This window comes from Pteronotus mesoamericanus, unplaced genomic scaffold (genome assembly GCF_021234165.1).
Source record: "Pteronotus mesoamericanus isolate MK-2021 breed Mesoamerican mustached bat unplaced genomic scaffold, CSHL_Meso_final scaffold_85, whole genome shotgun sequence".
Taxonomy (NCBI): Eukaryota; Metazoa; Chordata; class Mammalia; order Chiroptera; family Mormoopidae; genus Pteronotus; species Pteronotus mesoamericanus.
In genome coordinates, this window is record NW_026555329.1 from 52,731,691 (window position 1) to 52,875,869 (window position 144,179).

Below are 144,179 nucleotides of genomic sequence, written 5' to 3' on the forward strand. Positions count from 1 at the left end.
TGGGAAATTGAAAAAGTAATCAAGAAACTCCCGGCACACAAAAGCCCAGGGCTGGACGGTTTCCCAGGTGAATTTTACAAAACATTTACGGAAGAGCTAACCCCTATCCTTCTCAGACAATTCCAAAAAATCCAAGAGGAGGGAAGACTCTCAGAGTCTTTCTATGAGGCCAGCATCACCCTGATCCCAAAACCAGATAAAGACCCTACAATGAAAGAAAAGTACAGTCCAATTTTGCTAAAATCCTTAACAAAATACTGGCAATACATTAAAAATATCATCCACCATGATCAAGTGGGATTCATCCCAGGGATGCAGGGATGGTTCAATATAGAAAACCCTGTAGACTCCACCAAAAAACTCCTCAACCTAATGAGTGAATTTGGCAAAACAGCAGGTTATAAATTCAATATTCAGAAATCAAAGGCATTTTGGTATAACAGCAATGAAATAGAAGAAGAAGAAGTCAGGAAAAAGAATACCATTCGATATAGCAAGAAGAAAAATAAAGTACCTAGGAATAAAGTTAACCAAGGATGGAAAAGACCTGTACGCAGAAAACTATACAACATTGAAGAAAGAAATTAAGGAAGACACAAATAAATGGAAGCATATACCGTGGTCATGGATTGGAAGCATTAATGTCTTTAAAATGCCTATACTACCCAAAGCAATTTATAGATTCAACACAATCCCTACTAAAATATCAATGATGTATTTCACAGAAATATAATAGACTTTTCAAAAATGTATATGGAACCATAAATGACCCTAAACAGCCACAGCGATTTTGAGAAAGAAATACAAAGTAGCAGGGATCACAATACTGGACATCAAACTATATTATAATGCCACTATACTCAAAACAATCTGGTAGTGGCACAAGCACAGATCCATAGACCAGTAGAACAGAATAGAAAGCCCAGAAATAAGCCCAGGTCTATATGGGCAACTAATATTTGACAAAGGAGGCAGAAGCATAAAGTGGAGTAATAATATCCTCTTCTACACATGTTGTTGGGAGAGCTGAACAGCTACATGGAAAAAATTGAAATTTGATCATCAGCTGACCCTATACACAGAAATAAATTCAAGATGGATAAAAGACTTAAATATAAGTCACAACACCATATAAGTCCTAGAGGAGAACATAGGTAGAAAACTGAGATATCCTATGCAACAATATTTTCAATGATATGTCTCCTGAAGCAAGGGACATAAAGGAAAGTATAAATAAATGGAACCACATGAAAATAAGAAGCTTCTGCACAGCTAAAGAAAACATCAGCAAAATGAAAAGGGAGCCAACCATATGGGAAAATATATTCGCTAATGATACATCAGATAGAAGTTTAATATCCAATAAAAATAAAGAACTCACTTGACTCCACTCCAAGAAGACAAATAATCCTGTTAAAGATGGGCAAAGGAGGTGGGCAGACACCTTTCCAAGCGATACAGAGGGTCCAGAGACATTTGAAAAGATGCTCAGCATCACTAACCATCAGAGAAATGCAGATCAAAACCAAAATGAGATACCACATCACACTGGTCAGAATGGCCATCATAAAGAGATCAACAAACAACAGGTGCTGGTGAGGTTGTGGAGAAAAGGGAACACTAGGTCACTGTTGGTGGGAATGCAGACTGGTGCAGCCAGTGTGGAAATCAGTGTGGACTTTCCTCAAAAAGCTGAAAATGAAACTGCCTTTTGATCCAGTGATTCCCCTGCTGGGACTATACCCTAAGATTCCCAAAATGCCAATTCAAAAGAACCTATGCACCCCAATGTTCATAGAAGCATAATTTACAATAGCCAAGTGTTGGAAGCAACCTAAGTGCCCATCATTAGATGATTGGATCAAAAAATTATGGTACATTTACACAATGGAATACTACACAGCAGAAAGAAAAAAAGAACTACTACACTTCGCGACAACATGGATGGAGCTTAAGAGCATTATGCTAAGTGAAATAAGCCAGGGGGCGAAAGACAAATACCATATGATCTCACCTATAAGAAGAACCTAACCAACAAAACAAAGATGCAAGGAAAATAAGACCAGCAACACTGAAAAATAAAAAAAAAAGAAAGAAAGAGAGAGAGAGAGAAAGAAAGAAAGAAAGAAAGAAAGAAAGAAAGAAAGAAAGAAAGAAAGAAAGAAAGAAAGAAAGAAAGAAAGAAAGAAAAGAAAAGAAAAGAGACCAACGGAGACAAGAGGGAAGGAGGGACGGGTGGATGGGTGAAAGAAAGGCAAGGGGCATGTCAAGGAATGTATAGCAAGGATTCATGGGCAAATCCAAAGTGGGAAAGATTGAGGCGGGGAGAGGGCAGGGGAAAGTTGTGAAGGGTAGGTGGAGACAAATGTATTTGAAAAAATAAATTTTAAAAATTAAATAAAAAACCATAATGATAAGTATAAAATTAAATTAGTATTTACTTAATCTTGAATAACCACATAACAAAATTAAAAACTAAAACAAAACCCCAATAAATGTGTAAAATTGTATTCCAAACTCTGAAAAATGTATCACTATATTAAATCTGGTAAGGAAGATGTTCATTTGAAAATTGTTACTGAAATTTCTGTTATCTCTTCTGTATCAACATACACACAGAGATCGTTCACATATTCACATTCTCTCAAACACTTTTACATGCATCCATTCAAACATACTCACACACAGACATATACACACACTTCTGGGTTCTTTGTCTCTGCCAAGATTCACATAAGGTTCAGTGAGCACGCCCCAGTGATAGGAAACCTTGGAAACTCCCTAAATATCCCAGTGGAAATCATGATCTGTTCTATTCAGGATGCAAAGAAATGACAATGAGAAAAGAGAAAAAATATTAGTGATGTAAAATGTTAGGGGTAAACCTTTGAAAACAATAAATCATTGTAGTTCACTTGGTGATACAGTTAAGTCTGACAGAAAATTCAAACCAATGAAAAGTTAGAAAAAAATTGAAATTAAAAATATGAAGGAAAGCAATCAGGCAGATCTACAACATTACAGCTTTTTTTTCCAGCAGCAAATTTGTTGTTCACTTTAGAGTTCTAGGAAATACAGTTTGATATTAATTTTCTTTGAGAGAGAGATATAAAAGGAAAATAATGTAAATTTTGTTTAAGATAAACCAGAAATAAAGAAATAGTTATATGTTTTTTAAAAATTAAAATCAAGAATTAGAAAAAAGGTAAGAAACTGTCTTCCACAGTTACAGTATTTCATCCTCAAATCTTTTCAAAAATGTTCCTGAGTAAATGGAGATGCTCAGTGTTTCCTGGCTCCTTGCCACAGTCCCTTAGCTTTGTCTGAAAACTTAAACACTTGTTATCTCTTCTCTTTCCTCTACCTTCACCTCTGCTGCCCTTTAGACTTTTTCAATCAGCATTTAAACATTTTCTATATTTCCCACTATAATCAAAACCCTTTCACTGACCCATTTACCTTCTGTCCTCCAATGTTCCTCTTTTTTCCCCACTTACCACAAAATTCTTACAAAATTATTTATACGTGCTTTCTTCATTGTTCTCACCTCTCACCCTCAACCCTCTTTAACTTGAAATACATTATTTAATATTTCTACCATAATGTCTGTGATAGAATGAATAATAATATTCTCCCAAGATGTTCATGTTCTAATCCTGAAAGTCTATGAATATGTTACTTTAGATGGCAAAATAACTTTGCTAATGTGATTATATAAACTATTTTAAGATTAGGACAGTATACTGGATTATCCAAGTGGATGCTATGATGTAATCATGTGTCATAAGAGAAAGGAAGTGAGAGAAACTACTGCACGAGATTAGCAGGAATCAGGATAACATATGCAAGAGGCTGGAGTGATTTAAGGAAGTGTCATGAGCCAGTAACTGTAGCTGTTCTCCATATGCTGAAAAAGGCAAGGAACCAGTTTCTCCCCTAAGATCTTCAGAGGGAATCAGGCCCACTAACATCTTCACTTTAACCCAGTGAAATTATTCATGTCTCTGGTCTCCGGAACTGTAAAAGAATAAATTCGTGTTGCTTTAAGCCACCAAATTTGTGAAAATTTACTAGAACAGTAACAAGTAAATTATATAGACCCATGCACTAAGTAATGGACAATTTCCAGTTTTTCTCCTATTTGACTTATTAATAGCAGAACCTAAGCTGCATAAATACCACTGGTTTTCTTACTAGATCTTTGACTCATTTTTATTCGGTTCCTTTGTTTATTCTTTCTTTTCTACCAAAATAGTAAATGTTGGTTTCTCAAGGCTCAGTCTAAAACCACACCATTCTCACTAACTAAGCAATCATATCTATTCTATTTCTTGAAAACAAAAGCTCCAACCCACCTCTGCTTGGTTTCAAGTATATGCACATAATTATTTGAGAATTCTACCTGCTTATTGTATAGACATCTCAAAATTTAATGTATCTACAACTAAATTAATATATTTTATTTGTTTGCTTTGTTTCCAGTATTAACAATCTCAGGAAAAGATACCCACCAACTACAAATGTTTCTAACCTAAAGCTTGAATTATAATTAACCTAAACTCTCTTTCTCCCATAGACAATCAATCACTACATATGATCAAGTCTGCCTCTTAAATGCCTACTGTGGCCAATATCAGTGACACTACTCTGGTTCAAGTCACAACCTGAGACATGACAAAACTAATACAACAGTCTTATAACATAGGCCCCTCACTTAGTGTAGCAGCATTAATTCAATTGTTTTCAACTTACATATACACAAGTCAATATCCACATAACAGTCACAGTGATATTTAAACACATAGGCACATACATACACACAAATCATATATTATTACTCACTTGCTTAATACATTTTGCCCTCAAGATATAATGTGATTCAAGAAATCTTTCCTTTAGATTTTGGTCTCTGACTAATTTTCTACCTTTATTTCTCACTATCCCATCCCTGCTTTTCAAATCACTGTCACGGTCCTCTTCTTTCAGTTCATTAAATTTTTCGAGGTTTTCTTTCACAGTTCGAGTCATGAAATTTTCTCTCCCTTTTGTCTCAAACTCTCCTCCCACCATCCACTTGTTTCATTCATTTTGCTGCCTAACAAATTCTCATTCATACTTCATTCTTGTCTCAAATGTCAGGGAATTATTTTCTGATATCCTCTCTGAAAGTAAGTTAGAAGCTCCTGCAATATGTTCCCATATTACCCTGCCTTTTAATATCTTTCTTATTGTTAATTTACTTTTCTTGTATTTTAAATTATTTTGGGGGATGACATCAGTTAATAAGAATATATATATTTTAAGTGTATAATTCTTCTTTGCAGACATTTGACTTTTCTCTTTCATTTTATTAATTGTTCAATTATAGTTGTCCCTATTTTACCCCCATTACTCTCCCCTGCCCTACCCATCCCCACTTCCCACATTCAATCTTCCCCTCTGCTGTTGTCTTTGCCTAAGGGTCCTTTATACATGTCCCTTAATGGCCCTTACCCTTCTTTTCCTCATCACACCCTCCCCTCTGGTTACCATAGGTTTGCTTTCTAGTTCCACATCACTGGTTGTATTTTGCTTGCTTATTTGTTTAGTTGATTAGGTTCCACCTATAAGTGAGATCATATAGCATTTGTCTTTCACTGCCTGGCTTATTTCACTTAGCATAATATACTCCAGTTCCATTTATGCTATAATGAAGGGTAGAAGTTTCTTCTTCTTTTCTGCTGCATAGTATTCCATTGTGTAAATGTACCAAAGTTTTTCGATCCACTCTTTTACTGATGGACATTTAGACTGGTTCCAACACTTGGCTATTATAAATTGTGCTACCATGAACATAGGGGTGCAAAGGTTTTTCGAATTGGTGTTTCAGGATTCTTAGGGTATAATCCCAGTAATGGAATTGCCAGGTCAAAAGGCAGTTCCATCTTTATTTCTCTGAGGAAATTCCAGACTGTTTTCCACAGTGGCTGCACCAGTCTGCATTCCCACCAACAGTGTACTAGGGTTCTCTTTCCTTCACAGCCTTGCCTACACTTGGTGTTTGTTGATTTGTTTATCATTACCACTCTGTCTTGTGTGAAGTAGTATCTTACTATGGTTTTAATTTGCATTTCTCTGTTGGCTAGTGATTCTGAGCATCCTTTTATATGTCTCAGGGCCCTGTTTCTGCCCTCCTTGGAGAAATGTCTGTTAATATCCAAACATCTGTTGTAGAGGAGCAGCAAAAAGAAAAACAAAAACAAAACCTCAAAAAACATGAAGATAGCTTAAGGGAACTTCAGGACAACATGAAACACAAGGTCCATGTCATTGGAATATCAGAAGGAGAAGAAAATAATCTAATGATAGAAAACGTGTTTGAAAAATAATGACAGAGAACTTCCCTAACCTGGAGAGGGGAAAAACCACACAAGTTTAGGAAATACAGAGGGTCTTGATCAATATGAACCCAAAGAGGTCTACTCCAAGACACGTCATAATTAAAAATCCAAATTTTAAAGACAAAGAGAGAATCTTAAAGGCAGCAAGGGAGAAAGAGGAAGTAACATGCAATGGAGCTCTGACAAGCTTTTTTTAAATGCTCATAATATTTAAATATATTTAGAAGAATTGTCATCTCATTAGATTTGTTTGTTTTTTATTTAAGAACTTTATAGAGATATAAATGAGTACAATAAATTACACATTTTAAAAGCATAAAATTTGATAAGTTTTGATGTGTATGGATACCTATAAAACAATCACCCCAGTCAAGATAGTGAACATATACATCACCCTGAGATTTTCCTCTTGTCCCATTGTTCTCACAAGGTAATATTCCATTTGTCTGGTTCCCTGATGTATTCTGGGCATACCTCCCAGAAATATACCTGGTTCATAGTGGCAATCAAAATATGTTTGATTAATTAATTGATGAGCAAAGACATTCTCTAAAGCATGGCATACAGAAGGAAACACTGAAAACAATTGGTGTTCTTATGATGACAAATCTTAAAAAATAATACAAAATTATGCACCATTGAAATTATCCTTTATGAGAACATTAAATTCTATTTCAATATACTTAAGTAGAAAAGCAAGAATTAAGAAAACTTATAAACTATTATTCTAATCATTATATATTTACATAATTTTATGAGTAGCTAAGAAAGATAATAGACATTGATACAAAAACTTTAGCAGTGGAGAAAGGACAGTTAATTTTATTTTTCTTTTTTTGTGTGCTTCTCTGGCACTTTCAAAGACAATGTGTCATAAAATGTTAAATGGGATTCTCCCTGTGCCTTGGAATTTTGGTTGAAGCTCCATACAGATGACAAGTAATAAATATTTCCATATTCCAAACAGAACAGCCAAAAAGCTATCAGACACCCCATTCTTGAGTTTTCTAAGAGATAATCAAATTCTTCTTTCTGCTGTCATCCTCACCATTCTATCATGACTATGAAATAGAAGGCATAATTTTGCTGAAAAGGAAAGTTGACAGAAAGTACAAGATTCTAGGATATTTTCCACCCCATCCCCCATCTAGGGAAAAGATGCCATTCTTTTAAGTGATGTTTATGCTTCACAAAGCAACACTTAGAAATTAAATCTGATGGCAAAAAAAGATGAATTGACATTGCTAACCCTAGCTGGAGGCCTGATGAGATGCATTTGTTTGCAGGCTCACCGTGGAGTGAAGTATGGTAAGAATGGTCTCAGAAGTGACAGCTGGGATACTTTGAAATTTGTGGGCTTCTGTTCTAGAGTTTTCTCTAGGCAAAAGTTTGACTACAGAGATGGTAGAAAAAGTCAATCCACCCTTTATGGGTTTGGTACAGAAAAGATGTTCTAGCTTCCTAAGTGACTACTGGATACTGCAAAAAATAACCAGTTCAAGTTGTCTTGATGGATCCCTGAAGAAGAGGGCTCCCTGACACAGGAAGAGGGCACCAACAGTAAGAAGTGGTGAGATGAACTGATGTGAGCAGAAGCTGAGATGTCACCAAGAGGACTGTGCAGTATAGAAAGGGGGAAAAAGGCACATTTGTGTTTTATAGAAAGGACAGAGTTTGAGCATGTGACGCACTCAGAAGTCACCCAAAGCTAAACAAGAACAGAAGGAGCACCAGCTAAGAAATGTTTGTTTTCACACTGTCCTGACATGATCATCGCCCCCAGTCGCTGCTCCCTTAACTTTGGAAAACTCAAGAGTTAATAGATTGTTGATGAGTGGTTGGAGATAGAACACAGAGTGAGTGAAGCTAGAGACCATGCTTCCCTTTTTTGTGGCTTAGCCAGTGAATGAAACAAGTGTTGAGAATGGAAAAGACTTGAGCTCTGTGTAAGACAGAACATTTTATATTTGATTGAGCTAAATTTATTTATAATTGACATTGAGATTTAACTGCCAAGGTTAGACTGTTCTTATAGTGGTCAGAAGTCCATGCTGTTAGTTTAAAGTGTGGCCCTTTACTGCAGATAAGAAGTTTAATAATATGGACAAAGGCACTTACTAAAAAACATTAAATCTATTTCTTGTTTGTATCACCAACTGAATTTAGTCCATTTTATTATCCACTTATACCTGTGTTATACTGTATCATTTTTAATTCTAAAAAAATCATCACAAGCTATCAGTAGCCTCACTAAAAGCACTATGCAGGGATAATAGTATAAGATTGCAATATAGATGAAAGTATTATATCAGTATACGTGCACAGTACATCAGTACTAGTTGTTTTTTCCTACTAGATGTGGTTCATTGTTTTTATTGAGTTTTTGCAACAACTTTTATCATTTTCCCACCTCTACTATTCATTCATAAACTATTAAATATAAATTGTGGAAAATGAGGTCTAACTCATCTTTTTCCCCAAGGTTACACAATGATTGACACTTATTAAGACATATTAAATATTCAGTATTTTTCCAAACATTTTTGGTGGTCTATTCTGATATATCAAAATTATAGAGACATATGCTTCACACTCAGATTCTACTTATTTATTAGAAAGTTTATATTTACATGAGTTCAATATAATCTTAAAAGAAGCAATTAACATCTACCTTTAAAAACTAGGTAATTCAGATATGTCCCATTCTATTCCAACTATTGTTTTTTTAGCTCTCTCTTTGATCTATCAGTAATAAAATCTAATTCCATATTTCAATCATTTTTCTTCAGTTTATATAGAACAGGTGTTTATATTTATTAAATATTCAAAGAAAGACAAGTAGACTTAGAAAATATTGGTCAAAAAAAAAGCTATAGACTTCATACTTGATTTTCTTGGTAGGTAGAACTGAAATATTGCATGTATTTGTAAGTTACTTTATCTAAAGATATCAGAATACAGAAATATTAATTTGAAAATGTAACACATTGGATGCAAGTAAATTAAAATTAAAAATGCATATGTATGTATATTTCTTTTTTATTGTATGCTTATATAGGTGTACATCTTGAACAAGTCAAGGCTGAATTTGCATCAGGATTACTGCACCTGAGTTCCACCAAGTTGAAAAGGGTTTTCTCCAGACCTTTATCTAAGTTGAAAACTTTGATTATTTGGAGTTTAGCTTAGATTTTGTTCTCTTGAGAAAGGCTTTCTTGCTACACTCAATCTAAAGTAATTTCTGGATTATCATTACATTTATCTAATTTACTTGTTATGGCTATTGCCCCTCCCTGAATTTACCCTGATCATTCAATGCTTACTAGGTCACTAAATTCTAATGCCACTGTGAAGCAAATTCCATGAGAATAAGGATCTCATGTATTATATTTCAAATTAGAATGTTTATTACAAAGAAAAGTGTCTAAATATGTTTATTGACTATATAACCAAAACAGTGGAAGGTTAATGTGAGATTATTGAAATTTCCTCTATCTACATAACTGCCAAGTCCTTTAACACCCACTCCCAGAAAACATCATGCCTCAGGATATTTTATCCAACTAGATTTCTTAAATTCTATGATTGTACTAGCAATGATTTAGCTAAGGAATGGATTGAGCTGGCTGATAAAGGAGCTCCTCTATTGTCCATCAGTCCCAAGTTCCACACAAGCTTCCATAAATAAATATATAAAGTGAAATAAATATGCAGTCTAAGTAAGAAAGTGTACTTGTTATCAAACATAATAAGATGGAAGCTAGTCTTAAGCCACACCTATGCTGAAATTCTTAACTCATCATTGTGAACTTGTTTCCAGTTGCTCATCTTTCACATTTAATTTCCAAATAAGTATCTTATTTTCCTAAAAGGTCTTTATGAAAGCTCAAGAAAGATAGATAGATACATGATGACAGGTAAATAGAAAGACAGATAGATACCAACATACATACATACATACATACATACATGCATACATACATATTTTTTCTACCAGAGTGTGAAGAGCTAGCTTAATTTGTGGAGTGAAGACTACAAGTTTGGAAAGACTCTAAAGTATTCTGATTTGAGGGAGAGCTGGGAAACTGGGAAGATCAATGTTGAGTTGTAGAAAGTAATGAAAATATGTGCCCTGCTTCCTGCTTCCTAGGAATGCCCTGAAAAGTTTCAGGACCATGAACATGGAAAGCTCATGAATACTTGAAAATTAAACTCTTTCTTCCTTCAATGTTTTATTGTTTTCCAAGAATGAGTCTTTTAACTCTTTTGTTAAATTTATTCCTAGGTATTTCATTTTTTAGTGTAATATTAAATGAGAATGTCTTCTCAATTTTTATTTCTGATAGTTCATTACTGTTGTATAAAATGCAACCAATTCCAGACAAAAATCAACAAGGAAATAGCAACCTTAAGTGACTCACTATATCTAATGGATTTACTTGATATTTACAGAACATTTCATCCCAAAGCATCAGATATGCATTCTCCTCAAGTGTGTGCACGTCATTTTCAAAGACAGACCAGATAGTAGGACAAAAAGAAATCTTATCAAGTTCAAGAAAGTTGAGATCACAGCAAGCATTTTTGCAGATCATAATGGCATGAAACTAGAAATCAACCTCAGTAAAATAACTCAAAGTCATTAAAACATGGACACTCAATAGCATGTCATTAAATAATAGATGGGTCATCAAAAAGTACCTGGAAACAAATGAAAATGAACACACAACCAAAAACCTATGGGACACAGTGACAGCAATCCTGAGAAGGAAGTTTATAGAATTAAAGGCATACTTCAGGAAGATAGGAAGATCTCAAACAAACAACCTAACTTTACATGTAAAAGAACTAGAAAACACAAACAAACAAAGCCCAAGGGTAGTAGAAATAAGTAGATAATTAAGACAAAGTGAAAATAAATAACATAGAGACTAAAAAAAACAATTGAAAAGATCAATGAATTCAAGAGCTGGTTCTTTGAAAAGATAAAAAAAAAATATGATGAAACTTTAATGAAACTCATTAAGACAAAAAGGCAGAACACAAGTAAATAAAATCGAAAATGAAAGAGAAAGAACAGATACCACAGAAATACAGAGGAATTTAAGAAAATACTATGAACAACTGTATACCAAAAAATTGGGCAACTTAGGTGAACTGGATAAATTTTCAGAATCATACTATCTTAAATACTGAATCAGGAAGAAGCAGAACATCTGAATAGACTGATAACAACTAATGAAAAATGAAGCAGTAATCAAAAACTCCCAACAAACAAAAGTTTTGGATTGGATGGGTTCACAGAAAACTTTTATCAATCATTCAAAAAAGAACTATCCTTCTCAAACTATTCCAAAAAAATCAAGGAAAGGGAAGGTTTCAAAGTTCCTTTCATAAGACCAATATTATCCTAATTCCAAATCCAGTTAAAGACACAACACTGGAGAGTATTATGCTAAGTGAAATAAGTCAGGTGCTGAAAGACAAAGCCAAGTTGGGGAAGGATTGAGGTGGGGAGGTTGGTGTGGGTAGGGAAGGGGAAAGTGGTGACAGGTAAATGGAGACAAATGTATCTGAAAAAAAATTTAAAAAGATATAAATTTTAAAAAACAAGCAAATAAATAAATAAAGTTAAAAAAAAGAAAGAAAAATAATTATAAGCCTATATTCCTGATGAACATTGATACTAAAATCCTCAAAAAAATACTAGCAAACCAGATTCAGTAATACATTAAAAAGATAAATACACAGCAGAAAGCAAAAAAGAACTACTACACTTCACGACAGCATGGATGGACCTAGAGAGCATTACGCTAAGTGAAATAAGCCAGAGGGCGAAAGACAAATACCATATGATCTCACCTATAAGTGGAACCTAACCAACAAAACACAGATGCAAGGAAAATAAGACCAGCAACACTGAAAGAAAAAAGAAACCAACAGAGACAAGAGGGAAGGAGAGAGGGGTGGGCAGGGGAAAAGGAAGAGAAGGGGCAAGTCAAGGAACATATAGCAAGGACTCATGGGCAAACCCAAAGTGGGGAAGGATTGAGGGAGGGAGAAGGAGGGAGGGGAAGGGGAAGTTGGTTGGGGGAAAGTGGAGACAAATGTATTTGAAAAAATAAATTAATTAACTAGAATCAAGAAAAAAGATAATGCACTATGATCAAATGGGATTTATCCCTAGGATGCAAGGTTGGTACAATATTTGCAAATTAATAAATATAATACATCACATAAACAAAATGAAAGATAAAAATCACATGGTCATAATAGTAGATGCAGAAAAGCATTTGATACAATCCTGCATCCATTTGTAAAACTTTCAGCAAAGTGGGAACAGAGAGACCTAAGCTAAATACAATACAGGCCATATATGAAAAACCTACAGTCAACATCATATTCAATGGACAAAAACTACAAGTATTTCCTCCAAGATCAGGAATAAGACATGGATATCCTCTTTCACCATTGTTATTCCACATTGTCCTGGGAGTCCCAGCCACACTGATCAGATAAGAAGAAGAAACAAAAGGAAGCCAAATTGGATAGGAGGAAATATAACTGTCATTATCTGTAGATGACATGATATTGTACATAAAAAGCCCCATAGGCTCCAGCAGAAAACTACCAAATCTAATAAAACAATTTGGCAAAGTCTCAGGATACAAAAATCAATGGCATTTCTGTACACCTGAACCATCAGAAAGGAAAATTAAGAAAATAATTCCATTTACTATTGCAACAAAAAAATGAGGTACCTAAGGATAAATTTAACGAAGGAAGTGAAAGGTCTGTATTAGGAAAGCTATAGGACATTAAAGAAAAAAATTGAGGAAGATGCAGATAAGTGGAAGAGACAAATGTATCTGAAAAAATAAAGAAAATAATTTTTTTTAAAAAGAGTTAAAATGTCCATACTATCCAAAGCAATCTACAGATTCAATGCAATTTCTATTGAAATACCAATGACATGTTTTACAGATTTAGAACAAATATTCCAAAAATGTATATGGAGCCAAAAAAAAGACCCTAAGTAGCTTCAGCAATCTTGAGAAAGAAGAGCAAAGTTGGATTGATCAAAATATCTGATATTAAACTGTATTATAAAGCCACTGCTATCAAAACAGTCTGGTACTGGCATAAGAACTGACACAGATCAATTGGAATAGAATAGAGAACCTGGAAATAAATCCACACCTGTATTATCAATTAATGTTAATATTTGACAAAGGAAGCAAGAATATACAATGCAATAAAGACACTCCCTTCAATAAGTGATGTTGGGAGAGCTGGACTAGTACTTTCAAAAAAATAAAACTAGAGCACCGGCTTACACCATACACTAGAATGAACTCAAAATGGATTTAAAAAGGCTTAAGTTTAAGTGGCAATAACAAAAAATTCCAGAGGAAAACATAGGCAGTAAAATTTCAGATACGTTGCATAACTATTTTTGCCAATGTATCTCCTAGGGCAAGTGAAATAAAGGAAAAAAAAATAAATGTAGTTGCATCAAATTAAGAAGCCTTTGCACAGCTAAAGAAACCATCAGCAAAATGAAATGGGAACTCACTGTAAGGTAAAACATATTTTCCAATGATACATCAGACAAGGGTTCGATTCCCAAAATACATAACTCACGTAACTCAACAGCAGGAAGACAAACAATCCATTTTAAAAATGGGCAGGCAGAGACAAATATATTTGAAAAAATAAATTAATTAATTAAAAAAGAAACCTAGTATAGTACTCAGCACATGTTAATCATTCAATAAATGTGTTTTGGATTGAATTAACTGGACCTGTACATATCTTTTAAATACTAATGATGTTTTGTAGTCAAAAAATAAAAAATAAAAAGAAATGGGCAAAGGATCTGAATAAACCCTTATCCAAGGAGGATATACAGGGGGCCTATAGATGTATGAAAAAATGCTCATTATCACTAGCCATCAGGAGATGCAAATTAAAACCACAATGAGATTCTACCTCACACCTGCCAAAATTGCTGTTATTAATAAATCAACAAAAAATAAGAGGTGGTGAGGATGTGGAGAAAGGAACCCTAGTGTACTGTTGGTAAGAATGCAGGCTGGTGCAACTACTCTGGAAAACAGTGTGGAGTTTCTTCACAAAATTAAAAATAGAACTGCCTTTTAACTCCACTCTTCCACAAATGGGAATATCCAAAGAATCTCAAAACACCAATTCAAAATAACATGTGCCCCTATGTTGATAGCAGTGTTATTTATAATAGCTGAGAATTGGAAACAGCTTAAGTGCCCAGCAGCAGAAGAATGGATAAAAAAGCTGTGGTACACTTACACAATGAAATACTACATAGTAGTAAAAAAGAAGGGATTCTTCCCATTTGCAACAGCAAGGATAGAACTGGAGACATTACACTAAGTGAAATAAGCCATGCAATGAAAAACAAATCTCACTTATAACTAGATTCTAAAAAACAAAATAAACTAAAATGCAAAATAGAATCAGAGGCACAGAAACAAGGAACAGACTGATTGCTGCAAGAGAGGAGAGAGGAAGGTGGGACTGACTGAAAGAAGGTGAAGATATTAGACAAAGAATATATATGTATAACCCATGGACATAAACAATGGTGCAGGGATTGACTGTGAGAAGGAAGGGTCTGGGGGAAGGGAGCAAAGGAGGAAAAATTGAGACAAATGTAACAGCATAAACAATACAAAATAAAATAAAATAAAATAATAAAAATTTTAAAAAATACCACCTATTTTCAAATATTAATTTTGTATCCTGCTACTTTGCCAAATTCATTTATTAGATCTAATAAGTATTTGTTGGAGGTTTTGGGGTTTTCTATGTGCACTATCATGTCATCTGTGAATGATGACAGTTTTATATCCTCCTTTCCAATTTGTATACCTTTTATTTCTTCTTCCTGTCTGATCGATGTAAATAGGACTTCCAGTACTATGTTGAGTAAGAGTGATGAAAGCAGACACCCCTGTGTATTCTCTGATCTTAAGGAAAACATTTGTAGTTTTTGCCCATTAAGTATGATGTTGGCTGTAGGTTTTTCATATATGGCCTTTATTATGTTGAGGTATGACTTTTCTATTCCCACTTCACTGAGAGTTTTTACCATAAATACATGCTGGATTTTATTGAATGCTTTTTCTGTCTCTATTGATATAACATGTAGTTTTTATCCTTCTTTTTTTATGTGATGCATCACATTTATTGATTTGTAAATATTGTACGAGCCTTGCATCTCATAACAAATCCCACTTGGTCATGGAATATGATCTTTTTAATTTATAGCTTGATCAGATTTGCAAATGTTTTGTTGAGGATTTTACCATATATATTCATCAGATATATTGGCCTAAATTTTTATTTGCTTTGTAGTGTCTTAATCTGGTTTTGGAATTAGAATAATGTTGGCCTCAGAAAAAGGACTTTGAAATTTTCCCTCTTATTGAAATGTTAGGAAAAGCTTGAGGAACACTGATGTTAGTTCTTCTTTCAATGTTTGGTAAAATGTACCTGTGAAATCATTCAGCCCAGGACTCTTTTTTGCTGTGAGTTTTTGTTTGTTTGTTTGTTTCTTCAATTTCATTTGTTATCAGTCTATTCAGGTTTTGTGATTCTTACTTATTCAGTTTTGGAAGACCATATTTTTTTTTATTTATCCATTTTGCTCAGGTGGTCTAATTTGTTGACATAAAGTTGTTCATAGTATTTTCTTAAAATCCTTTGTATTTCTTTGTTGTAAGATGTTATTTCAGCTCTTTCATTTCTGATTTTATTTATTTGTGTCCTCTGTCTTTTTTTCTTGATGAGTCTGCCTAAAGGTCCATCAATCTTGTTTATCTTTTCAAAAAACAAACTCTTGGTCTCATTGATCTTTGCTATTGTTTGTTTAGTCTCTATGTCATTTATCTATTACTCTTGTTTTTCTTTTTTTTAAATATGTTCGTTGATTTAAGACAGGAAGGGAGAAAGAGAAAAACATCAATATGAGAAAGAAAAATAGATTGGTTACCTCCCATACTAACCCCAACCATAGATCAAAATCACAACCTAGGTATGAGCCCTGACCAGGAATCAACACTCCAACCAATGAGCCACACCCTCAAGGAGACTGGGATTTTCTTCTTTTCTTTTTCTAGTTCTTTATGTGTATGGATAGATTGTTTATTTCATATTTTTATTGCTCTTTATAGTAGGCCCATAATGCTATGAACTTCCCTATAAGGACTGCTTTCACTGTTTCTCAATGATTTGGAGTTGTTTTGTATCTATTTTAATTCATTTTTAGGTAATTTTTTATTTCTTCCTTGATCTCATTTGTAATCCATTCATTGTTTAATAGTATGCAATATAGCCTCCATGTGTTTGAGTGTTTTTGAGGTTTTTAATTGTAGTTGATTTCCAGTTTTATGCCATTGTGATCCAAGAAGATGTATGAAATGATTTCAGTCTTCTTGAATTTGTTAAGACTTATTTTGTGTCCTAAGAGTTGTCTATCTATGAGGCTGTTTCATATGCACTTGAAAGAATACGTATTCTGTTATTTGAGATGAAATGTTCTTTAAATATTAATTAAATCCATCTAATCTAGTGTGTTAAAGTCTCTATTTCCTTGTTGATTTTTTTGTGTGGAAAATCTATCCAGTGATATCAGTGACGAATTCAAGTCCCCTACTACAACTGTATTTCTGTTGATCTCTAGCTTAGAATGCTCCAATAGTTTTTTTATAAATTGATTTGCTTTTATATTGTGCACATATGTTTACCAGGGTTATATCCTCTTGTTAGATCGATCTGTTTAGTACTTTGTAGTGACCTTCTTTTTCTCTTTGTATAAAGTTTGTTTCAAAGTCTATTTTAACAGATATAAGTATTGCTACTCCAGCTTTTTGCTTTATTCCACCTGCATCAAATTTTTTTTTCCATCCCTTCACTTTTAGCCTGTGTGAATGTTTTGTTCTGACATGGGCCTCTTGTAGACAGCTAATATATGTGTCAAGTTTTTGTATCCATTCAGCTATGTTATGTCTTTTGAATGGGGCATTTAACCCAGTGACATAAGGGTATTATTAATAGGACTCATTTATTGCAATTTTTACTTATGTCTCTCTCTATTATTTCTACTTCTTAAAGAAGTCCTTTGAACATTTTTTACAATGATGGTTTGGTGAAGTACAAAGGTTATTTTACCCTTTTTTGTCTAGGAACCTATTAATTTCACTTTCAATTTTATTATTTTTTAAATTATATTTTATTGCTTATGCTATTATAGTCATCTTTTTTTTCCTTTGCCCTTCTCAGCCCAGCACTCCCACTACTTCAGGCAATCCCAACCCCATTGTCTATGTCCATCAGTCAAACTTATGTGTCCTTTTGCTACTCTACTGTCTATGTTGTACTTTACATCCCCATGATTATTCTGTAACTTCCTATTTGTACTTCTTAACACTTTCACTTTTTAACCCAACATTCCTTAAATCCCTTTCATCTGGCAACCATCAAAATGTTCTCTGTATCTGTGATTCTGTTTCTGTTCTGCTTGTTTGTTTTATTTTTCAGATTCAATCATTAATAGATATATATTTGTTGCCAATTTTATTGTTCACATTTTTATCTTCTTCTTATTATTAAAGAAGACTTTTTAAATTTCATATAACACCGGTAAGGTGGCCATGTACTACTTTAGTTTTTTCTTATCTGGGGAGCTCTTTATCTGTCCCTCAATTATAAATGATAGGTTTGTTGCATAAAATAGTTTGTAAGTTCTTGCCTTTCATCACATTGAATATTTCTTGCCTCCCCCTTTTTGCCTGCAAAGTTTCTTTTGAGAAACCAGATGACAGTCTTATAGGAGCTTCCCTGAAGGTAACCAATGGCTCTTCTTTTGCTACCTTTAAGATTCTCTCTTTGTCTTTAACCTTTGGCACTGTAATGATGATGTGTCTTGTGTGGGCCTCTTTCACATCATTTTATTTGGGATTATCTCTGCCTCCTGGGTTTGAATGTCTATTTCCTTCACCAAAATTAAGGGAGTTTACTTTCATTATTTTTCCTAATAGTTTTCTAGTTTTTTGCTCTCCCTCTTCTCTTTCTGGCTTCCCCATGATGAAAATGTTTGTACACTTGAAGTTGTCCCTAAGGTTCCTTACACTATCCTTATTTTTTTGGATTGTTTTTTCTTCTTTCTGTTCTGATAGTTTGTTTGGGTTTTTTTTTTTTTTTTTTTTTTTTTTTTTTGCTTCCTTGTAGTTCATATCACTGATTTGATTCTCAGCTTGATCCATTTTACTGTTGATTCTTATAAACTGTTCTTCATTTCAGTTAGTGTATCCTTCATTTTTAACTGGTTCTTTTTTATGGTTTTTATTTCCCATGTCATTTTTTATGCTGTTGAAGTTCTCTCTGAGTACATCTGCTCTTCTCCTAAGTTCATTGAGTATCCTTATAACCCGTGTTCTGAACTCTGCATCTAGTAGCTAGCTTGTCCCCATCTTGTTTAGTTATTTTTCTGGAGTTTTGTTCTGTTCTTTAATTTGGGCCATATTTCTTTGTCTTTCCATTTTGGTATCCTTCCTGTGTTTGTTTTTATGTATTAGGTAGAGCTGCTACATTTCCCAAACTTGGTAAAGTGACCTAATGTACAAGGTTTCCTGTAGGTCTCAGTAGCATAGCCTCCCTTATACCCAATCTCGGTACGCCTACTGTGTGGGCTGTGTACACCCTCCTACTGTTGAAGAACTTTGATTGCTCTTGGCACATCAAAGGCCTGTGTTCTGTCTGTGGTCATGCAGCATAAGATCCAAAGTGATCAGCAGATGGCTGCTACTTGTCCTGGTCTTGAAGGAGACCAGACAAGGTGAAGCTGTAAACCAAGGCCAGCTGCTGCTAGTCTGGGCCTGGGGCAATTTAGTGAGAGGTATGGAGCTTGCTAAAGCTAGATATTGCTTGTTTGGGAGAATTTAGAAAAATGCAAATCATGTCCCAAGACAAGGCATTCACATGGAAAAACCACTTAAAATTGCTTGGGCTAGTCTGCAAGTTGAGTGGGTCAGGGCCTCGTTGAATCATCACTGTGATTCAAACAATGTGAGTTGGGTTGCTGGAGCTCCCATATGAAGCCCTCCTGCTGGCTCTGTGACTCAGTGGATTGAGGGATCTAAAAAGGCACTGTGGTCTCTGCCAGCACTTCTGTCTAGGAGAAAGGTGCCCTCAAGCTCTCACACTTATGCCAGGCAACTCAGTTCTTCCCTGTATATCTCTGGCGCCTTTCAACCTGCTGTCCCTGTGCTGGAGATCAGAACAAGTAAATCTGAGTGAGTCTGTGCATGGGCCCTTTAAGAACTTTCAGGGATTCCTGCAGTTTCTGTCTCTCAAAGCTTTAATCTCTACTGGTTTTTACAACCATAAATTATAGAGACTTATCTTCATGGTACTGGAACCCTGGGATGGTGGCATGTTGTGAGTCTGGGACCCTTTGCTCCTGAGATATCCCTGCCAATTTTTGTCTACCACATGTTGGTGTGGTACCAGCCATTCCATGTCTCCACCCCTCCTACCAGTCACAATGTAGTTTGTTTTTTAATTCTGTAGTTGTAAGACTTCCATTCAGTTTGATTTCCAATGGTTGTTCCATAGTTTAGTTGTAATTTTGATGTGGTTGTGCAAGAAGGTGAGCTGTATTTATGCTACTCTCTTGACCAGAAGTCACATTTTCAATTTTAAATGATAGTTTTTCTGGATAGAGTAGTTTTGGTTTTAGGCCTCTGCTTTTCATTACTTTGAATACTTTGTGTTCAAAGTATTTCTGTTGACCTGAAGTGTTTCTGTTGAGAATCAGGTGAGAGCCTTATGGGAACTCCCTTGCAGGTAACTAATTGCCTCCCTCCTGCTTCTTTTAAGATTCTCTCCTTTTCTTTAAACTTTTTTCATTTTAATTGTGGTATGTCTAGGTTTTGGCTTCTTTTGGTTCTTCTTGATGGGGACTCTCTGTGCTTCCTGAACTTGTGTGCCTTTTTTGTTCACCAGGTTAAGGAAGTTTTCTGTCATTATTTCTTAAAACAGTTTCCCTATCCCTTGGTCTCTTTATTCTCCTTCTAGTACCCATATAATGTGGATGTCATTACATTTCATGTTGTCGCAAAGCCCTTAAACAATCCTCATTCTTTTTAATTCTTTTTTTCTTTTTTGTTGTTCTGATTTTTTTCTAACTTGTCTTGTAACTCACTGATTCGATTCTCTGTTTTATCCAACCTACTTCTTACTCCTTTCAGTGCATTTTTGACATCAGATATGGTTCCTTCATTTCCATCTGGTTAGTATTCATGTTTTCTATGTCTTTTTTCATGTTGTTATAGTTCCCACTGAGTTCTTTAAGCATCCTTATGACCAGTGCTTTGAACTGTATATCTGATAAATTGCTTGCCTCCATTTTATTTAGCTCTTTTTCTGGAGATTCCTTTTCTTCTTCTTTTTTTTTTGAGGTTTGTTTCTTTGTATCCCAATTTTAGCTATCCCTTTGTGTTTGTTTCTATGCATTAGATAGAACTGCTATAACTCCTAATCTTAGGTAGGTGGCCTTATATAGAAGGTGTCTTGTGGGACCCAGTGGTGCAGTCTCCTTGATCTCCTGAGCTGGATGCTCTAGGAATGTCCCTTGTGTGAGTGAGGTGAGCCCTCTTGCTTTAATTGGGTCATAAATGCTATTGTCCTATTCATGGCTCAGATTGACCCCAGGCTGGCTAGCTATGAGATTCAACACTCACTACATCATACAAGCTGTTGTACAGGTTCAGACAGAATTAAAAAGACCAAATAAAACAAAGAAACAAAACAACATAACAAAAACAACACAAAAAAGTAAGAAAAGAAAAATAATAAAAGACAAAAAAATAAGAGAAGAAAAAATAATAAATGATGTGAAAGAAAAAATGAAAAATAAAGAATAGGAAAAGAAAACAGAAAAATTGGAAAAGAATATGAAAAATAGAATAAGAAAAGAAAAAAAGAAAGAAGTATAAAATAAAATAGAGAAAAAATAAAATAGAAATGAAAAATAAATAAATAAAAATAAGCAGGGCTTGCCTCAGAAGAGTTTAGTACCTGCTGCAATCTCCCGTTGAATATGTTGTTTGTGAAACTGCTTTGACATTGTCTGAAGCTGGCCACTTTGTGTGCTGGTTCCGGGCCTCTCAAGAGGTTCTCTGTTCAAGCTAATGTCATATGTTGTCCACTCCTGGCCCTTGGCAACCTGTCTGAAGCTAAAAACTGTGCACAGTTTGTGGCAGTCTCTGATGGCTTTGGATGCACACTGGAAGGGGCAAGCTGTGTTCCAAGTTTGTCTTTCACTAGCAAGGTGCCCATGGCGTGTCAGCAAACATCCCAAGACACTTCAGGATCTGCCTCTGCCTGTATTTGCCTGCTGGCTAGCTCTTGGGCTTAGTCACTGAAAAGGTTCAGTCTCTGAAAGAGCCTCTGAGAGAATCAAGAGGACAAGACCACTGGATCTTAGGTGAGGGGGAGGTATAATTCATCCTTCAGAGAAGATGGTGAGTGTGTTCCCTCACCCTCTAACCACACACCTAAATCTGTCCTGGATTTTTTTCTCTGACCTCAACAGGGCAGAGGCACTAATAGTCCAATGGTGGGGCTTATGTAATCCAGAGGTTGGATCTGCTGTGGGTCTCATATTTTGAATGTCCTTTCTCTCAGCTGCTTTCCATTCTTCCACATAAGTGCACTCAGCAAGGCTACCTGGAAATTAAGAGGGCTAATTCAAACAGTATTTCATTGAAGATGGTACCCACAACCTGTATAAGAGATGGGGGCACTTTTTATGCTCCTCAGGGCAGAGCTGACTGAATTCGCAGGTGAGCTCAGATCTATGTCCCCACAATATAACTGCAGAGCCCAGAACTCACCCATTTGACTCCTGGAAGCAGCCTCCCTGGAATAAACAGTCACAAAAATCCATCTCTGGATAGCTCCTTGGCACCCCCATGCCCCCAAACCAAGCAGGAGGATGTAAAAAATCAGCCCTGCTCATGACTCTGATCTCTCCACACAGCTGGACACTGCACTCCTGGGCCAAAATTCCCAGCTCCTCCAAGGCTCTGAATAGTCCAAAAGTCTTGCCCCCCATGCAGTCAAACCTGCCATCAAACCAAGAAGGGTGGACAGAAAATCCAAGCCCTGTGTTGTTTCTTCGTGCCAAGGAACTCAGCAGTACTGGGCAGACCAGCAGTTCAACAGGTTGGGGGAGGAGCGCACAAGGTTAGTGCTCTCTGGTCCATGGTCTCAAGGTTCATGACATTCATTCTCTTTCCTAAATCATACAGTTTACAGTAACTGAAAGAATCTCTTCACAAAACCTATCAAGAGAACAGAGGACCCCTTAAAGTCACTGCTGAGTATAACAAGCTGTTGCCTTCACAAAACCCCATCGCAACATCATAGCCTCTCCAGCAGTCATCAGCTGCAGTGGAGTTTCCAGGCTGGTGCTGTAACAATAGGAGGGCTTCCTTCCTGGGATGGTGCAATCGAAAACTCCCAGGCAGACAGATTACCCCCTGATTCCCACTGTTCATGCTATCTGGGCTCCTCTGTTTCCATCTTAGCAGGTCATTGGCCAACATTAGTGCTAAAACAAACAGGGAGCCAGTCTCAGGAATCTTAGTAAGAAATCTTTGATAATTACAAAAAAAGCACATGACTTTATATGTAATAGTTTGTATTAATCTGCTCAGATTGCCATAACAAAATACCATAGACTGGGTTGCTTAAAAAACAAGCATGGACAACAATGTGGTGATTGCTGGGGGGCTGAGGGTATAAGAAGACTAAGTGATAATGGAACAAATACAACAAAGTTTAAATAAAAATGAACTAAAATCTATTTTCTCATAGTTCTGGACACTAGAAGCCTAAGATCAAGGATTGGTGTCTGATGAGACCGCTCCCCTTGGGTTGCAGATGGTCACCTTTTTGATGTATGCTCACATAACCTTCCCTATATACTTCTTCTATGGGACATGGGGAGCAAGCAAGAGAGCATGAGGGAGCCCACAAGTGTTCCATGGCATCTCTTTATAAAGACATTAATCCTATTGAATCAGGGTCCTGCTCTTTTGACCCCCATTTAACCTTAATACTTCCTTACTCCAAATGAAACCAACACTAGGAATTTGGACTTCAACAACAAATTTTGGGGACACACAAAAATTCAGTCCATAACATAGCTTATTAGAGATATTACATCTGGGGATAGTAACAAAATCAAGAAGCATGCTCATTTACTTGTACAGTATAACTTTATTGAATGCCTAGTATATACTAGTTTCTGTGCTAAACACTAGTAATAATAGCTGGTTTTCAGGAGAAGCTAATAATCTTAAGAAGCAGAAGATGTAATAAATTGTTATGCAATTTAAATGGCATAATAGAAACATCATAAAGCAATATGAAAAGACAAAGGAGGAAACAACTAGATCTGTCTATAAGAGTTGGGAAAAATTACAACAAAGTAAATATTTTTTGGTGTATTAGATGTTGATTAGGATTGTGTAATGCAGAGAGGGAAAGTAAAAATCATGTATAATAACAAATGTATGTGACTTGTATTTGCTTTCTCACTTCTGAATGACAGATATTTTAAAAAACTACTTTCTGAGTGGTGCCATCATAGACTGGAGCCATTGTCTACTCTATCCTCATCTCCTACTCCTAAAATCCTCAGAGAAATGGAAGGGAAAATTGGAGGAATATGGCTATGGTTCTCTTTCAAAGTTGATGTTTTCTGTAGTGGCCCAAAGAAAACACTTCCAGTCTCATTCTACTAGATATCAGGCTCATGATGATATATCTTACACAGTGGTTAGTTTCTAAAGTCAACATAAAAGCTAAGTGTACATATGACGGGACCACAAGAATAATAACATCATCCATATGACTTATGTGTATATCAACAAAAAGTGTTTGTACTGTACTTGGATAGCATTCCCTTTTTTAAAAAAAAGTAAAAATCTATATTTAGCTAGCCTAATCAGATAATTTTCATTGTTACTTATTAGAATATGCATATAAATTATAAAAATAATCTCTAAGACTCAGGTCTGTATTAGTTTCTTATAGTGTACTATGGTACATTATTAAAGATTACTTGGTCACTGTCAACTGACAAAGAGATAACTACAGTATCTGAATATTAATGAGATGAAGAACAAGAGAGAGAAATCTAAGAATCAAATTTAAGTGTTAAGTACCAGGCAGAATTTTCAGCACCTTATCAGGCAGCATCTCATGGAATAGTCAACACAACATCATGAGGTAGGTATCATTTGATGTATAAGACTTAGGGAAGTTAGCTAATTTGTCCAAGCTCACACAATATAAATACAAGAAGGAAACCTCCAAAAACAAGAATTTATTTATAAAATATTGTGTATTTTTTCTTGTAAGTTTAAACTTTAGTCGCCTTCAATGTATTCTCCATTTGATGCAATACAGCTATCAAGATGTTTTTTCCACTGCTCAGAACAGTTTTTGAACTCATCAATTTTGATGACTTTTAGTGCTTCTGCCATTTTGTTTGATATCTTCTACATCAGCAAAACATTTCCCTCTGAGGACATTTTATACCTGGGGAAACAAAACAAAACAAAAAAATATTTTCCATGGTGAGAGTGGGTGAATAAGGAGGGTAGGGCATGGAGGTCATGCCATTATGGGTCAAAAACTGCTGAACACTCCACACAGTATAGGCAGGTGTGCTCATAAATCACCCATCATGAAATGGACAAATGTGTTCATAGAGTCTTCAAAAATTTTCACTGAAGCCTAACACAGGCTTTCATAATAATATCAACTGGTACATTGTAACAGAGGGATTCCTAGAACACTTAGCAGGATAAACTTGTACTATAAGGGGCCCACTCTCCAGAAGATAATTCCAGGCTTTTTTGGTTCCTCTCTCATACAAGGCCAGGAGCTTCTAGTATTTATATGCTGCGACATACAGTCAAGTAAAAAAGAAGAGATGCCGATCAATAAGGCAGAGAAATAATTTGATTGAAGCAAAAATTTACCTGTGATGAAATAATTACATCCTTTTTGTTTTATACAGGTATAGATTTCTAATTTCTCAAATTGCATTAGAAGAAAATTTCTGATAATTAGTAGTAGACCAAATGAAAAATGACATGCTATGTATCTGTGATCTACTTAGAAATATAAAGAAAGAATAAAAGTCTAATAGAAAAGGAGAAAGAAAAAAATTCCATATTTTTACATATTATTAAGAATCAGCCTTGCATTTCTTCTTATGAATAGCATCCCAAAGACCTGCAGTGTCTACTGAATTAAGTGGTGGTTCAAGAGCTGAAGGGCATTGATGGACATCTGGTTCACTGTTACTTCTCTCCCTTGCAACCTGGCATCACTATATATCTGTTTTGTTGATTCAGAAGAGCACTTGAGACGCTTTACTGTTGATTTTGACAAGTGTTACAATTTGATAGAGGAAGATAATTCTTGCTGAGATGATTTTCAAAGTAGAGAAATTATATTTTTGAGTAGATAGCACCTTTCTTTATGATCAGAATTTTCATTTAATGTACAGCATACTTAAGCTTGGTAATCACATTTCCATTTTGCTGAAAATAGTGACCAGTGTCTTTCATCTCATATAGTAAAGCATCATAAATTAAATCTTATTCTTGATTCTGATTATTTTCTTTGCTGCAGATAAAGCATGTCTGCCAAGTTTAAAGATATCAGATTTATAAAATGCTATATGAATATGGAGTAGGGTTATTAATTAAATGAGAGTCTACTTATCATGTGACCAAGCTGATTGATGAGTTCCAAGGATGTACATTTTCTGCATGCCTTTAAATCCACAAAACTGAGAATTAATCAGTACTGCCTTAAAGACCATAGACTTATTATTAATGGAATAATTACTTTTAAGAAGCAAAATATATGGGTGTAATTCTAATATATACTTTAAAGCAGTCTTTTATTATATGGACCTTCCATTAGTTTTATTATAAAAGAATATTTTAATATTTAATGTCTGAGATGATTCTTAATGAAAAATCATAATTGCTTTGCTTGTTTTAACTAATGATATGTCAAAAGTTGACAAATTTTAAATATCACAGTTTAAAGCATATCTAATTCAAGATTCTAACATGGTTTATTATTTTATACATTTAATTTGTATTTAATTTAGTAAGTATATTTTTATTTTTATTGGAGTGACATTGGTTAATATAGTTATATAGATGTAAAGTGTATATTTCTGTGACATAAGATGTGTATATTGAATAGATGCCCACCACGCAAAGTCAAGGCTCCTTCAAATATATAAGGCTCCTTCCATTTCTACAACCTCCATACCTCTTCCATCAGGTAACCACCACACTACTGTCTGTCCACAAGTTTCAGTTTTATATCCCACTTATAAGTGAAGTCACATGACTCTTAGGTTTTTCTAACCTATTTCACTTAGCATAATACTCTCAAGTCTATCTATTTTGGCACAAATGGCAGTTTCTTGTCTTTCTTATGGCTGAGTTGTATTCCATTTTATATATATATATATATATATATATATACCGCATCTCCTTTATCCAGTCCTCTATCAAAGTACACTTTAGTTGTCTCCATGTTTTGGCCATCATGAATAATGTTACAATGAACATAAGGGTGCAAATATCTCTACAAATGCAAGGTGTTTTTGGGTAGATACCCAGAGAGGGATTGCTGGGCCATATGGTAACTCTAGTCTTAATTTTTTGAGGAACCACCAAACTCTTTTCCATAATGGCTGTACTAGCCTGCATTTCCACCAGCAGTGAATGAGGTTTTCATTTTCTTCACAACCTCTCCAAACTTGTTATAACTTATTTTGTTGATAATAGTAATTCTAACAAGTATGAGGTTGTATCTCATCATAGTTTTAATTTGCATTTCCCTAATAGGAAGTGAAATTGAACATCTTTCATGTATCTGTTGGCTATTTGTATGTCTTCCTGGGAGAGGTGTTTGCTCATGTCCTCTGCTTATTTATTAATTGGATTCTTTGTTTGTTTGGTGTTGAGTTGTGTGATTTCTTTATATATTATATTTTGAATATTAACCCTTTTTTGGAGCTGTTGTTTGCAAATATCATCTCCCATTCAGTTGGTTGTCATTTTGTTGTACTGTCTGTTTCTTTTGTTGTGCAGATGCTTGTTAGTTTGATATAGTCTCATTCATTTATTTTTGCATTTACTTCCCTTGTCTGTGGCATCAAATTCATAAAATATTCTCTACAAATAAGGTCCATAAATTTAGTACCTACATTTTCTTTTATGTAACTTATTGTTTCAAAGGTTATATTTGTGTCTTTGATATATTTTGAATTAATTTTTTATAAGGAAAAATCTGTAACCTAGTTTCATATTATATTATTTTGCATGAGGCTTTTCACTTTTCCCAACACCATTTATGGAAGAGGTTTTGTTTTCTCCATGGTGTATTTTTAGAGCTTTTGCTAAATATCATCTACACATATACATGACATTTTATTTCTGGACTCTCAGTCCTGGTTTCTTAGTATGTATGTCTGCTTTTCTGTAAATACCATGCTGTTTTAAATATTGTAGCTCTGTAGTCAGGTAGTCAGATTTGAAGTCAGGTAGTGTAATACGTCTGGCTTCATTTTTTCTCAGAATTGCTTTGGCTATTCAGGGTATTTTGAGGTCCCAAACAAATCTGATAATTTTTTGTTATATTTCTTTAAAAATGACATCGGGATTTTTTTTTTAACCAGGGGAGAGCGCGAACGCAGTCCCCCACTACCACAAATTATGGAGTCGAGTTTCCCACATTTGGGGAAATTGCAGGGGTCAGCACATCCGGAGTGCAATGGATAAGCCTCGCCCTGGGAAAACCACCTTCGTGATCATGGTATCTCCCCTGCCAGGTAAGTATGACATCGGGAATTTGATGAGCATTGCATTACATCTGTATTGCTTTGGGTGATATCGCCATTTTAACTATGTTGATTCTTTCGATCCATGACCAGAGCATACGTTTCCATTTTGTTGTGTCTTTTTCAATCTCATTTAATAATGTTTTGTAGTTTTCATATATAGATCTCTCACAGCTTTTGTTAAATCTATTCTTAGGTATTTTATTCTTTTGGTTGTAGTTGGAAAAGGAATTTTTTTTTTATTTTTTCTGGTTTCCTTGTTACTATCTAAGAAAGATGTGCATTTTTGTACATTGATTTTTGTACCTTGCAGCTTTACTGTGTTTATTGTTTCTTAAAGGAATTCAGTAGAGTCTTTCAGGTTTTCTATGTACAGAAACATGTCACCTACAAAAAGTGATGTTTTTACTTCTTTCTTCCCAATTTGGATTCCTTTAATTTATTTCACTTTCTTGATTGTTCTGACTATGACTTCCAGAACAACGTTGAACAAAAGTACTGAGAGTATGCATCCTTGTCTTATTCCTCCATTCAGGTTAGTTTTCAGTTTTTCACCATTAAGTATGATATTGACTGAGGAATTATCATACGCATCACCTTTATTATGTTAAGATATTTTCTTCTAACCTATTTTATTGAGTGTTTTAATCATAATTGTAAGCTGCATCTTAAATACTCTTCCAGCATCTATTGATAAGATCATATGGTTATCCTCTCTTTTATTAATATGGGATATTACATTGATGAATTTGCATATGTTGAACCATCCTCGTGCCCCTGGAATGAACACCACTTCATTGTTATATATCATTTTTTAAATTATTTTTTCAAATACATTTGTCTCTGCCTACCCCCCACCACTTTCCTTTGCCCCCTCTCTCCTTCCCTCCCTCAGCTCTTCCCCTTTGGTTTTGTCCATGAGTCCTTGCTATATGTTCCTTGACTTTTCCCTTCCCTTCCCTTTCCCTGACCCCCCTCCTTCCCTCTTGTCTCTGTTGGTTTCTTTTCCTTTCAGTGTTGCTGGTCTTATTTTCCTTGCATCTTTGTATTGTTGGTTAGGTTCCACTTACAGGTGACATCATCTGGTATTTGGCTTTTCCCCCTGGCTTATTTCACTTAGTATAATGCTCTCTAGTTCCATCCATGCTGTTGCGAAGAGTAGTAGTTCTTTTATTCTTTCTGCTGCATAGTATTCCACTGTGTAAATGTACCATAATTTTTGATCCAATCATCGACTGATGGGCATTTAGGTTGCTTCCAACACTTGGCTATTGTAAATTGTGCTGCTATGAACATTGGGGTGCATAGGTTCTTTTGTATTGGCGTTTTGGTGTTCTCAGGGTATAGTCCCAGCAGGGGAATCGCTGGATCAAAAGGCAGTTCCATTTTCAGCTTTCTGAGGAAATTCCACACTGCTTTCCACAGTGGCTGCACCAGTCTGCATTCCCACCAACAGTGGACTAGGGTTCCCTTTTCTCCACAGCCTCGCCAGCACCTGTTGTTTGTGGATCTGTTTATGATGGCCATTCTGACCGGTGTGAGGTGGTACCTCATGGTGGTTTTGAACTGCATTTCTCTGATGCCTAGTGATGCTGAGCATCCTTTCACATGCCTCTGGGCCCTCTGTATCTCCTCCTTGGAAAAGCGTCTGCCCAGGTCCTTTGCCCATTTTTTGATTGGATCATTTGTCTTCTTGGAGTGGAGTCGAGTGAGTTCTTCATATATCTTGGAGATCAAACCTCTATCTGATGTATCATTGGCAAATATATTTTCCCATACGGGTGGTCCCTTTTCATTTTGCTGATGTTTTCTTTAGCCGTGCAGAAGCTTCTTATTTTGCTTTAGGAGACATATCGGTGAAAAAATTGCTGCATGGGATATCTGAGAGTTTCCTGTCAATGTTCTCCTCTAGGACTTTTATGGTGTTGCGACTTATATTTAAGTCTTTTCTCCATCTTGAGTTTATTTTTGTGCATGGTGTCAGCTGATGATCCAATTTCAATTTTTTGCATGTAGCCGTCCAGCTCTCACAACACCATTTGTGGAAGAGGCTACCATTGCTCCATTTTATGCCTCTGTCCCCTTTGTCAAATATTAGATGCCCATAGAGACCTGGGCTTATTTCTGGGCTTTCTGTTCTGTTCCACTGGTCTATGGATCTGTTCTTGTGCCAGTGCCAGATTGTTTTGAGTACAGTGGCTTTGTAGTAGAGTTTGATGTCCGGGATTGTGATCCCTCCTACTTTGTGTTTCTCAAAATTGCTGCAGATATTCAAGGTCGTTTATGGTTCCATATAAATTTTTGAAATGTCTGTTCTATTTCTGTGGAATACGTCATTGGTATCTTAATAGGGATTGCATTGAATCTATAAATTGCTTTGGGTAGTATGAACATTTTGATTATAATAATTCTTCCAATCCATGAGCACGGTATATGCTTCCATTTATTTGTGTCTTCCTTAATTTCTTCCTTCAATGTTGTATAGTTTTCTGCGTACAGGTCTTTTACCTCTTTGGTTACGTTTATTCCTAGTTTATTTTTCTTCTTGCTATATCGAATGTTACTTTTTTTCTGATTTCTTTTCCTTCTATTTCATTGCTGGTGGACAAAAATGCCTTTGATTTCTGAATGTTGACTTTGTATCCTGCTGTTTTGCCAAATTCACTTATTAGGTTGAGGAGTTTTTTGGTAGAGTCTACAGGGTTCCCTATGTACACTATCATGTCATCTGCAAACAATGACAGCTTTACTTCCTCCTTTCCTATTTGGATGCCTTTTATCTCTTTCTCTTGTCTGACTGCTGTGGCTAGGACTTCCAGTACGATGTTGAAAAGAAGCAGTGAAAGAGGACATCCTTGTCGTGTTCCCGATCTTAGTGGGAAAGCTTTCAGTTTTTGCCTGTTGAGTATGATGTTGGCTGTAGGTTTTTCATATATGGCCTTTATTACGTTGAGGAATGCCCCCTTTATTCCCATTTTGCTGAGTGTTTTGATCATAAATGGGTACTGTACCTTATCAAATGCTTTTTCTGCATCTATCGAGATGATCATGTGTTTTTTTGTCTTTTCTTTTATTTACATGATGTATCACGTTTATTGACTTGCGTATATTGAACCATCCCTGCATGCCTGGGATGAAGCCCCCTTGATCGTGGTGGATAATCTTTTGAATGTATTGCTCGATGTGGTTTGCCAATATCTTCTTGAGGATTTTAGCATCCATGTTCATCAGCGAAATTGGCCTGAAGTTTTCTTTCTTTGTAGGGTCTTCACCTGGCTTTGGGATCAGGGTGATGCTGGCCTCATAGAAAGAGTCTGGGAGTCTTCCGTCCTCTTGGATTTTTTGGAATAGTCTGAGAAGGATAGGGGTTAGCTCTTCCTTAAATGTTTTATAAAATTCTCCTGGGAAACCGTCCGGCCCTGGGCTTTTGTGTGCCGGGAGTTTCTTGATGACTGCTTCAATTTCCCCAGCTGTTATCAGTCTGTTCAAGCTTTCTGTTTCTTCCTCCTTCAGTGTTGGGTGATTATACTTTTCTAAATATTTGTCCATTTCATCAAGGTTTTCAAATTTCTTGGCATATAATTGTTCATAGTAGTTTCTGACAATCCGTTGTATTTCTGTGGTATCAGTTGTTATTTCTCCTCTTTTGTTTCTGATATTAGTAATTTGGGTCCTCTCCCTTATTTCTTGATGAGCCTGCTTAAAGGCTTGTTGATTTTATTGATCTTTTCATGGAACCAGCTCCTGGATTGGTTGATCCTTTGAATTGTTCTTTTCGTCTCTATGTCATTCAGTTCTGCTCTAATCTTGACTATTTCCTTCCTTCTGCTTGCTCTGGGATTTATTTGTTGTTGTTTCTCCAGTTCTTGAAGTTGTAGTGTGAGGTCTTTTATTTGAAATGTTTCTATCTTTCTTAGGTAGGCCTGTATTGCTATGAACTTCCCTCTGAGGACCGCCTTTGCTGGGTCCCATAGGTTTTGGACGGTTGTCTGTTCATTTTCATTTGTTTCCAGACATTTTTTGATTTCTTCTCTTATCTCATTATTGACCCATTCATTGTTTAATAGTGTACTGTTCAGTCTCCATGAGTTTGCAAGTTTTTGAAGTTTCTCTTTGAGGTTGATTTCCAGTTTCAAGCCCTTGTGGTCCGAGAAAAAGTTTGGTATTATTTCAATTTTCCTGAATTTGCTGAGGTTTGCTTTGTGTTCTATCATGTGGTCTATCTTTGAAAAACTGCCACGAGCATTTGAAAAGAATGTGTATTTTTCTTCTTTGGGATGTAAGGTTCTATATATGTCAGTTAAGTCTCTTTGATTCAGTGTGTCATTCAGCGCCACAATATGTTTATTAATGTTTTGTTTGGAAGATCTGTCCATTTTAGGCAGTGGGGTGTTGAAATCCCCTACTATCAGTGTGTTGCTGTCTATATTTTTTTTTGAAGTCATCCAACAATATCCTTAGAAACTTGGGGGCTCTTATATTGGGAGCATATACGTGTACAATGTTTATGTCTTCTTGATGGATTCTTCCCTTAAGTATTATAAAGTGTCCCTCTGGGTATCTTTTTATGGTCTTTGTTTTGAAATCTATTTTGTCTAATATAAGTATTGCTACCCCTCCTTTCTTCTCTTGTCCATTGGCTTGGAATATTTTTTTCCATCCCTTTACTTTCAATCTGTGTAGTTCTTTGTTCTGAGGTGGGTCTCTTGTAGGCAGCATATGTGTGGGTCATGTTTTCTGATCCATTCATCTATCCTGTGTCTTTTGATTGGGGCATTTAGTCCATTTACATTAAGAGTTATTACTGATAGAAACCTATTCATTTTTTCTCTTTGTTCCTGTGTTTTTCTCTTTCTCACTCTTTTCCTTCATCTTCTTAAACCAGTCCCTGAGCACATCTTGTAGTGCTGGTTTAGTAGAGATGTATTCTTTTGCCTTCTTTTGTCTGGGAAACTCATTTCCCATTGTATTTTAATTGAGGGCTTTGCTGGGTAGAGCAGTCTTGGTTGCAGGCCTTTGCTTTTCATGACTTGGAATATTTGTTGCCATTCCCTTCTGGCTTGTAGTGTTTCTGTTTGAGAAGTCAGCTGTTAGCCATATCGGTGCTCTCTTCTATGTTATTACCTGTTTCTCCCTTGCTGCCTTGAGGATTCTCTCTTTGTCTTTGAGAGTTCCCATTTTAATGATGATGTGTCTTGGAGTGGGCCTTCTTGGGTTCCTCTTGAATGGGGTCCTCTGTGCTTCCTGGGCCCATGAGACCTTGTCTCTCCTCAGATTGGGGAAGTTTTCCATCATTACTTTTTCAAAGAGGTTCTCTATCCCTTTCTCCTCTTCTCCTTCTGGTATCCCTATTATACGGATATTATTGCGTTTCAGGTTGCCCTGCATTTCCCTAAATGCCCCTTCATTCTTTTCGAGTTATTTCCATTTCTTGTTCTTTCTGGGAGCTTTTTTCTACCTTATCCTCCATCTCACTGATTCGATCCTCGGCTTCATCCGGCCTGCTTTGGATTCCTTCGACTGTGTTCTTCAATTCAGAAATGGTATTCTGCATATCCTCTTGTGTCTTCTTGATAGTTTCTATGTCCTTTTCCAGTTTGATATAGTATGTTGTAAGATCCTGATAGTTTCTCTGCAGTTTCTCATAGTTCTCTTTTAGCTGGCTGAGCTCATTGAGCTTCTGTAGAACCATTGTTTTGAATTCAATATCTGATAGTTCCCTTGCCTCTATTTCATTTCGCTCTCTCTGTGGGGAGTCCCCTTTTCCACTGATTTGGGGGGAACTTCTTTTTCTTCCCATTTTTGTGAGAGTCTGTTAAGTAATTTACTTATTTATTTATTTATTTTTGCTTCTGCTTCAATTGGGCTGTCTAGATTTCCTGACTTTGTGGATTAAACGTCAATGGTAGTGGGTGGGTCTTTTTATTTATTTATTTCTTTGTTTGTTTGTTTGTTTGTTTGTTTATTTTTCCCTTTCCTTTTCTTTCTGGGCCTGCCTCTGATGATGTCATTTGTTGACCCTATATGACCTTGGGTTGTTTGTTTGAGCCTTCCAGGAGTCTACTGTCTGTGTCTGACTCCTGCTTGGGGCCGCTCTGTGACCCCTTCGGTCAGGGATGGACTATTTTTTGGGATCGCTCTGCACTCTCACCCCGGCTCCTTGAGCGCACTCCACGGCCCCGCAGGATCCCCCGCCCGCCTGTGCTCGCGTGTGCTTGCCCCAGCCCAAGGGGCTTATTCGCGACCTCTCCTACTCGTCTGGCGCCCCTGGCCCGCGGGCTCCCCAGCACTGGTCAGTTTAGGGTCTTCTATTGTGTGCCTTCCTCGCTTTGGCTCTTTGGGTACATTGCTTGCCCTCACCAAACGGAGACTACGGAAATGGGAGGAAGTCAGCTCCAGGACTCTCCGGTTAATCCTGTCTCTGGTCTCTCCTCCTGGGATTCCGGGCACCTCTGCGACCCCTTCGGCCCCGGATCTACTAATTCTGTCAGCTGCTCTGCAATCGCGGGCCGGGCGGGTCAGTTTACCCCTGCCCTTGCCGCTCTGTGCACGCCCTCGCAGGCCATATCAGTGCCAATCTGTGGGAGGCCTTGCCAGCCCGCGCGGGTCACACACACGCTCGCCAACCCTCGCCGGCCACTCGACGCAAGTGTGCGCACCTGCAATGGGTGGTTTTGGGGTGTCTATGTGTGCTTTTCGGCTTTTGGCTCTTTGGGGGTGTGGCCTCTTCCCGCACAATGGAGACTACAGCAAGGAGAAGGAGTCGGGGCTCCCCGGTTCCTCCTCCCGTTCTTTCCCCAACGCCTCTGTTTCCAGTCTCTCCTCAGGGGTCTCTGGGCAGTTCTGTGACCCCTTCGGCCAAGGATCCACCACCTGTGCGGACTGAGTTTCAATCGCGGGCAGTCTGGTTTGTGTGCGCCCCTCTTCTGCCTCTTTCTGGGCGTGCCTTTCCAGCCCACAATGGAGACTACAGAACCGGGAGGGACCCGGGACTCTCCAGTTCCTCCTCCCATTCTTTCCCCAACACCTCTGTCTCCAGTCTCTCCGCAAGCCTCTCCCAGCCAGTCTGCACTCAGCCCCCCAGCCCACATGCGCAAGAGGTGTGTGGAGCGCACAAAAGGCAGGTTAATTGATTCCCTTATGCCTCAGCGAGATGGTAGCTGCAGAGTGGGAGGTGGGTTATCACCGGCGCTCCAACCGGCCGCCATGTCAGTTCTCTTCACAGAGTTTTCCCCACCAGTCTTTTCCCAGGCACCAGCCCACCCTGCCGCCGCCTCTACCCAGAGATCAAGGAGGGTGGCAGCTACTGCAACTTTTGCGTTTGCCCTTTAAATGTCTCTTTGCATCCCCAGCCACCTGTCTCTGGCAGAGGGCGCCCCTAAGCTTCTCGGGCTTGTGTTTTGTCTGTATTTTCTTGGTTTTAGCTGCTGTAGTTTAGGGGTCCCTGTTTATGATTCAGACCCCGTTCTTCTCGGGGCGGGGGCTAACTGGCCGTTTCAATGTCCCTCTGGTGCCAGTGCCCGCGGGCACCCAGCCCACCCTCTCGAGCCTCCACTGCACTCCTCACCCGTTGGGATGTGTGAGAGTCGAATCCAATGTCCGCGGCTCCAAGGCTCCTCTCCCACTATAGTTCCATTGTTTTCCAGGGATTAGTCCCCTATTTAGTTGCAATTCCAGTTTGGTCTTGGGGGGAGGAGGTCAGCCTGACGACTCTCATTCTTTCCTCCGCCATCTTCAAATAATATCTTTTAAAAAATAAATTGTTAAATGTTATGTGTCTAAATAGGAATGTGTGTGTTTTTCTTTCTGTGAGTAGATGTGCATGCATGTGTGTGACCATGTTTATCCTAGTATAAATGATCAAGGTTTTTGAATATGTTTTTATGTTTTTCATTATTTTGGGGAAATTCCTAACCATTGTCTTTTCAAGGATTTTTCTGCTGTTTTATTTCTCTTTTGTCCTTGTTCTTCTACTTTTCCTCTTCCTTCTTCTCCTTCTCCTTCACCTCCTCCACCCTTTTTTTTCTTTTCTGTCTCTCAGTTTTAAAACTTTTTCTTTGTTCTGGGTTGGGAGTGAAGGTTTTTCCATTCTGGCAATAGCAGATGGTCTTTTCTCATTCGCTGCAATACTGAGGGTATTTTTCTCTAGTCTGCTGCTCTTCTCCCTGTCTTTCCCATGTTCACCTAATAAAAGTTGGTTAGTGTGTACAATATTCCCTTGTGTCTCAGGCTCCCACACTTTGTATATTGTCATTCAAGCCTACACTTGGCCTTTAGAAATCGGTTAAAAGTATAGCTGATTTCTTCTTAACCACTGTAAGGCAGCCAGCATAGTTTTTCCAGCATTCTCGCAAAGGAGATGCTGTTTCTGCCCCTTTTCTTTTAAAATAACATAGTCTTCCTTGAGTTACAGACCACTCAGATTCCCTGTAATTTGGCTCTCTAATGGGTTAAAAAGTTATACTTTGTAGTTTATTCAGCTTTTTCTTGTTGGAGGGTGGATGCCACATTCCTTCTAGCTTCTTACATCCTAGGAGAAGCAGGACTCCTCAAGTGCTTTTAGTAGAGGCTTACTATTAGGAAACCTTGTCTTTGGGTGCAAGATCAATTTGATTCATAACAAATTATTTATTTTTAAATTGGAATATTGGAGAGAAGTTCCTCTGATTTTAAAAATTTAAGAGTGAAATCCAGGGTTTATTGGCACCTATAGTTCTTCGCAAATGAGGGAAGTAGATATGTGAAAATGAGCCTCACATAAGGAGAGAAACAGAGAAGCTGAGAGCATGGATGTTTGCGCAGGACTTGAATTTGAATCTGGTGCCAGCTGATCAAACATATTTTCTTTTCTAAAGTCCATGCATAGTTTCTCATTGCACAAGATCAAATCTAAATATTTTGCACAGCATGCAAGAGTAGTCATTGCTTTTCCTCAATCTACCTATCTAAGATCATCTCCCAACAGTTCTTTTAATTAATTTCAATGTGCACTTTATCAAACAAGCCTTATTGGATTGCCCTGATAGACTCCTAACTAAATTCTTTGCTACCACCTTTGCCATTCTGCCACGTAGTCTTATCATAGAAGCCAAGAAGATCCATTTTAATCCTAAACTATATCTATAAATCCTAAACCTAATCAATAAAGCAAACAATCAAGGAAAATATAACCAGCAACATTGAAAAAAAAAGAAACTGACAGTGACGAGAAGGAAGGAGGGTGGGGGGTAATGGGGAAGAAAAGAAGGGTCAAGTCAAGGACCATATATAAAAGACCCATGGAGAAAGCCAAAGTGGGGAAGGATTGATGGTGGGAGGTGGGGATGTGTGGGGCAGGAGAAAGTGGTGGCAGGAAAATGTAGACAGATGTATTTGAACAATAATTTTCTTAAATAAAGTAAAATTAAGTTCTTATGTAAAAAATAATATATATAAATAATGCCCTAAATGATACGACTCTTGTAGGATTTCTTTACTCAGTATTTTTATTCTTTTTTTGTTCTAATCTTTGTTCAAATCACTTCAGCAATACTGTTTTTCTTATTTCTTGACTGTAGCAGATACAATTCCTGCCTTAGAGAACATGTGTTAATATGCATGCATGCACACACACACAAACATACACACAACCATACATGTATGACTGTACGGCATGCTTCCTCCTTTCCCTCAGGTATCTAGTCAAACATCATCTTATCAGTTATACTTACTCCAGCCAAATGCCTTACTTAAAAATACTATACTTTTCTTCCCCTTCAAGCAACACATACTATTGTCTGTCTTTCACGTTTTCTTTTTCTCCACAGCATTTCTCATCAACTGAAATACTTTATAAGTTTATTTGCTCATTCTGTTTTTCTACACTATATAATAAGCTCCATGAAAGTAGAAGTTTTTTCCATTATTTCTTCCTATTATACCACCAGAGTACTAAGAGATTCTAGTCCATAGAACACATGCAATTAATATTTGTCAAATTAGTGAACAATATTTCACATTTAATAATTGTTTCAACAACATATGTAATTCCCTCTGGATTAAATATTTTCTCTATCGGGCAAATTACACATATTTTGTGATTTAAATTAACCATATTTTCTTCCTTGCAATATAAATTATTCTGTTTAATAGCTTATTTTTTTTATTTTGTATAGCCACCAGTTCATGAATATAGTTTATTATAATTATGCACTATCACAACTATTTATACAACTATCTTTCAAGAGATTGTGTCTTTTTCATCTTTGTATTTCTAGCATCAACCTAGGACTTAGGAATTGTTTGTTGAATTTAATGAGTTAAAGGAACTCAATATCTTTCCCCCAATATATGTTTTCACTAGAATCAACATATTTTCCAGTCAAACAAGAAATGTTAACTCTTTCCTCTACAAGGGGTGTCCAACCTACAGCCTAGGGGCCACACGTGGCCCAGGATGGTTATGAATGCTGCCCAACACAGAATCATAATTTTACTTAAAACATTATGAGATTTTTTTGTGTATGATTACGTGTCGCATTGTATTTAATGTGTGACCCAAGACAACTTTTCTTCTTCCAGTGTGGCCCAGAAATGTCAAAAGTTTAGAAACCCCTGAAAATCCAACTCCAAATTCTGTTTGGTCACAGTCTTATTGATAACTATCCCTATTCCAAGGCCTTATCAATATGTCAGTTTGGTATGCACACTTTTTATTAATTGTGTGTTAAAGATGATACCTGAACTTTAGTCAAATCACTTGAAAGTGAAGGTTTTCTTTAGAAAAAGACACTATAAAATTGAGGCTTGTCAACACCTGACTCTGTTTTCTGATTAACTAACATTTTTGTCACAATTTTGAAGCTGTGCTTAAGAACATTTAAAAAATCTTATCGTATCCTCCCTGATCCTAGTTATATTCGGATACATACGTATATAACAGTCATTAAACAGTTTAAAAGGAAAACAATCTTTACTGAAAATTAATATTTTAACCAATGACCTAGTTCAGGCCAATAGAATATGATAGAAGTATCATGAGCATTTCATTGAAGACAAAGGCTTTTTCCCTTCTCCCTTTCTACTCACTAGAAATATAAATCTGGAGGAGCCAAATAAGGAATATGATAGGGATAGGAAAGTGACTCACTAGTTGGATAAATGGATGGTTCTCTGGCACAAAGCTGCCTATTTGCCCTGAACTATTATAGTTGAGATAATAAAAACTTCAGTTTTATTTGTACCAGTGCTTTAAAATTTTGTTGTTGTTACAGCACTATCACTTACATACCAACATCATGTGAAGATGTAGTCAAAGTCTTGACTGGTCTCAGAATAAAGCCTAAATCTTGTATATGGCTCACAAGACCCCATGTGATATGGTTCCTGCTTATCTCTTAAACCTTATCTTAAGATATTCTCTTTGTTGTCCACCCTGTTCTCACCTTTAAAATCCTTCCATCAGTGGCCTGCAGGACATCCCAAGATATTTCCTTGTGCTTTTTTTCTCTTGTTGGTAATTTCTCTCTTCCACTCAGTAAATTTACCCTTGTGGATCTCTAACTACCATTCATGTCTTAGCTCAAGCTTAATGTCGTCATGAACATGTTTCCTGAACCCACAGTCTAGGTTAGATTCCTTTGTTATATACTTTAACAGTATTGTGCTTTTGTTTTTGAGAGCTATCTCTGTAATTTTACATTTGTTTCTCTGATCATTCAAATAATGATCTTCCATTAGTCTATGCTTGCTTTAGCTCATCACTAAAACCCCAGACATAGCAAAAAGTCTGGATTCTAGCAGTTGTGAAATAAATAATTTAAATGGATGAAGAGGATCTTATTAATGATGCCTTCTATGCATGAAGATTTCCACTGTTAATTTGCTACACCTGATCTCCTTCCTCACAAGATTTCCACTGCTCACATTCTAACCACTCTTCCATGATATATCCTTATGAAAAAGGGCAAATGCTAATAATACAGAATTTTGGATATGCTGTCAGTGCATATAAGGCTAGACATTATCTTTTCAAATTTAATATACAAAAGTTTTAAAACAATATGGGAAAGACACTGAAAAAATTCAACTTGTTGCCATATATCCATTGCAAAAACACTTTAACAGCAATGTTTGAAAGATTAATAACCGTATGTATGGGTAAACACAGATTTTGTCAGTCCTTTGATATTATGAATTTACTGGGTATAAGCCATAAATAAATCATTATTTTAATGAATTAAGACTTTGTAAAAACTATTTTCTCCTAGAAAATGTATTTAAAAGATAAGAACCAGTCCAAGTATGAATTGACTTCACTGTGTTAAAATTCTAGGTATTACTTATTAAGATGACGGAGGAGAGAATAGGAGTCAGGCTGACCTCCTCCCCCCAAGACCAAACTGGAATTGCAACTAAATAGGGGACTAATCCCTGGAAAACAATGGAACTATAGTGGGAGAGGAGCCTTGGAGCCGCGGACATTGGATTCGACTCTCACACATCCCAACGGGTGAGGAGTGCAGTGGAGGCTCGAGAGGGTGGGCTGGGTGCCCGCGGGCACTGGCACCAGAGGGACATTGAAACGGCCAGTTAGCCCCCGCCCCGAGAAGAACGGGGTCTGAATCATAAACAGGGACCCCTAAACTACAGCAGCTAAAACCAAGAAAATACAGACAAAACACAAGCCCGAGAAGCTTAGGGGCGCCCTCTGCCAGAGACAGGTGGCTGGGGATGCAAAGAGACATTTAAAGGGCAAACGCAAAAGTTGCAGTAGCTGCCACCCTCCTTGATCTCTGGGTAGAGGCGGCGGCAGGGTGGGCTGGTGCCTGGGAAAAGACTGGTGGGGAAAACTCTGTGAAGAGAACTGACATGGCGGCCGGTTGGAGCGCCGGTGATAACCCACCTCCCACTCTGCAGCTACCATCTCGCTGAGGCATAAGGGAATCAATTAACCTGCCTTTTGTGCGCTCCACACACCTCTTGCGCATGTGGGCTGGGGGGCTGAGTGCAGACTGGCTGGGAGAGGCTTGCGGAGAGACTGGAGACAGAGGTGTTGGGGAAAGAATGGGAGGAGGAACTGGAGAGTCCCGGGTCCCTCCCGGTTCTGTAGTCTCCATTGTGGGCTGGAAAGGCACGCCCAGAAAGAGGCAGAAGAGGGGCGCACACAAACCAGACTGCCCGCGATTGAAACTCAGTCCGCACAGGTGGTGGATCCTTGGCCGAAGGGGTCACAGAACTGCCCAGAGACCCCTGAGGAGAGACTGGAAACAGAGGCGTTGGGGAAAGAACGGGAGGAGGAACCGGGGAGCCCCGACTCCTTCTCCTTGCTGTAGTCTCCATTGTGCGGGAAGAGGCCACACCCCCAAAGAGCCAAAAGCCGAAAAGCACACATAGACACCCCAAAACCACCCATTGCAGGTGCGCACACTTGCGTCGAGTGGCCGGCGAGGGTTGGCGAGCGTGTGTGTGACCCGCGCGGGCTGGCAAGGCCTCCCACAGATTGGCACTGATATGGCCTGCGAGGGCGTGCACAGAGCGGCAAGGGCAGGGGTAAACTGACCCGCCCGGCCCGCGATTGCAGAGCAGCTGACAGAATTAGTAGATCCGGGGCCGAAGGGGTCGCAGAGGTGCCCGGAATCCCAGGAGGAGAGACCAGAGACAGGATTAACCGGAGAGTCCTGGAGCTGACTTCCTCCCATTTCCGTAGTCTCCGTTTGGTGAGGGCAAGCAATGTACCCAAAGAGCCAAAGCGAGGAAGGCACACAATAGAAGACCCTAAACTGACCAGTGCTGGGGAGCCCGCGGGCCAGGGGCGCCAGACGAGTAGGAGAGGTCGCGAATAAGCCCCTTGGGCTGGGGCAAGCACACGCGAGCACAGGCGGGCGGGGGATCCTGCGGGGCCGTGGAGTGCGCTCAAGGAGCCGGGGTGAGAGTGCAGAGCGATCCCAAAAAATAGTCCATCCCTGACCGAAGGGGTCACAGAGCGGCCCCAAGCAGGAGTCAGACACAGACAGTAGACTCCTGGAAGGCTCAAACAAACAACCCAAGGTCATATAGGGTCAACAAATGACATCATCAGAGGCAGGCCCAGAAAGAAAAGGAAAGGGAAAAGTAAACAAACAAACAAACAAACAAAGAAATAAATAAATAAAAAGACCCACCCACTACCATTGACGTTTAATCCACAAAGTCAGGAAATCTAGACAGCCCAATTGAAGCAGAAGCAAAAATAAATAAATAAATAAGTAAATTACTTAACAGACTCTCACAAAAATGGGAAGAAAAAGAAGTTCCCCCCAAATCAGTGGAAAAGGGGACTCCCCACAGAGAGAGCGAAATGAAATAGAGGCAAGGGAACTATCAGATATTGAATTCAAAACAATGGTTCTACAGAAGCTCAATGAGCTCAGCCAGCTAAAAGAGAACTATGAGAAACTGCAGAGAAACTATCAGGATCTTACAACATACTATATCAAACTGGAAAAGGACATAGAAACTATCAAGAAGACACAAGAGGATATGCAGAATACCATTTCTGAATTGAAGAACACAGTCGAAGGAATCCAAAGCAGGCCGGATGAAGCCGAGGATCGAATCAGTGAGATGGAGGATAAGGTAGAAAAAAGCTCCCAGAAAGAACAAGAAATGGAAATAACTCGAAAAGAATGAAGGGGCATTTAGGGAAATGCAGGGCAACCTGAAACGCAATAATATCCGTATAATAGGGATACCAGAAGGAGAAGAGGAGAAAGGGATAGAGAACCTCTTTGAAAAAGTAATGATGGAAAACTTCCCCAATCTGAGGAGAGACAAGGTCTCATGGGCCCAGGAAGCACAGAGGACCCCATTCAAGAGGAACCCAAGAAGGCCCACTCCAAGACACATCATCATTAAAATGGGAACTCTCAAAGACAAAGAGAGAATCCTCAAGGCAGCAAGGGAGAAACAGGTAATAACATAGAAGAGAGCACCGATATGGCTAACAGCTGACTTCTCAAACAGAAACACTACAAGCCAGAAGGGAATGGCAACAAATATTCCAAGTCATGAAAAGCAAAGGCCTGCAACCAAGACTGCTCTACCCAGCAAAGCCCTCAATTAAAATACAATGGGAAATGAGTTTCCCAGACAAAAGAAGGCAAAAGAATACATCTCTACTAAACCAGCACTACAAGATGTGCTCAGGGACTGGTTTAAGAAGATGAAGGAAAAGAGTGAGAAAGAGAAAAACACAGGAACAAAGAGAAAAAATGAATAGGTTTCTATCAGTAATAACTCTTAATGTAAATGGACTAAATGCCCCAATCAAAAGACACAGGATAGATGAATGGATCAGAAAACATGACCCACACATATGCTGCCTACAAGAGACCCACCTCAGAACAAAGAACTACACAGATTGAAAGTAAAGGGATGGAAAAAAATATTCCAAGCCAATGGACAAGAGAAGAAAGGAGGGGTAGCAATACTTATATTAGACAAAATAGATTTCAAAACAAAGACCATAAAAAGATACCCAGAGGGACACTTTATAATACTTAAGGGAAGAATCCATCAAGAAGACATAAACATTGTACACGTATATGCTCCCAATATAAGAGCCCCCAAGTTTCTAAGGATATTGTTGGATGACTTCAAAAAAAAATATAGACAGCAACACACTGATAGTAGGGGATTTCAACACCCCACTGCCTAAAATGGACAGATCTTCCAAACAAAACATTAATAAACATATTGTGGCGCTGAATGACACACTGAATCAAAGAGACTTAACTGACATATATAGAACCTTACATCCCAAAGAAGAAAAATACACATTCTTTTCAAATGCTCGTGGCAGTTTTTCAAAGATAGACCACATGATAGAACACAAAGCAAACCTCAGCAAATTCAGGAAAATTGAAATAATACCAAACTTTTTCTCGGACCACAAGGGCTTGAAACTGGAAATCAACCTCAAAGAGAAACTTCAAAAACTTGCAAACTCATGGAGACTGAACAGTACACTATTAAACAATGAATGGGTCAATAATGAGATAAGAGAAGAAATCAAAAAATGTCTGGAAACAAATGAAAATGAACAGACAACAGTCCAAAACCTATGGGACCCAGCAAAGGCGGTCCTCAGAGGGAAGTTCATAGCAATACAGGCCTACCTAAGAAAGATAGAAACATTTCAAATAAAAGACCTCACACTACAACTTCAAGAACTGGAGAAACAACAACAAATAAATCCCAGAGCAAGCAGAAGGAAGGAAATAGTCAAGATTAGAGCAGAACTGAATGACATAGAGACGAAAAGAACAATTCAAAGGATCAACCAATCCAGGAGCTGGTTCCATGAAAAGATCAATAAAATCAACAAGCCTTTAAGCAGGCTCATCAAGAAATAAGGGAGAGGACCCAAATTACTAATATCAGAAACAAAAGAGGAGAAATAACAACTGATACCACAGAAATACAACGGATTGTCAGAAACTACTATGAACAATTATATGCCAAGAAATTTGAAAACCTTGATGAAATGGACAAATATTTAGAAAAGTATAATCACCCAACACTGAAGGAGGAAGAAACAGAAAGCTTGAACAGACTGATAACAGCTGGGGAAATTGAAGCAGTCATCAAGAAACTCCCGGCACACAAAAGCCCAGGGCCGGACGGTTTCCCAGGAGAATTTTATAAAACATTTAAGGAAGAGCTAACCCCTATCCTTCTCAGACTATTCCAAAAAATCCAAGAGGACGGAAGACTCCCAGACTCTTTCTATGAGGCCAGCATCACCCTGATCCCAAAGCCAGGTGAAGACCCTACAAAGAAAGAAAACTTCAGGCCAATTTCGCTGATGAACATGGATGCTAAAATCCTCAAGAAGATATTGGCAAACCACATCGAGCAATACATTCAAAAGATTATCCACCACGATCAAGGGGGCTTCATCCCAGGCATGCAGGGATGGTTCAATATACGCAAGTCAATAAACGTGATACATCATGTAAATAAAAGAAAAGACAAAAAACACATGATCATCTCGATAGATGCAGAAAAAGCATTTGATAAGGTACAGTACCCATTTATGATCAAAACACTCAGCAAAATGGGAATAAAGGGGGCATTCCTCAACGTAATAAAGGCCATATATGAAAAACCTACAGCCAACATCATACTCAACAGGCAAAAACTGAAAGCTTTCCCACTAAGATCGGGAACACGACAAGGATGTCCTCTTTCACTGCTTCTTTTCAACATCGTACTGGAAGTCCTAGCCACAGCAGTCAGACAAGAGAAAGAGATAAAAGGCATCCAAATAGGAAAGGAGGAAGTAAAGCTGTCATTGTTTGCAGATGACATGATAGTGTACATAGGGAACCCTGTAGACTCTACCAAAAAACTCCTCAACCTAATAAGTGAATTTGGCAAAACAGCAGGATACAAAGTCAACATTCAGAAATCAAAGGCATTTTTGTCCACCAGCAATGAAATAGAAGGAAAAGAAATCAGAAAAAAAGTAACATTCAATATAGCAAGAAGAAAAATAAACTAGGAATAAACTTAACCAAAGAGGTAAAAGACCTGTACGCAGAAAACTATACAACATTGAAGGAAGAAATTAAGGAAGACACAAATAAATGGAAGCATATACCGTGCTCATGGATTGGAAGAATTATTATAATCAAAATGTTCATACTACCCAAAGCAATTTATAGATTCAATGCAATCCCTATTAAGATACCAATGACGTATTCCACAGAAATAGAACAGACATTTCAAAAATTTATATGGAACCATAAACGACCTTGAATATCTGCAGCAATTTTGAGAAACACAAAGTAGGAGGGATCACAATCCCGGACATCAAACTCTACTACAAAGCCACTGTACTCAAAACAATCTGGCACTGGCACAAGAACAGATCCATAGACCAGTGGAACAGAACAGAAAGCCCAGAAATAAGCCCAGGTCTCTATGGGCATCTAATATTTGACAAAGGGGACAGAGGCATAAAATGGAGCAATGGTAGCCTCTTCCACAAATGGTGTTGTGAGAGCTGGACGGCTACATGCAAAAAATTGAAATTGGATCATCAGCTGACACCATGCACAAAAATAAACTCAAGATGGAGAAAAGACTTAAATATAAGTCGCAACACCATAAAAGTCCTAGAGGAGAACATTGACAGGAAACTCTCAGATATCCCATGCAGCAATTTTTTCACCGATATGTCTCCTAAAGCAAAATAAGAAGCTTCTGCACGGCTAAAGAAAACATCAGCAAAATGAAAAGGGACCACCCGTATGGGAAAATATATTTGCCAATGATACATCAGATAGAGGTTTGATCTCCAAGATATATGAAGAACTCACTCGACTCCACTCCAAGAAGACAAATGATCCAATCAAAAAATGGGCAAAGGACCTGGGCAGACGCTTTTCCAAGGAGGAGATACAGAGGGCCCAGAGGCATGTGAAAGGATGCTCAGCATCACTAGGCATCAGAGAAATGCAGTTCAAAACCACCATGAGGTACCACCTCACACCGGTCAGAACGGCCATCATAAACAGATCCACAAACAACAGGTGCTGGCGAGGCTGTGGAGAAAAGGGAACCCTAGTCCACTGTTGGTGGGAATGCAGACTGGTGCAGCCACTGTGGAAAGCAGTGTGGAATTTCCTCAGAAAGCTGAAAATGGAACTGCCTTTTGATCCAGCGATTCCCCTGCTGGGACTATACCCTGAGAACACCAAAACGCCAATACAAAAGAACCTATGCACCCCAATGTTCATAGCAGCACAATTTACAATAGCCAAGTGTTGGAAGCAACCTAAATGCCCATCAGTCGATGATTGGATCAAAAATTATGGTACATTTACACAGTGGAATACTATGCAGCAGAGAGAATAAAAGAACTACTACTCTTCGCAACAGCATGGATGGAACTAGAGAGCATTATACTAAGTGAAATAAGCCAGGGGGAAAAGCCAAATACCAGATGATGTCACCTGTAAGTGGAACCTAACCAACAATACAAAGATGCAAGGAAAATAAGACCAGCAACACTGAAAGGAAAAGAAACCAACAGAGACAAGAGGGAAGGAGGGGGGGTCAGGGAAAGGGAAGGGAAGGGAAAAGTCAAGGAACATATAGCAAGGACTCATGGACAAAACCAAAGGGGAAGAGCTGAGGGAGGGAAGGAGAGAGGGGGCAAAGGAAAGTGGTGGGGGGTAGGCAGAGACAAATGTATTTGAAAAAATAAATTTAAAAAAATCTAGGAATTATTGTACATAATGTCTCTGGTCTTTTTAGAGGGTTGTTACATAGTATTCTTATATAAATAATGAGGGAAAGGTAAGTGAAGCAATACATACATAGTTAGAATGTGAATCTATAAGCTACTAACAGAATTTCTTTCACAATATATTTATATTCTCAGCGTATAAAAAACTTTCATGTCTCTCTTTGAAAAGTAATTTCAAAATTTCAGTTTTAGCATAATATATTTTGTTAACTGATAAGTCAACTAGCTCTAAAAGTCTTTGAAAAAAACACTGGCATGCAATATCTAAGTACAGTCTTCTCTCAATAATCTTTATTGTTGGAAATATATGTACCAACTTTTCTTTAGTTAAGTGTAAATTGTTTTAGTGTTTCTATTCCATGGATAATTGAAATGAAATTTGGTTTATCAGAAGTAGCTGACATTTCAGAATAAGTCAGGTGGAATTTTCTAAGAACTGATTTGTATCTCCAAATAGATATATTCTGGCATGCCAATAGAATGGTAAATGTATAAGGTTGGGCTCAGAGAAATTTGCCTGTGGCTAATATAAGAAAATAAATATGAACAGCTCTTTTTGAAATTGTGACAGACATGCAATTTTTTTCAGATATTTGCTTGTATTTGTGTGTCTGTTAAGTATATTCATTACAAAAGTCACTGGAATTTGGTTAAAGCATCTTCTTTTTTTTTTGTAGTGAACATCAGTTTACATCTGGCAGTGCTGTTCAGTAAATATTTTAATTTTATTCTAATACTCATATTCCAGGGTTAGAAGTGGCTGTATATTGAAAAAAAATATTAGCATAAAATTAACATAAATCTATCAGTGATTCATGGATAAATTATTATTTCTTTTCTGGGTTTCTTTTAAAAATATTGTCAATTAGTTTAAATAGAAATATTTATCTTGGATCATGTGGTTTATCTGTTTACTATTACACATGCTTTGATGTTAAGAAGATCCCTTAGTCCAAAGAGATATTATGTGAAATACCAATGTCAGTGGATCAAACACTGTAAGGAGTTATCTAATTGAAGTTGACATTATAGGAAAGATAAATTCATATGCATAATATATGCCAATCCCAGCCTAAATAAACCCTGCCCCTTCCAGGATAGAAATGTTACATTGTAAACATTTGCTACAGAATGGCTGGTTGATTTTCTTGAGGGGAGGTGCCATATGAAGGTCTCTATATTGTAATTTTATTTATTATATTAATAGGCGGGACATTCATTAACATAAGAAACCAATCAGCCTTTGTGTACTCTCATATTGTTGATCCCAACTTTATCCACCATAATTACCTCCATTGCTACTTTATTCTTAAACTCCTGTGTCAGAACTGGGGAATATTAAGGATGACAGAGGTTTGCTAATCTCCACTGGAAAGTAATTTTGTCTTCTTGGTTGCTTAGTCTCCTTATGTGTGGATTCTGTCTTGTAGGCATTAACATATGACACCAAAAGATTTAAATTTGTACACATTCCCATAGATCCATCTACAGAATTCTTTCCTAGTCCATCATATGCCAATTTTTTCTTGTTTTGTTTGTTTGTTTTTTGTTTTTGTTTTTACTTGTTAGACTATTAACCAATCAGCCAAATAAGTGGCCTTGGCTCATAGGCCCATAAGTATTTTTATCTCAGGTTCTTTCTCTTTCTACACGAAGTAGATTATCATTCTCTAACCAAAGCTCTGCTTGATGGTGATTTCTCTTTAGCACTTTCAGTCCACCTATGAGTGGAACTGAAGTTTCACAGCAGTCCATTTTCGTTATGCATACGTGTATAATTCACACTTGGCTATTTTCTTTCTCCATCAGCTGGTAATACGGAATCTTTCTTGTAGGGGGCCGCTTTTAGTGGTATTAGGAACTGTAGCCCCATGCAAGCTGGAGCCTGGGAAAGGACCAGTAAGTCTTGGCCAGAACACTGGTAATGCCGGAAGCTGGCAAGACCTGATAATAACTCCGAGGGCCCCTGGGGGGATATCAGACTTAAGAAGTAAGTTACACTCCTCGAAGCATACTTTGTTTCTCCCTCAAACTCTGTTTAATTATACCAGATAACCAGCTCAAGGCTGGGAAAGGAATTTACAAAACTCCTGGACCCTGACCCATATCCCACCTGCTGCCATAATGTTTGCTCAACTCCACCGAAGCAATTTGGTGTATTCCTGTAATTATCATCTTTAAACAACATTTATCCTCTGTAACCTTAAACTACTGATGTAATTAGATTACCTATACATTCCTGTTACCTAACCCCCACCTGTAACCCTCTCAATAAAAGACATTGAGCACAGGGGCTCAGGACATTCTCCTTTAGAGAGAATTGCCTTCTTTCCTTGACAAACAAATGGTGTCTGGAACAACTCATTATTTCATCCCCAGCAAATCGGAGTACTCTGTGGGACAGAGTCCCCCACACTTTCTCCCTTATGTTGTCATAGGTGTGACATGAAAAGGAAACATTAGTGCAAAGGTGATGGTGATATGGATGTCAGGGCCATATGCTCATTCAGCTTAGTTGAGTGCTTTGGCCCTGCTTGTGCACAATGTCTAAATTGCCACTTCTAATTCAAAATGGATTGCTACTGGTCTTTATAACTGTGTGTGTCTGAGAGCACTACAGCGTATGATCACTCAGTACCCTATGATCAAATGCTGTATCTCTAGGTCCCACTGGCATTCCAGAGATATTTTTCAAGTGGATTACTGTTTTCTGATACAGGTGGCATGCCATTGCACCAGATTCTAAGGATATACTTTGTGAATCTTCTATTGAAACTTTCCATGAAGTCCACATGGTAATATCCCCACCGTACAAATTCCTCTAGTTACACAAAGATCATATGGTTCAAGTAGCAAGGAGGCTTGCACCACAGCCTGGATAAAATGTAGAACACTTTTCCACTCTGGGCTCCACTAAAAGCAAGCAACCTTTTCTTCTACTTACTAGATGGATTAGAACAATACACACCATTGTGCAATTTTATGCCTCAGTACCTAAAAAAAGTCTAATGAAACATTATGTTTCTATCTTAACAATGAAAATTTCAAAATGCAAAAATATGTCCTTTATTAGAGAGGACATCCTGATGTGTTCTATACCATGGATTCCTAAAGATCTTATAGATATGGTGGATCCCTTTGTATGGTTTAACTTCCACCCTGTGAAGCCATATGTCTTACTATGGACCTTCAAGGCACTCACTATTTTTGGATCATCATATCTAATTAATATAATGCTCTTGAAGTACTGAACCAGTGGGATGCTCTGTAAAATATGGAGACAATTAACAACCTTCAGGTTATTTTACAACAGAGAATGCAAGTGAAAAAGAGAATGCATAGCCTTGGGGAAATACTATAAATTGATACCATTACAGACTTGTGTCTCCTTGAAATCTGTATGTAGCCCTAATCCTCAATGTGATTGTATTTGGGGAAAGGTCCTTTAAAGAGATAATTAAGGTTAAAAGATGTCATAAGGTTGGGTCCCAAACACAATATGACTGGTGTCCATATAAGAAAAGAAAGACATAGTAAGAGTGTACACAAACAGAGGAAGGACATGTAAGGACATTGAGGAAGCAGCTCTCAACAAACCAGAATGAGAGGTTTCACCAGAAACCAACCCTGCTGGCTTCTTACTCTTGAACTTCCAACCTCTCAAACTGTGAGAAATAAATTTCTGTGTTTTTAACAAATTATATATTATCTCATTTATTCCTTTGCATATACTCTTCCTTTCTTTTTAGTTCTTAATTTTTTAAATTATGTATAACATAACATTACATTAGTTTAATGTGTACAATATAATGATTAACATTTATATAACATTAAATGATCACCCCAATAAATCTTATACCCATATGATACTATACAAAATTATTATATTATTGACTATATAACCTATTTGATACTGTATATCCCTATGACTGTTCTGTAACTACCAATTTGTACTTCATAACCCTTTCTTGTTTTTCACCCCAATTCCAATGACTTTTCATTATAGTTCCCTTTCACTTAGTTCTTCTTCTGAAGAATTCTCTTGTTCTTTTATTTGGGACCTCTTTGTATTCATTCTTTTTTCTACCTCTTCACGTTTGTTTCTATATATTAGGTAGATCTGCAAAGACTCTGGTGCAGCCCTATGTCAGATGTTGCCTGTGACTGGCCCTAGGCAACCTGTTTGGACCTACCAGTGATCCTCAGCATTTGTTTCCCTCTGCTGGGCCTGAATGTGTGTGGAAAGATCCAGACTGTGCACCAAGGTCAGCCTTTACCAGCTCTGGGCCCAGTGGAGGTTCAGCTACAATCTCAGAGCTCCCAGAGATCGGCCTTAGTTGTTAAACTTAATAACTATAAGTCCTAAGCCATACTCAATAGCTCAACTTAAGCTCCACAGGGTGGGGCAGAGTAATTCCTGTGGGAAGACCTATTGCTTTCTCTAAGGCTGATGCCACTTGGAGGGGAGTCCTCTGCCTAAGAACAATGGCCTCTGCAGTATGGGGAATGATTCACCATAAGGATCTCAGTGGCTATTCCTTCAGTTCTCTCCCCATAGCTAATAGCCCCAGATCCTTCTCACATGTCTCTAGTCTATTCTGTCCTCCCTCCGCGGAAGCCCAGGGTAAGTGGCTGCATATGGAGTTTTGTGTGTTGGTCCTTAAATAGGATCTGTGTGTCCCTAGCTTACTCTCTATGATGGACAGAAATCTTGCTGCCTTTCACGGCTGGATGTAATCTGGATTTCTTTCCCGAGTCCCTTTCCTGGGTCTGGTGCTATAGGCCGAGAAGCTGAGCTATGGGTTTAGATGTCACACTTCTTAGGTGGAAGGCCCTGGCCACTGAAATATCTTTCCAGAACTTCAGCTGCTACCCACAGGAGCCCAGAGAACCCTCTCATGCTTCCTCCACACTCTTTACCACTCACATTGGGATCCAGTGGTTTCTGTCTTTCCTTGGTTTTAAGGTTTCTTTCCAGCTACTGTACAGTTGGTTATTCGGGATGATTTCTCTACAATTTATTTGTAATTCTAGTTCAGTCCTGAAAAGTTTGTTCAGCTTCCTTTCATTCTTCCACCATCTTGTATCTGATAATATCTTTGTTGTGCAAAATTATTTTAGTTTTATGTAGTAACATTTGTATACTTTTACTTTTGTTTTCCTTGAGTGAGGTGACACAGAAAAACTATTGCTCTGTGATGTGTCCAAGATTTTACTGCCTACGTTTTCTCTGGGATTTTTATAGTCTCAAATCAATGCTGAAGTCTTTAATTAGTTTTGAGTTTGTTCTTATGTATGGTGTAAAAATGTTGTCTAATTTCACCTTTTGCCTGTATCTGTCCTATTTTCCCCAGACATTTATTGAATAGGCTATTTTAATTCATTGCATGTTCTCCTCTGTGAAATATTAATTGACTATAAAGGTGTGGGAATATTTTTGTTCTCTCTATTCTGTTTCATTAATCTGCATGTCTGTTTTTATGCCAGTCCCATGATGTTTTATTACCATGGCCTTGCAGTATGGTTTGATATCAGATAGTGTGATTTCTCCAACTTTGTTAGTTTCTCTCAAGAATGCTTGGGTTATTCAAGGTCTCATATGGTTCCATATAAATTTTTGTAATATTTATTCAAGTTCTGTGAAATATGCTATTGATATAGTGATAAGAATTGTGTTGACTCTATAGATTGCTTTGGGGTATATAGATATTTTAATGTCAATTCTTCCAATCCATGAATACAGTATATCCTTTCACTTATTTGTATCTTCTTCAATTTCTTTCCTCAGTGTCATAATTTTTTGAGTACAAATTTTTTACACTTGGTTAAGTTTATTCATAGGTATGTTTTTTTTTTTTTTTGGAAACAATGGAGAGTAGGATTTTTTTCTTAGTTTTCCTTTCTGAGAGTTCATTAATGATGTATAGAAATGCAACTGATTTCTGGATATTTATTTTGTATCCTGATATGTTACTGAATTCATTTATTACTTTTAGTAGTTTTTTTGTGGAATCTTTAGAGTTCTCTCTATCTAGTATCATGTCATCTGCAAATAATGACAGTTTTATCTCTTCCTTTCCAATTTGGATCCCTTTTGTTTCTTCTTGTCTGATTTCTGTGACTTCCAGTACTATGTTGAATAAGAGAGGTGAAAGCAAACATCCCTAACTAGTTCTAATCTTAAGGGAAACATGTTTTATTTATTTGCCCTTGATTATGACATTGGCTGTGGGTTTGTCATATGTTTTTTTTTTATTTATTACATTGAGGTATCTTCCTTCTTTTCTCACATTCTTAAGAGTTTTTTATCATAAATGGGTTCTGGCTTTTATCAAAAGATTTTCCTGAAACTATTGATATAATCATGTGGTTTTTATCCTTCATTTTGTATGCATTGTATCATGTTTACAGATTTGTGAAAATTATACCAACCTTGCATTCCCAAAATAAATACCACTTCATTATGGCTTATGTTCTTTAAAATTTATTGCTGGTTTTGGTTTGCTATTATTTTGTTAAGGATATTAGAATCTTTGTTCATCAGAGATATTAGCCTATAATTATTTTTGTAGTGTCTTTATCTGGTTTTGTAATTAGTATAATGTTGAAGTTGTAAAATATACTTGGGATTCTTCCTTCTTTTTCACTTTTTTGGAATAGTTTGAGAAGTTTAGGTATTAGTACTTCTGTGAATATTTGGTAAATTTCACCTCTGAAGCCATCCAGTCCAAGACTTTTGTTGGTTGGAAGTTTTTTGATTACTGCATCAATTTCACAAATTGTAATATGTCTATTCAGGTTATCTGATTCTTTGCGATTTAGTTCTGGAATATTGCACATATCTAGAAATTAATCCATTTTCTCCAATTTCTTGGCATATAGCTGTTCCTAATATTTTCTTACAATTCTTTGTAATTCTTTGGTGTCAGTTGTTACTTCTATAATTTCATGTTTGATTTTATGTATTTATATCCTCTTTTTTTCTTGATAAGTTTTGTTAAAATTTAGTCAATCTAGTTTACCATTTCAAAGAACCTGCTCTTGATTTTGTTGTTCTTCTGTGTTGTTTTTTTAGGCTCTATTCTGTTTATCCCTGCTCTGATTTTTATTATTTCCTCACTTTTACTTCCTTTAAGCTGTGCTTGATGTACTCTTTCAAGTTCTTTTTAGTATAAAGTTAAATTGTTTATTTAAGATTTTTGTAGTCCCTTGAGATAGGACTGTAATGCTATGAATTTCCCTCTTAAGACTGCTTTCATTGTGTCCCATAGATTTTGGGATGTTGTGTTCTCATTTACATTTATTTCAAGTTATCTTTTGATATCTTCCTTAAACTCATTATTAACCCACTCAATGTTTACTAACATGTTATTTAACCTCCATGTTTTTGTATGTTTTCAGTATTTTCTTTTGATTGATTTGTAGTTTTATAGCATTATGAACAGAGAAGATGCTTGGTATGATTCTAATCTTCTTAATTTATTAACATCTGTTTTGTGTCATAAAATGTAGTCTATTTTAGAAAATTTTCCATGTGGACTTGAAAAGAATATATATACTGTTGTTTTTGAGTGAAATGCTCTGAAAATATCAATTAAATGCATAATATCCTGTGTGTCATTTAAGACTGCTGTTCCTTGTTGATTTTCTGCCTGGAAGATCTATCCATGAAGTAAATGGACTGTTAAAATTCTCTGCTATGACTATACTACTATCGATAACTCCCTTTATGTCCATAAAGTTTTGCTTTATATATTTAGGTCCTCCTATATTTGTTTATATCATCTGTTGGATTGCTTCCATTAGCATTATGTAATGTACTTTATGTCTTAATATAACCTTTGTTTTAACATTTATTTTGTCAGATATAAGTATTGCTACCCCCACTTTTTTTTTCCTATTTGCATGATAGATTCTTTCCTTCCTTTGACTTTTAGTTTTTGTCTATGTTTTGTTCTGAGGTGTGTCTCCTGTAGACAGCATAAATTTGGATCTTCTTTTCTAATCCATTCAGCTACCCTATGCCTTTTCATTGGAGCTCTTAATCCACTTACATTTAAACTGACTTTTAACAGTTAATGTATTTATTGCCACGTTCTTCTAAGTTCTTCTGTTTGTCTTTTTTCTTTTTAATGCAATCCCTTTACCATTTGTTGTAATGTTGTTTAGTGTTAACAAAATTTTTTGGTAGGTAGATATTATATTTCTTCTTTTTATTGTTCCAATACATTTGTCTCTATTTAACTGCCATCACTCTCACCTGCGCCACCCAAGCCCACCTCCTCCCTTCAATCCTTCCCCACCTTTGCTTCATCCATGTGTCCTTCACACCTGTTCCTTGATCTGACCCTTCCCCTTCCCCTCCCCGATGACCACCTCCCTTGCTCCCGCCCATCCCTGTCAGTTTCTTCTTTCTTTAAGTGTTCCTAGTCATATTTACCTTGACTGATTGCTTTGCTGATTAGGTTCCACCTACAGATGAGATCACATGGTATTTGTCTTTCACCACCTGGCTTATTTTGCTTAGTATACCACTCTCCACTTTCATCCATACTGCAGTGAAAGGTAGGAGTTCTTTCTTTCTTTCTGCTGTATACTATCCCATTGTATAAATGTACCATAGTAGTTCTTTCTTTTTAATCTCTTTATTTTTTCAAATATCTTTGTCTCCATCCACCCCACAGGAATTTCCCCTGGCCCCCTCCCCAACCTACCTCCCTCAATCCTTCCCCACTTTGGGTTTGTCAATGAGTCCTTGCTATATGTTCCTTGCTTTGCTCCTTCCCTTCCTTTCCCTACCAACACCTCCCTTCTTCCCTCTTGTCTCTGTTGGTTCCTTATCTTTTCTTTTCTTTTCCTCATTTTTTTTCAGTGTTGCTGGTCTTATTTTACTTGTATCTTTGTATTGTTCATTAGGTTCCACTTATAGGTGAGATCATACGATATTTGTCTTTCACCACCCTGGCTTATTTTGCTTAGCATAATGCTCTCTAGTTCCATCCATGCTGTTGCAAAGTGTAGTAGTTCTTTTTTTCTTTCTGATGCATAGGATTCCATTGTGTAAATGTACCATAATTTTTTGATCCAATCATCTACTGATGGGCATTCAGGTTGCTTCCAACACTTGGCATTGTAAATTTGTGCTGCTATGAACATTGGGTTCTTTTAAATTGGTGTTTTGGGATCCTTAGGGTATAGTCCCAGCAGGAGAATCACTGGATCAAAAGGTAGTTCCATTTTCAACTTTTTGAGGAAATCCCACACTGCTTTCCACAATGGCTGCACCAGTCTGCATTCCCACCAACAGTGTACTAGTGTTCCCTGTTCTCCACAGCCTTGCCAGAACCTGCTGTTTGTTGATCTGGTTATGATGGCCATTCTGACCGGTGTGAGGTGGTACCTCATGGTGGTTTTGATCTGCATTTCTCTGTTGGCTAGTGATGCTGAGCATCCTTTCACATGCCTCTGGACCCTCTGTATCTCTTCCTTGGAGAAGTGTCTGCCCAGGTCCTTTGCCCATTTTTTGATTGGATCGTTTGTCTTCTTGGAGTGGAGGCAAGTGAGTTCTTTATATATTTTGGAGATCAAACCTCTATCTGATGTATCATTAGCGAATATATTTTCCCATACGGTTGACTCCCTTTTCATTTTGCTGATATTTTCTTTAGCTGTGCAGAATCTTCTTATTTTGATAAGGTCCCACCTGTTTATTCTTTCCTTTATGTCCCTTGCTTTAAGGGGCATATTGGTAAAAAAAATTGCTGCATGGGATATCTGAGAGTTTCCTGCCAATGTTCACCTCTAGGATTTTATGGTGTTGCGACTTCTATTTAAGTGTTTTATCCATCTTGAGTTTATTTTTCTGTATGGGATCAGCAGACGATAAAAATTTCATTTTTTTTGCATGTACCTGTCCAGCTCTCCCAACACCATTTGTTGAAGAGGATATTATTGTTCCATTTTATGCTTCTGCCCCCTTTGTCAATTAGTTGCCCATATAGACCTGGGCTTATTTCTGGGCTTTCTGTTCTGTTCCACTGGTCTATGGATCTGTTCTTGTGCCAGTACCAGATTGTTTTGAGTACAGTGGCTTTGTAGTAGAGTTTGATGTCCGGTATTGTGATCCCTCCTACTTTGTGTTTCTTTCTCAAAATTGCTGTAGCTATCGGGGTCATTTATAGTTCCATATAAATTTTTGAAATGTCTGTTCTATTTCTGTGAAATACGTCATTGGTATCTTAATAGGAATTGCGTTGAATCTATAAATTGCTTTGGGTAGTATGGACATTTTGATGATAATAATTCTTCCAATCCATGAGCACGGTATATGCTTCCATTTATTTGTGTCTTCCTTAATTTCTTTCTTCAATGTTATATACTTTTCTGCATACAGGTCTTTTACCTCCTTGGTTAAATTTATTCCTAGATACTTTATTTTCTTGTTGTTATATAGAATCTTATTTTTTTTCATTTCTTCTTCTTCTATTTTTTGCTAGTATACAAAAATGCCTTTGATTTCTGAATGTTGACTTTGTATCCCACTGTTTTGCCAAATTCACTTATTAGGTTGAGGAGTTTTTTGTTGGAATTAATGAGGTTTTCTATGTACACTATCATGTCATCTGCAAACAATGAGAGTTTGACTTCCTCCTTTCCTATTGGATGCTTTTTATTTCTTTTACTTGTCTGACCACTGTGGCTAGGACTTCCAATACGATGTTGAAAAGAAGCGGTGAGAGCGGACATCCTTGTCGTGTTCCCGATCTTAGTGGGAAAGCTTTTAGTTTTTGCCCATTGAGTATGATGTTGGCTGTAGGTGTGTCATATATGGACTTCATTATGTTAAGAAATGCCCCATTTATTCCCATTTTGCTGAGTGTTTTGATCATAAATGGGTGCTGTACCTTATCAAATGCTTTTTCACGTCTATTGAAATGATTATGTGGTTTTTGTCTGTCCTTTTATTTATGAGATGTATTACATTTATTGACTTGCATATATTGAACAATCTCTGCATCCCTGGGATGAATCCCACTTGATCATGGTGGATAATCTTTTTAATGTGTTGCTGGATGAGTTTTGCCAATATATTGTTGAGGATTTTAGCGTCTATTTTCATCAGTGCAATTTGCCTGTAGTTTTCTTTCTTTTTAGGGTCTTCATCTGGTTTTGTGGATCAGGGTGATGCTGGCCTCATAGAAAGAGTCTGGGAGTCTTCCGTCCTCTTGGATTTTTTGGAATAGTCTGAGAAGGACAGGGGTTAGCTCTTCCTTAAATGTTTTGTAAAATTCTTCTGTGAAACCGTGTGGCCCAGGGCTTTTGTGTGCCAGGAGTTTCTTGATTACTGCTTCAATTTACCCAGCTGTTATCAGTCTGTTCAAGCTCTCTGCTTTTTCCTCCTTCAGTGTTGGAAGATTAATGTTTTCTAGAAACTGGTCCATTTCATCGAGGTTTTCAAATTTCTTGGCGTATAACTGTTCGTAGTAGTTTCTGACAATCCTTTGTGTTTCTGTGGTATCAGTTGTTATTTCTCCCCTTTCGTTTCTGATATTAGTAATTTGGGTCCTCTCCCTTTTTTTCTTGATGAGTCTGCTTAAAGGCTGGTCGATTTTAATTATCTTTCAAAGAACCAGCTTTTGTGTTGGTCGATCCTTTGAATTGTTCTTTTGGTCTCTGTGTCAATCAGTTATGCTCTGATCTTGATCGTTTCCTTCTTTCTAGTTGCTCTGGGATTTATTTGCTGTTGATTCTCCAGTTATTGAAGTTTCAGTGTTAAATCTTTTATTTGAAATGTTTCTATAATTTTAGGTAAGCCTGTATTGCTATGAACTTCCCTCTGAGGACTGCCTTTGCTGTGTCCCATAGGTTTTGGACTGTTGTCTGTTCATTTTCATTTGTTTCCAGAATCTTTTTTATTTATTCTCTTATCTCATTATTGACCCATTCATTGTTTAATAGTCTACTGTTCAGTCTCCATGAGGTTGCAAGTTTTTGAGGTTTCTCTTTGAGGTTGATTTCGAGTTTCAAGGCCTTGTGGTCTGATAAAAAGTTTGGTATTATTTTAATTTTCCTGAATTTGCTGAGGCTTGCTTTGTGTCCTTTCATGTATCTATCTTTGAATAAGTTCCATGCACATTTGAAAGCAATGTGTATTTTGCTTCTTGGGGATGTGAGGTTCTATATGTGTCAGTTAATTTCATTTGATTCAGTGCATCATTCAGCTCCACCATATCTTTGTTGATGTTTTGTTTGGAAGATCTGTCCATTTTTGACGGGGGGTATTCAAATCCCCACTGTCAATGTGTTGCTGTCTATATCCTTTTTGAAGGCATCCAATATTTTCCCTATATATTTGGGTGCTCCTATGTTGGGTGCATATAAGTTTATAATGTTTATGTCTTCTTGATGGATTCTTCCTTTAAGTATTATAAAGTGTCCCCCTGGGTCTTGTTTTATGGCCTTTGTTTCAAGTCTATTTTGTCTGATATAAGTATTGCTACCCCTGCTTTCTTCTCTTGCCCATTTGCTTGGAATATTTTTTTCCATCCATTTACTCTCAATCTGTGTAGATCTTTTGTTCTGAGGTGGGTCTCTTATAGGCAGCATATGTGTGGGTCATGTTTTCTTATCCATTCAGCTACCCTGTGTCTTTTGATTGGGGCATTTAATCCATTTACATTGAGAGTTATTATTGGTATAAACTTATTCATATTTTCTCTTTGTACCTGTGTTTTTCTCTTTCTCACTCTTTTCCTTCATCTTCTTAAACCAGTCCCTTTAGCATACCTTGTAGTGCTGGTTTGGTGGAGGTGTATTATTTTAACTTTTTTCTATCTGAGAAAATCCTTATTTCCCCTTCCTTTTTAATTAAGAGCCTTGCTGGGTAGAGTAGTCTTGGCTGGAGGCCTTTTCTTTTCTTTTTTTTTTAATTTTATTTTAATTTATTTTTTCAAATACATTTGTCTCTGCCTAACCCCCACCACTTTCCCTTGCCCCCTCCCTCCTTTCCTACCTCAGCTCTTCCCCTTTGGTTTTGTCTATGAGTCCTAGCTATATGTTCCTTGACTTTCCCCTTCCCTTTTCATTACCTGGAATATTACTTGCCATTCTCTTCTGGCTTGTAGTGTTTCTGTTGAGAAGTCAGCTGCTAGCCATATCAGGGCTCGCTTCTATGTTATGTCCTGTTTCTCCCTTGCTGCCTTGAAGATTCTCTCTTTGTCTTTGATAGTTACCATTTTAATGATGATGTGTCTTGGAGCGGTCCTCATTTTGTTCCTATTCAAACTCCCTGTTCTTCCTGGAGTTTGCAACTTTTTCCCTTCTCCAGTTAGGGAACTTTCCCATCACTACTTTTCCAAACAGGTTCTCTATCCCTTGTTCCTCTTCTCCTTCTGGTATCCCTATTATATGGATATTATTACATTTCAGGTTGTCCTGAATTTCCCTGAACATTTCTTCATTCTTTTTTGATTCTTTTTTCAATGTCTTGCTTTTTCTGGGGGCTTTTTCTACCTTGTCCTCCAGGTCACTGATTCTATCCTCTGCTTCATCGAACCTTCTTTTGATTCCTTCTATTGTGTTCTTCAATTCAGAAATTGTTTTCTTAATGTCCTCTTGCTTCTTTTTGATAGTTTCTGCGTCTTTTTTCATGCTGATATTGTTTGAAATAAGTTCCTCATAGTGTTCATCTAATGTTTGGTAGTTCTCTGTGATCTCAGTGAACTTACTAAGCTTCCTTAGAACAATTGTTTTGAACTGAACATCGGATAGTTTACTTGTTCTATTTCATTTAGTTCTCTTTTAGGGGATTCCTCCTTTCTCTTCAATTGGGGGAGTTTCTTTGCCTTCCCATTATTTTTTGGACTCTTCTTTTTTGCTTCTCCTTCTTAAATTGATCTACTTGACTCCTGACTTTGTGGTGTAGACTTCTATGTTAGGAGACCATTTTTCTTTTTCTTTCTTTCTTGATCTGCCTCTGATGATGTCAGCTGTTGACCACTTCTGACCTTAGGCAGTCTTTAAGAGACTTCCAGGAATCTACTGCCTGTGCCTGTCTCCTCCAGTTAATTTAGTCATTCTTCCCTCAGCAGTCAGGTCTGGGACAAGTCACTCCTGTGAGCAGGCTATTGGGTCCTTTCACACTCTGCCACTCAGGGGTGTAGTCTTTCTGAACAAATGGCTGTTGCTGTGTGGTTGAGGAGTCAGCACCAGAATCCCCCTGGCTACTCCCTCAGCTATCTCCCCAACACCTCTGTCTTCAGACTCTCCTTGACCCACTTGAGACCACCCTGAGTCTCCGTTAGCCAGGGATCTATTCTCTGTGACTTCTGCTCTGTACTCAGGACCCAGGCCTTTGCAGCACCAGGCCATGTCTGAGCCTCCTAGGAGTGTGGCTATTGTGTCCTTTCCTGCTGCTGTTGCTCAGGGGAATGGTCTGCCAAAGCAAGGTGGCATCTGTGGAATGGGAGGTAAGTCAGCACTAGGACCCTGCCGGCCACTCTCTCAGTCCTCTCTCCAAAGCCTCCTTCCCCAGTCTCTCCTCAGGCAGCTCCAGCCCACTCTGTTCCTGCTTCCTCCAGAGCCCAGGTAAGTGGCTGCCACTACAAATTTTTGCTTTAGCCCTTAAATGGCTCCTTGCATCTTCTGCTGCCTGTCTCTGGCAGAGAGCACTGCTATGTTTTTTGCAGCTGGCTGTTGTCTGTGTGCTTTTTGGACTCCGGTGGTGTAGGCTGGAGATCCCTGCTTACGGTGTAGACCCTATTCTTCTTAGAGAGGTCCAACTGGCCATTTCAGTATCCCTCTGGTGCTGCCACCTGTGGATGTCTAGCCTACTTTCTCAAGCCTCTACCGCACTCCTTAACAGTTAGGTTGTGCTAAAGCAAATTCCTTTGTCTGAGGTTTTTTGCTCCTCTCTCATTATTGTTTAGTTGTTTTCCAGGTGATTTCTCTACAGTTTAGTTGTAATTTCAGATTGGTCCTGGGAGGAGGTCAGGGTGACTTCCACTCACTCCTCCACCATCTTGAACCTGGTTTTTAACAAATTTCTTTAGCTTTTTCTTATCTGGGAAATTTTTTTCTCCTTCACTTTTAAATAGTAGACTTGCTGAGGAAAATAGTTTTGGTTGAAGGTCCTTGCTTTTACCTCTTTAAATATTTCATCACAGTCTTTTCTGACCTGAAGTGTTTCTGTTGAGAAATCAGCTAACAGTCCATAGGAGCTCCCTTGTAGTGTCTTTTTTGTGTTCGTCTCTTTTGAGATTCTCTTCTTGTCTTTAATCATTGCCTTTTTAACCATTATATGTCTTGATGGTGATCTTTTTGGGCTCATGTTAGGGACTCTCTGTGCTTCCTGTACTTATATACCTATTTCCTTCACCATGTTAGGGTATTTTCCACCGTTATATTTTTAAATAGGTTTTCTATTTTTTGCTCTCTCTCTTCTCCTTCACCTCCATGATGCAAATGTTGGTAAACTTTAAATTATCCCAGAAGCTACTTCAATTTTCTCTGTATTTTTCTTGACTTTTTTCCTGTTCAGATTGAGTGTTTTCTACTTTTTTATCTTCTAAATTACTAATTTTGTTTTCTGCTTCATCCACTTAACTGTAGATTATTTGAAATGTATTCTTCATTTCGGTTAGTGTATTTTGTTTTTTATTTCTGACTGGTTCCTTTTTTATGTTTCCTATCCTTTTGTAGTGGTTCTCATTGAGATCACTGAGCATTCTCGTAACCAGTGTTTTGAATTCTGTATCTGGTAGATTGCTTTTCTCCATTTTGTTAATATTTTTTTTCTGGAATTTTGATTCATTCTTTCATTTGGAGCATTTTTATGTCTCCTAATTTTTTTCAGTCTTCTTATGTTTGTTTCTGTATATTAGGTAGAGCTGCTGTATCCCCCAGTCTCTGTAGAGTGGCCTGTCTATAGTAGACATGTGTCCTGTGTATAAAATTTATATAGTAGGTGTCCTGTAGGATCCAGTTTCATAGCTAAATTTCAGGCAAGTGTTTATGACTTCCCAAGAAGACTAATGCATATACTGTTGTCCATCTCATGAAATTTCAAACTACTTCTGTTTTTTTTCCCTATTATAAAAAATAGCATATTTCCCAAATCAATGCCTGAATACTATGGATCTGAGGCTGCATTAAGTTACTCGAGCAAAATACCACATGTGGCAGCCTAACAACTGCAATTGGTGCTACAAAATACCATGTATACCATAGCAGTTGCATTTCAATTTATAGTAGTCTTTGTTATCTGCCAAGATCCAGCTGATTACTGTAGAAGTCAGAGTGGTAAATTAAATGAGGTATGATGATGATCACTACTCCTCTAGGCCTTAATAGATAACATAAATTTTTGACAGTTTCCCAAACCCAACTTATATTTAATTTATTATTTTGGTCAATGTGGTAGAGAGATGAGATATAGAAGCTTCCACTTGGTCTTCCCATGATAATGCCTCAAACTCCACAGACATGCCAAAGACAAGCTAAGGACCCCATGTGAAGGTTCCGACAATTACCAAGTAATATATTTGGATAATTAAGAAAGAAAAATAGGGTAAAGTTATTTATATAGTAGATCAATTGTGAATCAGACATGGGCCAGGGCTGTATTTATTATCTGACTTACGTACACCCATATACATTTTTAATGAAATAAAATTATTCCTGACAATATAATAAAAATAACCATTTTAGTCATTCAAAGTAATATACTTCTTACTTTAGGAAAAATGGTAAGAATGTTTTTTTGTGAATATGTGAAAATAAAGAGAAATTGTTATTTTAGAAGATATGAAAATTTAAATGGTTTCTTTGTATAAAGACTCATGGTGAATTCAGAATTGGAGAATTCAGACAAATATTCTGACATAGCTTTCCTTGTGACAGCTGATAGAAAGTTCTTCCTTCCAGTCACTGAGGCCCAAAACCTTGGAGATAGACTTCTCTCATGCTCCAGTTCCTTCTACTGTCCAATTCTATGAGTAAAGGCTAGCTTAGATCTTACTTGAGTTGGAAACGAAAAATTGCTTTGGAAAATTATTTAAAATTATAATACTTTATTCAAGATTAATGCAATATGAAGAGAGATTAAACAAAACTTCAACTCAGTTGAAACAAAAAGCGGAAGAATTCGTAATCATTAAGGTGAACTAGTGAAAAAGCAGTAGAGAAAGATAAGGAGGAGGCTATCAGTATGATTAAGCCCTCTATGTTTACTAACTCTTTTTTATTGATGTTAGGTTCCTACTGTCTCACAGCAACTAGGAAATAGGGACACAATCTTCTTCTGATTACATTTCAAAGAGATGGTTCTCAGGTCCTATAGAAAGACAATACTGAGCTATAAAACTGGTAAGAGACTGGGAAAGGATTTATATTACAAAGCATAATAAAAGACTTTGTGACTCTGAGTTTTCTAAAGTAAATTCTCTAAGGAAAGCATATTCTACTTATAGGCAGGTAGATACCTATCTAAAATTTAGTCAAGCTAGTTTCCTCTTTGTCACTACTCTTGTGCCTGCAATCTCTTCTCAACATAGCAACCTGACTAATCTTTTAACAATATAATTAGATCACATTATTTCTCTGTTCAAACCCAATAATGGTGTTCCTTTGCATAAACTAAAATGCTTTTCCTATAGTCTTTCATTTGGCTGACTTCCTCACTTTTTTATTTTATTTGATTTGTTTTTTAATGTTTATTACTTCTTTAAAATTTTTTATTTTTTGATCAAATACATTTGTCTGCACCTTCCCACCACCACTTTCCCCTGCCCCTCTCCCCACACTTCCTCCCTCAATCTTTCCCCATTTTGGCTTTGTCCATGGGTCCTTTATACATGTTTCTGGATTTGACCTTTCCCTTTCCTATCCCCACCACCCCTCCCTCCTTCCCTCTTGACTCTGTTGATTTCTTTTTTTTCTTTCAATGTTGCTGGTTATATTTTCCTTGCTTGTTTGTTTTCTTAGGTTCCACTTATACGTGAGATTATATGGTATTTGTCTTTCACCACCTGGCTTATTTCACTTAGCATGACACTCTCCAGTTCCATCCATGCTGGTGCAAAGGGTACGACCTCCTTCTTTCTTTCTGCTGCATAGTATTCCATTGTGTAAATGTACAATAATTTTTTGATCCACTCATCTACTGATGGGCATTTAGGTTGCTTCCAACACTTTGTTATTGTAAATTGTTCTGCTATGAACAGTGGGGTGCATAGGTTCTTTTTAATTGGTGTTTTGGAACTCTTAGGGTATAATCCCAGCAGTGGAATCACAGGACCAAAAGGCAGTTCCATTTTCAGATTTTTGAGGAAATTCCAAACGGTTTTCCACACTGGTTGCACCAGTCTGCATTCCCACCAACTGTGTACTAAGGTTCCCTTTTCTCCACAGCCTCGCCAGCACCTGTTGTTTGTTGATCTGTTTATGATGGCCATTCTGGCTGGTGTGAAGTGGTGTCTCGTTGTGGTTTTAATTTCCATTCAGAGAAATTAATGGCCGGTGATGCTAAGCATCTTTTCATATGTCTCTGGGACCTTTGTATCTCTTCCTTGGAGAAGTGTCTGCCCAGGTTCTTTGCCCATTTATTGATAGCATCATTTGTCTTCTTGGAGTGGAGTCAAATGAGTTCTTTATATGTTTTGGAGGTGAAACCTCAATCTGATATATCATTAGCAAATATATTTTCCCATATGGTTGACTCCCTTTTCATTTTGCTGATGTTATCTTTAGCCATGCAGAAGTTTCTTATTTTGATGAGGTCTCACTTGTTTGTTCTTTCTTTTTTGTCCCTTGTTTAGGGGACATATTGGTGAAAATATTGCTGCCTGGGATATCTGAGAATGTCCTGCTTATGTCCTCCTCTAGGACTTTTATGATCTTGTGACTTATATTTAAGTCTTTTATCCCTCTTGAGTTTATTTTTGTGTATGGTGTCAGTTGGTGAACAAATTTCAATTTTTTGAAGACATTATAAAGACAGAAAACTACAGGCCAATATCGCTGATGACCGTAGACGTTAAAATCCTCAACAAAATATTGGCAAACTGCATCCAGAAATACATTTAAAAGATCATCCAACATGATCAAATGGGATTCAACCTACAGATGCAAGGATGGTTCAATAGTCACAAATCAATAAATGTAATACATCATATAAACAAAAAGAAAGACAAAAACCACATGATCATCTTAATAGATGTGGGAAAAGCATTCGATAAGGTATAGCACACATTTATGATAAAAACACTCAGCAAAATGAGAATAAAGGGGGCATACCTCAATATAATGAAGGCCATAAATGAAAAACCTACAGCCAACATCATACTCAATAGGCAAAAACTAAAAGCTTTCCCACTAAGATCGGGAACACGACAAGGATGTCCGCTTTCACCGCTTCTTTTCAACATTATATTGGAAGTCCTAGCCACTGCAGTCAGACAAGAAAAAGAAATAGAAGGCATCCCAATTGGAAAGGAGGAATTAAAACTATTATTGTTTGCAGATGACATGATAGTGTACTTAGAAAATCCTATTGACTCCACCGAAAACCTACTCAACCTAATAAGTGAATTTGGCAAAACAGCAGGATACAAAGTTAATATTCAGAAATCAAAGACATTTTTGTACATCAATAATGAAATAGAAGAAGCAGAAATCAGAAAAAAAATACCATTTGCTATGGCAACAAGAAAAATAAAGTACCTAGGAATAAATTTAACCAGGGAAGTAAAAGACCTGTATGCAGAGAACTATACAACACTGAAGAAAGAAATTAAGGAAGACACAAATAAATGGAAGCATATACCATGTTCATGGACTGAAAGAATTAACATAATCAAAATGTTCATACTACCCAAAGCAATTTATAGGTTCAATGCAATCCCTATTAAAATACTAATGATGTATTTCACAGACATAGAACACACATTTCAAAAATTTATATGGAACCATAAATGGCCCCGAATAGCTGCAGCAATTTTGAGAAAGAAAAAAAAGTAGGAGGAATCACAATACCAGAAATCAAACTATATCGCAAGGCCACTGTAATCAAAACAGTCTGGTACTGGCACAAGAACAGATACATAGATCAGAGGAACAGAATAGAAAGCCCAGAAATAAACCCTTGCCCCCATGGTTAATTAATATTTCACAAAGGGGGCAGAAGCATAAGTTGGAGTAAAAATAGCCTTGTCAACAAATGGTATTGGGAGAGCTGGACAGTTACATACTTTTTTATTTTAATACAGCATTAATTTCCTCTCTCACCCTATCCCACACTCTTGCGTTTTTAATAGCTTTTTCCTAGCTCTATTTTCTCTTTTACACTAGCACTTAGCACTTTCTAAAATATGATATAATCTACAGAGTATGTTTGTTGTTTATTCTTTTTCTCTGTTTGCTCAGCCTCCTCACTGGAATGTAAGCTGCATGAAGGTGGAGGTTTTTGTTTTGTGGTTTGATATATCTTATCTACCTGAGGACAGTGCCTAGCACATAGTATACACTAAATTTATATTTGTTGAAAGATCCCTGATCCGTACCCCAGGGGAAAAAAGAAATCTAACATAATTTCTTTAGAAAACAGCCTTATGTTATTACCTGTAATCATTCAAATGTTTAATATATTTCTACATAAGAAATTAACTTCAAATAGCAACAATTGAGCATGCAAGAAATACCTGCCATTATATCAGAAGTTTATATTTATTGTTATAAAAATGAAAAGACCAGAGTTACAGTTATGTGGTCTTAGAATTTACAAACAATAACCACAACCATATGATTAAATATTTCTGTGGTTTTGCTTGTTTGTTTTTGCTTTGCCTTAAATTCTGGTCATCCCACTTTCCTCAAAGGCTATGTTCAACTTGGCAAAGTGAAATATAGTGTCTGCTTTCCAATTAATGCATAAAAAACTATGTGATTCTCTTAAAAATTAGAGAATTAGAGAAGAATTTTCCTAATTGCTTAAATTACTAAGTTGAATGTAATGGTGAATTACACTTAACTAAGGTAGGCCTAAGGTAATAAGCCTAAGCTAATTTTCTGCACACATTAGGACAATTAAAATAAAGAGTTGGTGGACAAAAAAGTGGGTAGGGAGTTCAATGGAGAGTTACCTCACAGGGTGATCTAATTATGAATTCCTAACTAGGCATATCTTGGTGGGTTGTCACACCCCAGTCATACAACATTTGTACTAAAAGGCTTATTTACCTTAAGCACACCCTGTCCACTGTTTCTGTGCATCTAGGTTAACATCTTTTTGAAATGCCCAGTTTCATAACCCTTTTTCTAATACATCACATAATCTTAACTACCCTGTAATTGGATCTTAATGTGACCACCCTCAAGAGAGCACATAATCTTAACTATCCTGTAATCCAGTCCCCAAATTTCTTCTGCATTGACTAATCTTTACATTCCTTCTTTAATATCAAATGCATAAAAAGAAAGTGCAGACTGTTAATCTCCAAAGCATTTAACCCAGTCTGTTGAAATCTTGCTTTCAGGTGAATCCACTGTTTGGCTCAAATAAATTTTTATAAAAACTGTCACAGGTTTGGATGGTCTTACATTGACAAACCAAAGAACACTTTTATTTAAGGACCTAAATTTACCTTATTACTAATTTAACCACTTTAAAATGTAACTAAGATCATAAATAATGATTAGGGACTTAATTGTTCTTGAAAATATCAAGATTCTTAGGTATAACATATACTTTAATTCTGAAGTAAAAATCTTTGTTGGCTGGGGCCAAATATATAATAGGATCATTTTAAAGTTTTAAGATGTTCATGTGTACTAATACACACTTAAGTATTCATCATTATTGTTAAATTCATTTCACACATGTCCTAAGTAGCATTTTTAATGTGGGCCTCCAGAGATGGTAAAACTAATACATTAATCCATTGTACATTGCAGTCTTTTTCAAATTAATACTGCAGTTGATCACTTAAATGATCTTCTTTTTAAATGATAGAAGGGCAAAGTTTTTTCAGGTGATTAAAGATATAAAATATTATTTTTGCAGGACAAACTTCTTTTAAATACAAAGCTATAGTGTTATTATTACATAAGATAATGGTAGTTAATAGTATCCCTGTTGCCAGCGGAAATAGGATTGTTCCACAATATCGCAGGAAAAGAATTTCAGCTATACATGCATATAAGGATTTGAGAAATAGTGGCAATATTTATTGGAGCAAAAACAAAGGCCTTATCCCCAGGTACAGCATGCTGGATGACTCATCCATGACCAGGTAACTCAGCTCCATCCTACTGGATGCCTCCTCACTGGAATGTAAGCTGCATGAAGGTGGAGGTTTTTGTTTTGTGGTTTGATATATCTTATCTACCTGAGGACAGTGCCTAGCACATAGTATACACTAAATTTATATTTGTTGAAAGATCCCTGTTTGTTGAAGGAGGGCCAAGACCCAGAGCTGCCATGCCATTAGCTTGGCATCCCAGGGTTCTATAATCCAACACAATCTCTGTTCTTGTCCAGATGCAAGTAGTGCTGTGCTTCAGGCTATGTGTCTGCTAAAGAGAGAGGCACACACTACCAAAATGAGCCTTTGTTAAGTTTTGATTATATTTCCATTGGTTTGGAAAGGGGTAAGCTTTATTTCAAACTATCCAATCCCTTTCTTGGCTCTTCCCAGGGCTATGTTCATGTTTACCCCATCTATTCTCTTTCTTAGGTTTTTTTCCTTCCCTTTATGATTGCCATTTTTGCTCCTACTGCACATGCACTCATAATAAAAGGACCATATAGGCTTCTACTGCTCGTGCCTCAGCAAATAAATCTCCTAGCTTCTTATCCCATTCTCTGGAAGGGCAGGGAATGGTAGTTGTTCCCCGAGGCTATTAGAAAGCTGGAATCTCCTGCCTGCTCCAAGATTAAAGCCCCTCTGGTTTAGGATGTGGCTGTCCTCTGGGGTGTCAGCGATGCTGTAGCTCCTGGACTTAATCATGCTCAGCCAGTTTGCTCCCTTCTCTTTTGTTAACATCTAACTAGCTACCAATACTAACATCCCTACATATAATGCAAACTCAAATATTAACTTATTTGGAACACCCACACTGAATTGAAAATCTAGGTGAAATACTTTTTCCAGTTTATATTGTATCTGCCCAAAATGTGGGCATCAACTAAAAACATAACTAAATTGTTTTAATAACATCAACCATAACATCTAACTGTTTCTAAAGATCCTCTGTGTGTGAAATTTTGCTAAGAGGTAAAATCATGTTAGGGCACTGTACTTTTATGAAATTAACAACTTATAATAGTAAAATGATCAGGAGGCATTTCAGATCCCAAAAGACCTGTGTTTATGGCATGTATATTAAGACTGGCAGAAATAAGAGTTGTCACAAGGGTATCTCAGCTTGTCTCATCTACCTTCCCTTGGACATTACATTTCTATCTTTCTTTGGCACTTCAAAATGTTCAATGACTTAATTTAATGTATGCAATGTTAGAAATGGAATATATTGAACAAATATAAGGGAACTCTGCTTGCCTTTTCCAATATGATTAATATTTTATTTTTAAGAAAAGCAAATTAAAGAACTATCCCCAACCTAAGGTCAACAGTGCCTGTTTAAAGAAACTATCTTATTCTATTCTCTTCAATGCACTGTCTTTTTCAGAATATTAATGGGGGAAGAAGTGACAAGAATGACTTAGACGTGCATGTCAGGAGAAAGGGTCAGCTCTTGGCAGTAGGATGTTAATTCACATCCATTAATGAAATTTATCCTCCTTACTGTGTGTGTGTGTGTGTGTGTGTGCGCGTGCCTCTCTCTGTCTGTCTCTTTCTCATGCACATACACTCTCTCCCACTTTTAAATAAAAAAGGCTTTATTTATTTATTTATTTGAGAGAGAGAGAGAGAGAGAGAGAGAGAGAGAGAGAGAAGTTTATGGACTTTTCACAGGAGCTGAGAAGGGCCACAGGGGCAGGCCCAGGTAAGAAACTGACAATCTGCAGGTGATTAAGGAGACTCAAAGGCTAGGTAGACCTACAAAATGAATAACTATGGACCCAGAACCATGCCATGAGGCTCAATGGCTTGTGATTTGCAAGTTGATAAGACAAGAAGATTAATAATGCTGCATGATAATGGCTGTTCCCTCTCAGCTGGGGAGATGGTAATGATCTGATATTGCTGTAGGAGCAGTTCAGCATGCTGAAGAGAGGAGGGTGCAAATTCACTCATCCCAATTGGCCCTGAGGATACAGAAATTTTGAAAAATGGGAATGCAGTTACAATTTTAATTAGATATAAAGTTTTTAATAATTTTGCTGAAATGAGGACTTCAAAGAACATATTTTGCAGCATTCAGGCCCATAACTCCTGAGTGACAGTTTTGGTTAATTTGCAAGTTTTCAGATCAAACTTTGCCCCTGGCTCCATGCTGAGGGTAAAGTAAAATGTCAATTTCTTTCCTCAGTGATCTCAAGCATCTTATTTAGGCAGGTGTGCTGAATTCTCTTATTCTGTAGACTTTAGCTGAACAAAACTACTCATTAAAATATATGCTTAAGAAAAAAATTAACAGCATAAATAAAATCAGTAGTAATAAAGAGAATCAATCAGCAAGAAAAATGTACAGCAATATATAACATAAAATTTTAAAGAAGAATAAGGGTAATATTGTATATAAAAGGTGATTAAATATTAGCATATGATTACGCTGTCATTGCATATTATTATCAAAGAATGTTTAATTTATACCCTGTTTAAAATTAGTGGTAGCTGTGCAAAAAGATTTTTTTTTCTTTTCCTGATCATATTTTTCTTTTTCTTGCTGAATCCTCATGTAGATTTGTGATTCAGATTTGTGGTCCTGAATTAATTACATTAGATGTCTGAAGTATGTTAGTTCTTTGGCAGTCTACAAGGTAGTAATAATAGGGAATGATGTTGTCAGTCAATTTAAAGGCATCATTCAGTTTCTGCCATAACCATTTTACTTCTCACTTCTTTCCCTAGTTTGGGGTAACAGCCTGTCAAAAGATGCCTTTAACACGAACCTACTTGAAAAGCACTTTAAAACAAAAAGTGAATTTAAAAAAGCAAATAAGGCAAACTGATTGAAATAAATTGCATGTCATTTTATATTAAATTGATTACTGAGTTTTCTGAGGCTTCAACTTATAATCTACTTACACATTATAAAAATCTGTGTGTGTATGTTTGAGCTGTATTGCATTGGAACGTTTTGTAAGTTTTTAGTTTTTTGTTTTGTTTTTTTGTTTTTCATTAAAACCTGATACCTATAAACTCTGCTCAAGGTTAGATTCAGGAGACTTGGAACACTGAAATCATGGAGGTTGACTGACTAACCCTGCCAGAGCATTTGTAAGCAGAAGTTTGATGATTATTTACCATTAATTTGATGCTTTCAAAAACAACCTGAAATCAATATTGGAACTTTGTTTTCCAGGTGATTTAATTCAAGTCTTGGCTCACAGTGGAAAAATACGGAAACAGTGCCCAAGTGTAAAGGATCGAAAAGAAGACAAAACAACAAAAAAATGCAAGAATCACTGTTGTCTTCCATCTTAGATCAATACAGTACACTGTTATTCTGTCATTTTATGGAAATTCTACTTTCTCAGAGAAAGCACCTCAACACAGCAGTACTGTCCTGCCAGCTCTTTCACACTGGACTTTTTCTGGTGTTAGATATCATACTATTTCAAGCAACTCAGTACCCTCTCAAACTTGTCTGTAGGGATTCCAGTTTCAGAGATTGTCTACACTGTTGTGCAACAGGACAGTCTGCAAACTACAGTTAAGTAAATTGACCATATCCTGCCACTGCAGTCGATTGGTGATCTTCAGATGGCTTTAGTCAGCTTCAATGAGGCAGACAAAGATTGTTGAACACCAGTCAAATAACTGTTGTTATTCTTTTGAAAATAGAGAATGTGATAAGAACAAGTGGCACATGAATATTCATTTGTTAAAAACATGCAACTTATTATTAAAAGCAAAATAAAAAATGTCTTTATTTAAATTCTTGTGGGCTTAAAAATACAGACAACTCCAGTAAAAGTACCAGAAAAACACATTTAAAGGATAACATGCAGACTAACCAGCAAAGAGCACAGATATTGCCCAGTCAGCCTTTGGTACTAGGCATTCAAAAGTCTTTCAGAGGAAAACTATCACAATATTGGAAACAGTAGTGCTACCGACTAAATTGTTCAAATGCCTTTGTAACTTAGAGCTGCTGATTAGTGTCTCAATAGGCAAAATTTGCAGACTATGACAACAAAGGGTTTTTGTCTAATTCCAGTCACAAATATCCTGAAATTTATCAGAAAGAATAAATGAGAAAATTGATTTTTAAATGTCTACTTGACAAAGTTGTTAATACATTTTACCCTATATTCCTTCATTTCTCACCAAATCTATACCTGAGCTGGGAAAAGTGGTAGAGCACAGGCTTCTGGAGATAATCTTATAAAATTAGGAATCAACAGGTTAAAATTATGGTTTTTATAACTCCTGCTTTATTAGATTTCTTTATGATTAGGATGAAGACTGAAATTTTTTTGTAGTAGTTGCTATAACTTGTATTTTCTTTGAATTGTGTTCAAAAGTATGTATTTGTGAGGTAAATTTTTAAAGGATGTACACTTACCCCAAGGACAATCAAATAAAGTAAGAGGGTAAAATAAAATAAAATAAAATTTCAGAGTAAGTTGCATTCTGGTGAATTTGAATTGTTTTACATTAAAATTTCGGTCTCTGTGTATTACTCTAACAGTTAACCATGCTGCCTTACTTGGATTCTTGCCCATTTTGTTAAAAGGTAAAATTCAAATAAGAAAGCCAGTGTTCATAAATTGTGTTCAAATGGGACCAAATGTGCACCCAGAATATGATTTAAAAGGGTCTTTTGTGAAGATACATAGACACAAGAAAAATTAATCCTGCCATGCCCATGTGTTTTATTGGGTGAAATTCTGTAAGGTGAGTTTCATTAAACAATTTTCCAGCTTGTTTGTTCAGCTGGTTTGCCCATCACATCGAACATTTCTCATTGCACTAGCACTTGGTTTAACTTTATTTTGGTTCAAATACTAATACAATACACTATATTTTCCATCTATCAAGGCATTCCTAAAGCTGTATAAGAAAAATTGAATTAAGATTAATTTATTTGATCAGTTGTTTTTTATTTATTTTTTATTTTTTAAATTAATTTATTTACTTTTTAAATACATTTGTCTAATGTTTTTTATTATTAATATACACTTTAAAATGCATTCATTAATAAGCTACATAATTATGTACTTTATAAACCTTGAGCGTAGAGACAACTGTCAAGTTATATACAGGAAAAAAATATAAGAAAAAGGAATGGGGTGTTTACTCTTCATCCTTTAAGGTCCAACTTTATTTCAAATCTTCTAGTGAAGACTCAATTCTTCTCAGAAGTGGCTTTTTTCTACTGAAGTCCAGTAGCTTTTGTTAAAATTTTAAAGAGTCAGTTCTTGATGACAGGTTCCTTAAACGAAGGGACTCTAATTTATCTTTATATTCCCCATAGTGCCTCACGGGTGACTTTCTCAATAAATAGGTACTTTTTACATATTCTTTTGTGAGTAAATAAAGACAAATTGTTTTAATGGAATTTCTGTTTAGCAATACATATTAATTCCATCGAACAATGTATGATTTAACTCCAAGAAATATCGTGCCACAAAAGGTAGATGTTGGTTGATGAATTAAAGTTTTATACATTCACTCCTAATACCTGGAACATAATTCACTGGCAGGCATACACTATATGCCTGTAAAAAGTTTGTTGAAGTGATTAACAAAGGAAGGTTCCTATTTGTCATACAGAAGTGAAGCAACACTGGTAGCTCAGGGATCAGAATCAGCTTATGGACATGTTTTGTTTTAGCGTGCATTGTTTTGAAAACATCGTGCAGTTTACTGCTAACATTTCAAAAATTAGGGGATTCTGCATATAAATTTGCATTTCTAGGTTGTCCTGAAAAATCAAAGACCCACCCTGGGCTCACATCTCTGCATAGCCACATTTGGTTTGTGCTGACCTCTTAGTTGAAGCACATGCTCTCCTGTGCACCGAGATCTACACCGAGTGAATTTTATTTAGCTGCTGTTGTGGTCACTTAACTATTTAATCACAACTTTACTAAGGCTTTTGAAAATTATTCTAAAATGATACTCTTCAGAGATTATCAGTCATCACCTCTTCAAAGCACCTATATGGCAGGGAAAACTTTTATTTACTAAATATTTGCTCTCCTTACATGCATGACTGTTTGAAACTTTGAAGGTGCATTTACCTCATACCTAGCTCAAAATGTCTTATGTACCTTAATCCTTCTTTCTGTCCAAGAACCTCTCTTTCATGTGTGATATGGGGTTCCAATACATAAGTATGTATTAAATTTTGTTATTGGCTCTTGTTTATCTGTCTCATGTCTGTTCGTTTATTAGACCAGTCAGAAGAACCTTGAAGGGAGAGGAAAGTTTGTTCCTCCCTCAAAGGATGCAAAAATAAACATATAAACAAATAAATTATTAATACAAATGATGTGCTAAAAATAAGGAGGAAAAATAAAGCCCAAGAGAAAGAGAATAAGGGATGTTTATAGTTTTAGGTAGAATAGTGTAATTCAAAAATATATTTGATCTTTGTCACCAGTTCCTGGCACAGAAATTTGAAGACCCTTGGAATTTCCTGAGTGTTAGGAGTATGTTTTTTCTTTTTTTATTATTCACTATGAGCAGCTTTTCGTCACCCTTGAGTTCATGCTAATAAGGTGAGTTAGGGTGGGACCCCTATGTAGTCTCAGGATCTGGTTAGTCACTGGCAAGAAAGACCAAGTGATTAGAGTTGGAATTTTCTGCCTCACCCACCAACCTTCAGGAAGGGAAGAGAGAGCTGGCGATTGAGCTCTATAAAAATTCTTGAACAAAGAAGTTCAAATAGCATCCAAGTAGGTGAAAATATCCACATGAATATTACCAAATGAAAGTTTGTTTGTCTGACTCTTTACAAGGCCAAAACTCAGCATGTGAGCATTTAAAGTAAAGAAAGTTTTGCTTACTAAAAAGGTACCAACTAAGAATATGAGAGACCCGATGGTGCCTCAAATCCATCTTTCTTTTTGGATTAGGTTAAAGACTTTTAAGGTGTTAAGGGTAATATATATGCAGATGTGCTGGTGGAGTAAATTTTAATTAAAGAACCTTGGCACTTGGCCATTTTTGGTAGAGAGGATTCCAGTGTTTATGTCCCAGTCCTTTGTGTGTGTATGGGTGAGAGACTTTGGTTCTGGGTGTAGATGAAAATAATTTTCTCTGTTCTGTGCATGCTTCAGCTGTACATCTTGAAAGATTTGGTTTGTTGTCTCTATAAAGCAACTCAGTATCCTGTTAATCAAGATAGAACCATTTTGGGATAGTTCTGAAATTTCACAGGATGGGAAAGCATATCCCAACTTTATGGAGACAGAAGCTCCTATGCTTGGAATCCTCCTGTACTGTCCTTATGTACCTACATCTTCATCTGTTATTCATTTATATCCTTATGATAAACCAGTAAACACAAGTGAAATAGTCTGTGAACTATTCTAGCAAATTATCAAATCTGAGAAAGTATTGTGGAACCCTCCAATTTATAACCAATTAATCAGAAGTACAGTGTAGCCTCTCAGTAAGATAGAGAACATCTTCCCAAGAAAATGACATCTGAGGAAAGCATTTCTGGGAAGAACATTTCAAGGTTATAGAAGATTAAGTGTAAAAAAAATCTCAATTCTAAGGAATATGAGATAAGATGCAAAATAGGCAGAGATCAAAATTTATAAGTACTTATGAATCATGATAAGATGTTCTCTTTTTTAAAAGATTTTATTTTTAAGTATAGTTTATTGATTATGTTGTTACAGTTGTCCCAGTTTTTCTCCCTTTTATTCCCCACCACCCTGAACCCCCCTTCCACTAGCATCCCTCCCCTCTTAATTCATGTCCATGGGTCGTACATAAAAGTTCTTTGGTTTCTCCATTTCCTATACTATTCTGAACCTCTCCCTATCTATTTTGTACCTACTACTTATGCTTCTTATTTCATGTACTTTTCTCCCCACCCCCCCCCACTCCTTTCCACTGATAACCCTCCATGTGATCTACATTTCTGTGATTTTGTTCCTGTTCTAATTGTTTGCTTAGTTTGTTTTTAAGGTGAGTTGTTGATGGTTGTGAGTTTGTTGTTATTTTATTGTTCATAGTTTTGATCTTCTTCTTTTTCTTAGATAAGGCCATTCAACACTTCATATAACAAGGGCTTAGTGATGATGAACTCCTTTAAGTTGACCTTATCTGAGAAGCACTTTATCTTTCCTTCTATTCTAAATGATAGCTTTGCTGGATAGAGTAATCTTGGATGTAGGCCCTTGCCTTTCATGGCTTTGAATACTTCTTTCCAGCCCATTATTGCCTGTGAGGTCTCTCTTTTTTTTTTTTTTTTAATTTATTTACTTTTTAAATACATTTGTCTCTGCCTCCCCCCAACCTCTTTCCCTTGCTCCCTCCTACCTTCCCTCCCTCAGCTCTTCCCCTTTGGTTTTGTCCATGAGTCCTTGCTATATGTTCCTTGACTTTCCCCTTCCCTTCCCTTTCCCGGCCCCCCACTTCCCTCTTGTCTCTGTTGATTTCTTTTCCTTTCAGTGTTGCTGGTCATATTTTCCTTGCATCTTTGCATTGTTGGCTAGGTTCCGCTTATAGGTGAGATCATACGGTATTTGTCTTTCGCCTCCTGGCTTATTTCGCAAAGCATGATGCTCTCCAGTTCCACCCATGCTGTCACAAAGTTTAGTACTTCTTTTTTTCTTTCTGCTGTGTAGTATTCCATTGTGTAAAAGTACCATAATTTTTGATTCAATCATCTACTGATAGGCATTTAGGTTGCTTCCAACACTTGGCTATTGTAAATTGTGTTGCTATGAACATTGGAGTGCATAGGTTCTTTTGTATTGGCGTTTTGGTGTTCTCAGGGTATAGTCCCAGCAGGGGAATCGCTGGATCAAAAGGCAGTTCCATTTTCAGCTTTCTGAGGAAATTCCACACTGCTTTCCATAGTGGCTGCACCAATCTGCATTCCCACCAACAGTGGACTAGGGTTCCCTTTTCTCCACAGCCTCGCCAGCACCTGTTGTTTGTGGATCTGTTTATGATGGCCATTCTGACCGGTGTGAGGTGGTACCTCATGGTAGTTTTGATCTGCATTTCTCTGATGCCTAGTGATGCTGAGCATCCTTTCACATGCCTCTGGGCCCTCTGTATTTCCTCCTTAGAAAAGCATCTGCCCAGGACCTTTGCCCATTTTTTGATTGCATCGTTTGTCTTCTTGGAGAGGAGTCGAGTGAGTTCTTTATATATCTTGGAGATAAAACCTCTATCTGATGTATCATTAGCAAATATATATTCCCATACGGTTGGCTCCCTTTTCATTTTGCTGATGTTTTCTTTAGCCGTGCAGAAGCTTCTTATTTTGATGACGTCCCACTTGTTTATTCTTTCCTTTATGTCCCTTGCTTTAGGAGACATATCAGTGAAAAAATTGCTGCGTGGGATATCTGAGAGTTTCCTCCCAATGATCTCCTCTAGGATTTTATGGTGTAGCGACTTCTATTTAAGTCTTTTCTCCATCTTGAGTTTATTTTTGTGTATGGTGTCAGCTGATGATCCAATTCAATTTTTTGCATGTAGCCGTCCAGTTCTCCCAACACCATTTGTTGAAGAGGCTGTTATTGCTCCATTTTATGCTTCTGCCCCCTTTGTCGAATATCAGATGTCCATAGAGACCTGGGCTTATTTCTGGGCTTTCTATTCTGTTCCACTGGTCTATGGGTTTGTTCTTGTGCCACCACCAGATTGTTTTGAGTATGGTGGCTTTGTAGTAGAGTTTGATGTCCGGTATTGTGATCCCTCCTACTTTGTGTTTCTTTCTCAAAATTTCTGCAGCTATTCGGGGTCCTGTATGGTTCCATATAAATTTTTGAAATGTCTGTTCTATTTCTGTGAAATACGTCATTGGTATCTTAATAGGGATTGCGTTGAATCTATAAATTGCTTTGGGTAGTATGGACATTTTGAGGATATTAATTCCCCCAATCCATGAGCATGGTATATGCTTCCATTTATTTGTGTCTTCCTTAATTTATTTTTTCAATGTTGTATAGTTTTCTGCATACAGGTCTTTTGTGTCTTTGGTTAAATTTATCCCTAGGTACTTTATCTTTTTTCGTGCTATATTGAATAGTATATTTTTTCAGATTTCTTCTTCTTCTATTGCATTGCTGGTGTACAAAAACGCATTTGATTTCTGAATGTTGTCTTTGTATCCTGCTGTTTCGCCAAATTCACTTATTAGGTTGAGGAGTTTTTTGGTAGAGTCTACAGGGTTTTCTCTGTACATAATCATGTCATCTGCAAACAGTGATAGCTTTACTTCTTCCTTTCCTATTTGGATGCCTTTTATCGCTTTCTCTTGTCTGACCGCTGTGGCTAGGACTTCCAATACGATGTCGAAAAGAAGCGGTGAGAGCGCACATCCTTGTCGTGTTCCCGATATTAGTGGGAAAGCTTTCAGTAGTTGCCCGTTGAGTATGATATTGGCTGTAGGTTTTTCATATATGGCCTTTATTACGTTGAGGAATGCCCCATTTATTCCCATTTTTCTGAGTGTTTTGATCATAAATGGGTGCTGTACCTTGTCAAATGTTTTTTCTGCATCTATTGAGATGATCATGTGTTTTTTGTCTTGTCTTTTATTGATGTGCTGTATCACGTTTACTGATTTGCGTATATTGAACCATCCCTGCATCCCTGGGATGAATCCCACTTGATCGTGGTGGGTAATCTTTTGAATGTATTGCTGGATGCGGTTTGCAAATATTTTGTTGAGGATTTTAGCATCTATGTTCATCAGCGAATTTGGCCTATAGTTTTCTTTCTTTGTAAGGTCTTTATCTGGTTTTGGGATCAGGGTGATGCTGGCCTCATAGAAGGAGTCTGGGAGTCTTCCGTCCTCTTGGATTTTTTGGAATAGTCTGAGAAGGACAGGGGTTAGCTCTTCCTTAAATGTTTTGTAAAATTCTCCTGTGAAACCATTCGGCCCTGGGCGTTTGTGTGCCGTGAGTATCTTGATCACTGCTTCAATTTCCCCAGCTGTTATCAGTCTGTTCAAGCTTTCTGTTTCTTCCTCCTTCTGCATTGGGTGATTATACTTTTCTAAAAATTTGTCCATTTCATCAAGATTTTCAAATTTCTTGGCATATAACTGTTCATAGTAGTTTCTGATGATCATTTGTATTTCTGTGGTATCAGTTGTTATTTCTCCTCTTTCATTTCTGATATTATTAATTTGGGTCCTCTCCCTTTTTTTCTTGATGAGTCTGCTTAAAGGCTTGTCAAATTTATTTATCTTTTCAAAGAACCAGCTTCCGGATCGGTTGATCCTCTGAATTATTCTTTTTGTCTCTATGTCATTCAGTTCTGCTCTAATCTTGACTATATCCTTCCATCTCCTTGCTCTGGGATTTATTTGTTGTTGTTTCTCCTGTTCTTGAAGTTGTAGTGTTAGGTCTTTTATTTGAAATGTTTCTATCTTTTTAAGGTAAGCCCGTATTGCTATGAACTTCCCTCTGAGGACCGCCTTTGCTGTGTCCCATAGGTTTTGGACAGTTGTCTGTTCATTTTCATTTGTTTCCAGAAATTTTTTGATTTCTTCTCTTATCTCATTATTGACCCATTCATTGTTTAATAGTCTACTGTTCAGTCTCCATGAGTTTGCAAGTTTTTGAAGTTTCTCTTTCAGGTTGATTTCGAGTTTCAAGGCCTTGTGGTCTGAGAAAAAGTTTGGTATTATTTCAATTTTCCTGAATTTGCTGAGGCTTGCTTTGTGTCCTATCATGTGGTCTATCTTTGAAAGACTTCCATGAGCATTTGAAAAGAATGTGTATTTTTCTTCTTTGGATGTAAGGTTCTATATATGTCAGTTAAGTCTCTTTGATTGAGTGTGTCATTCAGCGCCACGATATGTTTATTAATGTTTTGTTTGGAAGATCTGTCCATTTTAGACAGTGGGGTGTTGAAATCTCCTACTATCAGTGTGTTGCTGTCTATATCTTTTTTGAAGTCATCCAACAATTTCCTTATAAAATTGGGGGCTCCTATATTGGGAGCATATAAGTTTACAATGTTGATGTCTTCTTCATAGATTCTTCCTTTAAGTATGATAAAGTGCCCTTCTGGGTCTCTCTTTATGGCCTTTGCTTTGAAATCTACTTTGTCTGATACAAGTATGGCAACGCCAGCCTTTTCTCATGTCCATTTGTTTGGAATATTATTTTCCATCCCTTTACTTTCAATCTGTGTAGGTCTTTTGCTCTGAGGTGGGTCTCTTGTAGTCAGCACATGTGTGGGTCATGTTTTCTTATCCTTTCAGCTACCCTGTGTCTTTTGATTGGGGCATTTAGTCCATTCACATTGAGAGATATTACTGATAGAAACTTACTCATCTTTTCTCTTTGTACTTGTGTTCCTCTCTGTCTCATTCTTTTCCTTCATCTGCTTAAACCAGTTCCCTTAGCATATGTTGGAGTGCTGGTTTGGTAGAGATGTATTCTTTTAGCTTTCTTTTGTCTGGGAAACTCCGTATTTCTCCTTCTATTTTAATGGAGAGCCTAGCTGGGTAGAGCAGCCTTGGCTGTAGGCCCTTGCTTTTCATGGCTTGGAATATTTGTTGCCATTCCCTTCTGGCCTGTAGTGTTTCTGTTGAGAAGTCAGCTCCTAGGCGTATCAGGGCCCCCTTGTATGTTACTTTCTCCTTCTCCCTTGCTGCCTAGAGGATTCTCTCTTTGTCCTTGACATTTGCCATTTTAATGATGATGAGTCTTGGAGTGGACCTCCTTGGGTCCCTCTTGAGTGGGGTCCTCTGTGCCTGCTGGATCCATGAGAGCCTTTCTCTCCTCAAATTAGGGAAATTTTCCATCATTACTTTTTCGAGGAGGTTCTCTATTCCTTGCTCCTCTTCTTCTCCTTCTGGTATCCCTATCATACGGATATTATTGCGTTTCAGGTTGTCCTGCATTTCCCTAAATGCTTCTTCATTCTTTTTGAGCCATTTTTCCATTTCTTGTTCTATCTGGGAGCTTTTTTCTACCTTGTCCTCCATCTCACTGATTTTATCCTTGGCTTCATCCAGCCTGCTTTGGATTCCTGCTACTGTTTTCTTCAATTCAGAAATGGTATTCTTCATATCGTCTTGTGTCTTCTTGATAGTTTCTATGTCCTTTTCCAGGCTGATATAGTTTGCTGTAAGATCCTGATAGTTTCTCCGCAGTTTCTCATAGTAGTCTTTAAGCTGGCTGAGCTCTTTGAGCTTCCTTAGAACCATTGTTCAATTCCATATCTGATAGTTCCCTTGCCTCTATTTCATTTAGCTCTCTCTGTGGGGAGTCCCCGTTTCCACTCATTTGAGTGGAACTTCTTTTTCTTCCCATTTTTGTGAGAGTCTGTTAAGTATTTTTGTCCTTTACTTTTCTTTCTGGGCTTGCCTCTGATGATGTCAGTTGTTGACCCTATAGTGCCTTGGGTTGTTTGTTTGAGCCTTTCAGGAGTCTAATGCCTGTGTCTGACTCCTGCTTGGAGCAGCTCTGTGACCCCTTCGGTCAGGGCTGGGCTATTTTTTGGGATCTCTCTGCGCTCTCACACAGGCTCCTTGAACGCATTCCCAGCGCGGCAGGGTCCCCCACCTGCCTGGGCTCGTATGTGCTTGCCCCAGTCCAGGGGGCTTATTCGCGACCTCCCGTACTCATCTCGCCTCCCTGGCACCCGAGCTTCGCGGCACTGGTTAGTTTGCGGTCTTCTATTGTGTGTTTTCCCCGCTTTTGGCTCTTTGGGTGCGTTGCTTGCCCTCGCCAAATGGGGACTACGGAAATGGGAGGAAATCAGCTCTAGGACTCTCCGGTTAATCCTGTTTCTGGTCTCTCCTCCAGGGACTCTGGGCAGCTCTACTTATTTTGTGAGCCACTCCGCAATCGCGGCGGGTAGGTCAACTTACGCCTGCCCTTGCCCCTCTGTGCACGCCCTCGCAGGCGGTATGGGTGCCAATCTGTGGGAGGCCTTGCCAGCCGGTGCAAGTGTTCGCCAGCCCACGTGGGTCACACACACGCTCGCCAACCCTCGCTGGTCACTCAGCGCAAGTGTGAGCGCCTGCTCTGGGTGTTTTTGGTGTGTCTATGTTTCCTTTTCAGCTTTTGGCTCTTTGGGGGTTTGGCCTCCTCCCGTGCAATGGAGACTACGGCAAGGAGAAGGAGTCTGGACTCCCCAATTCCTCCTCCCATTCTTTCCCCAATGCCTCCGTTTCTAGTCTCCCCTCAGGGGCCTCTGGGCAGTGTGACCCCTTCGGCCAAGGGTCCAACCCCTGTGCGGACTGCGTTTCAATCGCAGGCAGTCTGGTTCCTGTGCACCCCGCTTCTGCCTCTTTGGGGTCGCGCCTTTCCAGCCCACAATGGAGACTATGGAACGGGGAGTGAGTCGGGACTCCCTGGTTCCTACTCCTTTTCTTTCCCCAACGCCTCCGTCTCCATTCTCTCCTCAAGGCTCTCCCAGCCAGTCTGCACTCAGCCCCGCAACTCACATGGTGTACAAACTGTGTGCGAGTGCACAAAAGGCAGGTTAATTGATTTCCTTATGCCTCAGCGAGATGGTAGCTGCAGAGTGGGAAGTGCATTATCACTCGGGCTCCACCGGCCGCCGTGTCAGTTCTCTTCACAAAGTTTTCCTCACCAGTCTTTTCCCAGGCACCAGCCCACCCTGCTGCCGCCTCTACCCAGCGATCAAGAGGGTGGCTGCCGCTGCAACTTTTGCGTTTGCCCTTTAAATGTCTTTTTGCATCCCCAGCCACCTGTCTCTGGCAGAGAGCACCCCTAAGCTCTTTGGGGTTGCGTTTTGTCTGTATTTTCTCAGCTTTAGCTGCTGTAGTTTAGGGGTCCCTGTTTATGATTCAGACCCCGTTCTCCTCGGGTGGACGCTAACTGGCCGTTCCAATGTCCCTCTGGTGCCAGTGCCGTGCGCACCCAGCCCACCCTCTCGAGCCTCCACCGCAATTCTCACCCGTTGGGATGTGTGAGAGTAGAATCCACTGTCCGGGGCTCCAAGGCTCCTCTCCCACTATCGCTCCACTGCTTTCCAGGTGATTACCCCATTATTTAGTTGCAATTCCAGTTTAGTTTTGGGAGGAGGTCAGCGTGACTCCCTTTCACTCCTCCACCATCTTTTTGAACAGTCGCCTGTAAGGTTTCTTTGGAGAAATCAGCTGATAGTCATATGGGAACTCTACTGTAGGTGACTCTTCTCTTGCTTCTTTTAAGATTCTCTCCTTACCTTTCATCTTGGGTAATGTAATTATGATGTGCCTTGGTGTGTGCTTCCTTGGGTCCAACTTCTTTGGGACTCTCTGAGCTTCCTGGACTTCCTGAAAACTTATTTACTCTGCCAGATAAGGAAAGTTCTCCTTCATTGTTTCTTCAAATAAGTTTTCAATTCCTTGCTCTTCTACTTCTCCTTCTGGAACCTCTGTGGTTCAGATGTTGGAATCTTTAAAGTTGTCCCAGAGGTCCCTAAGCCTCTCCTCATTTCTTTGAATTCTTGTTTCTTCATTATGTTCTGGTTAAATGTTTATTTCTTCCTTCTTTCCAAATCATTGATTTGAGCCCCAGTTTTCTTCCCTTCACTGTTGGTTCCCTGTATATTTTTCTTTATTTCACTTTGCATAGCCTTCACTTTTTCCTCCATTTTGTGACCATACTCAGTCATTTCTATGAACATCCTAATTACCAGTGTTTTGAACTGTGCATCTGATAGGTTGGCTGTCCCTTCATCACTTAGTTCTATTTTTGAAGCTTTCTTTGATCTGTTTTCATTTGGGCCATTTTTCTTGGTCTCAGCATGCCTGTTATGTTGGAAGGGGCAGAGCCTTAGGTATTTCCCCAGGCATGACAACCCACTTCACTGAATTTTAGAGCTATATGTGGGGGAGTGATCAGAGAGGGAATACCACTTGCTCAGCTCTCGCACTGCTTTTAGTTGCTTCCCCTGCTACCCACAAGCAAATTAGGCCCTTCTGGTCCTTGTTCCCAGGTAGGTGGATTTGTGTACATTCTAGAGCCATATGAGTGTTTCCAATGGACTCTCCTGTGAGGCTGGGAGTTTCTCCTGCCACTGCAATCCCCACAGTTTTTTACAGCCTAAGGTTTTGAGGCTTTCTTTTCTCTCACTGGAACCCTGGGTTGTGTGGTCTGTCTCACTTCCCTCTTGTTCCTCCAGGTTTATCCGCATGCCTGCCCTCCAGCCACTGCCTTGTCACACATACCCTCTTTGCTCCGTCTGCCCATCTCTGTCCCTACCAGTATTTATGAAAGTTTCTTCTTAAACTCCTTGTTTGTTGGACCTCATATGGTTCAACTTTCTGGCAATTCTGGTTGTTTTTTGTTTTTAAATTTGTTGCTGTTCTTCCTTTGGTTGTTCAAGGAGGCAAAGTGTATCTACCTACTCCTCCATCTTGGCTGGCAAGATTTTTATATTTATAGGTGATGTAAAGCCATTTGGAAGATTTTTTTTAACCTTTCCACAAACATTAGAATTTTTGTTTTATTAAAAAAATGTATTTATTTATTTTTAGAGAGAGGAGAAGGGAGGGAGAAATGAAAGGAAAGAAACATCAATGTGTGGTTGCCTTTCACACATGCTTCTACTGGGGATCTGGCCTGAAACCCAGGCATGTGCCCTGACTGGGAATCAAACCACTGACCCTTTGTTTCACAGGCTAGCACTCAATCCTCTAAACCACATCAGCCAGGGCTGTAAGATTTTGAGAAGAAAAAGTGAAGTGACCTCTACAATTTTAAAAGATTATCAGATTGTTTTGTGGAGGGTAGAACTGGTTGGGCAAGAATGAAAGCAGGAAAAAACAATTAAGAGGTTATCATAATAATAATCCAAGAGATGTTTGGCAGGATTTGTATTTTGGATACAGTTCCTTAGTAAAATTGATATAAGTGTATAGTGAAGAAATTAGGGACCACAATTGGGTATAAAGACTAAATAATTCTAAAATTGTGGTGTTATGTAGTGATTTAAGGGAGCCCAGGAGATCAGCAGGGTTAGAGGAGGAGTCAGGGCCAGTTTCAATGGTATGAGGCCAGTGCAGTTGCATAGTTCATCATGCCCAAAAGGGCTTCACTGGGTTTTAATGTTCTGTGTTGGACATCTTGAAATTTTAGTATTATTATATTTGATTTTGTGTTTTGTAAGTGAAGTCCAGTGAAACATTAAAGCCTCAAATTACACATGGTTATATCTTCTGTTAAAGCCCTGGTTACCTAGGATGGGTTCTTAGCAGACACCCCTAGTCCTGCTCAGCTTTCCTTTCCCCACACAACCAGGAATCTCTGAGGCCTTCTACCACAATTCACATGCCCATCCCAAGTTTTCCCCAGGCTATTCCACATCCAAGGAAGAGGGGAGACTTGGTTTGACTATTCTATCCCTAGCTAAAGCACTACCCTATAGGTTTTGCTGCTGCCATCTCTTCTGGCCCTGTGATGGTCTAAGCTTGCCCATGATTATTTTCTCATGTTTGAAGAACCACAACATTAAATAACAAATTACAAATAATGTCATGACCAGCTGAAAGAGAGCATAGAAGAAAGGGAAAAAATAATATTTTATTTATTTTCTTATAGGGAGGGGAAGAGAGGGCAAAAGAGAGGAAGAAAAACATCAATTTGTGGTTGCCTGTTAAGCGCCCCCAACTGGGGACCTGGCCCACAACCCAGGCATGTGTTCTGACTGGGAATATAACCAGCTATCTTTTGGTTCACAGGCTGGCACTCAATCCACTGAGTCACAGAAGCCAAGACAAAAACTTTATAAAACTGGGACATACAAATTTTGCAGCTAATTCTTATTGGAGTTGAAAAATATCCCTGTCTGGAGATCAGGAGAAAGTACTTGATAGAGTCATGCAGAAGGGAGTCGTCAATGTGTTGTTGTATTTTAAACCTTTCAGACTTGCTTTGCTTATCCATCTGCCCTTTGGAGACAGACATGCTAAATTGCACAGTCATTAGTATGTGTGGGCAATACCTCTATTTTTTTTTTTTTTGCCTTGATCTGTGTCAGTTCTGTGTTGATATATCTTACAGTGTTGTACCTCATGTCAACTGATCTTTTAAGTGAGACACATTTTCATTAAAAAACTTACCAGAGTTGACAGATTTCTCAAAATATGCATTTGTTATCAGAATCTGTCCAGTATGAATTCACTGACGTATCTAAGGTCACGAAGGTCAAGCAAATCACTCCCTGGGTTCTCTTTGTCCTAATCAGTCTCCTTTGAATTCATTGACCTTCCCTTGGCTCTTATGGGTACTCCTAGAAAATTTGACTGAGCTTCCAAGTCTATATGAGTCTGTAGAAGACAAAGGCAAAAGCAGGGAATTCTTCTGAACTCGGATCACTCATTATTAGTCCCAGCCAACTCTAGTAAGAGGAACGTTAGCGAGAGATCCTGGCAGTGAATGTCAGGTACTAATCTAGTCTATTCTGTGCTCTTCAATATAAAGTTTCCCTTTTGTTATTATTTCCAGGAGATGGGCTAGAAAATGGAACATAGTATTCAACAACTCACAAATTCACACTGCCAGATCTACTCTCTTAATTCATCTTTGAACTTCTATAGTTTTTTGTACTTTATGGTATGAATAAAAAAAAAACACAAAACTTTTTCATCCAGCTATCGTACCCCATAACCTGTTTCTGTCTTATAGCTGGCGAATGCTTTTTGAATTCTGAAATAAGAATTTGCCACTTTTTCATTGCTTCCCTGCCCATTTTTTTCTGACAAGTCTCCCCAGGAAGCTCAATGGGAATAGTTACTGAAGAAGAAGAAAGAAACTGACTGGCAACTATGTTAAATTTGTATTCAAACACTCTTCCTTAATGATGTTAATTCTTCCTATTCATGAACGAGGTATATTTATCTACTTATTTGTACCTTTTTTCAATTCCTTCAGTGCTTTATAATTTTCAGAGTACAGGTCTTTTACAGTCTTTGTTAAATTTATTCCTAGGTATTTTATACTTTTTCAATCAGTTGCAAATGGGATTGTTTTCTTAGTTTCCCTTTCTGATAGTTCATTATTGGGGTATAAAAATGCAACTAATTTCTGAATATTTGTTTTGCATCCTGACACTTTACTAAATTTATTTATTAGTTCTAGTAGTTTTTGGCAGAATCTTTAGGGGTCTCTATATACAGTATCATGTGATCTGCAAATAATGACAGTATTACTTCTTCCTTTGCAATTTATTTCTTCTTCTTGTCTGATTATTGTGGCTAAGAAATTCAATACCATGTTAAATGTAAGTGGTGAAAGCAAATGTCCCTATCTTGTTCTCCATTTTAAGGGTAACACTTGTAGTTTTTGCCCATTGGGCATATTAGCTGTGGCTTTGTCATATGTGGCTTTTATTATGTTGAGGTATTGCCCTCTATTCCCACTGTGCTGAGAACTTTTATCATAAATAGATGCTGGATTTTATCAAATGCTTTTTATGTGTCTGTTGATATGATTGTGTGGTTTTTATCCTTCATTTTGTATATGTGGTGTATCATGTATTGATTCAGATATTGTACCAATCTTGCATCTCTGAAGTAAATCCAGTCAAAATCGCAAAACCAAAATATTTATTACACACTATGTCATTGACTTTGGCCAAGCTAAAGTGATTTGTATCATTTTCAAAACCAATATGAGGTTTTCCTTTTCTCCTTACCCTCTACCCCATGTTCATGGTGTAGATCATGCTCTGTGGTATTTTTAATGTATTTCTGGATTTGGTTTGCTAATATTTTGTTGACGATTTTAGCATATATGTTCATCAGGAATATTAACCTAAAATTTTTTCTTTGTAATGTCATTATCTGGTTCTGAAATTAAGATAATGCTGTCTTTGTAAAATGAGCTTGGTAGTCTTCTTTTGAATTTTTTTTGGAATAGCTTAAGGATAGGTGTTAGTTCTTTTCTGAATGTTTGGTAAAATTTACCTGTGACGTCACCTGGTCCTTTGTTTGTTGGGAGATTTTTGATAACTGCTTTAATATCACTAGTTGCAATCTGTCTATTAAGATTCTCTGACTCTTCCTTAGGTAGTTTTGGAAGATTTGATGTTTTATGTTTCTAAGAATTTATCCAATTCCTCCTGATTTCCAATCTGTTGGTAATAGTTGTTTATAATATTTTCTTAAAATTTTTGTTTTTCTTCAGTGTAAGTTATGACTTTTCTTTCATTTCTGATTTTATTTATATTTGTACACTCTCTTTTTTTCTTCATATATCTGGTTAAAAGTTTGACAACCTTGTTTCTTTATTCAGAAAACCAGCTCTTGGTTTTGTTTTTATTTTTTTATTTTTAAGACTATTTTGTTTATTTCTACTGTGATCTTTATTATTTCCTTTTTTCTACTTACTTTGGTCTTTGATAGTTTTTTTTCTTTTCAAGCTCCTTTAAGTGTAAAGTTAGATTTTTTTGAGCTCTTTCTTGTTTTTTGAGATAAGCCTGTAAAACTATGAATTTCCCTTTTAAGACTGCTTTCCTTGTGTACCACAGATTTTGTGTTGTTGTGTTCTCATTTTCATTTGTTTAAAGGTGTCTTTTGATTTTCTTCATGATCTCATTGTTAATCCATTTATTTTCTATTACATTTAGGTTACATGCATTTTTGTGTTCTTCATTTTTTTTCTTGTGATTGATTTATATTTCAGAGACTTATGATCAGAGAAGATGCTTGATATGATTTCAATCTTCTTAAACCCATTCGATGTAGTGTGTATTTTAAGGTGCCATCTCATTGTTGATTTTCTGTCTGGAAGATATATCCTTTGATGTCAATATCCCCTACTATGACTGTATTGATGTCATTACTGTCAATACCTCTATGTCTATCATGATTTGCTTTACATATTTCAATATTTTTATGTTAGGTGTAAAATATTTACAAAAGTTATATCAGTTTTTTGAATTGCTACTTTTAAGTATTTTATTTCTTTATCCCTTACTGTAGTCTTTCTTTTAAAGTCTACTTTGTCATATATACCTAGATTTTTTTTTCCTTTATATTTGCATGAAATATCTTTTTTCCATTTCTTAACTTTTACTTTGCATCTTTTGTTCTGAGGCAGGTCTCTTGTAGAAAGCATATATATGGGTCTTGTTTTTATGATCCATTCAGCTGTCTGATTACTTTTGATTAGAACATTTAAGCCACTTACATTTAAAGTGATTACTTATAAGTATGTATTTATTGTCATTTTATTCATTTAACTATGTTTCTCTGTTTTTCTTCTTCTCCTTGTTCTTCTTCAAGTTCTATTGCAGGTCATTTAATATTTCTTGCAATACTTTTTTGGTAGTAGCAAGCTCCTTTATCTTTTTCTTTTTGGGAAAATACTTTATTTCTTCATCAATTTTTAATGATAGCTTTGATGTGTAAAGTTGTCTTGTTGTAGATTCTTGCTTTTCATCATTTTTTTCTTTTTTAAAACTTAACTTTTATTGTATTTTTTTATTATCATTTAGTCCTCTTATACACCCCTTTCTCCAGCAATCACAACATTGTTGTTCATGTCTATGAGTCTTTTCTTCTTTTTGCTCAATCCCTCCAACCTTTCTGGCCTTACATGATTCTGTTGAAATTAGCTGATAGTCTCATGAAAGTACCTTACGTACATAACCAACTGTCTTTCTCTTGCAACTTTTAAGTATGTCTTTTGGTCTTTAATCTTTGCCATTTCATTCTCATGTGTCTTGTTGTGGGCTTTTTGGGGTTTACCTTGTTTGGGACTCTCTGCACTACCTGGAGTTGTGTGCCTTTTTCCTTCATCAGATTTGGGAAGTTTTGGTTATGATATTTTCAAGCATGATTTTCACTCCTAGCTATTTCTCTTCTCTTTGTGGTACCACTATAATGTGGATGTTGTTACACTCTGCATTGTACCAGAATGCTTTAAAGTACGCTAATTTTACTTCCAGCCAAGATGGTGGCATAGGTAAACAGCTTAAATCCTTGCACAACCACATCAAAATTAAAACTCAGCTATAGAACAACTGTCATTCAAAACCATCAGAAATTGAGCTGAGTGGAAGTCCTACAACTACAAAACTAAGTAACAAACTGCATTGTGCCTGTTTGGATGGGCAAAGACACAGAAAGGGCTGGCCCACACCCAGATGTGGCAGATAAAATGAGGCAGGAATATTTCATGAAAAGTCCCAGCCCCACAACAGACCCCCATCCTAAGGTTCCAGTGCCAAGAAGATGTCTCCTTAACTTCTGTAAAATCCAACAGGGTTTGAGGTTTTGGAAGATGAAATTTCAAGAATCTGTAGAAATTCTTTTTAAAGGGCCCATGCACTGACTTACTCAGACTAAATCAATCTGAGTTCCAGTGTAGCAGCAGCTGATTGAAAGTCACCAGAGACATATAAGGAGGAACTGAATTGTCTGGCATCAGGGTGAGAGCCGGGGGACAGGTTTCTATCCAAGTGCTGGCAGAGGCTATAGTTCCTTTTCTGAGCCCTCCCTCCAGAGAGCCATAGAGCTGGCAGGTGGGCTTCATATTGGAAACTCCAGAAACCTGGCTCACATGGCTTGCCACACTTTGATGATTCCCTGAGGCCCTGTCACACCAAACTTATGAGCCAAACCAAGCTGTTCCAGTGGTTTTTCCATAATAATGACTTGTTTTGGACCATGCTTCAGATTTTCCTAAATTATCTCACACAAGCAACATCAGGCTTCAGCGAGCCCCATACTACTCACAAAGTTGCCTCAAGCCTGACACTCTCAACAGCCTGTCTTGGTTTTCAGGTTGGCCTCTCCAGGGAACCTCCAAGTCTACACAAGTTGCAGTGATCTGTAGATCACTTTGTATTTCATGCTAAGGGACCCCAGACAGTGCACAGGCAGTACCTGATTTAGATGTGCCAAGAGAAATCAAGGCTAAAGTACAATGGGAGAGTATATGCAGCCCACACAGTGGGCACACTTTGAGTACCATGGGCAATAGCTGACGCTGTGGCACGGAGCCCTATACAACACCTGCTACATTAGGCCACTCTACCAAACTTGGGGGATACAGCAGCTACCTAATATATAGAAACAAACACAAGGTGGCTGCCAACATGAGGAGACAAAGAAACATGGCCTAAATGAAAAAAACAAAACAAAACTCCAGAAATAGAATTAAACAAAATGTAGACAAGCAAGCTAATAGATGCAGAGTTCAAAACACTGGTTATAAGTACACTCAGTGAACTTAGAGAAAGGCCATATTAACTCAGAGAAAACTTCTACACAATAAACAAGAACATGGAAACCCTAAAAAAATAAGTAAGAAAGGAAGGATACACTAATGAAAATGAAGAACATTTACAGAGAATCAATAGTAGAGTAGATAAAGCTGAAAATCAAATCAGCAATTTAGAATATAAAGAAGCTGAAAACAACCAACCAGAAAAGTAGGAAGAAAAAAGAATTAAAAAAAAAAAGATAGTGTAAGGAGCCTCTGGGATGACTTCAAGCATACCATATTTGCTTCATGGGATTGCCAGAAGGAGAGAGAGCAAGGAATTGGAAACCTATTTGAAAAAATAATGAATTAAATAAATGCATAAGTTCAGGAAATGCAGAGTCCCAAACAAGATGAACTTAAAGAGGTCCACTTAAGACACATCATAATTAAAATGCCAAAGAGAGAATCTTAAAAGAAGCTAGAGAAAAACAGTTAGTTACCTATGAGAGAGTCCCCATAAGGCTGTCAACTGATTTCTCAAAAGAAACTGTGCAATCTAGAAGGGAATGGCAAGAAATATTCAAAGTGATGAAAAGCAAGGACCTACAGCCAAGGTTACTCTACCCAAAGCTATCACGTGGAATTGAAGGACAGATAAAGAGCTTCCCAGACAAGGAAAAAAATCTAAAGAAGTACATCACTCCAAAGCAGCATTACAGGATATGCAAAAGGGTCCTTTTTAATAAGAGAAGAAAATAAAAAAATATGAACGATAAAATGGCAACAAATACATATATACCAACAATTGAAGCAAAATAAACAAATAAGCACAACAGAAGCAGAATCATAGACACAGAGAACATTTTGAGGGTTGCCTAATGTGAGTGAGTTGGGGGTGTTGGGAGAAAAAGGTAAATGGATTAAAAAGTACAAATTGGTACTTACAGAACAGTCATTAGGATGTAAAGTACAGCATAGGAAATAGAATGGCCCAAGAACAATATGCATGACCCATAGATATGGACAATGGCATGGGGATTGCCTGAGGGGGGCTGCATTGAGAAGAGCAAACAGGAGAAAAATTAAGACAACTACAATGGCATAATCAGTAAAATGTCATTTAAAAAAAGGTAAGAAAAAAATTTAAAAATGAATGGAGGTTCAGCTCTGGCTGGGTGGTTCAGTTAGAGTATCATTTGGTGCACCAAAGTAAAATAAAGTAAAAATAATAAAGTAAAATAAATTAAAATAAAATAAAATGTAATAAAATACTAATAAATAAAATAAAATAAAATAATAAAATACAGACTCTGGCAGAAGTAAAGCCTGCTTGAGTGTGGTTGGTCGGGTAATAATATGTATGTAATAATTTATAATTTTAATTTGAATGTTTCATTTAAAATGTCATATGATGTGCTTAGTGTTTTGTTATGTTACAGAATTACATGCTTATGATTTTGTAATAAAAGATTATGTAATAAAAAGGGGTGTTATTTGTGCCAGACCCTGTATATAAATTAACATAAATAAAATAAAATAATTTTGTTTTGCTGTTCTGATTGGATGTTTATCTTTCTACCTTGTCTTCCAAATAGATGATTTAATCCTCTTCTTCATCTATCCTACTATTTATTGCTATCTGTATATTATTTCTTTCAGATATGCATTCTTGTTTCTAACCAAATCTTTTTTATGGTTTCTATGTCCTTTTTCATGCTGTTAAGCATCCTTATAATCATTACTTTGAACCCTATATCTGATAAATTGATGGCTTCCATTTCATTTAGATTTTTTTTCTGGAGAATTCTCTTGTTTTTTCATGTGTGGCCTGTTTTCTTGTCTTTTTATTTTGGCGGCCTCTTTGACTTTTTTTCCTATGTATTAGGTAGATCTACTATGACTGTCATGCCATCATTGGTACAGTGACTTTATATAATAGGTGTCCTTTGCACCCAGTGTTTCATTATCCTTGATGCCCTGAGCTGGGTGCTCTAAAAATATCTCTTGTGCATTTTATGTTGGCCATCCTGTTGGAATTGAAACTTGATTACTATTAGCCCATTCATACATGAAATCAACCCTCAGGCTGCCTAACTGTGAGTCTCAACCCGCAGCACAGTGTGCAAGTTACTGTGCAGGTACTGATCATACAAAGCAGAATTCATCTCACAAGGTTGGTTGCCTGTGAAACTTATTGCATCCTCCTCCATTTTTTTCTAACACTGTACACTTGATATGTTGGTTGTGGACCTTTTCAGAAAGACTGGTACAGTCAGACTTTGCCTTTGACTGGCCTTGGGCAACCTGTTTAAAGCTATCAGTAATCCATAGCTTGTGGCACCATTTGTTTGGACAGGGTGCATGTAGAAAGGTCTAAGCTGTGCACTGAGGCTGGCATTTACCAGCACCTGGTCCAAGGGCAGAAGTAAAGTTTCCTAGCACCCAGACATTTGCTTCTGCCTCCAGGCTGCCTTTTAGGCTTAGTCACTAAAAAAGACTCCAACTGTGCTGAGAGGGATTCCAGTGCCAGTAGCTATTGTTTGTCTCTATGCTAATGCTGCATGGTGGGTTACTCTTCCTGAGAAAGATGGCTTCTGCAGCATGGGGAATGACTGAGGACATGAATCCTGGCACCTGACTATCCAGCTTTTTCCTCATAGCCACCAACCCTTAAATTCTTCTCACACAACTCTAGTCTGCTCTGCCAGTCCTCTAGTGGAGCCCAGGGTAGAGGCTGTGAACAAAATTTTGTGTGTTGGCCCTATAAGAAGGTGACTGTGTCTTTAACCATCTCACCTTGGCAGAGAGAAACCCCACTGTTTTCACAGCCAGATATTATTTGGGCATCTTCTTCAGTTCTGTTGCTGTAGGCTGGGGAGCTAGGCTTGGAGTTTAGATCCCCATTTCTCAGGGAGAACCACCCCCATAGCTGATATATCTGAGTATTAACAACAGCTGCCCAGCCCTTTAGTGCTTCTGCATTTCCTATCAGTCTTGATGTGGTCTCTTCTGTAAGTCCTCGGTTTAAGGTTTCAGCTAGTCTTCAGTTGATTATTCAGAATGATTTTTCTATAATTTAGTTGTAATTACAGTATGTTACTGGGAGGAGTTTAGTGTAGCTTCCACCTAATCTGCTGCCATTATGGATCTTCTGGTTGGTTTTTGACTACTACTTTAATTTCACTAGTTGTAATCTGCCTATTTACATTCTCTGATTCTTTCTGATTCAGTTTAGGAAGATAATATGTTTCTAAGAATTTATCCACTCCTACCAGCTTGTCCAATGTGTTGTCTGTTGTTTTTTATAATATTTTCTTACAATCTTTTACATTTCTCTGGTATCAGATATTACTTCTCTTTCATGTCTGATTTTGTTTATTTGGGTTTTATCTCTTTTTTTTCTTGATAAGACTTGTTAAAAGTTTGTCAATTATTTTTTCAAAGAACATGTACTTGGTTTCATTGATCTTTTGTGTGTGCTTTTACTCTCTTTTGTTTATTTCTGCTCTGATATTTTTTATTTCATCTACTCTATTTGTACTTTTTTGTTGTTCTTTTTCTATTTTCTTCGAGTATAAATTTAGATTGTTATTTAAGATTTTTTTTAATTCTTGAGATAGGCCTGTAATGCTATGAATTTCTCAGGACTGTTTTTGCTGTGTCTCATGTATTTTGGGTTATTGTGTTCTCATTTTCATTTGTTTCAAGGTATGTTTTGATTTCTTCCTTGATCTCACTGTTAACTCATTCATTGTTTAACAACATGCTATTTAGTTTCCATGTCTTTGGGTGTTCCTTTTTTATTTTAAGTCTTTTTTTTTCCTTTATATTGATTTCTAGTTTCATACTATTATTTTCAGAGAAGATACTTCATATGATTTTAATCTTCTTAAAATTATCGAGACTTGTTTTGTGTCCTAACAAGATCAGAAAGCTATGAAGATACTAATTAAAATCCTCTTATTTAGTCTGTCATTTCATGCTGCTGTTTTTTGTGTAATTTTATGTCCAGATGGTCTATCCATTAATGTGGTGTTTAAATCCGCTATGTGACTATATTACTGTTGGGCAGTTCTTTTGTGTCCATCCAGATGTTTTATATGTTTTGGTGCACCTATATTGGCTGTGTAAATGATTACATAGGTTATATCATCTTGTTGGATTGCTCCCTTTGTCATTATGTAGTGTATTTCTTTGTCTTTTACTGTAGCCTTTATTTTAAAGTCTATTTTCTTTGAAATAACGCTCCCCCAGATTTTTTTTATTTCCATTTGCATGAAATATATTTATTTCATTACTCTTTTTCCTTGAGTGCAGTGGTTCCCAACCTAGTTTTGGCACCAGGGACCAGTTTTGTGGAAGACAATTTTTCCACAGACTAGGTGATGAAGATGGTTTTGGGATGATTCAAGCACATTACATTTGTTGTGCACTATATTCCTATTAGTATTACATTGTAATATATAGTGATATGATTATGTAACTCACCATAATGTAGAATCAGTGGGAGCCGTGAGCTTGTTTTCCTGCAACTGGAAGGTCCCATTTAGGCCTGATAGGAGACAGTGACACCCATAATACATTGCTTATGTCTAGTTTACTCTGTAATCTCATTTTAGTTGCTGTCACTATAGAAAACCCTGCTATACAAAGATAGGATATTGGAAATGGAAGTAGGCTTTTCAGTGCTTTTCTGGCAATCTCAGGATAGTCCTCCTTGACTTTAATCCAGGATTTATGGAGATGAGAAGTTGTTTCAAAAATACTTTTAAGGATACTGTCATATCCTCAAGTAGTTGATCCTCTTCTAACATGGACAAAATTGTTTTGCCTGTCTTATATACAACTGGGTCATGGGTTCATTGCTTCTCAGTTTAGAGGTCTTTTGTGGTTAGGAAGTAATGCTCAAACTCTTTTGAAAGCTGAGATAGGTGATCATGCACCAACTTGAACAAAGAAGGTCCTTGCTCAATCTCTTTCACAATCTCTGCTAATGTTTGAAACATGTCAAAAATCCCAATGTTCACTCATTGCTCCCATAATTCCAATTTGTCTTTGAATGCAGCCACTTAATCTGATGAATTGAAAACAGTTGTTGTTCTCCCCTAAAGTGCCAGATTGAGTTTGTTGAGCAGGGTGAATATCCCACACAGGTAAGCAACTTTGGCAACCTATTCTGTGTTACTGAAATGTGTTGCCAGTGGTGACTATTGTTCTAAAAGAAACCTCGGGAGTGGTTCTTGTAACTCAAAAATTCTGGCCAGTGATCTACTTTTAGGAAGTCATCTTACTTCTCTGTATAAGAGAAGGTATATGTGCTCTGAGTCCATCTCTTCACAGAGCTGCAAGAACAGATGGGAATTAAGGGCATGTACTTTAATGTGGATGATAATTTTAATTCCAACCTGCAAAATATTGTTATGTTTAGGTGACTATTTTTTAATTTATTTTTTCAAATAAATTTGTCTCTGCCTACCCCCCACCACTTTCACTTGCCCCCTTCCTCCTTCCCTCCCTCAGCTCTTGCCCCGTGGTTTTGTCCATGAGTCCTTGCTATATGTTCCTTGACTTTCCCCTTCCCTTCTTTTTCACTGTGCCCCCTCCCTCCTTCCCTCTTGTCTCTGTTGCTTTATTTTCATTTCAGTGTTGCTGGTCGTATTTTCCTTGCATCATTTTATTGTTGGTTAGGTTCCACTTATAGGTGAGATCATATGGTATTTGTCTTTGACCCCCTGGCTTATTTCGCTTAGCATAATGCTCTCCAGTTCCATCCATGCTGTCGTGAAGTTTAGTAGTTCTTTTTTCTTTCTGCCGTGTAGTATTCCATTGTGTATATGTACCATAATTTTTGATCCAATCATCTATTGATGGGCATTTAGGTTGCTTCCAACACTTGACTATTGTAAATTGTGCTGCTATGAACATTGGGGTGCATAGGTTCTTTTGAATTGGAGTTTGGGGAATCTTAGGGTATAGTCCCAGCAGGTGAATAACTGGATCAAAAGGCAGTTCCATTTTGAGCATTTTGAGGAAACCCCACACTGCTTTCCACAATGGCTGCCCCAGTCTGCATTCCCACCAACAGTGGACTAGGGTTCCCTTTTCTCCACAGCCTCACCAGCACCTGTTGTTTGTTGATCTGTTTAAGATGGCCATTCTGACTGGTGTGAGACGGTACCTCATTGTGGTTTTGATCTGCATTACTCTGATGGCTAGTGATGCTGAGCATCCTTTCAAATGTCTCTGGGCCTTTTGTATCTCTTCCTTGGAAAAGCATCTGCCCAGATCCTTAGCCCATTTTTTAATTGGATCATTTGTATTCTTGGAGTGGAGTTGAGTGAGTTCTTCATATATCTTGGAGATCAAACCTCTATATGATGTATCATTAGCAAATATATTTTGCCATAAGGTTGGCTCCCTTTTCATTTTGCTGATGGATTCTTTAGCTGTGCAGAAGCTTCTTATTTTGACGAGGTCACACTTGTTTATTCTTTCCTTTATGTCCCTTGCTTTAGGAGACATATAAGTGAAAAAATTGCTACACGGGATATCTGAGAGTTTCCAGCCAATGTTCTCCTGTAGGACTTTGATGGTGTTGCAACTTATATTTAAGTCTTTTATGGATGTTGAGTTTATTTTTGTTCATGGTGTCAGCTTATGATCCAATTTCAATTTTTTTGCATGTAGTCATCAAGCTCTCCCAACACCATTTGTTGAAGAGGCTATTATGGCTCCATTTTATGCTTCTGCCCCCTTTGCCAAATATTAGATGCCCATAGAGACCTGGGCTTATTTCTGGGCTTTCTATTCTGTTCCACTGGTCTATGGATCTGTTCTTGTGCCAGTACCAGATTGTTTTGAGTATAGTGGCTTTGTAGTGTAGTGTAGTGTAGTGGCTTTGTCCGGTATTGTGATCCCTCCTACTTTGTTTTTCTTTCTAAAAATTGCTGCAGCTATTTGGAGTCGTTTAAGGATCCATATAAATTTTTGAAATGTCTGTTCTATTTCTGTGAAATACGTCATTGGTATCTTAATAGGGATTGTGTTGAATGTATAAATTGCTATGGGTAGTATGGACATTTTGATGATATTAATTCTTCCAATCCATGAGCACAGTATTTGCTTCATTTATTTGTGTCTTCCTTAATTTCTTTCTTCAATGTTGTATAGTTTTCTGCATACAGGTCTTTTACGTCTTTGGTTAAATTTATGCCTAGGTATTTTATTTTTCTTCTTGCTATATCGGATGGTATTTTTTTTTCTGATTTCTTCTTCTATTTCATTGCTGGTGGACAAAAATTCCTTTGATTTCTGAATGTTGACTTTGTATCCTGCTGCTTTGCCAAATTCACTTATTAGGTTGAGGAGATTTATGGTAAAGTCTACAGGGTTCTCTATGTACACTATCATGTAATCTGCAAACAATGATAGCTTTACTTCTTCCTTTGCTATTTGGATGACTTTTATCTCATTCTTTTGCCTGACCACTGTGGCTAGGTCTTCCAATACGATGTTGAAAAGAAGCGGTGAAAGCGCACATCCTTGTCATGTTCCCAATCATAGTGGGAAAGCTTTCACATTTTGCCCATTGAGTATGATGTTGGCTGTAGGTTTTTAATATACGGCCTTTATTACAAGGAGGAATGTCCCATTTATTCCCATTTTGCTGAGCGTTTTAATCATAAATGGGTACTGTACCTTATCAAATGCTTTTTCTGCATCTATCGAGATGATCATGTGGTTTTTGTCTTTTCTTTTATTTATGTGATGTATTACATTTATTGACTTGCGTATATTGAACCATCCCTGCATCCCTGGGATGAATCCCACTTGATCATGGTGGATAATCTTTTGAATGTATTGCTGAATTGTTTGGCCAATATTTTGTTGAGGATTTTAGCATCTATGTTCATCAGCGAAATTAACCTGTAGTTTTCTTTCTTTGTAGGGCCTTTATCTGGCTTTGGATCACGGTGATGCTGGCCTCATAGAAAGAGTTTGGGAGTCTTGCCTCCTCTTGGATTTTTTGGAATAGTCTGAGAAGGAAAGGGGTTAGCACTTCCTTAAGTGTTTTGTAAAATTCTCCTGGGAAACCGTCCAGCCCTGGGCTTTTGTGTGATGGGAGTTTCTTGATTACTGCTTCAATTTCCCCAGCTGTTATCGGTCTGTTCAAGCTTTCTGTTTCTTCCTCCTTCAGTGTTGGGCGATTATACTTTTCTAAATATTTGTCCATTTCATCAAGGTTTTCAAATTTCTTGGCATATAACTGTTCATAGTAGTTTCTGATGATCATTTGTATTTCTGTGGTATCAGTTGTTATTTCTCCTCTTTTGTTTCTGATATTATTAATTTTGGGTCATCTCCCTTTTTTTCTTGAGGAGTCTGCTTAAAGGCTTGTCAATTTTATTTACCTTTTCAAAGAACCAACTTCTGGATTGGTTGATCCTTTGAATTGTTCTTTTCGTCTCTATGTCATTCAGTTCTGCTCTAATCTTGACTATTTCCTTCCATGTACTAGCTCTAGGATTTATTTGTTGTTGTTTCTCCAGTTCTTGAAGTTGTAGTGTGAGGTCTTTTATTTGAAATGTTTCTATCTTTCTTAGGTAGGCCTGTTTTGCTATGAACTTCCTTCTGAGTACTGCCTTTGCTGTGTCCCATGGGTTTTGGACTGTTGTCTGTTCATTTTCATTTGTTTCCAGAAACTTTTTGATTTCTTCTCTTATCTCATTATTGACCCATTCATTGTTTAATAGTCTACTGTTCAGTCGCCATGAGCTTTCAAGTTTTCGAAGTTTCTCTTTGAGGTTAATTTCCAGTTTCAATCCCTTGTGGTCCGAGAAAAAGTCTGGTATTATTTCAATTTTCTTGAATTTGCTGAGGTTTGCTTTGTGTCCTATCATGTGGTCTATCTTTGAAAAACTGCCACGAGTATTTGAAAAGACTGTGTATTTTTCTTCTTTGGGATGTAAGGTTCTATATGTGTCAGTTAATTTCATTTGATTCAGTGCATCATTCAGCACCACCATATCTTTGTTGATGTTTTTTTTGGAAGATCTGTCCATTTTTGACAGTGGGGTGTTGAAATCCCCTACTATCAGTGTGTTGCTGTCTATATCTTTTTTGTAGTCATCCAACAATTTCCTTATAAACTTGGGGGCTCCTATATTGGGAGCATATAAGTTTACATTGTTTATGTCTTCTTGACGATTCTTCCTTTAAGTATAATAAAGTGCCTCTCTGGGTCTCTTTGTATGGCATTTGTTTTGAAATCTACTTTGTCTGATATAGGTATGGCAACACCGGCCTTTTTCTCTTGCCCATTTGCTTGGAATATTTTTTTCCATCCCACTACTTTCAGTCTGCGTAGATCTTTTATTCTGAGTGGGTCTCCTGTAGGCAGCATACGTGTGGGTCACGTTTTCTTATCCATTTAGCTACCCTGTGTCTTTTGTTTGGGGCATTTAGTCCATTCACATTGAGAAATATTACTGATAGAAACTTACTCATCTCTTTTCTTTGTACCTGTGTTCCTCTCTCTCTCATTCTTTTCTTTCATCTTCTTAAACCACTCACCTTAGCATATCTTGGAGTGCTGGTTTGGTAGAGATGCATTCTTTTAGCCGTCTCTTGTCTGGGAAACTCCATATTTCCCTTTCTATTTTAATTGAGTGCCTAGCTGGGTAGAGCAGCCTTGGCTGTAGGCCCTTGCTTTTCATGACTTGGAATATTTGTTGCCATTCCCTTCTGGCTTGTAATGTTTCTGTTGAGACGTCAGCTCCTAGGCGTATCAGGGCCCCCTTGTATGTTACTTTCTCCTTCTCCCTTGCTGCCTTGAAGATCCTCTTTTTGTCTTTGAGAGTTGCCATTTTAATGATGATGTGTCTGGAGTGGACCTCCTTGAGTCCCTCTTGAGTTGGGTCCTCTGTGCCTCCTGGATCCATGAGAGCCTTTCTCTCCTCAAATTAGGGAAATTTTCCATCATTATTTATTTGGGGAGTTTCTCTATCCCTTTCTCCTCTTCTTCTCCTTCTGGTATCCGTATTACGGATATTATTGCGTTTCAGGTTGTCCTGCATTTCCCTAAATGCCTCTCCATTCTTTTTGATTCTTATTTCCATTTCTTGTGCTTTCTGGGAGCTTTTTTCTACCTTATCCTCCATCTCACTGATTCGATCCTCGGCTTCATCCGGCCTGCTTTGGATTCCTTTGACTGTGTTCTTCAATTCAGAAATGGTATTCTGCATATCCTCTTATGTCTTCTAGATAATTTCTATGTCTTTTTCCAGGTCGATATAGTTTGTTGTAAGATCCTGAGAGTTTCTCTGCAGTTTCTCATAGTTATCTTTAAGCTGGCTCAGCTCATTGAGCTTCCGTAGAACGTAGAGTAGTTCCCTTGCCTCTATTTCATTTCGCTCTCTCTGTGGGGTGTCCCCTTTTCCACTGATTTGGAGGGAACTTCTTTTTCTTCCCATTTGTGTGAGAGTCTGTTAAGTAATTTACTTATTTATTTATTTATTTTTGCTTCTGCTTCAATTGGGCTGTCTAGATTTCCTGATTTTGTGGACTAAACTTCTATGGCAGTAGTTGGGTCTTTTTATTTATTTATTTATTTTCCCCTTTACTTTTCTTTCTGGGCCTGCCTCTGATGATGTCGGTTGTTGACCCTATATGACCTTGGGTTGTTTGTTTGAACCTTCCAGGAGTCTACTGTCTGTGTCTGACTCCTGCTTGGGGCAGCTCTGTGACCCCTTCAGTCAGGGCTGGACTATTTTTTGGTATCGCTCTGCACTCTCATGCCCGCTCCTTGAGCGCGCTCTCCAGCATGGAGGGATCCCCCGCTTGCCTGGGGTCCCAAGTGCTTTCCCGAGAACAGGGGGCTTATTCGTGACCTCTTGTACTCGTCTGGCCCCCCTGGCCAGCGAGCTCCCTGGTACTGGTCAGTTTAGGATCTTCTATTTTGTGTTTTCCCCACTCTTGGCTCTTTCGGGGCGTTGTTTGCCCTCACCAAACGGAGACTATGGAAATGGGAGGAAGTCAGCTCCAGTTAATCCTCCGGTTAATCCTGTCTCCAGTCTCTTCTCCAGGGACTCTGGGCAGCTGTGTCACCCCTTCGGCCACGGATCTACTAATTCTGTGAGCTGCTCCGCAAGCGCGGGCCTGGCGGGTCAATCTACGCCTGCCCTTGCTGCTCTGTGCAATCCATCGCAGGCCATATCAGTGCCAGTCTGTGAGAGGCCTTACCGGTCGGTGCAAGTGTTCGCCAGCCCACGTGGGTCACACATAAACTCGCCAACCCTCGCGGGTCACTCAGCGCAAATGTGCGCACCTGCACTGGGTGGTTTTGGGGTGTCTATGTGTGCTTTTCAGCTTTTGGCTCTTTGAGGGTGTGGCCTCTGCCCACACAATGGAGACTATTGCAAGGAGAAGGAGTCGGGACTCCCCAGTTCCTCCTCCCGTTCTTTCCCCAACGCCTCCGTTTCCAGTCTCTTCAGGGGCCTCTGGGCAGTTCTGTGACCCCTCCAGCCAAGGATCCACCACCTGTGAGGACTGTGTTTCAATCGCAGGCAGTCTGGTTCATGTGCACCCCTCTTCTGCCTCTTTGTGGGTGCACCTTTCCAGCCCAGAATGGAGACTACAGGACGGGGAGGGAGTCGGGGCTCCCCGGTTCCTCCTCCTGTTCTTTCCCCAACACCTCTGTCTCCAGTCTGTCTTCAAGCCTCTCCCAGTCATTCTGCACTCAGCCCCCCAGCTCACATGCACAAGCTGTGTGCAGAGTGCACAAAAGGCAGGTTAATTGATTCCCTTATGCCTGAGCAAGATGGTAGCTGCAGAGAGGGAGGTGTGTTATCAGGGGCTCCACAGGTTGCCGTGTCAGTTCTCTTCACAAAATTTTCCTCACCACTCTTCCCAGGCACCAGCTCACCCTGCTGCCACCTCTTCCCAGTGATCAAGGAGGGTGGCTGCCACTGCAATTTTTGCGTTTGCCCTTTAAATGTCTCTTTGCATCCCCAGCCACCTGTCTCTGGCAGAGAGCACCCCTACGTTTTTCAGGGTTGCGTTTTGTCCGTATTTTCTTGGTTTTAGCTTCTGTAGTTTAGGGGTCCCTGTTTTTGATTCAGACCCCGTTCTTCTCAATGGAAGCTAACTGGCCCTTTCAATGTCTCTCTGGTGCTAGTGCCCGTGGGCACCCAGCCCACCCTCTCACACCTCCACCACACTTCTCACCCGTTGGGATGTGTGAGTCGAATCCAATGTCCGCGGCTCCAAGGCTCCTCTCCCACTATAGTTCCATTCTTTTCCAGAGATTAGTCCCCTATTTAGTTGCAATTCCAGTTTGGTGTTGGGAGGAAATCAGCCTTCACTCCTCCGCCATCTCAATCTCTTTGGAATCTCAGACTTTTAAAGAAAATTTCCCATCTTCTCTTTTTTTGTTTCTAACCTGCTGGCTGATGTAAATAGGTCCTTTGTTGAAGTGCCATTTTGACTGAGATCTTAGGTGACATTTTTGAGCTAGCCAGCATTTCTCTATGGATGACTCATGCATAGACTTGCATTCAGAAACAACCTCTTGACCCAAGTAGGGAAACCAGAAAACCATCCAGTCATGGCAGTCACTTTGTCTGTGCATATACCAACACAAAATGACCAATTCAGTTTTCCTGATATGTAATCATTCAAAGACTTGAATAGTTCTGAGGTTGTGGTGTTGGTTGGCAACAGAAGTGCACATAACATATCCTCATGTACATCCTCCTGAAAAATATATCACATAAGTGCCAACATTGGTGGACTGGTCAACCTGGATTGCATACCACAGTGACTCATTAATCCTCTCTAACAATTGTGCCTCAATATCCTCTGCTATTCCACCAATTCATCTAGTTATGGTGCCAGCTAAAAGAGGAACACATGCCGCCTTTTGAAATCCAGCCTATCCTAAATGTTCACGACAAATGTCCAGAGCAGCAGCCAGTATAATCTCCTCACCAATAGTAAAGGGCTTCTTAGCTTTAACAATGTGGTTAACCACTAATATGATGCTCTCAGTATATACACATTTGAATAAATGGTGGCCTTCAGTAATTGCTTCTGTTCTTTGTGTTCACATTTATTTTTTTCTTTAAAAAAACTCCAAAGACTTGTCTTTTAATGCAGGGTGCTTGGTCTCTATGTGGTGAATCACTTTTGAGCATTTTATGGCTTTGTTGGATAACCAGTTTCCACATATCATATAAAGCAAGCTTGGAGACTGTGAATGAATCTGTTGCAATGAACCCATAAGTAGGACCTTTGGAATTTTCTTTTAAATGCAGCTTTCTTTTTGTTGGTAGTCTTCAACTCTTCTGCTGTCTCATCATTGGTTTTTTTCCCCATTTTCAAAGAAGTTCTACAATAACATTTGTTTTTTACTCATTTTGATTAGGGTTAGTATGTGAGCTTACCAAAACTGTGATCGAGACAACTGTGCCGTGTGGAAAAGAGGTGCAGACAGAAGTGGTAATAAACAAAATAATGGACGGGCCACATGCAGACTAACATGAGTCAGATTCTGACTTAAAGCCTGCCACCAGGTGCAGCTGTACAATTGAAGTACATAAACTCACTTGTCGCTATAAAACCTGCCACCAGATGCAGCTTAATTTTTACTTGCCACTCACTGATAGGCTTTTGTTATAAGTCTACAAGCAGTTGATTTATTATGGTCTCTGTGCAATCAAACTTTTCTGGTAATGATAGTCTGTATTTGCAACCACTCTCCAGTGCTAGCATCACTGCCTGAGCTCCGCCTCAGATCATTAGGCATTAAATTTTCATAAGGAGCATGAAATCTAGATCCCTTGCATGCACAGTTTACAGTGGGGTTCATGCCTCTATAAGAATCTAATACCACCACTGATCTAACAGGAGGTGGGGCTCAGGTGGTAATGTGAGCAATGGGGAGTGGTTGTACATACAGATGAAGATTCTCACTCACTTGTCCACTGCTCACCTTCTGCTGCCTGGCCTGATTCTTAACAGGCCAACCCGGAGATTGGAGACCCCTGCTTTAACACAAACAAGTGAAGAAAGTCTGTAGTAGAGTCAGGCTCTTCCCAGTATACAGAAAATGTGAGGGACCTTTGTCATCAAATGGCCCAATGTACTTACTATTTTTAAAATTTGGGATTTTATTGACCATAAAGTTCATCTCAGCAGATAAATTCCTCTCGAGGTTCATTTCAAATGAATTTCTCTTGTTGGGGTTCACAATGCTATCATTATGGAATTCTACATGGAGGCAGGGGTGCTGGCAGAGCATGGAGGGAGTTTTATTAAGCCTGGGGCTGAAGCAGACAACCAAATCCCTTCTAGACACATTGGTCCCCAGCAAACTGATGTCAGGAAGCAGATTAAAGAGCCAGTCCTTTGTCCTTAAGCATTTTTGGCAGGATTTCTCTTTGAGGGATGCACAAGAAGAGAAGAGGCAATGTTGATGTTCCCCAGGAACAAATATACTCTGCAATCAATGTCTTTACTTTTACTCTGTGTATATTTTGTTCTAAGGTGGGTCTTTTACAAACAGCATATATATGAGTTTTGTTTTCTTATCCATTCAAGTGTCCTGTTTCTTTTGATTGGAGAATTTAAGTCATTTGCATTAAAAAGGATTATTTATAGGTATGTATTTTATTGCAATGTTATTCCTTTAAGTATGTTCCTCTGTTTTTGTTTGTTTCCTTCTTCAAGAAGACCTTTAACGTTATTTGTACTATTGCTTATGTGGTAATAAACTCTTTTAGGTTTTAGTTGTCCAGTTAGCTCTTAATTACATCTTCAATTTCATATGATTGATTTGTTGGGTAAAGTGGTCTTCGTTGTAGGTCCTTACTTTTCATCACCTTAAATATTTCATGTCAATCCCTTCTGGCCTGGTATGTTTATGTTGAGAAATGAGTTAAGTCTTATGGAACTTTCTTGTAGATAACTGTCTTTCTCTTGCTGCTTTTAAGTTCCTCTCTTTGTATTAAACCTTTAACATTTTAATTATAATGTGCCTTGACGTGGGCCTTTCTGAGTTCATCTTGTGTGGGACTCTCTGTGCTTCCTCATTTGCGTGTCTTTGTCCTTTACCAGGTTAAAGATTTTAATCATTATTTTTTCAAACAGGTTCTGAATTCCTAGCTCTCTCTTCTTCTTGAACTCCTATGGCACAAATGTTGTTATGCTTCATGTTGTCTAAAAAGTCCCTTAAACTATCCTCATATTTAAAATTTTTTTTTATTATTTTATTGCTCTGATTTGGTGTTTTCTGGTAGCTTATCTTCCAAATCACTGGTTTAATCTTCAACTTCATTAAACTTAGTATTTATTTCTTCTAATTTATTCTTTACTTCAGATATTGTATTCTTTATTTCTGTTTTCTTATGGTTTCTATGTCCATTTCATGCTCTTCTATTTTTTACTAAGTTCCAAGGACATTTTTATAACCACTTATTTGAAATCTGTGTCTATAAATTGCTTGTATTCATTTCACTTAGCTTTTTCTCTGGATATTTATTTGGGGCATGTTTCTTTGTCTCCCCATTCTGGCTGCCTTTTTGTTGTTTCTATAAATTAGGTACATCTGCTAACATTCCAGTCTTTGTAGGGTGGTTTTATGTAGTAGGTGTTCTGTGAGATCCAGTGGCACAGTATCCTTGATAACTTGAGGTGAATGCTCCAGGGATATTCTTTGCATGGGTTACATGTGCACTTTTGCTGTTGGCATGTTCATGCATGTGATCAACCCTCAGACTGGAGGTGTTGACCACACAAAGTGGAATTCACCTAAGCAGGGTCTGGTGCCTGCCAAGATCTCCATTTGGATGTGCCACTGTGAAGCTCATTGGATCCTGCTCTGATGTTGTCTGAAGCTAGCATCTGAGTGTGTTGGTTTTGCGGTCTCTTGGAGGGTACTCTGGTGCAGAGCTATGTGAGACTTTGTCTGTGACTGTCTGGACAATGTATTTGCAGCAACAAAGCAATGTACATTTAGTAGTTGACTCTGCTGGACCTGGGTATGCATGGGAAGGACCAAACTGCACACCAAGGCTGGCTTTTACTGGCACTGGACCTGAGGGCAGGTCAGAAAATTCCCAAGGCACCCTGAGATCCACCTTCGCCTACCTTCAACTGCCAGCTATCTGTTAGGTTCAGTAAATGAAAGAACCTCTGGTGGTACATGAGTTGTATGAGGTATGTTCTCAATGGGTCACCAGAAAGGGTCTAATGGTGTTTACCCAGTTGATACAGGTTCAAACTTGCTGTCAGTGCTTGGTATGAGGCCACTAAGCAATCGTTTCAGGATATAACAAGGCTAGCTGCCACCCACTGGATGTTTGCTAGTGGTGGGGTGGGGTCTGGGGTATCTGTCATGGCGAGACCAGCAGAGTTTACCTAGCCCAAACAGACCAAGATTTGGCTGTGTGAAGAGAGGGCTCTGTGTTGCTTGAGTGTGTGAGGAAAAAATTATTACCATCCTAAATACACACCACTTAGTCTCCCTCACATCTCCCAGGAGCCCGATCTCAGTAGATTAAGGATGCTGGGAGTTAGGAGGATGAGTCTAGTGCATCCCCCATGAAGGGAAGGTGCTGGTCAGGCTTGGGACAATGTGAGAGGAGTGGCTCCCACTCAAGAGATATATAACTCAGTCTGCCATGGATTCTGCTTAGACCTTGGCAGGGTTGAGCCACCAGTAGTCCAGTGGGTGGTTCACTGGGATCCTGGATAGTGGTATTAGTGAATCTTGTTTGAGGGTGTGGTACAAGTCAGGTTCAGGAAAATGTAGGGGGAATAGCCCTGCCCCAAAACCATAGCACTCAGTCACTACATCCCCCTGAGTCTGCCCAGGCATCTTCCCCAGCAGAGTGTGAGCTCTGCAATGCAGGAAGATAGGGAGTCCAGAGGATGAGGTTATTGCATTCCCCCCGGCTGATGTCATAAGGGTGGAAAAGCTCCATCCAAGGGAGATGTTTTCTGAGGTGTGTGAAGGGGTGTATTTCTTCAGCTCTCTTCCCAGAGCCACAAACCCCAGTTCCTCCCTTTTCCAAAGTCCCGGGTTAGTGGCTCTGAACAAGATTTTGTGTGTTAGCCCTTTAAGGTATGCCTGTATTTCTAGCAGACTCATGTCTCTCCCTGGCAGACAGAATCCCTACTAATTTTCACAGCCAAATGTTATTTAGGTGCCTATTAAGGGCTCTGGTGCTCTAGCCTGTGGAGCCCAGCATGGGGTTGAGATCCTCACACTCCTCAGAGGGAACCTTTGTAACTGAAAGATATCCTTCTGGAATCTCAGCTATTACCCATGGGATCATATATGCCTTTTCCATGACAGGATCAGTCCTTCCTGCCCATCTCAATGTGGCTTCTTTTGTAAATCTTTGGTAATGAGGCTTCTGTTTATCTAGTCTTCAGGTGGGTATTTGGGTGATTCCTTTATATTTTAATTGAAATTTCAGTTTTTCTCTTGGGAGGATAAGTGTAACATCCACCTACTCCACTGCCATCTTGGATCCTCAGTAGTTCATTAATTAATTGGTTTTTGCTCATAAATAGCACTAGGTCATTCAAATTTAGGCTTCTGTATTCCACTGTGATTGGTGACTCCAGTTAAGTGTTAGCTGTTCAGTCTCTGTTTGGCAAAAGGCTATGGTTTGCCAGGAAAACACTTGTGCTTATCACCACAAAGACAAGCTGAAGCTAATAAGGACTATCTTCAAATTTCTACTCAAGGGGCCTGTTTTGGTGGCAGCTGGACCAAGTTTCATTTTGATATTTAGATTGTTAATTACATGTAAAAAAAATGTATTGAATGGTGTTTACTTCAATGTCCACTAATATTTGGGGCTGGCATCTTGAACAGTGTTTCTGCTGGACTATCCCCCCAAATATCACTCATCACAGCACTTACATAAGTGCAGTTATTTCTTGTGAATATATTGATTAGAATGGATAAGTTTCTTAGCAGCAGTGACTCCTTCTCATATATCTTTATGTTTCACTTTCTTATATATCTTATGTTACACATGTATACATATGTATACATGTATGCTTATATTTTATGTAGAAAAAATGGGGATAAACTTTGTTTTCATCTTCACTTCTAATGATTAATCATTATGTCTACAGAGGTTCAATTTTCTAAGGACCATCAGTTAATCCCAGTTTAAAGCTTAATTGTAGGGTTTCATTTTGTATTTTTGATAAGCACTTTATGGTTCTTCTGGAATTACACATTATTATTTATTGCATAAGACTAGTAGTAAATTGTATGTTTCTTTAAACACTTAGCCTTAAGATAGCCTTATTGTTTTTCAGAATTTTATAGTGCTTTTCCTTTCTATAAGGCTTTTTTTTTTTAATAGAGACACCATTCCATTCATCTCATTCAGATAATTCTTAATTGGGGTATCCAAATGTGTCCATTTCTTTCCAAGTAGAGTACTTCATGGCACAGAAGGAAAGTTAAGAATATATATATAGGGAACCAAATACATTTTGTGCCATTATATATTTTGTGAAACAGTTGAAAAATGATATGTGATTGATTCCTGGTCACTGTGGTTGTATGTCCATTGCCAAAGAAAATGTGGCTGAAACACACAAATATTTTAAAATATGCTACATGTTGTTACCTCACTGCCAAAAAATAAATAAATACACTTCTTAATTTTTATGTGAACTCTGGTATTATTCCCACAGCACAAATATTTTGTTGATGTTTCCATGTGAAAACATTCTAAAACATATACTTGGCTGGTTTTGCTTACCTCAATTTTTTCTGCAATGACTTTTTATTTTTTTTATGGAGCTTATTATTGGGTTTTGTGGTTAAACAAATGAAGAGTGAGGAATATGGAATCCATGATTTGGAAATAACTTAGCTTATATTATTGTTATTAAAGTGATCTAATAATTTATCTAATTTCTATCACTAGTGAACATTACAAATTCAAACAAAACAAAACACACAAAAAGGAGGGGTGGGAGGTTTTTGCAGTTCTGAAATCAATATGACTATTTTAGCTATATCCACATTGACCAGTGACCCCAGAGGGGTCACTTTATCTTATAAAATTGTCTTATTACCCCCACCCTTCTTCATTTCAGCAAGAACTCTAGTATTATGTGATACAGGTTGGCAACTGAAAGCAAACTTATGCTAGAGGAGAGAAAAACATTCTATCCAGAAACTCCCCACAAACTTCCAGTGAATGCAAGCCTCTCCTTGTTTTACATATGTATACTCTAGATTGGAAATGGGGCTATAACAAATCAAGAAGAGAAAACAGTAACAATATAGATGGATTCTGAAAACTTACTATAGAAAAAAATTATTATTATATGTAAAGAAAGAAAATCGAAACCTTTTATGCCTCAAGTGATGGTGACTCAAAAACTAAAAATATGCCTATCTTTTTTTAATTCTCACAGAAGGACATGATAGTCAATTTTAGAGAGAAAGGAAGGAATAGAAAGATAGGGAGACAAACATTGATGTGAGAGGGAAACACCAAAAGGCTGCCTCTTGTATGCACTCTAACCAGGGACAGAATCCACAACCTAGGCATGTGCCCTGACTGGGAATAGAACCTGCGATCTTTCAGTTTAACAGACGATGCTCCAAACAACTGATCCAGCCACACTGGCCAGGGCTGTTAACGACCTTTTAAAGTTCTGGTTAAGAAAGCCATTTTGAATGAGGTAGTCTTGGGCAAAGACTCATATCAGCTCAGCTGCAATTCACAGTCAATAAATGGTGGAACAGTGATTTGAACCCACTCAACATGTTTCCAGAAAGCATTGTAAAACCACTAGGTATTGCCACCTTGATGGCTTTCTATAAAGATTGAATAACATTCTTTTGATACATGATAAACTTAGTAAAATGTTAACTATTGTTATTATTAATTTATCCTGAAGATCATGGAAATTCTCACATAAAATGTTGATAGATCGGAGATGATAATGGCGTTAAGAAGACAGAAATCAGGCATGTTTTTAAACCTTGTTCTTCTTTCACTGAGCAATTTTGAAAATTAGCAAGAAGGGTAGTGGGCTGGAACAGAGTGAAAGGAGAGGAATAGAAAATGAGGTCAGACAGTTATCCAATCATGTATATCCTTGTAAGGACTGACTTTTTTTCCTAATGAGATGAAAAGCCAATGGTGTGTTTTGAGAAAAGTCATAAAATGATCTGCCTTAAATGTTTTAATGGGATCAGTCTGACTGCTGTGTTAAGAAAAGAACTGCAGGGAGCAAGGGCAGAAGCATAAGGTACTATTATTTTATGAGGCTGAGAGAGGTTATGTAAATTGCCCAGGGTCTGTCAAAGAGTCAGTAGTCATCAAACAGGGTTTCCAACTCAGACCAGCATGAGTTAACCATACATGATGCTGAATGGGAGAATGATGAAGACCCTGGGTAGGCTTTTAGGACTTTTTATTGGGTTGAAATACAAAGTGTGGTATTTTTTCTGAGAACCTTTGTGTGGAAAAACTTTTTATCTTGTATACTTAAAATTTTGGTTTTCTTAATCTAATTATTTGAGAAGTATTCATGATAGCTAATACTAATTTTGATCTCTCATCTATTGTAACCATATGATATTTTACAGTCCATGTCTCTTTAATAAGTGTTTTTCACCAGATAATTTTATAAAAATTAGTGCTGTGTTTTATGTCAAGATAAGATTATTTTGCTGTAAGAGCTATTTCTTTTATGATACCCTGGTGGTGTTATTTTATAAGAACAACAAATACATAACTATCCATCCCAAAACCTAATGTCTGTCATATAAAAGAAGAAACTATGCATCACTTAATGTCTGTTCAATAAATAGTATATTGGCTAAGCTAATTAACACATGACATTAAACACTTGTTTGAGTCCTCTAAAATTTAGCCAAAGTTCCTAAGAATCAGAACTGATAACTAACTCAGTTAATCCATAAATGGAAAATAGTATATTCTTAGTAGGGAAGATAATATCAGGAAGTTCTAACAGTTAAGTATTTTACTAGAAATTAAAGACCTGGAAGAGCACACAAATTCTTAAAAGCACTGAAGAAAGTAATACATGACTATATAAGTCAAGATAATTAACATGAGCTGTGGTGACTCCCAAATTTCAGTGACTTGAACACAATTATCAACTCCAAAACAACTGTAAATTTTCAGGGACTTCAATCTGGAAAATGATAGTTAATTTCTCTCTAATTTCATAGTGTGATAATAGGCTAAGCGATTTTCAATGGCAACTATCTTGCAAGCTGTGACTCAGTCACCCTGTTGCCCCATCATTCCCTGTGGTTGTTATGCAGTCCTTTGCTGGATCATCTGCATTTAACATACCAACAAGGAAAGAGAGAAAAAAAATGATAATTCTTTTGGGACCTTTACCAGGGTAAGTCTGGAAGTAGGATATACCATGAGTTATTCCATTGAACTCAGTTACATAGATAGCTTAATTGAAAGAGATTTGGAAAAGTAGGGGAGTGAGCCAAATTCATAGGAGACTAATGAGGCAGAGAACAGAGTTTACTCCCCAAGTTAATGGTCAGAAAGTACATATTTCCTGACAAACTGGCCAATTGTTAACATATTGAAGTATTTTTATACTGCTTGATTAAGTGTGGTGAGTTGAGCACATTAATGACTGGATAAAGATAGCTTTTCTTATATACATTTAGATACTTTTTTAGTCATTTACCTCAACATTAAAACCAAATAAAAAAGAATAACATTATAGAAACTTGGTGACAGAAAAAAACAATTGGACACAAATGAGAGATCATGAAAGTTGTAAATGAAATTTTACATGGGTACTTTCTTAAACTATTTATTTATTTGGGGGGCCTATTTAACTTTCCAGGCCTAGCTCAAAATGACCTTTTCTTAAGCCTTCTTTAACACTTCCCTTATTACAAACAATATTAATTTCTCTATCTATTTGTGTTCCCACAGAATTTTATGTTTATCTAATGAGTATAAACTTGTGTAAATAGCATTTAAAACTATTGTAGACCTTATTTTATTACTGCTACTTGTTTCTGTGTAAACTCCTGAGCACAAAGTAAATATTTTTGTGGATAGTTAATGAATCTTCAAAACATACAAAAACATTCATGTTTTTGCTCTGTTCACATCCCTTCAGTGAATTCCTACTGTTCTTAAGACAAATTCCTATAAAAGGTGGAGAAGACCCTTCATGAACTTGTCCATACCTAATCTTCTACCTTTATTTATACTTTATGATTCAGCCATAATGAATTCTTTCAATTCCTTAAAAGACTGAAAATTTATGACCTCCAGACTTTTGCAACTGAATTTACCTCTCTCTGCATTCTCCTCCACCCCTTTTTATGTGGCAAATTCCTATTCAGTCTTTCAGCTAAATCAGATAATCATTTGAGAAACTTCCCTTGAGCACACTACACTTACAAGGATCCCTACTATCTTCTTGGATGTCAATTGGCACTTTAAATTAATACAAATGTTTATTATGAGTGATCAGTTGACTGTCTCTTTTCTATTAGACTATGCTTTCCATAAGAGAGATATCATTTTAATTGAAAACCACCATATTTCTTAATACCCAAACCAGTGCCCAGCATATAATATCTTCAATAAATATTTGCTGAACTAATGAGTGATAAATATCTTTTGGAATTGATTAGGATTGGTTCAGTCACCTAAGAGTCAACTATGAACTAAATGCAGTTCTTCTAACTCTAGAATTTATTCAGTTTATTTATCTGAAAACTGCTATCCTACACTACTTATAAGGGCAGCATATCAAAAGCCATCTCGTAACCTTCTATGCACAAAACTCCCACCACCACAAAATACTCCATCACCAACCGATTTTACACGTATACCTACAAACACTTAAATCTATTTTCTCTCAGTATTTTCCTACTTCATCACTTCCTCAGTAACTTAGGCTTAAAAATCTCAGAATCATTTTTACCAGTTTCCTCATATCTCATTAGTCACTAAGTCCTATAGATTTGACCTACGAAATATCTTGAATTCATCCTTTCCTTTTCAGGTCTACTGCTACTCCCTTAATTCAGGTTCTCATTACTTGTCACCTGATCTGACTCAATAGCTTCCCAGGGTCTCTTCACTTTATTCTCTTCCTTTTCCAATCTCCTTCACACATTGAAGCCAGAATAATTGACCCAAAGGTCAGTTCACTCCCCTGCTCAGAAACTTTCAGTGACTCCCCATTTAACCAACAAGAGCAGCAAATCCTCAGCCTGGAATTCAAAGTTATATATAATCTGGTCCCAATTTATCTTATATTTCCAGTTTTATTCTATAGTACTCCCCCTCATTGTAACCAAACTGGTTTTATTTTCATTCCTGGAACTTGCCTTGCACTTTATAACTTTTATGCTTTAGTCATTTTTTTTGTTGTTGTTTTTCTTTTTGTTTTTCTTTTTCTGCTAAGTCTGACCTGCCTTCCTTCCTAAAAACCTATTGTCATCTCTTACCTCTCTCTATAGGGAGTCACACCGTGAGGATATTTCACAAACTCAATGAGTAGAATTCTGTAGTTAAGTAATTCACTTCTAAATATATTGATTATAATGTTTCCTGCTTTTTGCTTTTTACATTTCCTCTCCTTTCTTTGTCCCATATGCATCATATATTTTATTATTTCTATAACCTTATTCAGGAGCTATTATGTCTTCTATTTCTCTTCACTTATTTTTTTGGTTCTTTTCTTTATTAAATTTCTCATAATATGAAAGGCTGGAGTTGCTATATTATAAATAGATCATTAATGCTTTTTAAATAAAAATGTACATTTAAATTTTAATGAAACATTACACACCCATTTTTTAATGGTTGGTGATTTGGAAGTCTCAAGAGATTATTTTTAAATTCAGTGAATTATATTTATGAAAGATAATGTTACCATTATGCAGGAGGCAGCACTCATGCTTATGGTAATAAATTTATCTCATCCACAATATGCTGTAGTTTTTTCAACTGTAGTTGTTTAGGCTTCACCAAAAGGAAATATTGTAAAATATGTTGTAACCATCAGATAATATTTTGTATAACAGGTTTATTGAAATAAAAGTCTGGTCAAAATGTTAAAATTAAAATGAACTTCTACTTCTGGTTATCTGGAAGTATATGGATCAAACATAACTACCTATTCTAAACAACTAGAAAACTCAACAAAATATATGAAATAATTGTTCTCAGACATTAGACCATTGATAGCCCAGGGCGATGTTTACTTAAACAAGAAAATTGGGCTGCGTACTATAATTTCCCTAACTTTCTGTTTAAAGGCATAATATGGGAGGGGGCACTCAAGAAAATCCCAGTGGCTTTGTTAAGTTGAAGAGACAAAATTCAGGCTTCAGCAAAGCTGAATTGGCTGGAATTTGTAGGGCAAAATATTAGGGAGAAGAGACCTATGCAAATAAATGGTCAGATAAAGCTTCCTAGATGCCTCCCTCCCACTTTTTTTTGGCTGAATTCTAAGGTGCACATGTGTTTCTGAGAGATACATTGAGGCTTGGCAAAGAATTACTAGGAAAATATAATTGAAATTATTAACTAAACAGTTTCAAGAGCTTACACAGGGCTGGCATATACTTAAATTTTAACCAGCCAAAGGGGAGAAACCTCAGTGAACAGATAGTCACTACCTAGTTCACAAGGCTAAACTAGTACTAGAATACAGTTAAAAACTACACTATACCTGCCATAAGAAAACTCAAAAATAAATCTTAAAAGGATCAAACTGATTGACAAGATAGCTTTAAAAAAATAATGCAAATACACTTTAAAGAAAACAACAACAAAAAAAAACACAGGGAACTCAATAATATATTGATAAAAATTTATAATGTCTAGCATCCAATAAAAATTACTAGATATGTAAAGAATCAAGAAAATATGACCACTATCAAAGGAAAAAGCATTTAAAAATATTGAATTGACACATATGATTAAATTAGTGGACAAAGACTTTAAAGGAGGTACTATAAATATACTCAAAAATTGTTTAAATAATCTTTAAAAACATTTTATTTATTTATTTTTAGAGAGAGGAAGCAAAGGAGAGAGAGAGACATCAATATGTCATTGCTTCTCACACGCCCCCTACTGGGGGCCTGTCCTGCAACCTAGGCATGTGCTCTGACTGGGAATAGGACCCCCAATCCTTTCGCTGGTGCTCATTCTGCTGAGCCACACCAGCCAGGGCCAAATATATTCAAAAATTTAAATAAAAACATAAATATTAAGAGAAGAGGAATGGAAGATATAAGAAATGGAAGTTAACATGCACACAAAAAGACAAAACAGAGTATCTGAAATGAAATATTCCCTAGACATGCAGCAGATGAGGTAGTTCAAAGACTAATGAACATGAAGGCATAGCAAAAGAAACTGGAAAATAAAGCACAGAACATAAAAGCTAAAAATAAACAGCCCCACTCAATGAGCACAGAACAATATTAAGCAACACTTGAAAAAAGAATATATATTGTAATATCCAAGTATTTAATAATTTGATAAAACAACAAATTAACAAATATTGGAAACTAAAAAAATACCAAATTAAATAAACATAAAAGTATATAAACCAAAGTACATACTAATTAAAATGCTAAACACCAGTGATGAAGAAACATTCCTAAGAACATGTAAGGGGGAAAAAGAAAACACATTACAGACATAGAAGCAAAGATATTAACTACTACTGATATCTTCTACAAAACAACGTAAGTTAGAAGATAATGTAATGTGACATCTTTAATGTGCTAAAATGAAAAGAAAACTAGCAAACTGGAACTCTATGACAAGCGAATATGTCAGACAAAAGTAAAGGCAAAACAAGATATTTTTCAGACAAAGCTGAGAGAAATAAACTCAACAGACATACACTATCCAAAAAATAATGGAAATTCTTAGATGGAAGTAAATAATCCAAATGGAAACTTGAATCAGTAAATGATCTAAATGTAAATTTGGATCCACACTAAGAGAATGAAGGCTTCCAGAAATGGCAAATATCTTGGAAAATATAAAAAGTTATTTTTTATCTCATTTTAAATTACTTTAAAAGATAACTGACTTTTTTGTAACAAAAACAATAGCAATGTACCTGAGATTAATAACATACAGAAAAGGATAATGTGTAACAACAGCAAATACACAAAACAGAGTATAGGAAATTATTGGGTTGACCAAAAAATTTGTTTGGTTTTCTCCAGTCAGATGGCTCTAACGCACTTAGTTGTCTTTAACTTCATTCAAAACAATTTTGTTAGATTCTATTGTGACAGTGGTCATATCAGCATGCACTTAAAAAAACTTACCAAGAAAAATAGCTTCCTATATCAATAACAATTATAAAATTCCCTAAAACCAGATTTCTGAAAATTTTGTAGAAAAATATTCATGTCTGAGGGGAAAAGTATTTGTGACTAAGTAATTGTTATATCTTTTTTAAGCCAAACTTAAGTGATACTCCTTTATGAAGCACAAGAATTCAAACTCAAATGCAAATGTATTTATTGACCACCCACTATGTGCCAGATAGTCTTGTAAGATGTTGGTGATTTTTCTGTGAAAAAGCCTCGTCCAGTTTATAGTGTAATAAGGGAAGTGATTGCAGACAGTAAGAGACAAAGTGAAGAGCATGCACTGGTGAAGTTAAAAGAAAGAGATGATAGGATTAGTGATAAAAAAAGAAAAGTAGGACAAAGAGTATTCAGACACTAACAGAAAGTATTTGATTTGATTGATGCGACAGCACCTTGCTGCCTGCGTGGGGGACGCTGGGCCAGGTCGAGGCCTCACTGTGGGGTGGGTGGGGTTCCAGTCTGGGCGCCGGCCCTGGGGCAGGACTGGGCTGGGCCTCTGGAGGGGACATCACTCCTTTCCTGGAGAACCCCATCTGCCTGGGAAACCCAGTCCCTCCAGCTGCCGCTCAGAGGGAGGAACACTCTGCCTTCCCTCCCCTGCATCCTTTCCACCCTTCGCTGGAACCCAAAGTCAGGGACCAGGCTGCCTCCGTCCTGTGGGCCACCCTGCTGTCTCGAGCGCCCTCCACCCCCCTCATCGGTGTGGCCGGGCATCGTACGCAGTGGTGCTGCAGCCCCTCCAGGGGGACAGTGAGGCTTCCGAGTGCCGGGAAGTGCCGGGAAGTGCTGTGAAACAAGCACGCGTGGCAGCTGCGGCAGGGGACACTGCTGGCTGCCATTTTCCTCCTCCTCTTCCTTGGTAACAGACCCTGTCCCCCCGCCCCCCGCGTTTTTAGCAGGGCATGTAGCCGTTCAAAGCAGACATCTCCTGCCCTGGCTGGTGCGGCTCAGTGGCCTGAGCACAGGCTTGCGGACCAAAGGGCTGCTGGTCTGATTCCCCGTCGGGGTCCCCAGCAGGGGGCGTGTGAGAGGCAACCACACGTGGATGTCTCCCTCCCTCCCTTCCTTCTCTCTCTAAACATAAATAAAATCTTTAAAAAAAAAAAGTACATGGTGTTCTGAAAATCAATGTAAACTCAGAAAATATGTCCTTCTGGAACAATAAAAAGCTAAATAATGTCTGAGAAAAAAAAAACTTACCAAAATTGATGAATTTTAACATAGCCATTGTAATATTGAAGACGGAAGAATATACCTATTTTGGGCATATTATGCTTTATCATTTCAAGAAAGGTAAAAAAAAAATACAAAAAAAAGAGAGATTTGTGTAATGTGTGGAGTAGGTGCTGTGACTGATCGAAAGTGTCAAATGTGATTTGTCAAGTTTCACGTTAGAGATTCCTCACTGGACAAATCTCCACAGTTGGGCAGACCAATTGAAGTTGATAGTTATCAAATAGAGACATTAACTGATAACAATCAACATTATACTATGCAGGAGAGAGTCAACATACTCAAAATATCCTAATCAATAAAGCCATTAGTGAAAATAAAAAAAGTGTGCCTTTTATTTTACGGAAAAAAAACTAAACAGTATTTTGGCCAACCCAGTATTAATCATAAGAGAGCTTTAGTGGCTATATTAATGTCAATGTGCAATCAGAACAAGAAATATTTTCAGACATAAAAAAAGTCTTATATAATGACAAAGAGCCAGTTAATCCAGAACATATAATGGCAAACATGTATGCATATGTGGTAGACAGCCTCAAATATAGCTCTACCCTTGTGAGCTCTACTTCCTAAAATTCATATGCTCTTACAATCCATTGAACCAAAAACATAAGACAGATATGACATCAATTCTGATATTAAGTTATAAAAAGGTTCCTGAAAATCTCCAAACAATATTAAATTAAAATTCCAGGAAAAGTTTTAAAAATAATTTAAACTAAATATAAAAGGAAATAAAACATACTATTCACAGTATTCAGATAAAGTAATGCTTATAACATTTATAAATTTAAATGCTTATTTTGTTAAAAAATGTTAAAAATTAATGAGTTAAGCTTGCATATTAGGAAGTAAGGGGTGAAAAGATTAAATTACTTCAAAGTAAATACCAAAAAAGTAAAAATAAAAATGAGTGGAAATGAGTGAAATTTTAAAAATAGACAAAACTGATTAAACTAAATCTGTGTTTTTAAACAGTCCCTAAAATGTATATACATATAGCTAGATTCACTAAAAAAAGATTAAAAACACATGATTCATATTAGAAATGTTATAGATCGCACTACAGATGCTGCATAAATCATGAGGATAACAGGAAATATTATGAACCACTTTACACTAAGAAACTTGGCAATTTATAACCAAATGGACAAATTCTTCCTGAACACAAACTAAAATAAGAAGATTAGAAAACTAGAATAGTTTTATATCTACTAAATATATTGAATAAACAATGTAAAATATGTCATTTATAGACATCATGCCTAGAAAGCTTCACTGGTACACTTTACCATCTTACTCTATTATTTGATAGCAAAACCAGACCAAAAAAAAACAAACAAATCAAAGCAAAAAAGAAAAACATTAAAGACCTACAGTTTATAGAAACATACATGCCAAAATTCTTAACAAAATACAGCCAGCTGTATCTAGCATTATAGTAAAAGAAATATGCATCATGACCAAATGGGGTTTACTGCAGTCATGCAACTTGGTTTATCCTTCAAAAATCTATCAACAAAACTCAACATATTAATAGAGCAGAGGATAAAAGCCACAATCACAATAGTTGTAGAAAATTCATTTGATTGTATTTAACATCCATTAATTAAAATGGATTAGGAAGAGAAAGGAATTCTTTAACACTAATGCAATATCTACTAAAAACCTACACTTATACTAAAAATAACTGTACAACACAGAATGAGTTCTCCTTAAGATCCAGAACAAAGTAATGATATCCACTCTCACCTCAGCTTGGTGTGAAGGATGCATATCATTGAAAAAGGTGAGAAAAAGATACAAGGCATAAACATCTTAAAAGGAAGAAGCTGCTCTTGCAGCATGGTCCAGTTGGTTGGAGCAGCCATCCTGTACACCAAAAGGTTTTGGGTTTGATTTCTGGTCACAAGTCCACCCTGAGGCAGTCGACTGATCTTTCTCACATTGATATTTCTCTCTCTCACTTTTTCTCCTTTCCTTTCTCTTTAAAATCAGTAAATATACCCTCGGGTAAGGATTTTTTTAAACAGAAGCAAAACTGTCTTTATTCACAAATTACATTGTAATTTATTTTCTACAACTAAAGAATTTAGAAAAAATAACTAATAAGCAAATGTATAAATATTGTGGTAAGCAAAATCATTATGTAAAAGTCAATTATGTATGTTTACATTAGAAGTAAACAATTGGAAAAGGAATATCAGAGATACCATTTATAATAACATTAAAAACAAAAATTTCAATCATGAAATTTAAAAATATTTATGAGGTGTATATTGATACTTACAAAACATTCTTGAGATTAAAATCTTTGTTTCTCTCTCTTTTTTTTTTAAATCATGTTTATTCTATTACAGTTGTCTCAGTTTTTACCCCTTTGGCCTCCACCACCCATACCATCCTGCTCCCACTCTGTTGTCCAAGTCCATAGGCGATCCATTAATGTTCTTTGTCTAGTCCCTTCTCCTTCTTTCCACCATTGTCCTCCTTCCCCATCCCCTCTGATCACTGTCAGTCTGTTGCATGTTTCCATGCCTGTGGTTTATTTTGTTCACTAGTTGATTTTGTTGAATAGATTCTGCCTATAGGTAACATTATATGGTATTTGTCTTTCACCAACTGGCTTATTCCACTTAGCATAATATTCTCCAATTCCATTCATTTTGTTGAAAAAGGTAGGAGTTCTTTCTTTCTTCTTTTTTTTAAAATGCAGATTGATTTAATTTATTTTTCAAATGTCAAAATCCATGATAAAATATTTTAAAATTTAAATGCATTATAAAGTCTTAGCAATTACCAACATGACACAAACAGAAATAATCAAGTAGATCAATGAAATAAAATGAGCATTCTAGAAACAAATGTAATTATATCTAACACCGTAATATATAATTAAATTTATATTTCAAGTCAATCGGGAAAATAAGGCTTATTCAACAAATAAGGTGCATGGCCCGCTATTACTTGAAATAAAACAAATATAGAGCCCTATTTCACACATTATACAAAAAAAAATATTCAGGTGTGTTAAAAATCATTATGTAAACTCTGAGTTTTAGGAGAAAATACAAACTAATATTTTTCTTATGCTGTAGTAAAATGGTCAAACCCAGATGCTATTAAGTAAAATATTGACAATATAACTATATTAATCATTTAAGACTAAAGAGTACTATACATATAAAAAAAAGTTAAAGGACTAGGAGACCTACTGATCTGGGGGGAAGATGGCAGAGGAGTGAAGGGGAGTCACGCTGACCTCCTCCCAAGACCAAACTGGAATTGCGACTAAATAGTGGAGAAATCACCTGGAAAACAATGGAACGATAGAAGGAGAGGAGCCTTGGAGCCGCAGACAGACAGTGGATTCAACTCTCACACATCCCAATGGGTGAGAAGTGCAGAGGAGGCTCAAGAGGGTGGGCTGGGTGCCCAGGGGCACTAGCACCAGAGGGACATTGAAATGGCCAGTTGGATCCCCCTGAGAAGAACAGGGTCTGAACCATAAACAGGGACCCCTAGACTACAGCAGATGAAATTAGGAAAACACACAGACAAAACATAACCCTGAAAAGCTTAGGGGCGCTCTCTGCCAGAGACAGGCAGCTGGGGATGCAAAGAGATGTATAAAGGGCAAACCAAAAATTTGCAGTTGCAGCCGCCCTCCTTAATCTCTGGATAGATGTGGCAGCAGAGTGGGCTAGTGCCTGGGAAAAGATTGGTGAGGAAAACTTTGTGAAGAGAACTGAAATGGTGGCCAGCAGAGCCTCGGTGATAACTCCCCTCCCACTCTGCAGCTACCATCTCACTCAGGCATAAGGGAATCAATTAACCTGCCTTTTGTGCGCTACACACAAAACTTGTGCGTGTGTGAGCTGGGGAGCTAAGTGCAGACAAGCTGTAAGAAATAGAGGATCCCTGGCCAACGGGGTCACACAGCTGCACAGAGAGCTTGAGGAGAGACTGGAGATGGACCCATTGGGGAAAGAAAGAGAAGAGGAAACAGGGAATCCCAACTCCCTCCCCATTCAGTAGTCTCCATTTTGCACAGGCAGGACGCGCCCCCAAAAAGGCAGAAGCGGGTGCGCGCGAGTCAGACGGCCTGCAAATACAATGCGGTCAACAGAAATAGTAGATCCCTGGCTGAAGGGGTCACAGAAATGCCCAGGGACCGACGAGGAGAGACTGGAGACAGAGGCATTGGGGAAAGAACAGGAGAGGGAACCGGGGAATCCCAACTCCTTCTCCTTTCAGTAGCCTCCATTGTGCGCGGACAGGCCACACACCCAAAGAGCCAAAAACTGAAAAGCGCACAATAGACAGCCCAAAACCACCCAGTTCAGGCGTGGACACACGCTCAGAGTTGCCAGCAAGGGTTGGCGAGTGCGTGTGTGGACCCATGATCACGCATGGTGGGAAGGGCTCCAACAAGTTGGCACCCACGGGGCCTGCGAGGGAGTGCACAGATTGGCAAGAGCAGGCATAAACCAAGGCCTGTGCAGGCCTGCCAGTGTAGAGCAGTCTGCAGAAATAGTGGATCCCCAGCCGAAGGGGTCACAGAGCTGCCCAGAGACACTGAAGGAGAGACTGGAGACAGGATTAACCATAGAGTCCCAGAACTAACTTCCTCCCATTTCCATAGTCTCCATTTAGGGCGGGCAGGCCATACCCCCACAGAGCCAAAAGCAGGGAAAGCACACAAAGAAGACCCTAAACTGACCAGTGCCCGGACGCTCCCACCTGACGCAGGCGCCAGACAAGGGCGCCAGGTCTATCAAATAAGCACCCTTGGGCTGCAGAAAGCATGCGCGTGCGGAGGCGGGTGGGGGATCCTGCCGGCTGGGAGCACACTCAAGGAGCCGGCATGATGAGAGTGCAGAGCGATCCACAGACATAGTATATCACTGGCCAAAGAGGTCAAAGAGCTGCCCAAAGCAGGAGTCAGACATAGAAAATAAACTCTTGGAAAGCTCAAACAAACAACCCAAGTTAATATAGGGTCAACAAGTGACATCATCAGAGGCAGGCCCAGAAAGAAAAGTAAAGAATAAATAAATAAATAAATAAATAAATAAATAAATAAATAAATAAATAAATAATAAAAACACCTGCCTACTACCATGGAAGTTTAATCCACAAAGCCAGGAAATCTAGACAAATCAAATGAAGCAGAAGCAAAAATAAATAAATCAATTAATTAATTACTTAATACACTCTAACAAAAATGGGAAGAAAAAGAAGTTGAAAAGAGGAATCCCCACAGAGACTTAAATGAAATAGAGGCAAGGGAACTATCAGATATTGAATTCAAAACAATGACTCTAAAGAAGCTCAATGAGCTCAGCGAGATCAAAAATAACTATGAGAAACTGCAGAGAAACTATTAGGATCTTACAGCAAAATATATCAGCCTGGAAAAGGACGTAAAAACTATCAAGAAGACACAAGAGGATATGAAGAATACCATTTCTGAATTGAAGAACACAGTAGAAGGAATCCAAAGCAGGCTGGATGAAGCCAAGGATAAAATCAGTGAGATGGAAGATAAGGTAACAAAAAGCTCCCAGAAAGAACAAGAAATGGAAAAAAGACTCAAAAAGAATGAAGGAGCATTTAGGGAAATGCAGGACAACAGAAAATGCAATAATATCCGCATAATAGGGATACCAGGAGAAGAAGAGGAACAAGGGATAGAGAACCTTCTCAAAAAAGTAATGATGGAAAATTTCCCCAATTTGAGGAGAGAAAGAGTCTCATGGATCCAGGAGGCACAGAGGATCCCACTCAAGAGGGACCCAAGGAGGTCCACTCCAAGACACATCATCATTAAAATGGGAAATGTCAAAGACAAAGAGAGAATCCTCAAGGCAGCAAGGGAGAAGGAGAAAGTAACATACAAGGGGGCCCCGATACGCCTAGGAGCTGACTTCTCAACAGAAACACTACAAGCCAGAAGGGAATGGCAACAAATATTCCAAGCCATGAAAAGCAAGGGCCTACAGACAAGGCTGCTCTACCCAGCTAGGCTCTCCATTAAAATAGAAGGAGAAATACAGAGTTTCCCAGACAAAAGAAAGCTAAAAGAATACATCTCTACCAAACCAGCACTCCAAGATATGCTAAGGTGACTGGTTTAAGAAGATGAAGGAAAAGAATGAGAGAGAGAGGAACACAGATACAAAGAGAAAAGATGAATAGGTTTCTATCACTCATAACTCTCAATATAAATGGACTAAATGCCCCAATCAAAAGACACAGGGTAGCTGAATGGATAAGATAACATGACCCACACATATGCTGCCTACAGGAGACCTACTTCAGAGCAAGAGACCTACACAGATTGAAAGGAAAGGGATGGAAAAAAATATTCCAAGCAAATGGGCAAGAGAAAAAGGCCGGGGTTGCCATACTTGTATCAGACAAAGTAGATTTCAAAACAAAGGCCATAAAGAGAGACCCAGAGGGGCACGTTATAATACTTAAAGGAAGAATCTATGAAGAAGACATAAACAATGTAAACTTATATGCACCCAATATAGGAGCCCCCAAGTATATAAGGAAAATGTTGGATGACTTCAAAAAAGATATAGACAGCAACACACTGATAGTTGGGGATTTCAACACCCCACTGTCAAAAATGGACAGATCTTCCAAAAAAAAATCAACAAGGACATTGTGGTGATGAATGACACACTGAATCAAAGAGACTTAACTGATATATATAGAACCTTACATCCCAAAGAAGAAAAATACACATTCTTTTCAAATGTGCATGGATGTTTTTCAAAGATAGACCACCTGATAGGACACAAAGCAAACCTCAGCAAATTCAGGAAAACTGAAATAATACCAAACTTTTTTCTCAGACAACAAGGGCTTGAAACTGGAAATCAAGCTCAAAGAGAAACTTCAAAAACTTGCAAACTAATGGCGACTGAACAGTAGTCTATTAAACAATGAATGGGTCAATAATGAGATAAGAGAAGAAATCAAAAAATTTCTGGAAAGAAATGAAAATGAACAGACAACAGTCCAGAACCTATCAGACACAGCAAAAGCAGTCCTCAGAGGGAAGTTCATAGGAATACAGGCTTACCTAAAAAAGAGAGAAACATTTCAAATAAAAGACCTCACACTACAACTTCAAGAACTGGAGAAACAACAATAAATAAATCTCAGAGAAAGTAGAAGGAAGGAAATAGTCCAGATCAGAACTGAATATGACATAGAGATGAAAAGAACAGTTCAGAGGATCAACCAATCCAAAAGTTGGTTTTTGAAAAGATAAATAAAATTGACAAACCTTTAAGCAGACTCATCAAGAAAAAATGAGTGAGGACCCAAATAAATAATATTAGAAACGAAAGAGGAGAAATAACAACTGATACCACAGAAATACAAAGGATTGTCAGTAACTACTATGAACAGTTATACGCCAAGAAATTTGAAAACCTCGATGAAATGGACCAGTTTCTAGAAAACATTAATCTTCTAACACTGAAGGAGGAAAAGGCAGAAAGCTTAAACAGATGGATAACAGCTGGGCAAATTGAAGCAATAATCAAGAAACTCCTGACACACAAAAGCCCAGGGCCAGAGGAATTCATAAGAGAATTTTACAAAATATTTAAGAAAGAGCTAACCCCTGTCCTTCTCAGTCACTTCCCAAAAATCCAAGAGGAGGAAAGACTCCCAGACTCTTTTTATGCGGCCAGCATCACCCTAATCCCAAAACCAGATAAAGACCCTGCAAAGAAACAAAACTACAGGCAAATATCGATGATAAACATATACGCTAAATCCTCAACAAAATATTGGCAAACAGTATCCAGCAATACATTAAAAAGATTATCGACATTGACCAAGTGGGGTTAATCCCAGGGATGCAGGGATGGTTCAATATAAGCAAACAATAAATGTAATACATCACATAAATAAAAGAAAAGACAAAAACCACATGATCATCTCGATAGATGAAGAAAAAGCATTCAATACGGTACAGCACCCATTTATGATCAAAACACTCAGCCAAATGGGAATAAATTGGGACATTTCTCAACATAATAAAGGCCATATATGAGAAACCTACAGGCAACATCATGCTCAATGGGCGAAAACTGAAAGCTTAGGGTTTCCCATTAAGATGGGGAACACGACAAGGATGTTTGCTTTCACCACTTCTTTTCAACATGGTATTAGAGTCCTAGCTACAGCGGTCAGACAAGAAAAAAAAATAAAAGCCATCCAAATAGGAAAGGAGAAAGTAAAGCTATCATTGTTTACAGATGACATGATAGTGTACATAGAAAACCCTGTAGAATCTACTAAAAAACTCTTCAACCTAATAAGGGAATTAGGCAAAGCAGCAGGATACAAAATCAACATTGAGAAATTAAAGGCATTTTTGTACTCCAGTAATGCAATAGAAGAAAAAATCAGAAAATAAATACCATTCGATATAGCAAGAAGAAAAATTAAGTATCTAAGAATGACTTTAACCAAGGAGGTAAAACACCTGTAAGCAGAAAACTATACAACATTGAAGAAAGAAATTAAGGAAGACACAAATAAATTGAAGCACATACCGTACTAACGGATTGCAAGAATTAATATCATCAAAATGTCCATACTACCCAAAGCAATTTATAGATTCAATGCAATCCCTATTAAGATACCAATGACGTATTCCACAGAAATAGAACAGACATTTCAAAAATTTATATGGAACCATAAACGACCCTGAATATCTGCAGCAATTTTGAGAAACACAAAGTAGGAGGGATCACAATACCGGACATCAAACTCTACTACAAAGCCACTGTACTCAAAACAATCTGGCACTGGCACAAGAACAGATCCATAGACCAGTGGAACAGAATAGAAAGGCCATACATAAGCCAGGTCTCTATGGGCATCTAATATTTGACAAAGGGGGCAGGAGCATAAAATGGAGCAATAACAGCCTTTTCAACAAATACTGCTGTGAGAGCTGGACGGCTACATGCAAAATATTGAAATTCGATCATCAATTGACACCATACAAAAAAATAAACTCAAGGTGGGTAAAAGACTTAAATATAAGTTTCAACACCATAAAAGTCCTAGAGGAGATCATTGGCTGGAAACTCTCAGATATCCCAGGCAGCAATTCTTTCAACGATATGTCTCCTAAAGCAAGGGACATAAAGGATAGAATAAACAAGTGTGATTTCATCTAAACAAGAAGCTTCTGCTCAGGTAAAGAAAACATCAGCAAAATGAAAAGGGAGCCAACCTTATGGGAAAATATGTTTGCTAATGATACATCATATAGAGGTTTGATCTCCAAGTATATAAAGAACTCACTCGACTCCACTCCAAGAAGACAAATGATCCAATTAAAAAATGGGCTAAGGACCTGGGCAGATGCTTTTCCAAGGAAGAGATACAAAAGGCCCAGAGACATTTGAAAGGATGCTCAGCATCACTAGCCATCAGAGAAATGCAGATCAAAACCACAATGAGGTACCATCTCACACCAGTCAGAATGGCCATCATAAACAGATCAACAAACAACAGGTGCTGGTGAGGCTGTGGAGAAAAGGGAACCCTAGTCCACTGTTGGTGGGAATGCAGACTGGGGCAGCCATTGTGGAAAACAGTGTGGGGTTTCCTCAAAATGTTCAAAATGGAACTGCCTTTTGATCCATTTATTCACCTGCTGGGACTATACCCTAAGAATCCCCAAACTCCAATTCAAAAGAACCTATGCACCCCAATGTTCATAGCAGCACAATTTACAATAGTCAATTGTTGGAAGCAACCTAAATTTCCATCAGTAGATGACTGGATCAAAAAATTATGGTACATGTACACAATGGAATACTACACAGCAGAAAGAAAAAAGAACTACTAAACTTTGCAACAGCATGGATGGTACTAGGAAGCATTATGCTAAGCGAAATAAGCCAGGGGGCAAAAGATAATACCATATGATCTCACCTATAAGCTTAATCTAACCAAGAATACAACGAAACAAGGAAACGAAGACCAGCAACACTTAAAGGAAAAGAAACCAACAGAGACAAGAGGGAAGGAGTTGGGGGGAGGCGGGGCGTGGTAAAGGAAGGGAAGCGGGAAGTCAAGGAACATATAGTAAGGTCTCATGGACAAAGGGGAAGGATTGAGGGAGAGAGGGGGGCAGGGGGCAAGGGAAAGTGGTGGGCGGAAGGCAGAGAGAAATGTATTTCAAAAAAATTAAAAAATAAAAATAATAAAATAAAAAATAAGAAAAATAAAGGACTAGTAATAGAATAGGAAAGTAATTGCAACACATCTAAAAAAAGGTTAATATTTGTTTTTTGTTTTTTGTTTTTAGGGAAACAATTCTTCCAACATTTAATCCAAAAATGGATAAAGAACACCAAAAGTTCATTTAATGCTTTTTAAAAATAATAGAAACAGGCAAGAAATGTACAAAAGCAGGTTTAGTTTCAACAAATATTGAAGTAACAATTAAAATAACACATCGTTGTCACAGTCAGATTAATAAGTATTAAAATTAATGGTAATATCAAGTATCGGTGACTGTGAAAGGATCAAAGTATTCATAGACTCTTTTCGGTTATCTTCTTAAAGCAGTCCCTTTAGCATATATAGCAATGCTGGTTTGGCGGAAGTGTATTCTTTTAGCCTTCTTTTGTCTGGGAATCTCCTTATTTCACCTTGAGAGCTTTGCTCCATAATGTAGTCTTGATTGCAGGTCTTTGCTTTTCATTACTTGGACTATTTCCTGCCATTCCCTCCTGGCTTATAGTGTTTCTGTTGATAAGTTAGCTGCTAGCTGTGCCATGGCTCCTTTATATGTTACTGCTTCTTTCTTCCTTGCTGTCTTTAGGATTTTTTGTTTGTCTTTGATATTTGCCATTTAATGAGGATGTGTCTTGGAGTGGGCCTCATTGGGTTTCTCTTGAATCAGATGCTCTGTCCTTCCTGGGGGACCTTTTCTCTCCTCCAATTAGGGAAGTTTTCCATCATGACTTTTTCAAACAGATTCTCTATTCCTGCCTCCTCTTCATTTCCTTTTGGTATCCCTATTATATAGATACTATTATGTTTAAAATTGCCCTGAATTTCCCTCAATGCCTCTTCATTCTTTTTGAGTCTTTTATCATTTTCTTTCTCTTTCTGAGTGCTCTTTTCTACTTTATCCTCCAGCTGGCTGATTCATTCCTCTGCTTGATTGAGCCTGCTTTTGATTTCTTCTATTGTGTTCTTCAATTCAGAAATGGTATTCTTCATGTCCTCTTGCCTCTTATTGATAGTTTCTATGTCCTTTTTCATGCTGATATCATTTTCAGTAAGTTCCTCATAATTTCCTTGTAGTTTTGAGCAATTCTATCTGAATTCACTGAGCTCATTGAGCTTCCTTAGGACTTTTGTTTTGAACTCAGTATCTGATAGTTTACTTGCCTCCATTTCATTTAGTTCTCTTTGTGGGGATTCCTCCTTTCACTTCAATTGGTGCACATTTCTTTGTTTTCCCATTATTTGTGAGACACACTCTTTTTTTTTTTAACCCCTGCTTCTTAAATTGATCTGTCTTGATTTCCTACTTTGTGATGTGAACTTCTATGGTAGGAGACTGCTGTTTTTTCTTTCTGGATCTGCCTCTGATGATGTCAGATGCTGACCCTGTCTGAGCTCAGGCAGCATGTTGGAGACTTCCAGGAATCTACTGTCTGTGGCTGTCTCCTTCAGTTGTTAATCTAGTTACTCTTCACTCAGCCCTCAGGCTTAGACACCACAGGGCATGGCGGAGTCCCTCCTGGGGCTTGGGTTATCGGATCCTCTCACGCTGCTGCTTCTCAGGGGAGTGGTCTGCCTGAGCAAGATGACTGCAGCTGTGTGGGGGATATGTTAGCACTGGGATCTCTCTGGCTACTCTCTCAGTTCTCTCCCCATAGCCTCCTTCCCCAGTCTCTCCTCTGGCATCTCTAGCCAACTCTGACCCTGACTTTGTCAGCTTCCAGGCTAAGCGGCTGCAAATAAAAATTTATATGTTCGCCCTTTAAATGGCTCTTTGCATCTCCAGCCACATGTTCTTGGCAGAGCAACCCTACCACCTTTCACAGCTGGCTGTTATTTGTGTACTTTTCGGGCTCTGGTGCTGTAGGGTGGAAATCCCTACTTATGGTTTAGAGCCCACTCTTCTCAGGGGGAATCAACTGGCCTTTTCAATATCCTTTTGGTCCTGCCACCCGTAGGTGCCCTGCCTGCCTTCCTGAGTCTCTATCGCACTCCTTACCAGTTAGGTTGTCCTAAAGCCGATTGTCCTTTCTGTCTGAGTTTATAAGGCTCCTCTCTATCTATTGTTCAGTTTGTTTGTTCCAAGTGATTTCTCCAAAATTTAGCTATAATTCCAGATTGGTCATGGGAGGAGGTCAGTGTGACTTCCATTCTCTCCTCTGCCATGTTGATTTTCCTATTGAGATTAAAATGTTAATATATAGTTATTTCAAATTTGAAAAACTCAATACATTTAGATGGCCAGTCTCCCCCAATTATCCTATGAATCAATGCAATCGCAGTCATAATTCCAGTAAGCAATTTTTTTGTAGTGTTTGACAAGTTGACTTCAAATTTATCATGAAAAGTAAAGAACCTCAAATAGAAAAGAGGTCTTTTTATAGCACAGCTACTCTAATGGAAACAGTGTGTAATGATAAGGATAAACACATAGTTCAGTTCAAAGGAATAGAAAGCTTAGAAACAGACACACATGTATCAGGACAATTGATGGTTGAAAGAGTTGCCAAATTGTTTCAATGAGTATTTTCAACAAATGTTGATAACACAAAGAGATGTTTTATAGAAATACAAATATCTCAACATTCTATACTAAATAAAAAATAAATTTGATATGAATTCTATGACTAAGCTCAAAATCTGAAATTATTAGACTCTAAGATAAACATAGGAAAATATTTTGGTAATGGATATACAAATAATTTTTTTAAAAAAATATTTATTTTCAGAGAGAGGAGAAAGTAGGGAGAAAGAGAGGGAGAGAAACATCAGTTGGCTGCCTCTCACATGCCCCTAACCAGGGACCTGACCCGCAACTCAGGTATGTGTCTTGACTAAGAATCAAACTGGGGACCTTTCAATTCACAGGCTGGTGCTCAATCCACGGAGCCACACCAGCCAGGGGGACAGATACATCGTATATAGGAAAAAAAACAGTAACTATGAAAGACCGACAAATTAACATTCACAAAATTTAAAAATATCTGTTCCTCCCAGTAAATTTATGAAAATGAAAAACAAGCTAAAGACATGGAAAGTATATCGCTGATACACATATTTCAAGAATTTGTGTCCAGAACATACCCTTAAAAAAGATCTTACCCAATAATAAAAAGACAAAAATCCCAATAAATTTAAAAATAAACAAAATATGAACAACCACTTCACAAAATAAAGGATGCCAATGGCAATAAACACTTGGTAAGTTTCTGATCATCATTAGTCACCTAAAAAATGCAAATTAAAGCACATTGTGATATCCCTTCTAAGGGTGTCCAACCTGCTGTCCATGGGCCCCATGCAGCCCAGAATGAGTGTGAATGTGGCCCAACACAAAATTGTAAATTAACTTAAAATATCATGAGATTTGTGTGTGTGTGTGTGTGATTACATGTCACAATGCCTTTAATATGTGACCTTGCACAACTCTTCTTCTTCATGTGCAGCACAGAGGCACCAAAAAGTTGGACAACCCTGCCAATACACTCATAAAATGAATCGAAGACCTCAAATATTGGCAAGATGAAGAGCAATGAGAATTCTTATACGTAGCTTGTGTCACTATAAAATAAGACAACCACTCTGGAAAAGTATTTGACACTTTTTTATAAAGTTAAATATATGCATACCATATATATCAGCAATTCCATTCCTAGATATTTACCCTAAATAACTAAATGAGTAAGTTCACAAAAAGACTTGTACATAAATATTCATAGCACATTTATTCAAATTAACTCATACTGGAAAAAAAATATCCATCAAAAAGTTAATGGATAGATGAGTAAATTTTGGCATATTTATACAATTCCTACAATGGAACACTATTCAGTGATTTAAAAAAGAAAAGAAGATTAACTGCTGGTTAACCCAACAATTTGAAAAAATCTAAAATATATTATGCTGAGGAAAGGAAGCCAGATGAAAAATAATACATTGCAATATGATATCACATATAAAATCCTATATTAAGCAAAATAATGAAAACTAGATTAGTGGTTTGTGTGACTGCAAAAGGGCATGAAGAAAATTTTGGGGGGTGATGGAATTTTGACAAATTTACACATTCATATACACATCACTTTGTAGTGTGAAATTGAGTATGTAGTCCTGAAATTGTAATGTTTTTAAAATAGGATGATTTTACTTTATATAAATTATATTTCAATAAACTAGACTTTTGTAGGAATAATCTATATAAATTAGACTGATTAACCCACCAATGACGAAAAATAAATAAATACAAATTTGTTTTAGCAGTGAAAGAAATGTTGATATGTATTTAAGTAATTATTAGGATTCTTAAAGTATGGTTTACAACCTGGCTGTATCCAACAAGCCTGAAGTTTTTCAGACACTTGTATGAGTTAAGTTATTCAGGTCAGCATTTTTAATTATCCTTCTGTGGTCCTGTATTTTTCTTTGGCCAGACACAGTAGCTGATGGCTCGAATTAATGGAGATAGAGCTACACTGGTATTTTCCTAATGTGTTATAGCCATCTGTAAAGAGAAAGCATAATACACATTCAATGACTTTGTCATTACATTTTGAAATGTAAGCCTGTTTCTTCTGTTTAATACTTAAAGTAATTCTTTGTGCTCTTCCTGGATGGCAGAAAAACCCCACCAGAAAAATCCTTACACATCTGTGAAGTTTTTTATGATTGTGATGGTAGGTACCACAATAGATTTGACCACAGCATATGTGTCACTGCTTGTATTTAGATAAAGCAGATAAAATATAAGCAAAAATTCTTATTTATTTAGGAAAACACTCTCAGCAACTGTTATTTGCTATTAAAAATTTCAGTTACTTAAATGTTAACAATATATCTTTTCTATTAATTTTGTTTTATTCATAAAATTAACAGTAGAAATTTATTTCAACCACTTAAAACTGCATCTCATTCTTGTACATTGGGTTTCTTTTAATGAATAAGCAAACGTAATGTCATAGCTATATCACAGGAATTACATACTATTATAAGTAAGCTTCTACATCCTTTTAAAAGTTAATTGTAGCTACATCAGTCTTTTATTCAGTAACTTTATGATAAACTTCTTGATTTGAAAATGCACAAAAATAAAAGCTAGGTTTGCTCTTACTTATTTTCATTTTTGTCCACTATAATCATCAGAAAATATTACCGTTATATAACTAACAGTTTCATTGTTTCTTTATGAGTGCCTCAATTTTACTTTCTTAATTACGTAATATTTTTGCATAGGACATGACAAATGAGAAACATCCATATTGAAAAACATTTTTATACCATGTAAAATGATACAATATAACTGTGTTTATTGCTCATTTTATATGCTTAGTAGGCACATAATATTGTATACATACTATAAATGTCATGTGCACACAAATATACTTTTTAGCTATAATATTATATTTTTATGGAATATTATATATAATAATTCCTTTTCTGGCTTTTAAATATATCACCATTCTTCAAAAAAAATAAGTGTTGAGAAAGAACAGAGTAAAGGAATTAGGAAGTATGAAAAATGGGAGGGTATGACTAATATTTTTACCTTGATGAAGAAAATAATAGGGTTATGAGAATTTCCTGAAAAGTTCTCCTGTGTTTTGGTAAGTCCTTTGAATAGAAGCACTGACTGTCCTTGTGTAAAATGAACATGAATATCCCTCTAGAACAAAGGACAGGTTTGTTTATTGCTCATTATATAAAAATGACTCCCTCCCTCTAGGGCAATGTCAATGATGCTACATTTCTCATCATAAAAGATTTGGGGTTCCTATCACAGGAATCCTCTCCTGCAAGGCTCCCAATTGCATGTGCAAGAATCTATATCAGGCCCTCTTCCCATTACCCTAGTGAAATGCTTGACTTTAGCTACTGTGTTTATTCCAAGTAAAAAAAAAATCCTTTTTATTAAATCATATTTCTGAGGAAGTTATTTGAAGAATCATTGGCTCTCTTACAGCCAGAATGGATTTCTGAATCCTTGCTGTTAGTGAAGTTCCTTCAGCATGAAGAAATTCAGAAGTTATCATGGTGGTCAAATATAAACTCAAACCAAAATGGAGGCAGGGATATTTTTTACTTATAAAGTTGAAATTCCCATAAACAAGGTCCTGGGAAATAGTATTAAATGGGTTCCTTATTTCTCCTCAAGAGACTGCATCCCACCTACAGCATCAGACTTGGGAGAGCCTTATTTGCTCTCCATTCTTGGCCCGCCTTTAGCCTTTGTGTGTTGCAGCAAAGGAGGTGCAAATGTAGTAGCTCCAGTAAGATTACACAAACACGTGGCAATTGGTAAATACCCACATATTTGGTAGTTGGCAATAACGCCATTTTCACTCTAGTTGGTCTTCATTGGTGGTAAGTTGCTCTCATAATGAACCCATCCCCTAAATGTTGCCTGGACAGAGATGAAAGAGTATGTTTTCATTCCAGATCAGATTTTGCTAGAAGGGGTAACAGAGCAGTGGGCAAGCTCACTTAATCAGCATCAGTGAAGGGATAGGTGGTAGAAAATATAAATACAAGAGACAATTGAATGAGCAATGAATATCAAGAGTGTTGTTTGTGGAGCCATAGAAGACATTAACCAAGAGGAAATTGTTACCCAGATTAATTTATATATTATCTATAATTAACTTTTTAAACTGAAGAAAAGGTTCTAAAATAGAGGGATTCTTTTAAAGGATGAGTTCTCTTTTGTGAGTTCATTTATTTTGTTGTGGGGAATTTGTGTGGGAGAGCTATCCTGAAGGGGGGAAAGTGAGTGAGTTGATGATCTAGTCAGAACTTTGACATAGAGAGGTTTCTGAGAGGAACCACCATAGATGTTAAGTAAAATACAAGTATAATTAAGTTACAAGGAGAATTTTCTAGATCTTCCCATGTCAAGCATTTACTTTTTACTTTCCCATTTGGAGAGACTGAGCAAAGATTTTAATTTTTTATCGGTAGGTGTTTCTTTGCATACAACATTATGCCAAAACTGAAGGTTCCATCAGGTTAGATTGTTTATTAAGGTATTTCTTTCCTCTAGTTCTTAAAGAAAAGTGGGAATTTACAAAATATGAAGTAAAAAACAATTGGCTCTTCATCCATATAAATATAAAAACTAATGTTTGAATAAAGAGTCATTATAAAACAGTACAGTCAAAATAAAAAGGTCTTCCTAGTCCTTAGTTTGTCTTATTTCCCATTATATAGTCAAATCAGTTATAACAAAGTTTATGTAAATGAAAATTATGTATTCTCATATCATTAATTAGAAGTAAATATAGTTTATTCTGCCATTTTTCTTGAAAACAGTCCTTAATCTTCCCATTCATTTTAGAAGAAATCACACTGTTTTCAGTCCATTTTATAGCTGCATAAATTGAGATTTTAAAAAAAGTAGAATAAATCATAGGGGTGATATTAGTGTGAACTTTGGAATTTAAAATTTGACATTATCTCTGAACTCAGAAAATTTAATATCCAACTAATAATGTTAATTGATAAATCTGTTATGATTATGCACTTGGAATTATATTCAATCTATTATTAAATTCTAACTCATGAGTATAGAAGTAACCTCTATTTAAAATGTTAATAATGCTGTTTGTGATATATTATGAAATATATGATTCTAGAAAGATAATGTGTTGCATCCTCTCTAGGCTGAACAGGTCTGCTCGGGGTGGAAGAAGATGGAAGAAGATGAGTGGAGCCTTGGGGATGCTTGACATGCCTTTATTCGGGAGAGTCACACAGGCACAAGCCCAGTTCAGGCAACTCGCACAGGCCACAAAGCCTGTATCTGCGCCACACACAGGCCACAAGCCCATGTCCAAGTTGGCGCCCGACTCCGCACCTCGTCCAAAGCTCCTATTCCTTAATACTAGCCCCAAACAAAGCAGGCAACAGGCCAGAACAGTGAAGTAACTATTATAACCTACGCATGTGATCCTATTCAAGGCTACAGGGCAGTTTATCGCACCTGGGGCTCAAAGCCATGAGACTCGGGCTCAACCCTGTGGGAACACTGCTTTATCAGACTCCTTCAAAACTGTGAGGAGCTGCTCCCTTTGGTTACCCATGCATCTAGGTGAGGGAGCTTGACCGTCTCCACGTACCCTGCAGATAATATGTATTATTCAAGATGTCACACATAAAAAGAATGGAATCTAAATGAAGTGTGCCTTTTTAAAATCACCAACAAAATACAGATGTATTAGAGACAAATCTTTAAAAACTGTCTTCTAAGAATAAAGTGTGCATCTATTACCTGTGTTTATCAGTGTTCCAAGTATATGAATTAATAGTTATAAGAAACACAATACCTGATTACTTGTACTATGTATCTGAAACCTGTCATACTAATTGTTTCTTTTAGAAATATAGATAATTGTAATCCAGTGAGTGCCTTTGTTCCAAGCAATGTATTTTAATTATATTCAGAAAATTTAATTAATAATAATTATATTATTATAACTACACAATATTTATTACAATTACATTTTAATAAAGAACTATAATTCCATTTGGATAAAATAGAAGTGATTTTCAAGCTCAAGGCATTATTTCAAAACCTAAAAGCTTTTTAAAAAAATATATTGATATTCTTTTTAGAATGAGTATTTTCTCTTTTTCCCAACTGACTTCATGATAACCTGAATATTTTATTTTATTCAATACTCAGCTTTAACAATAAAAGAAGAACAAAATAAATCAGAAAACCAGTTGATTAAGTTAGTTTTGTTTGATTGTTTAAAGGAAAGGAGGGGTTATTGTTGTTAAAAATTATTGACTTGATGTACTTAATTGATCAGTTACAATAGTGAAGATGGCAGAAAATGTTTTTGTCTCCAAATTCTATAGAGTCAATTTATATGACAATAAGGTCTAAGTTCTTAGGGTACTACATCAGTGATTCACTTTGATTCTGGGATGTATTTGAGGTCATCTCCAGATTCATAACTTGGTACCTTAAAAATAAATTAATATCAAAAACTTTGGGGATGAATTAACAAAAATACTTCATGTAGAGATATGCTTATTTTTATCCAATCTCTAGATTATTTTGTCAGTTTTAGAGCATTCTTAGTTCTTAAAGTTGTTTCATATTATATACAAATATCAGATTACAATTTTCTGGGTAAGATAATAACTTCTTTAAAATTCTCCGAACTATAAGTTCTAACCATTGGAAATATCCTTAGAATTCCAGGATGAAATAGATTTCACTGATATTAAATTAGGAGAAAAAGGAAGACTTTAACTTTATTCTGATCAATCACTGTCTTGGAGTTTTAATTTTTTTTTTTTTATGGCTAGTGAAATATTTAGTCATTTTATTTTATTCTTTTACATTTTTTATTTTTTAAACTTATAAATCATGTTTATTCTATTACGGTTGTCTCAATTTTTCCCCCTTTATCCCCCTCCACCCATTCCACCCCCACCCCCCACTCCCACAGTCAATTCCCACTCTGTTGTCTATGTCCATGGGTCATTCATACATGTTCTTTGTCTAGTCCCTTCCCCTTCTTTCCACCATTGTCCTCTTTCCCCATCCTCTCTGGTCACTTTCAGTCTGCTCCATGTTTCCATGCCTGTGGTTTATTTTTTTTTGTCAGTTTATTTTGTTGAGTAGAGTCTACTTATAGGTGAAATCACATGGTATTTGTCTTTCATCAACTGGCTTATTTCACTTAGTTTAATATTCTCCAGTTCCATCCATCTCTCTTCCTTTCTTTCATTCGTTCTTTCTTTCTTAAATGCAGTTTGATTTTATTTTTTAAATGACAAAATTAATTATAAAATATTTAAAAAAATTAAAACCACTGTAAAGTCTCAGCAATTAAACCAACATGACACCAGAACAGAAATAATCAGTTAGATCAATGAAATACAATGAGCATTCTAGAGACAAACATATATATATGTCTAACAATATAATATATGATTAAATTGATATTTCAAATCAATGGGGGAAATTAGGCTTATTCAACAAAAACATTAGTTCTATTTTCTTCTAAAACTCCTTAGATTCTACATACTGATTTTTAACTCACCTGAATATTTCTTGTATAATGTGTAAAATAAGGCTCTATATTTGTTTTATTTCAAGTAATAGTGGTCTATGCACCTTATTTGTCTTGGAGTTTTTAAAAGCTTTCCTTACGGAGCAGAAGTCAGATGTGCATTCTAAATATCCCACCAAGTTATGTAACAGTATGCCAGTACATTGTTATTATGTACCCTACAAAGGAGTCTTGAATTACAGAATAACATAAAAAAAATGACTGAAGACTTTAACTTCTGACTCTATAGGGATTTCTGCATTTTTAACTTATACCTAAGTTGATCATGATACACGAAGATTTTTTTACATTATTTTTTATTTTTATATCCACAATTATCCTTTGCATTTTGCAAGGAGTCAGATATGTAGTAGGTGCATAATCAATGTTTGAATTGATTCAGCTAACTTTTGATTACATTTGGGATAACACTCCTTATTCTACAAAACTCAAATCATTTCTATGTTTATTTTGAGGTTTCTTCACTTAGTTTTCTATTAAAAATATCTTTTGTAAGTTCTCATCTTATTTGGGGGGGTATTTTCTTTCTTTCATATTTATTTATTTTGTTTTAATTTTTTTATTATTCAAATATATTTGTCTCCATATTGCTGCAACCGCTTTCCCCTGCCCCACCCCATCCTCCATCCTTTATCACTTTGGCTTTGTCCATGGGTCTTTTATACATGGTCCTTGATTTGACCCTTTCCCTTCTTCCCCCCATTACGCCCCTCCTTCCTTCCCTCTCATTACTGTCAGTTTCTTTTTTCTTTCAATGTTGCCGGTTATATTTTTTTTGCCTGCTTGCTTTGCTGATTAGATTCCACTTACAGGTGAGATCATATAGTATTTGTCTTTCACCACCTGGCTTATCTTGCTTAGCATAATGCTCTCCAGTTCCATCCATGCTGTCGCGAAGGGTGGTAGCTCTGCTGCATAGTATTCCATTGTGTAAGTGTACCAGTGTTTTTTGATCCATTCATTTATTGATGAGCATTAGGTTGTTTCCAGCACTTGGCTATTGTAAATTGTGCTGCTATGAACATCGGGGTGCATAGGTTCTTTTGAATTGGTGTTTTGAGATTCTTAGGGTATAATCCCAGCAGTAGAATTGCTGGATCAAAAGGTAGTTCCATTTTTAGTGTTTGTGAGGAAATTCCAAACTGTTTTCCACAGTGGCTGCACCAGTCTGTATTCCCACCAACAGTGTACTAGGGTTCCATTTTCTCCACAGCCTCGCCAGCACCCATTATTTGTTGATCTGTTTATGATGGCCATTCTAACCAGTGCAAAGTGGTATCTCATTGTGGTTTTAATTTGCATCTCTCTGATGGCCAGTGATGATGAGCATCCTTTCACATACCTCTGGGCCCTGTGTATGTCTTCCTTGGGGAAGTGTCTGTTCAGGAACTTTGCCCATTTTTTCATTGGATTTTTCTCTTCCTAGAGTGGAGTGTGTGTGTTCTTTATATATTTTAGAGATCAATCCCTTGTCTGAGGTATCATTGGCCGATATATTTTCCCAAACGGTTGTTTCCCTTCTCATTTTGTTGATGTTCTCTTTAGCCATGAGGAAGCTTCCTATTTTGAGTAAGTCCCATTTGTTTATTTTTTCCTTTATATCCCTTGCTGTAGGGGACATATTGGTGAAAATATTGCTGCATGAGATATCTGAGAGTTTCCTGCCTATATTCTCCTCTAGGACTTTTATAGTGTCGTGACTGACATTTAAGTCTTTTATCCATCTTGAGTTTATTTTTGTGTATGGTGTAAATTGGTGGTCAAATTTCAATTTTTTGCATGTAGCTGTCCATCTTCCCCAACACTATTTGTAGAAGAGGTTATTTTTACTCCATTTTATGCTTATACACACTCTGTCAAATATTAATTGACCATAGAGGCATGGGTTTATTTCTGAGCTCTCTATCCTGTTCCATTGGTCTGTGGGTCTGTTCTTATGCCAGTACCAGATCTTTTGATTACAGTGGCCTTGCAATATAGTTTGATTTCTGGCATTGTGATTCCTCCTACATTGTTATTCTTTCTCAAAATTGACGCAGCTATTTGGGGTCATTTTTGGTTCCATATACATTTTTGAAATGTTTGTTCTATATCTGTGAATTAAGTCATTGGTATTATAATAGGGATTGCATTGAATCTACGCATTGCTTTGGATAGGATGGATATTTTGATGATGTTAATTCTTCCAATCCATAAACACAGTATATACTTCCATTTATTTGTGTCTTCCTTAATTTCTTTCTTCAGTGTTGTGTAGTTTTCTGAGTACAGTCTTCACCTCCTTGGTTAAGGATTTTCTTAGGTACTCTATTTTTCTTGTTGCTATAGCATGGAATTTTTTTCCTTATTTTTGATTCTGATATTTCATTGTTCATGTACAAAAATGCCTTCAAGTTCTGCATATTGAACACGTATCCTGCTATTTTGCCAAATTCGCTTATTAGTTTGAGTAGTTTTTTGGTGGAGTCTATGGGATTTTCTATGAATACTATCATGTCATCTGCAAACAATGACAGGTTTACTTCCTCCTTTCGATATGGTTTTCATATATGGCTTTTATTATGTTGAGAAATGGCCCCTTAATTCCCACTTCACATAATGTTTTTATCATAAGTGGATGCTGTACCTTATCAATGCATTTTCCACATCTATTAGATATTATGTGGTTTTTGTCTTTCTTTTGTTTATGTGATGTATAACATTTATTGATTTGTGAACATTGAACCATCCTTACATACCTGGGATGATCCTACTGGATTATGGTGGATGATCTTTTTAATGAATTGCTGGATGGGGTTTGCTAGTATTTTGTTGAGGATTTTAGCATCTATGTTTATCAATGATATTGGCCTCTAGTTTTCTTTCTTTTTTTATCTTTATCTGGTTTTGGGATTAGGATTTTGCTGGCCTCATAAAAAGAGTTTTGGAGTCTTCCATCTTCCTGGATTTTTTGGAATAGTCTGAGAAGGAGAGGGGTTACCTGTTTCTTAAATGTTTTGTAAAATTCTCTTGTGAAACCGTCGTCTCCAGGACATTTGCATGCCGGGA

At 37.4% G+C, this 144,179-nt stretch overlaps 1 non-coding gene across 1 annotated transcript; it reads right to left on the minus strand.

Annotated features, from left to right (window-relative positions):
• Positions 1–28,209: 28,209 nt before the first annotated feature.
• Positions 28,210–28,373, minus strand: LOC129063588 (U1 spliceosomal RNA). Its single transcript, XR_008528373.1, has one exon. It is a non-coding gene; the product is annotated as a U1 spliceosomal RNA (small nuclear RNA).
• Between the last annotated feature and the right edge of the window lie 115,806 nt (positions 28,374–144,179).